Source organism: Oncorhynchus gorbuscha, linkage group LG03, assembly GCF_021184085.1.
Source record: "Oncorhynchus gorbuscha isolate QuinsamMale2020 ecotype Even-year linkage group LG03, OgorEven_v1.0, whole genome shotgun sequence".
Taxonomy (NCBI): Eukaryota; Metazoa; Chordata; class Actinopteri; order Salmoniformes; family Salmonidae; genus Oncorhynchus; species Oncorhynchus gorbuscha.
The window spans coordinates 73,246,252-73,390,430 of NC_060175.1; the positions used below are offsets into that span (position 1 = coordinate 73,246,252).

General features: G+C 42.5%; 5 protein-coding genes and 1 pseudogene across 7 annotated transcripts in view; 1 reads left to right on the forward strand and 5 right to left on the reverse strand.

Moving 5' to 3' along the window:
• si:dkeyp-110g5.4 (uncharacterized protein LOC561637 homolog) overlaps positions 1-415 on the reverse strand; it is a 10,223-nt gene extending 9,808 nt beyond the window's left edge. The window contains exon 1 of the mRNA XM_046336881.1: positions 358-415. Within this exon, the coding sequence (XP_046192837.1) occupies positions 358-397 (40 nt within the window). The 5' untranslated portion in view covers positions 398-415. The remainder of the gene's footprint in view (positions 1-357) is intronic.
• Positions 416-4,456: 4,041 nt separating this feature from the next.
• Positions 4,457-17,432, reverse strand: lrif1 (ligand dependent nuclear receptor interacting factor 1). The gene is made up of 4 exons (XM_046336904.1): positions 16,675-17,432; positions 7,138-8,962; positions 6,268-6,531; positions 4,457-6,073 (listed from the first exon to the last, which is right to left on the reverse strand). Exons 1-4 carry the CDS (start codon positions 16,740-16,742, stop codon positions 4,808-4,810), a joined length of 3,423 nt encoding a protein of 1,140 aa, XP_046192860.1. The 5' UTR covers positions 16,743-17,432; the 3' UTR covers positions 4,457-4,807.
• Positions 17,433-47,156: 29,724 nt separating this feature from the next.
• Positions 47,157-75,465, reverse strand: LOC124031870 (annotated as a pseudogene). Its single transcript, XR_006838177.1, has 4 exons — positions 74,875-75,465; positions 50,877-51,025; positions 50,497-50,631; positions 47,157-50,215 (listed from the first exon to the last, which is right to left on the reverse strand). The product of XR_006838177.1 is annotated as an EF-hand domain-containing protein D2-like (transcript).
• Positions 75,466-82,057: 6,592 nt separating this feature from the next.
• On the reverse strand, positions 82,058-119,876 carry fhad1 (forkhead-associated (FHA) phosphopeptide binding domain 1). 2 transcript variants are annotated; one of them, XM_046343650.1, is made up of 28 exons: positions 119,780-119,876; positions 119,237-119,443; positions 117,820-118,087; positions 117,520-117,617; positions 115,225-115,452; positions 111,918-112,041; positions 111,699-111,829; positions 111,213-111,284; positions 110,994-111,098; positions 110,550-110,639; positions 110,292-110,378; positions 109,826-109,978; positions 109,194-109,377; positions 108,798-108,868; positions 108,204-108,302; positions 107,808-107,894; positions 107,300-107,570; positions 101,956-102,070; positions 100,494-100,600; positions 99,643-99,802; positions 99,156-99,282; positions 93,678-93,828; positions 93,237-93,316; positions 92,860-92,955; positions 92,281-92,507; positions 91,319-91,487; positions 84,068-84,148; positions 82,058-82,882 (listed from the first exon to the last, which is right to left on the reverse strand). In XM_046343650.1, exons 1-28 carry the CDS (start codon positions 119,873-119,875, stop codon positions 82,709-82,711), a joined length of 3,858 nt encoding a protein of 1,285 aa, XP_046199606.1. In that variant the 5' UTR covers position 119,876; the 3' UTR covers positions 82,058-82,708. The 2 variants fall into 2 exon arrangements, with proteins under 2 accessions (XP_046199606.1, XP_046199605.1); XM_046343649.1 differs by having other exon boundaries at positions 109,194-109,389.
• Positions 119,877-124,778: 4,902 nt separating this feature from the next.
• On the reverse strand, positions 124,779-128,940 carry ela2 (elastase 2). Its single transcript, XM_046343651.1, has 8 exons — positions 128,870-128,940; positions 128,444-128,532; positions 127,296-127,393; positions 126,991-127,116; positions 126,498-126,634; positions 126,026-126,171; positions 125,175-125,327; positions 124,779-124,859 (listed from the first exon to the last, which is right to left on the reverse strand). Exons 1-8 carry the CDS (start codon positions 128,904-128,906, stop codon positions 124,842-124,844), a joined length of 804 nt encoding a protein of 267 aa, XP_046199607.1. The 5' UTR covers positions 128,907-128,940; the 3' UTR covers positions 124,779-124,841.
• A 9,940-nt stretch (positions 128,941-138,880) lies between these two features.
• On the forward strand, positions 138,881-142,485 carry ela2l (elastase 2 like). Its single transcript, XM_046343652.1, has 8 exons — positions 138,881-139,029; positions 139,351-139,439; positions 139,783-139,880; positions 140,349-140,468; positions 141,210-141,346; positions 141,565-141,710; positions 141,918-142,070; positions 142,390-142,485. The coding sequence occupies exons 1-8, from the start codon at positions 138,990-138,992 to the stop codon at positions 142,405-142,407; spliced, it is 801 nt and encodes a 266-aa protein (XP_046199608.1). The 5' UTR covers positions 138,881-138,989; the 3' UTR covers positions 142,408-142,485.
• The last annotated feature ends 1,694 nt before the right edge of the window (positions 142,486-144,179 follow it).

The window sequence follows — 144,179 nt, forward strand, 5'->3', positions numbered from 1 at the left end:
TATGTGCAAGTATAGAAAATAAATCTCTCTCTGGCTTCACCTTGATTTTTAAAGAACTTAATTTGTTCAAAACCATTAAACTATTGTCTTTCTCTCTCTTTGAGTCAACTACTCACAACATCTTATGCACTGCAGTGCTAGCTAGCTGTAGCTTATACTTTCAATACAATATAAATTATCCGAAGCAGTGTGTTTTAATCAACTATTTGGTGACGTGAATATACTTAATATAGTTTAATCTAAAAATGACAACTTTTTTAATGTTTCACAATTTTTTTATTCTGAAATTTACTGAGGATAATTCTCCCTTTCCTCTTCTGAGGAGCCTCCACTGCTACAGATATATGGTATTCTCACCTTGACTTAATTCCCGAATAATTCCACCACATTTACGCATCAGGAAACCATGAATAAGGTCTTGTGCACCTATCGGTTCCGAGTGGAAAAAGCACCTACTTAATTTTTTTCCGGTAGAAATAACACCATTCTCAATGCACTGTAATTTACAACTTGATAAGAGCTATTGATAAGAGCTAGGTAAATGAGTAATCCGTTTGGATAAGGAAATTGTAAATATAAATGACTCTTGTTCTAGATATACTGTATTTTACCTCATAATCGCAGAAGACAAATGTGAAACCAGTCATTTGGCAGCAAAATGAAGCATATCAACATATCAACTTTCCCACAGTAAAGTTTAAGAAATAATGTGCCATTATGCAGAATTTAAATTGTACAGCCTTTTAACATGCAGGGATGGGCCCTCTCGAATGACTTAATTATAGGCTACCCCGGCATTCTCTGTTTCCTATTTCTATCATGTTAAATATTAGCCACTATCAGTATCGACCTTCAGTAGGCCTAATGACCACACATATCCAACTGCCAATTTAGTGTTAATTCCCTTTGGTTGGTATAGCCTAAATTATCATTCCATTAAATTACATTGTTTAATTTACATTAATTTGCTTCCTCTGTAAATGCTGTCACAGCAATGTGGTTGATGCTGAGGATCATTAGTAACAGCTGATAATATAAGTCGCTCTGGATAAGAGCGTCTGCTAAATGACTTAAATGTAAATGTAATAAAAATATAGGCTAATTAAATCGTTATGGAGCGGAGCGCAGACCAATCCATAACAGTTTTAAAGAGATACATGGCGCAATACTTGGCTGTCATCACACAGTTCCATGGTTAGTGCAGGCAATAGACAAGGCTATAGCCTACTATTGTACACTATTCTCCCTATTATAATTATATGTACACTAACCTTCCAACATTACCATGGGTTGAAGAACTGAATGTGGCAATTCTCAGAATGAATCAAACCACCGTTTTCTTTCCTGGTCTTTGTGGTTGAATCGGTGTTTGTAATTCACTGTTTGACCAATGGACCTTACAGACAATTTTATGTGAGGTACAGAGATGAGGTAGTCATTCACAAATCATGTTAAACACTATTATTCACACAGACTGAGTCCTTGCAACTTATGTTAAGCAAATGTTTACTCCTGAACTTATTTAGGCTTGCCATAACAAAGGGTTTGAATACAAGACATTTCATTTTTTCATTTATTTGTACAATTTTAGAAAAACACAGCTGTTTAACTACCCCCCCCCCCATTCAATTGGTTGAAATGTAAAAGATTAAGGGTTATTGTTAAAGGGTGTGGGTGTATCACTGACTATTCACTGCAGTCACTGTGGTGGTAACTTCCTGTGTCCACTAGGAGGGCTGTTTTCAGAGCCAGTGAAAATGTACAGTATAGTCACAGTCATGAGACAGATATTCCACCAGATGAATAAATGTGAAGTATCCGGTTGGAGTTTCCATACACTATCAAACATGGTGTTGAGAAGAAGCCCAGTGGCCGGCATGATGGAGCGAGATGGATTCTGGCCAAGACTCTACTTTTCTTATCGATGAAACATTTGATCTCAATAAAGTTTTGTTTCCAAAACTAGAATCTGTTATGAACAGAGTGGACTTAGTTTTGTAGACTTTACCCTTTGCCAATGTTTCAAACAGCATTGCTCAGAAGGAGTACAAGGGCGTATTGAGTTACTGCAGAGTAGGCGTTCCCTAACGGAAATATGCAAATACTTGTAGTTAGGCTCTCGCTAGCTCAAGCTTGGCTCTGCCCACCTCCTTACTTATTTTTGTCCATTGTGACAGGCTGTTGTCTATCTTGGGTGAGTTATAAAACATATTTGCTATAGTCTAAACTAGCCCTACACTTGGGTCTATCACTTCTTTTGTTTTAGCAAGCTCTGTACATTATTTTGATAGTGCACAAGTTCTTACAAATGCAGTCATTACAAAAAGCCAAATACACACATTTTATACTAAGTTTTCATTATACAAGTCCTGTTGCACAAAATCGTTGGATATATTCAACTAAATAATCCATTTGTAGTAACATGTAAACATGTTATTTAATACAAAACAAATATAAAGCAAAAAAGTACTCAATATTAAACTGAGGATTTTCAGAATATGTGCACCAGGTTCTGTAAAATATACTCAAGCCTTTCAAAACAGTCCTGGAGTCTAAATGTAGAAAACTTCAATTAAACAGTCATTCTCCAACCACCCTTCTGTTCCATGTTCCTTTGAGTGAGTCCAGGCCTACACATTTTAATCATTTAGCAGACGCCCTTCTCCAGAACGACTTACAGTTAGTGCATTCATCTTAAGATAGCTATTTGGGACAACCCCATATCACAGTAAGTACAGTTTTGCTCATAGCTATCAGCAAAGTCAGAGCTAGTTTCTGTATAGCACTTTGAGATGTCAGCTGATGTAAGAAGGGCTATATAAATACATTTGATTAGTAAGAGGGAAGAGTGAAGTGCGAGTCTTAGGTCATGAAAGGCTTTTCTTGGATGGAGGGGACAGGGGGCTGCAGTGGATTTATTTGCAAAGTTCATTTTAAAAACATGGGCAGGGACTCTGCTGTCTTAGCTTCAGGGGGAAGCTGGTCCCACCATTGGGGTGCCAGGACATAGAAAAGCTGGACTGGGCTGAGCAGGAGCTGCCATCTTGTAGGGGTGGGATGGCCAAGAGACCAGAAGTGGCAGATCAAAGTACTTGGGTCGGGGTGTAGAGAGGAGAGCAGAGTCTGAAGGTGAAGAGGGGCAGTTCCTCTTGCAGCTCCATAGAATCCAACAACACTGCCATCTACTGACAATATTATTTATTACATATTTTTTTAGTTACAATATTTTTATTCGTAGACAGGAAAACACTTATGCCTACCTAACCATATGTTAATATTACATTAGTCCATTATAAAATAAATTACTCTAAAAGGGAGCCAACAAGTATCTGCATGCATTTTGTGGATAGAATTGTGATCAATCTTTGCAGAACAAATAGAAAACCTAGGTGCAAAAGCAGAAATACAAACATTGTAAAAATGCTAATCAGTAAAATTGAAATATTTTCAGAAAACATATCTTAAGATGCTTAGTCAATGCATCAACATACTCAATACCTACCCCTCTAGAACAAAACAGGAAAACCTAGGAACATTGTCATAAAAATGTAAATGACATGTTATCACTGGAATTATTGTATTTTGGAACTAAACATTCAATACAGAAAATAAATGCATTTCCTGCAGGTAATAAAACATGACATACATTTCATTTGGAAACTATTCAGACCCTTTGACTTTTTCCACATTTTGATGCCAGGACAGCGGAGTCAATCACCACCTTCCGGAGACACCTGAAACCCCACCTCTTTAAGGAATACCTAGGATAGGATAAAGTAATCCTTCTCACCCCCCCCCCTTAAAATATTTAGATGCACTATTGTAAAGTGGCTGTTCCACTGGATGTCATAAGGTGAATGCACCAATTTGTAAGTCGCTCTGGATAAGAGCGTCTGCTAAATGACTTAAATGTAATGTAATGATACGTTACAGCCTTACTCAAATTGATTAAATATATTTTCTACACACAATACCCTATAATGACAAAGCAAAAACAGACTTAGAAATGTTAGCAAGTGTGTTAAACCTAAAAAAAAAACGTAATAACATTTACATAAGTATTCAGACTAGGGCTGCCAAAGTTAACGTGTTAACGTGACTAGTACTTGACTTTATTATTTTGATAGCATACAAAGTGCTTACAAATGCAGTCATCACAAAAAGCCAAATATACTAATTTTATAGTAAGTTGTCATTATACAAGTCCTATTGCACAAAATCGTTGGATATATTCAAATAAATAATGCATTTGTAGTAACATTAATGTAAACCTCCCATCTACCCAGTTTGGCAGCTTTAGGAAGTGTCTTGGTGGTTCCAAACGCCTTCCATTTAAGAATGATGGAGGCCACTATGTTCTTGGGGACCTTAAGTGCTGCAGACATTTTTGGTACCCATCCCCAGATCTGACATGCACTGACAACTGTGGGACCTTATAGACAGGTGTGTGCCTTTCCAAATAATGTCCAATCAATTGAATTTACCACAGGTGAACTCTAATCAAGTTGTAGAAATATCTCAAGGATGATCAATGGAAACAGGATGCATCTGAACTCAATTTCGAGTCTCATAGCAAAGAGTCTAAATACTTTTCATTTTTCTACATTTGCGAAAATTTCTAAAAACCTGTTTTCGCTTTGTCATTATTGAGTACTGTGTGTAGATTGATGAGGATTTTATTTATTTAATTGACTTTAGAATAATACTTTCTGAATTAACTGTAAATATGACAATTCATATAAGAGTTCTACAAGGCTGAAGTTATGCAATGCAACATATTGGAATTTGGAAAGCAATTCAGTCCAACTCAGCCCATGTTCTTTCTAATCATTGCAAGAGCAGCCTCCTTCTCCTTCAAGAGTTCTTTCAGTCGTTTGATTCTCTCATGACGCTTGATTTCTTCAGGGTCCATGAGTGCTGTAGAGCAGAGATAACTGGTTGGGATCTCTCCAGCCGTACTACTTCCCTGCTCACTCACAGTTGAAGGACATTGGATCTCCACAGATGTTCGCTCTTTATCTTCCATTTGAGCCTTTGTGGACTTTCTACCCTTTCGTTTAGCTGATTTTGCAATTGTGAAGGTACTGCTCCCTGAGGACCTGGTGTTTGGTGGTTTAGATGAACTAGGCTCCTCTTGTGAAGTGGATGATGAGCTCATTGCTTTCTCTTGTACTAGTGTTCCAGTCACCCCACATGGACACGCTGTGCATCTTTTCCCTTTTCCCCTTCTTCTTCTAGAGTTCGGCTTTATGTTGCTTGCTGTGCCACAGAACGGCCCAGGAGCGCAATCCATAGCCTCAGCGTTTGTTTGTGGGTGGACAGATGGAACGGGTGAGTTTGAGCTTCTTTTTGAAATATGTGCTGGATTGATTTCTGTCAGAGGTTTGGAAGGGACCCCTGTTTCAACTGCGGTGGAAATGAGATAATTGACAGTCGGTTCCTCATAGCCAAATATATGTTCAGCATCAGATAACATGTCTAGCTGAGGACTTGGACTGGCGAGGGGCTGCATTTTCAACTGAGGACTTGGACTGGCGAGGGGCTGCATTTTCAACTGAGGACTTGGACTGGCGAGGGGCTGCATTTTCAACTGAGGACTTGGACTGGCGAGGGGCTGCATTTTCAACTGAGGACTTGGACTGGTGAGGGGCTGCTTTTCCAGCTGAGGAGTTGGATTGGTGAGGGGCTGCTTTTCCAGCTGAGGACTTGGACTGGTGAGGGGCTGCTTTTCCAACTGAGGACTTGGACTGGTGAGGGGCTGCTTTTCCAGCTGAGGACTTGGACTGGTGAGGGGCTGCTTTTCCAGCTGAGGAGTTGGACTGGTGAGGGGCTGCTTTTCCAGCTGAGGAGTTGGACTGGTGAGGGGCTGCTTTTCCAGCTGAGGAGTTGGACTGGTGAGGGGCTGCTTTTCCAGCTGAGGAGTTGGACTGGTGAGGGGCTGCTTTTCCAGCTGAGGAGTTGGATTGGTGAGAGGCTCTGTGTTTTCTGAACTTTCAGATGCATTTGTAACTTTTTCTATTTTCTGTCTTTTAGCATCTATTGGGCAACTACCATCCTTCCCAGTTGCAGAGACCTGTGAAACAACAAGGTGCTTAATTTATAGAGTGGGGAAATAGAGTAATACATTTTGAAAATGCTGTTCAAATGAATGGTACAACAATATACATTTTGTCTCGAAATTCAATCGTGACAATCTATTAGGCTAAGGTAGACCAACAGTACCTCATGCATTAGTAAGCTTTAGAAAAGTAGAAAATCATCAGTTACCTCTGTTTCCTCGTGTTCCCTCTTTTTTATCAAAATGTTTGATCCCTGTAACAATTTGCGAATAGCCTCTATGGTACGTTTGTTTGTGGTCCCAATCCGAGGAAACGCCTTCGGGATAGCCTTGGGTTTAGCGTCAATCCTCTCCAAACATATTTTCACATCAGATGTGATCCCAAACATCTGTTTCAGCAGGCGATCACAAGTTTCCAAGGATTCCATGTCCAACACAGAAGTCCGCTGCTCAGGGATGGGATCTGATGAGCTCTAAAATTGGGGAATGATCAAGATTAAAAGCCTTGGTGAGTTTACTTTATTATACTGAACAAAAATATAAATGCAACGTGCAACAATTTCAAAGATAGTACTGAGTTACAGTTTATAAGGAAATCAGTCAATTGAAATAAATGTATTAGGCCCTAATCTATGGATTTCACATGACTGTGCAGAGGTCCACCCACTGGGGGAGCCAGGCCCAGCAAATCAGAATGTGTTTTTGCCCACAAAAGGGCTTTATTGCAAACAGAAATACTCCTTGCTCCCTAAATACTTGAGACATCTGTGGCATTGTGTTGTGTGACAAAACTGCACATTTTAGAGTGGCCTTTTACTGTCCCCAGCACAAGGTGCACCTGTGTAATGAGCATGCTGTTTAATCAGCTTCTTGCTCTTCCACACCTGTGAGGTGGATGGATAATTTTGGCAAATGAGAAATGTTCACTAACAGATATGTAAACAAATGTGTGTACTTTTTATGCACATGGAACATTTCTGGGAAACATGGGACAAACACTTTACATGTTGCGTTTATATTTTTGTTCAGTGTAGCTATCCTACCGATCATGTAGTAATCTGAGTAGTGGGTTGTCTTACCTTTTCTTTGTGAGTCTCCATTTCTGTTTGGAGAGAGGTACTTCCAGTAATGTTGTCCATTTCTTGCATGGCAGGATGGTGCTGGCTGTTTCCAATTCCCTGGTCAGTGGCATCATCCTGGACATTACCCATTTCTTGGGTTGAGGCACTGGGATGACTGCTTCCCATTTCCTTGCTAGTGGCATTACCCTGAATGTTCTCTATTCGGATTCCAGTTGCACGGCCATGAAATCTTTGAAGAATTTTCCTATATTGACCAGTGATGTTATGCTGGCGGGAGTTCAACTCCTGGCCTGTTGCACTACCTTGACAGCCTGCCATGTCTTGGGCAGTGGCAATGCTCTGACACTTTTCTATTGACAGGCCAGATACTTTGTTCTGATTATCCACTATCTGGCCATTCAAATGATCTTGACTGCATAACACTTCTTGTTCAGCTTCCAAGTCATTCAGCATGTGAGCCATTTCCTTGTCTTCTTCAGCTACTTTAGACACTGTTTTGGGTGGAAGGTACGAGACAAATATTACATTGGAGTCTTCGTCCTCATCGACTTCAGACTGTCTGAAAGGTTGCCTTGTTACGTCCCTTGTTGATATTGCCTGATATGTAAGGTCATCTTGGGGATCATCGTCACAGAGGTCAATGATGTCATCTGGTATAACAATGTGTTTAGGATCTGGTCTGGTTTTATTTGAAAATTGTGATCCAAGTGAGGAGCTTAAGGGTAGGGAGGGCGGTAAGCTGATTCTCTGATTGAATCCAACACTTTCTGCTGCATGTGTGGTGGAGTCACCCATGTTCCTACTGGCCTCCAAGGGCTTTGATGGTCGGTTACAAAGCTCAGGGGTTTTCTTGGCAACAAAATACACCTTCCCATTGTACATCACTAAGGCATTGTCCTTCTCTTGGCCAATTCTTGTCTGACTCTCTTGGGAAGGTGAACACTTTTTTGCTGTGTTTTCACAGGGTTTGGTGGCTTTTTCCATCTCTGCCAGAGTTTTCAAAATATCGGAGGTCATAGAAGAGGAATTCACAGGAACAAGGCATTGAGCAGGTGAGCCATCTGCCTCCTCAATCACCCACTTAATAGGAGTGACCGGTCTTTTGCCATCCTTAGCAGTAGTAGAACACGGTGTTGAGCCTGATGATGAGCATTTAGAATGTGTCTGGCCAGATGGCCTTGGAAGTCGGCTGAGGGAGAGGGGCGTCTTCTGAAATGTTGGACATAATGGAGTACCACCCGGTTTCATGGTTTGGACAGGGGACACATAAAGAACCATTGGCAAATTCGAATTTGAGGCACAGCTCGTTGATGAAGTAAATATCTGCCTCTTTATGGCTGGGGGGAGTGCGGATGCTGGAAGGGTTTTCACTTGAGCATTAGGAGGAATTTGAAGGTATTGTCCATTTGGAAGCGCTGGAGACTTCACAGTGACTGGCAGCTGATCCTTATTCAAAAGTGTTAGCTCAGGTGATGTCAAGGATAACGCACTTTGGGCTACTTTTGTTGTTACTATAGGAGTCTGGATGCTCACTGATTTATATATTCCTGTCAGATTGGTTGGATTTTGAGAGGTACTCATGTAAAATGACCTTTTATTCACCGATTGTCCTTTAGCTGTGGGTCCCAGAGTAGACATGTTAATCTTCGAAATTGATGGCACGTCCAAGGTAAGATCTCGTTGAGGTTCAGAGATGTCCTTCATAGTGCTTGTTGGTGATCGAACAAACTGTCCGTTTACTTTTTGAACAGGGATCAGTTTCATAACATTTCTCCCATCAGTTCCCACAGCTGGCATCGCTTGGTAAAAGACACCTGTCCCACTGAAAAGGAAAAATGTAATACATAAGCATTTCACAGCAAGACAGTTCGGGCAATTAAAATTAATTTCTTGAGCGTTTTGATCATCTGTCCCTATAATTTTTTTTAAAATAGGCCTTTGTGTTCGATACAATAGACGAACAATACAGGCCACCTCTTAATTGAGATCAAATCAATGCAGTTAGATTTGCTTGTATAGAACAGCTGCTCGCTTAATCATGCATTGACACATCACACACTTTCCTTTTGTTGAATCTCACTTCCTACTTATTTGTTTTATATTTCTCCTTTGTCTTTAGTCTGACGTTTTTGTATAGGTTTTTGATTCTTGTGTTTCTTTAATACCCTCTAAAGCATCTTTGGATCTTTGAAAAGCATATTATTATTATTTATAGTGGTGGCCTCAAGCTTGCCTGATGACACATCCTGAATGTAATTCCGCTGCTCTATAGCAGCGCATTTAGTCTGAAACTGCCATCTTTGAAATAATTTGTGTGAGAGGTGTTCATTAGCGATTGGTTAGATTTGTTAGAGACGATCCAGAGTATCAAATAATCATCATGTACGCCAGCTCTGGCCCAACCCATCGGTTTCTGTGACCAATCAGAATGTGTTCTCATTCTAGAAATCATAAGGGGAGGGAGGCAAATCCTGAATAATCGTGGAGAAGAAACGTCAGTTGGCCGGGGCGATGTGGATGGGTAGCCAGGTAAGCCAATGGGGCCAATATCCGTATGGTTCCATGGTTGCCCGAGGAAAGGAATGAGGGGGAGTGGCATTTTTTGTTGTTGTTGTTGAATTTGACCCCTTTTTCTCCCCAATTTCATAGTGTCCAATTGTTGTAGTAGCTACTATCTTGTCTCATTGCTAGAACTTCTGTACGGGCTCGGGAGAGACGAAGGTTGAAAGTCATGCGTCCTCCGATACACAACCCAACCTAGCCGCACTGCTTCTTAACACAGCGCGCATCCAACCCGGAAGCCAGCCGCACCAATGTGTCGGAGGAAACACCGTGCAACCTTGGTTAGCGCAGGAGTCGCTGGTGTGCGATGAGACAAGGACATCCCTACCGACCAAGCCCTCCCTAACCCGGACGACGCTAGGCCAATTGTGCGTCGCCCAACGGACCTCCCGGTCGCGGCCGGTTACGACAGAGCCTAGGCGCTAACCCAGGGTCTCTCTCGCTGCAGTACAGCGCCCTTAACCACTGCGCCACCCGGGAGGTCCGGGGGGGGGTGGCTATTATGTAAACAACAGCATCCCTGCATCTTCAGTGCCACCTGAGTTAGTGCAGAAGGATTCATACTGGGGTATCCAGATGTTCATAATGTTCCTGTACCATACCAACTCTATTTATTTTCAAACGTAAAAATAATAAATCAATATTTATTATTTTTGGGGCATTAGGGTCCCAACAAATTACTATCAAATTCCCATAGCGGTCTCTAGCTAAATGCTTACAAGTGCAAGCGAACATAAACTAATTGCAAGAATAGACTGCTATCTCAAATACTGGAGCCCTGAGACATATAACCATCTAAGATGCCAAATAAATTATAAGTTATATGCTTTAAGTTATAAGCAGTGAGGTTGCATGCAACACAAAAGCCCCTGCGACACGGGGGGCTTAGAGCTTTAGGGGGCCCAGGGACGGTATTGAAAATCATAGTCTATATTTAAGAATACCCCGGTATACGGTATATCGCTAAAGCCTAATTCATACAAGACCATACAGACTGCCCAGGTCTTCACAAGTGTTGCAGTATGTGCAGTGTACTCTCCACCTGACTCACCCTATGCTGAACAACTCATTGCCCAGCTGGTAGCCTGTTGACTCCCTGCGAGTAAAACACCTTGCTATTGAAGTTATCATTGGTGGTGACTTTAATCAAGTGAGCATGGAGGCCATAATCTTGAGCAGATCCATAAAACCATAAGGGGGCAAAATATTATTGAACTGATGATCATCCACCTATCATCCGTCTACTCTGAACCTGCTATTTCTGACCCACAAGTGACCACAGTGTTGTTACAATACAACTTAAACTGAAGAGGTCCAAAAATCATACTGTCAGAAAGGTATTCAGGCCACTGCGAGACTCAAGCACGTGTTCATTTGGGCAGTGGATCACCTCCCACCACTAAGACCCACCACCTCAAAGTCAGATGCCAAAAGAGAAGTTTGCTGCCATGTATGCTTCTCTACAATGAAAAATAGAGGATCACTTCCCAACAAAATCTGGTTGGCTCCATTTCTGTGATAAGCCATGGATAACCCCAGAGATAAAGGCAATGGTCAGAGACCGCCAGAGAGCATTCCCGAACCAAATCACAACACTATGGAAGGAATTAAGGAATAAGGTGCAAGGGACATTTATTTACGGGAAAAGCAAGATCCTGCCCAGTGGCATAAGAACATCAAAGACTTAGCCAACCTCTCCCAAACTGAGGCAACCTGACAATAGACATGGTACAGCAAATTCAATTAAGAAAGCACTATCAAAAGCAGGGATTGTAACCGGTTCAGGGAACAGAACCAAAAACCAGAAAAATACATTTTTTTCAAGGAACAGAACCTGGAACGAAAGTGCTCCATACTGTTTCAGAATAAAACTTATTTTAAAAACCAAATGAAATCCCAGACTAATAAAGGAGTTTGCATATGAACTGAGCAGAACACTGGCTGACATTCTTACCTCTCTGTACAAGAAGCCATCATACCTGAAAAGAAGCTATAGTTGTCCCCATTCCTAAAAACCAAACCACCCTCCATCAGTGAAATACGGCTCACTACATCACCAAGCAAAGTAGCTGAGAGCTTTATCACAGAATGTGCTCTGACCAACATCCTACCCCAGATAGACACCCAGCAGTACAGATGTCTGCAAGGCTGATCAACAGCACACTGTCTGGTGGGTCTAACCAACAGAGCTCTTCAAGTCCGAGGATAAGCATAGTTCCACCTGCTCCCTGGTGACCACTGACTTTGGCAAAGCCTTTAGCCGTGTCTGCCACAACCTTAGAGCTCGGGCTTCGACAATCGCTCGCCAGATGGATATGCAACATCCTCTCTAATAGACACCAGGTGGTGAGGTATCATTGTATGCTGTCTGTCTAATCTCGTGGCCTACCTCAAGGAACTCTGCTTGGTCCGCTGAATGTTACTGCATACATCAGTGCAGCCAGGAAATCAGCAGTCAAGTAAATGGAAATTTGTGGATTACCTTAATTTATTAGAAACAAGAACACCAAAATCCACTTGCACCATCCAAGAAGACCTGGCTGACCTGGAGAAGTGGTCAGTGGGGAGACATATGCTCCATGCGCACTTCACTAAGTCACCAGAATGACAACACAGGTAGAGCACATCTGTGAAAAGGCCAGTCGACGTCTGTTCCTCTTCCGACGCCTTAAACACTTCCACATCCCTAAGAAGGACCTGGTAATGGTATTCACCACCTAAGTCCGACAAGCGGTGGAATATGCTGCCCCAGTGTGGCATGCAGGGCTAACCAAAATTCTGACACCATCGAGAGGGTTCAGAGAATAGCAGTATGCATCGTCATGGGCACAGACTACACCTCCTACTCAGATGCATGCACCAATCTGGACCTACCATCACTCCACAAATGCAGGGAAAGTCTCTAAAGATACACCGCAAGAGCTTATCTAAAATCCGATCCCTACCAACACAGTTTAGTTGAGACCAACTCCTCAACTAAACTGGAACTGAATCATTGCAGCACTGAGCGTTTCCGTTTTAGTGCCATCCCAGCCATGGTTTGCCTCAACGGTTGACGATGAAACAATTTTTTTACATTTCCATGTTCTATTGTCTACAGCTGTTGCATATCGTTTTAATATTCAAATGTTCGTTGTACTCACAATTCAGCATGTTGCTGCCACTTGTACAATGTTCTGTTGAAAAACACTCAATATCTCAAGTAGAGGTCGACCGATTAATCGGAATGGCGGATTAATTAGGGCTGATTTCAAGTTTTCATAACAATCGGAAATCTGTTTTTGGACACCAATTTTGCAGATTATTTTCTTTTTTTACACCTTTATTTAATATTTATTTAACTAGGCAAGTCAGTTAAGAACACATTCTTATTTTCAATCACGGCCTAGGAACGTTGGGTTAACTGCCTCGTTCAGGGGCAGAAGACAGATTTTCACCTTGTCAGCTCGGGGGATTCAATCTTGCAACCTTACAGTTAATTTGTCCAACGCAATAACGACCGTTGCACTCCACAAGGAGACTGACTGCCTGTTACGCGAATGCAGTAAGCCGAGTTAAGTTGCTAGCTAGCATTAAACTTATCATAACCACTAGTTAACTACACATGGTTGCTGATATTACTAGATATTATCTAGTGTGTCCTGCGTTGCGTATAATCTGACTGAGCATACAAGTATCTAGGTATCTGACTGAGCGGTGGTAGGCAGAAGAAGGCGCGTAAGCATTCATTCAAACAGCACTTTCGTGCGTTTTACCAGCAGCTCTTCGTTGTGCGTCAAGCATTGCGCTGTTTATGACTTCAAGCTTATCAACTCCCAAGATGAGGCTGGTGTAATCGAAGTGGAATGGCTGGCCAGTTAGTGCGCGCTAATAACGTTTCAAACGTCACTCGCTCTGAGCCTTGGGGTGGTTGTTTCCCTTGCTCTACATGGGTAACGCTGCTTCGAGGGTGGCTGTTGTCGTTGTGTTCCTGGTTTGAGCGAGGAGAGGGACGGAAGCTATACTGTTACACTGGCAATACTAAAGTGCCTATAAGAACATCCAATAGTCAAAGGTTAATGAAATACAAATGGTATAGAGGGAAATAGTCCTATAATTCCTATAATAACTACAACCTAAAACGTCTTACCTGGGAATATTGAAGACTCATGTTGAAAGGAATCACCAGCTTTCATATGTTCTCATGTTCTGAGCAAGGAACTGAAACGTTAGCTTTCTTACATTGCACATATTGCACTTTTACTTTCTTCTACAACACTTTGTTTTTGCATTATTTAAACCAAATTGAACATGTTTCGTTATTTACTTGAGGCTAAATTGATTTTATCTATGTATTATATTAAGTTAAAATAACTGTTCATTCAGTATTGTTGTAATTGTCATGATTACAAATTAAAAAAATTGTCAGATTAATCGGTATCGGCCTTTTGGGTCCTTCAATAATCAGTATTTGTATCGGTGTTGAAAAATCATAATCGGTCGACCTCTAATCTCAAGCGCAGATTGTCATAAAGTTATGTCTTGCCAGGCAGTGTTACTTTGCGAAGTGGGATATAGGTTTCCTATTTCTTTGTGCGATTAGCAGCTATGAAACAAAATAGCAGAAATACCTTGAAAACATCTACTGCAGCATTTTTCTAACCCTAACTCACACTCCTAACTCATACTTGACTTTTGACTATTTATTTGCAAATGTAATGCTCACACTGTAAAGCCCTGAAAATTGACCACCCGCCAACATGGCAGGTGAAATAGACAATCTTACCCACCAATATCTAAATCTACTCACATTTGGCAGGTGTTCATTTTATGCCCTGCTATTATTCCCGACCACATTTGTGAAGGAATAGTGGCAACGCCAAACATAGCTACTCCAAACCAGTTGATGGCGCTATAAAACCTTCACCAGTAAATTTACTGAACAGATTAATTTGAATTGTTATGTGTGCACTAAGGAAGGATTGTAGCTAGTATTAATGATATTAGAATAAATTCACATGGTGGCACTGTTGCAAACATCTTTGCTATTGTGCTAAAATTCAAACACTTCCAGTAAAATGTTCCCTGAATCAAGTGTGTGTGTGGTATTCAAATAAAATAAAACAGTTGTGTCTAGGAGCCTTCGTTGCTACTTGCAGCTATATTTACAACTTGAATTTGTAGCATGACAATTGATTTTATAAACTCATTGCTTCAATCAGTAGTAGAAGAGCAATATTGTTATAGAGCAGTAGTCCATTGTTATAGTCTCTGTTATAGCTCAATACATGTGTGCAATTTGATGGATAGCATTGCATGGCCTAATATTTCCTTTCATTGTTGGGGAGTAGCTTCAGTTCAGTCTACTTTCAGTGTAGTTCAAACTCCTGATGTAGGCAAAACCTTGTGGGACATTGATTACAGTATGTTGCCCTAATCCTATAGAAAAAATTATGGTAGCCAATAAATAATAAATTGCCAATGTATTATTTCATTTAAAATCATTAAGTTGTCCAGTAAAGCAAAATATAAACTGGGCACTGTGGAATAAAGCTACCGCACCCCCACAAACTGTTTTTGGTATAGGCTACAGCTGAGGGATGAGGTTGGGGAATCCCTCTCTCATAGAAAGTGTTCTAAATGCCATGAACTGACAGTCCATTACATCCAAGAGATAGGCCACGTTTTAACCATGTGTTGAAACTGTATATTGTTTTCATTCTTGCTGTTTGTAAACAATGGAGTAATAAAACCTTGTATATTTTGGGTTATGATAAAAAGAGGGATAGAGGTTAGTCTTCCAGAATCAATAGCTTAATATCAAGAACTTAAATGAACATCAAACAGCTTCCCAAATTCCGGACTGTACATTTGTTTATTTTGATTGCACAAGACAGGGTCTTTAAAACGTATTTGAGATCGGTGGCCCCTGCACGGGACGATTGAGCTAACATAGGCTAATGCGATTAGCATGAGGTTGTAAGTAACAAGAAAATTTACAAGGACATAGACATACCTGATTTTGGCAGAAAGCTTACATTTTTGTTAATCTAACTGCATTGTCCAATTTACAGTATCTACTACAGTGAAAGAATACCATGCTATTGTTTGAGGAGAGTGAACAATTTGAACATAAAAAGTTATAAATAAACAAATTAGGCATATTTGGGCAGTCTTGATACATTTTAAACAAATGCAATGGTTCATTGGATCAGTCTAACACTACACATGCCATCTAGTGGCCAAAATGTATATTGCACCTGGGCTGGAATAATACATTATGGCCTTTCTCTTGCATTTCAAAGATGGTACACAAAAAATACAAAAGAACAGTTGTTTTTTTCCTTGTATTATATTTTACCAAATCTATTGTGTTATTCTCCTACATTCCTTTCACATTTCCAAACTTCAAGGTGTTTCCTTTCAAATGGTACCAAGAATATGCATATCCTTGGTTCAGGGCCTGAGCTAGACATTTAGAAAAAAGGGGCGGATCCTTAACAATTGCTAAACCTAATCTCATTGTCTTAAAATCTGTCTAATTTTAACGCAGCAATCAGCAGTTGAAACAATAACAAACCACTCAAATTCATAGAGTTATGGATACAAAGACTGGCCATGATATTAATATTCTAGTTTAACCATGTTTTGAGGCTTTATTCGTGTGTTACATTTACTTTGGAGTAAAAAAAGGTTATATTTTGGGTTCTGATGGGATAGTTTAACTAAACCCATGAGGTATTTAAATTATACAAGTTATATTCAAGAATCATTGGGTACACATTAATTTATAAATCCAAAAATTGATGTAGCTGTCAGATTGTCCCTTAAATTAAATGTATTGCATTTGAATCGTTTAGGCAGGGCTAGGCTACTTCCTTAAATTCCAATGTAATCCTTTCTTAAATTCAATTGAATTCACCCATTTCAAAAAAGATTGAGACCAATCCTCAAATACATGTTTTGATACACAGATTAACTGTTTATTCTTACCTGCGACACGCGCCTTGAGATGCCATCGTTTTGCCTTGATTACTGTATGAGATATTCAAGTTACTCATGCTATCCAAGGTAGCTAGCTAGGTAGCTAGCTAACTAGTCTATCGAACCAGACAAAGTCGGCAGTGTGAAGCGCCAAAAAGCAGCGGGAACCCCTTCTTGTAGTTTATATCAAGTTACATGCATGCCTAACAGAAAAATATGGTAACGTCTCAGGCTATCTAATGTCTGGTAACGTCGTTTGTTGACGGCTGCGCCATCTAACGTTAGCTAGCTAGCCTAGAGCTGTCGGTCTCAGTGATTGAACAGCTCAGGCCAGGGTAACGCTCGTTACGTCGTTTTTGTATAAATGACTGTCTAAATAGCTAACTCATCTAACTTACATGAGTGCCTACCAGTGATGTACTTTCTCCTGGAAAATAATGTCACTTTCCAAAACTAACGTTATCCAACTGACTAAATAACATATAGCTATCGTCAATCAATTTCCGTAGATATCCTTTTTTTTGCGTTACACTTCCGTGAAACGTTACCAGGGTGCACATTCAAGAAATTGAATAATTCAAATTCATCAACAGCATCATAATTCCGCGTATAAAAGGCTGTTTGCAAGAGTCAATTGAGACCAGTATTTGTATCAAACTGTAGAAATCAATACAGCAGTATATTTCTCTCATCTCCATTCAAACCAGAGGGCGAACAGAACAGACCTAAACAACGTTCATTAAACATCGACGATCTTGAATCCCCACTTGAGACGGCTACAATAATAAAACGTAACTTCCGGGGACAAAATACAATTTCCGGTGTGATTTGGAGACATCTTTGGGCCGTTTTTAGAAGCGTTGCAGAAGCAACTGCTCATGTTATGTTCAGTTATTTAATTGTACCCCTCCCCTATAAGCTTGCAGGGCTGGGTTTGCATTGCTTGCAGGAAGCAAATAGCCTACAGGGTAGCACTAGCAGTGCTATAGGTTGTCTGAATGGGTGAATCGATTAACCCATTTTCTGTATTTCGGGGTATTAATTCTGTTGGATCTTTGAATTTTCCAGGGCAAATTCCCCAAATTCAAAGAGGTGGCCGATTTTTATTTTATAATTTATGTGACATGCAGCAGAACAATATTCCTTAAATATAATGAAATACTAGCCCTTTTATAAACCAAACATTTTGTTGAAATGTGCCAAAACGTTTTAGCCTTGTGTTCTAGTCATGGGGCCAGGGTTCCGGTCTGGAAGCATGCTTTCCACCGTGCTCAGAAGGCACTTTCATTTACATTTACATTTAAGTCATTTAGCAGACGCTCTTATCCAGAGCGACTTACAAATTGGTGCATTCACCTTATGACATCCAGTGGAACAGCCACTTTACAATAGTGCATCTAAATCTTTTAAGGGGGGTGAGAAGGATTACTTTATCCTATCCTAGGTATTCCTTAAAGAGGTGGGGTTTCAGGTGTCTCCGGAAGGTGGTGATAGACTCCGCTGTCCTGGCGTCGTGAGGGAGTTTGTTCCACCCTTGGGGGGCCAGAGCAGCGAACAGTTTTGACTGGGCTGAGCGGGAACTGTACTTCCTCAGTGGTAGGGAGGCGAGCAGGCCAGAGGTGGATGAAAGCAGTGCCCTTGTTTGGGTGTAGGGCCTGATCAGAGCCTGGAGGTACTGAGGTGCCGTTCCCCTCACAGCTCCGTAGGCAAGCACCATGGTCTTGTAGCGGATGCGAGCTTCAACTGGAAGCCAGTGGAGAGAGCGGAGGAGCGGGGTGACGTGAGAGAACTTGGGAAGGTTGAACACCAGACGGGCTGCGGCGTTCTGGATGAGTTGTAGGGGTTTAATGGCACAGGCAGGGAGCCCAGCCAACAGCGAGTTGCAGTAATCCAGACGGGAGATGACAAGTGCCTGGATTAGGACCTGCGCCGCTTCCTGTGTGAGGCAGGGTCGTACTCTACGGATGTTGTAGAGCATGAACCTACAGGAACGGGCCACCGCCTTGATGTTAGTTGAGAACGACAGGGTGTTGTCCAGGATCACGCCAAGGTTCTTAGCACTCTGGGAGGAGAACACAATGGAGTTGTCAACCGTGATGGCGCGATCATGGAACGGGCAGTCCTTCCCCGGGAGGAAGAGCAGCTCCGTCTTGCCAAGGTTCAGCTTGAGGTGGTGATCCGTCATCCACACTGATATGTCTGCCAGACATGCAGAGATGCGATTCGCCACCTGGTCATCAGAAGGGGAAAAGGAGAAGATTAATTGTGTGTCGTCTGCATAGCAATGATAGGAGAGACCATGTGAGGTTATGACAGAGCTAAGTGACTTGGTGTATAGCGAGAATAGGAGAGGGCCTAGAACAGAGCCCTGGGGGACACCAGTGGTGAGAGCGCGTGGTGAGGAGACAGATTCTCGCCACGCCACCTGGTAGGAGCGACCTGTCAGGTAGGACGCAATCCAAGCGTGGGCCGCGCCGGAGATGCCCAACTCGGAGAGGGTGGAGAGGAGGATCTGATGGTTCACAGTATCGAAGGCAGCCGATAGGTCTAGAAGGATGAGAGCAGAGGAGAGAGAGTTAGCTTTAGCAGTGCGGAGCACCTCCGTGATACAGAGCAGAGCAGTCTCAGTTGAATGACTAGTCTTGAAACCTGACTGATTTGGATCAAGAAGGTCATTCTGAGAGAGATAGCGGGAGAGCTGGCCAAGGACAGCACGTTCAAGAGTTTTGGAGAGAAAAGAAAGAAGGGATACTGGTCTGTAGTTGTTCACATCGGAGGGATCGAGTGTAGGTTTTTTCAGAAGGGGTGCAACTCTCGCTCTCTTGAAGACTGAAGGGACGTAGCCAGCGGTCAGGGATGAGTTGATGAGCGAGGTGAGGTAAGGGAGAAGGTCTCCGGAAATGGTCTGGAGAAGAGAGGAGGGGATAGGGTCAAGCGTGCAGGTTGTTGGGCGGCCGGCCGTCACAAGACGCAAGATTTCATCTGGAGAGAGAGGGGAGAAAGAGGTCAGAGCACAGGGTAGGGCAGTGTGAGCAGAACCAGCGGTGTCGTTTGACTTAGCAAACGAGGATCGGATGTCGTCGACCTTCTTTTCAAAATGGTTGACGAAGTCATCTGCAGAGAGGGAGGAGGGGGGAGGGGGAGGAGGATTCAGGAGGGAGGAGAAGGTGGCAAAGAGCTTCCTAGGGTTAGAGGCAGATGCTTGGAATTTAGAGTGGTAGAAAGTGGCTTTAGCAGCAGAGACAGAGGAGGAAAATGTAGAGAGGAGGGAGTGAAAGGATGCCAGGTCCGCAGGGAGGCGAGTTTTCCTCCATTTCCGCTCGGCTGCCCGGAGCCCTGTTCTGTGAGCTCGCAATGAGTCATCGAGCCACGGAGCGGGAGGGGAGGACCGAGCCGGCCTGGAGGATAAGGGACATAGAGAGTCAAAGGATGCAGAAAGGGAGGAGAGGAGGGTTGAGGAGGCAGAATCAGGAGATAGGTTGGAGAAGGTTTGAGCAGAGGGAAGAGATGATAGGATGGAAGAGGAGAGAGTAGCGGGGGAGAGAGAGCGAAGGTTGGGACGGCGCGATACCATCCGAGTAGGGGCAGTGTGGGAAGTGTTGGATGAGAGCGAGAGGGAAAAGGATACAAGGTAGTGGTCGGAGACTTGGAGGGGAGTTGCAATGAGGTTAGTGGAAGAACAGCATCTAGTAAAGATGAGGTCGAGCGTATTGCCTGCCTTGTGAGTAGGGGTGGAAGGTGAGAGGGTGAGGTCAAAAGAGGAGAGAAGTGGAAATACGGAGGCAGATAGGAATGAGTTAAAGGTAGACGTGGGGAGGTTAAAGTCGCCCAGAACTGTGAGAGGTGAGCCGTCCTCAGGAAAGGAGCTTATCAAGGCATCAAGCTCATTGATGAACTCTCCGAGGGAACCTGGAGGGCGATAAATGATAAGGATGTTAAGCTTGAAAGGGCTGGTAACTGTGACAGCATGGAATTCAAAGGAGGCGATAGACAGATGGGTAAGGGGAGAAAGAGAGAATGACCACTTGGGAGAGATGAGGATCCCGGTGCCACCACCCCGCTGACCAGAAGCTCTCGGGGTGTGCGAGAACACGTGGGCGGACGAAGAGAGAGCAGTAGGGGTAGCAGTGTTATCTGTGGTGATCCATGTTTCCGTCAGTGCCAAGAAGTCGAGGGACTGGAGGGAGGCATAGGCTGAGATGAACTCTGCCTTGTTGGCCGCAGATCGGCAGTTCCAGAGGCTGCCGGAGACCTGGAACTCCACGTGGGTCGGTATTGCAGTTTAGATGAAGTCAGGGGCGTTACCTTGATTTTCGAAGTGGGTGGGGCATAATCAGGTCAGGGACCTCCCCCAGAAGTTTCCGGGGTATTTAAAGCTCATTTCCTCTATTTAGAACAAAAAGTAAGCAAAAATGGCCACAGTCATAAAACTGGGTAAGAGATCAATATTAAATATGCTAACTTATGGATAGGCATCCCTGCAGCGTCGTGTGTCACGATTGCAGATTTTAGAGAAACAACAAATGTCGAGACATATCATATAAGTGTCTGAAAGCTTAAATTCTTGTTAATATAACTGCACTGTCCAATTTACAGTAGAGATAAAATGCCATGCTATTGTTTGAGGAGAGCTCCTAACAACAAATCACATTTTTCACCGCGATAGGTTTGATAAATTCACCTCTAAATGTGAAATGTGTACTTACATTCTGAAATCTTGCTCTGATTTATCATCCCAAGGGTGCCAGAGATAGCGTGAAGTGTCATTTTTTAAAATATCCTAAAAAGGTCCAAATAGCATGCACAATCGATTTTGTATTTCCACTCGTTCAATTTGCAAAGAAAGGAATCTGTGAAAATCTAACTCTAAACGTTGTTTCAACCAGTCAAATTACATTCGTATTTATTCCTCAGAGATTCTAGAACATAACCAGACTTCTCACTATATCATTAGGAGTGTAGTATATCCTATAGGACACCAAATGTGGGCAGAGAACGATGCCTTCATGGCGCGCTGATGACACGGGCGGTCTTCACTTGATTGACTGTAACTTTGTAAAATAAGCACCAATCGGGGTCAAACAAAGCTAGCTAGATAGCCAATGAGCTGGGCTTTATGGGTGTATGCGGAACCACCCTATCTAAGGAAAAGGCTTGCTGTCGCACGAGGTTAGAAGCAAAATTGTGCGACAGCAAGCCTTTTCCTTCTGAACAAAAATTGCAAGAACGTGGAAGTTATGAAGTTATGAAAACTGGGTGTTTTACAAATGTTGAACTTACAATATGGCTACCAATACTGAGAAAGCTCAATCAAAGTCCAAGTATACAGATTTGACTATATTCTTGCAAAAAAAATGCAATGTAAATGTCTCCTTCACAATTTTCCCAAATGTACCTGGGTGACTTCACACTAAATGTCATGTAGCTCGCTCGTACTTCAAATTATCAGTCTGAAACTTTGCACATACACTGTTGCCCTTTTGTGGACACCATCGGAATTAGATGGAACGTTGTATCATTCACTGATATTGCTAATATACTGCCAAATTCACCTGAGCTCCATAGACTGGTCTTCCCTGGCTGTCTGACCCTGCCGGGACCCCTGTCACCATCTGATCCTTCTAAAACATGATGATAGTATAGTATAGGTGTTGGGTACTGACTGCACTAGAGGGCTGCATTCCCGTGGGATGCCTGCGACCTGCGGGTCCCGACAGAGATCATTTTTCATGATGCTGGAGTGGGATGTCAGACAGATGACTTTGGGTTGAAAATATTTTTGTTGTCCCACAGACTATTTGGAAACGGTCCTCTTTCTGCTTTGTATGTGTTAGCCTACCTATTGTATTAAAAACACATTGTTCGCATTATTCACACACAGAATTCACTGCTTCAACGACAGTAGCCTACCTCTCCTAGTTGGGCGTTATCAGCTCTCTAAAGCAGATGACAGCTACCAAGAAACCACAGAGAACAAGTCCAAACAATTAAAAGACACACCCTATCCCCTCAGTCCTCAAATTAAGTGGATACTTCTAGTGACGTATCATTACGTCTGATGAGTATACACTTGTAGGGCAAGGGGCGAGGGAGGGAGGACAAGGTCCCTGTAACACCTAAAGATTTTGCAATTGTTTCAGATGCCATTCCCTCAGGTGTTGCTTTATTATTCAGGAACGTGTCAAGACCTGACCCTCAGAGCCTACCTTCCGTTGACCCTGTTGACTCATCAGTAGGAAAGATTAGTTTCTCTTTTGGTCCATTCAAGAACATAGAGATACGAACCTTGTTTCAGCAGGATGTTTCATCTTTACCTTATGTCATACCTTATTTGAATGGAATTATTGATAATATTTATTGGAAAAAAGTTTGGATGTTGCCACACACATACCTACTTGTTAACAAAATTAAGGAAGTTTCCTTTAAAATTATTCATAAATATTATCCTGCCAACCACTATATGAAGAAGATTAAGGAAAACATCAACTCAAATTGCTCCTTTTGTAATGACCACCCAGAAACAGTGTTGCATCTTTTTTTGGTATTGCATTCATGTAAGAAAACTGTGGCAAGACATCAGTAGATTAATAATTGAACACATTTATGAAGATCTTACACTATTGTGGAGAGATGTACTGCTTGGATTCTTTACCTACGATAGAAATAAGCTGAAACATTATGTAATTCATTTCCTTATTCTTTTGGCCAAATTTCATATTCACAAATGTAAATTTACAAACAAAAAAAACACATTTTCTTACCTTACAAAAAGAAATTGATCTGTATTTTAAGACAATTAAATACCCTACTAACAAAAAAGTTGTTAGAATTATAAGTGTATGTGTAAGTGCTGTGTAACTGGCAGCAGGGAAGTCAGGCGCAGGAGAGCAGAAATGGGTAACAGCCGGAGCATTTTAATGATGCAAAAAACAAACGGCACCCAGAACAGCAAAATACGGGTTGAAACAACCCGTCGCCAACCAGACAGAAATGCTCAAAACACTTACAACAAAAAATTCCACACAGACATGGGGGGAACAGAGGGTTATATACACATCAAATAATGACGGAATGTAAACCAGGTGTGTGGGAAAACAAGATAAAACAAAAAGAAAATGAAAGGTGGATCGGCGATGGCTAGAAGACCAGTGATGTCGACCGCCGAACGCCGCCCGAACAAGGAGAGGAACCGACTTCGGCGGAAGCCGTGACAGTACCCCCCCCCTTGACGTGCGGCTCCAGCAGCGCACTGGCCTCGGGGACGACCCGGAGGGCAAGGCACAGGGTGATCCGGACAGAGACGGTGGAATTCCCGCAGCATTGAAGGGTCCAACACGTCCTCCACCGGAACCCAGCATCTCTCCTCCGGACCGTACCCCTCCCACTCCACGAGGTTTTGAAGGCCCCTCGCCCGATGCTTGGGAAACCAGTATAGAGCGATTTGCGTATGCCGGGACCCCCTCGATGTCCAAAGGGGGCGGAGGAACCTCCCGCACCTCAGACTCCTGGAGCGGACCAGCCACCACCGGCCTGAGGAAAGACACATGAAACGAGGGGTTAATACAGTAATTGGGGGGGGGGGTAGCTGTAACCTATCACACACCTCAGTCTCCTTAGGACTTTGAACGACCCCACAAACTGTGGGCCCAGCTTCCGGCAGGGCAGGCGAAGGGGCAGGTTTCGGGCCGATAGCCAGACCCGGTCCCCTAGTGCGAACACCGGGGCCTCACTATGGTGACAGTCTGCGCTGGCTTTCTGGCGCAGCACGGCACGCTGAAGGTGAATATGGGTGGCGTCCCATGTCTCATCCGCGCCCCGGAACCAGTCGTCCACTGCAAGATCCTCGGTCTGACGCCAAGGAGCCAGAACCGGCTGATACCCCAGTACGCATTAGAAGGGGGAGAGGTTAGCGGAGGAGTGGCGAAGCGAGTTCTGGGCCATCTCTGCCCAGGGCATGAACACCGCCCACTCCCCCAGCCGGTCCTGGTAATAAGACCACAGAAACCTACCCACATCCTGGTTAACTCTCTCCACCTGCCCTTACTCTCGGGGTGATCGAGACCCCCAGACGTTCCATGAACGCTCTCCAGACCCTCGACGTGAACTGGGGACCTCGGTCAAACACTATATCCTCAGGCACCCAGTAGTGCCGGAAGACGTGAGTGAACAAGGCCTCCTTTGTAGGGCCGTAGGGAGACCGGGCAGAGGAAGGAGACAGTAGGACTTGGAGTAACGGCCCACACCGACCAGGATCGTGGTGTTCGCCTGTGAGATCTGTGAGAAAATCTATCGACAGGTAAGACCATGGCCATTGTGGACAGGTAAGGGGTGTAACTTACCTCTGGCCAGGTGCCTAGGAGCCTTACACTGGGCGCACACCGAGCAGGAGGAAACATAAACCCTCACATCCTTGGCCAAGGTGGGCCACCAGTACTTCCCACTCAAACAGCGCACTATCAGACCGATACCTGGATGACCAGAGGAGGGTGACGTGTGAGCCCAATAGATCAGCCGTTCACGGACAGCAGACAGAACGTACAGACGCCCAGAGGGACACTGGAGGGGAGCGGGGTCTGCACGTAACGCCTGCTCAATGTTTGCATCCAGCTACCGGCGCCACCAGGCAGGAGGCCGGGAGTATGGGAGCGGGATCCATGGGCCGCTCCTCTGTGTCGTCTGTGTCTGTGCCTGGATGTACTCCAGATTGCGGTAGTCAGTCCAGATGAGAAAGGGTGTTTAGCCCCCTCAAGCCAATGTCTCCACGCCTTCAAAGCCTTGACGACAGCCAACAGCTCCCGGTCCCCCAAGTCATAGTTTCGCTCCTCCGGGCTGAGCTTCCTCGAGAAGAAGGCACAGGGGCGGAGCTTTGGTGGCGTACCCGAGAGCTGAGAGAGCACAGCTCCTATCCCAGCCTCGGACACGTCCACCTCCACTGTGAACACCAAAGAGGGATCCAGCCAACTTGACACAATTGACACAATTTCTATCACCCATTGCTCTTATTGACGCCATTTCCGGTCACAACTTGCAGACTTGTTTACGTGTTGCTGTGCGTTTTGTTGCCAACCTTACTTTGCTACCTGACAACTTTACGGTTTTTACTTTTTAATTACCGTTTATATTTTTGTTTTTTCCCTCAACTTTTTTTTCCCATTCAACTTTTTCACTCCGGATGCTTTATCTGGACATGATTCGTCAGGACCTCCAACAGCCGAAGCTAAGAAGTAACATTAACATGATGCCTTCTAATTGCAGTCGCTGTACTCATAATATACAGGAGAACGATCGCCTTACGGCGAGGATAGCTGTGCTACAAGCCCAGCTTCAGACGCAATCGTTAGGCAAGAGTCATTTCAGTGTAGGAAAGGATGAAACAGCGTCTGTGCCACCAGTAAGTACAGATAGTAACGTTAGTATAAATCCCCTCGCACGGTAACAGCAGCCGGACAACTTTATCAACTCTAGCGGCTCAGGGCAGACGGGGGGAGGTACGGTGGATTCGAGATGGTCAGTGACCTGTTTGTTGACTAGAGCCTGGGCGCGAACCCAGAGTCTCTGGTGGCACAGCTGGCGCTGCAGTACAGCGCCCTTAACCACTGCACCACCCAGGAGGCTAATGTCAACTTTTCTTATGGAAAACCGTATCAAGGGAAGGTTTTTAAGCATGCTCAGTTCTTGGGTCTCCAGCACTACTGCTGTGCGAGTGGACATTTGAAATGAAGGTTAAGGAACTCCCTCATGTGCTTCTCTTATGGGAGAAAGTCTACAATGAAACTGACATTAAATGTGGAGAATGATACATTTGCATCTGTTGGCCATCAAGTAGGCTATTACATTCTATGCCATTGTAGGCTACCATGTGATACAATACATATGTAAAAGTTATACCACTGGAGTCATTGCAAATCAATTTGTGCCACTTGTGTAGCCTACCTGGAGCTGGCAAACGGATTTAATAAATAGCCTATAACTTCAGTTTGTTGTAGTTTGCCATTATTAAGTTATCAATTGTGATCAAGATCACCGCTGTATCGGAAATGTAACATTCTCCACATTTAATGTCAGTTTCATTGTGTACATTTCCCTGAAATTAGATGTTGGCCTATCAGGGTCTATAGGCTACCTGCATCTATACTAGAGGTCGACCGATTATGATTTTTCAACGCCGATACCGATTCCGATTATTGGAGGACCAAAAAAGACGATTCGATTAATCGGCCGATTTTTATTTGTTTATTCATTTGTAATAATGACAATTACAACAATACTGTATGAACACTTATTTGAACTTAATATAATACATCAATAAAATAAATTTAGCCTCAAGTAAATAATGAAACATATTCAATTTGGTTTAAATAATGCAAAAACAAAGTGTTGTAGAAGAAAGTAAAAGTGCAATATGTGCAAAGTCATGCATTGAAAGGCATGTGGCACTTAACACCCTTCCTCTTGGCAGATCTCTATAGCTGACCAGCAGTGGTGGTCGGTGTCATTTAAGATGAGGGAGGGCAATTATTGTTATTATGAGCACAACCTTATTTCTATTATAGCATACTGGATGGCTGTCATTCATATTCCATTCACCTGGTTCAATGTAACATCGATAGGTTTAGGCTATTACATGATATTCAAATTTCCCTATACCCATCATGAGGTTGCTACAACCTAGCCTATGAATGAAAGGCTACTGTAGACCTTCATTGCAAAACAGTGTGTTTTAATCAATTATTTGGTGACGTGAATATATATGTATTTAGCTTTTTAAATGTTCCACAATTTTTATGAAAATCACTGAGGATGGGACCCACTTCCTCCTCTGAGGAGCTAGTTGATAGGCGAAAAAACTTGACAGGTGAAAAGCAACATGGTGAAAACCTACCCAGGCCCTGTCACTAATGTGATCACCCAGGCCAGGAGAAGGGCTGGGTGTATTCAGTCGGAAGCAAACGGAAGCCAACGAAACGGGAAAGGTCCTACGAGAAATGATTGTTTCCGTTGTAAAAAGTTACAGGTTTTGCTATGGTGTGCTAGAGAGGAAGGGAGCTGGGAGACATTAAAGTGAGAAGACAACACTAACAAGATGCACAAAGCTAGTTGAACACAAAGCAAGACAAGGAACACACACAGCTAGTGAAAAAGGAGACACAATGTCATCAGTTGAAGATGTATTTACTAAAATGAAAAGGAAACATCCTATTTTCCTGGAATAATGCTGGTGAAACACACAGCTAACATGAAAAGCTAACATTAATGCTAAGCCTGCAAGACAAAAGTGTCATCATAGAGCAGGGTTCCCCAACTGGAGGCGCGCGTGTGATTTTATTTGGGCACCCCAAGTTTTCTGAGCAAAAAAAAAACACACACATTTATTTTATTTTATTATTGGACATAAAAGACTGTTAAAACACCAAGAAATCAGCTCCAAGTGATTTTCATTCAGGAAATCTGTTCCCAAGTATTCCCACTCATAATAGACACATCTGACCATATACAAATGTAAGCAAGGTTTGAAATTATTATGTTTTATTCAAATATTTTATCTGTTTGGGCTTCTTGTGGTTATTTTGCAGTATACAAATTATTTGCAATTCTGTTCTGGCCCCCCGACCATCCGCTCAAGAAAATATCTGCATGCGGTTGAGTCTAGTTGACGATCCCTGTCAGAGAATAGTGGACATGTGTGTAGACATACCGCAGTGTGTATGAGAGAGAGAGAGACAGAGAGAGACAGAGAGAGAAATAGAAGAGATATTACTGAGGTGAGATGTTCCAATTCTATCCTGCAACATTCCATTTTTTAGGCCCTTTTTTTCCCAACATCCAAGAGGTTCAAATGTTCATAGATGACCAGCAGGGTCAAATAATAATCACAGTGTATGCCGAGGGTGCAACAGGTCAGCACCTCAGGAGTAAATGTCAGTTGGCTTTTCATAGCCGATCATATCTAAAAAGCTACTGCTGTCTCTAGAGAGTTGAAAACAGCAGATCTGGGATAGGTAGCACGTCCAGTGAACAGGTCAGGGTTCCATACATTTTACATTTACATTTAAGTCATTTAGCAGACGCTCTTATCCAGAGCGACTTACAAATTGGTGCATTCACCTCCATAGCCGCAGGCCCTGACCCTAGCCCCCCGACACATAAACTACTGCAGCATAAATACTGGAGGCTGAGACAGGAGGGGTTGGGACACCTCCTGTGTTTAGGTCTGATTGCTTTAGTAAACTGCTAAACATTTTAGCAAGCACACTCATTATGAAAAATGTAGGCTGATCTATGCCTATGAAAAATAAACCGTGCCTCAAACTCGGCCAGGACATACTTTCAATGGTGCTATCCCAATTCTGATACTGTTGTAATTCATTCGGGTGCAATGCCGACCGGGACTCAAACCCTGGTCCCTGTGTCTGCCATTCCAAAACCTTAGCCATTATACCAGGAGTTAAGCAAACCTTATTAAGAGGCTAAAATCTCATTGGGGGAGTGGGGGGGGGGTCAATTTTTCCCCCTGCTCGCTTGCCTCAATTTTCAGTTAGTAAATCAACTTTCTATTGCTTTACTGTATATAACATGTTTTTGACATGGTGGTAACATGTACATAACACCTTGGTCACAGTTGAGACGCGTAGACCAGTGGCCGTCAGTGCCATTTAAGATGAGGAAGGACGATTTATGACCAGTCAAAAAAAACATAGTTGTCACCATATTAGCTAAAGTAACATCATAATCAGCATAGCTAATAGAATTAATGTGTTAGTAAACCCGCTACAATCATGGAGTAACGTTACAGTGTACAGTCAGTAAGCAGTTACATGGGTGGGCCCTGGTGGCAACAAATTATTAAAACCAAAAGCTTACCTTAACTTGGAAGAGTTCCAGTGTTGTGTTGGAAAGTCATAGTCAGCTAGCTAATATAACATCCCTCTGTTTGAGCAGGGTGTTTCAGTAGGCTAAACTAACTAGCTGTATTTGCTAGCTAAGTAAGTGAAACTGAAAGGGAGAAAATAATGACAATCTCTCTCTTCTTCCCTCTTGCTTCTCCTTCATTTTGGAAGAAATTAGTTTGTTAAACTGTTCAACAACTGTCTTTCTCTCTCTTTGAGTCAACTATTCACCACATTTTATGCATTGCAGTGCTAGCTAGCTGTAGCTTATTTGTTCAGTGCTACATACATTTTCTGATCCTTAGATTGAGTGGACAAAATGTCAGTTTAGGCTGCAAGAGCTCTGATAGGTTGGAGGACTTCCTCCGGAAGTTGTCATAATTTCTGTGTAACTCTATGGAAGGGGATGAGAACCATGAGCCTTCCAGGTTTTGTATTGAAGTCAATGTGCCCAGAGGAGGACGGAAGCTAGCTGTACTCCAGCTACACCATGGTGCTACCCTACAGAGTGCTGTAGATGCTACTGTAGACCTTCTTTGCAAAATAGTATGTTTTAATCAATTATTTGGTGACGTGATTATATTTAGTATACTTTTATATAAAAAGGGCAAGTTTTTAAAAATGTTTTACAATTTCAATTTTTATGAAATTCATTGAGGAGGATGGTCCTCCCCTATCTCCTCTGAGGAGCGTCCACTGAGTGAGAGAGACTACATAACTTCCAGATTATCTCCTTGCTGAGGGTGGCGATAATGCACTGCGTCTCGTGGTGTGTCGAAAACATCGGGAAAAGGGGACAGAAAGAAAAAATGTCAATGCAGCTACAAATTCAATGTTTTACATGTATGATAAACAGAGTAGCAGCACCGTAAATTAAGATTGTGTGTGTGTGAGTGTATATAGACTCAGTATAAATGTATGTTCATGTTATGTGTGTGTTGGAGTGTCAGTGAGTGTGTAGAGTCCTGTGTGTGTGCATAAAAAAAGGGTCAGCTCAGTCCATGTAGCCGTTTTGTTAGCTATTTAGCAGTCTTATGGCTTCAGGATAGAAACGATTCAGGAGGCTGCTGATGACAGATTGTATGCACCGGTACAGCTTGCCGTGCAGAGGCAGAGAGAGCGGTCTATGGCGTAGGTGGCTGGAGTCTTTAATGATTTACCAGGGTTACAACACTGCCTGATATAAAGATACTGGATGTCAGGGCGCTCGGCCCTAGTAATGTACTGAAATGTCCGCACCACCCTCTGTAGCACCATGCGATAGAGGGCAGTGCTGTTGCCATACCAAGCAGTGATGCAGCCAGTCAAGATGCTCTCAATAGCGCAGCTGTAGAACCTTTGAGGATTTGAGGGCGCATGCCAAACTTTTTCAACTATTTTAAGTCCATAGTGATATTGACCCCGAGGAGGCTTTCGACCCCCTCCACTGCAGCCCCGTCGATGTGGACGTGCCTGCGCCCTGGAATACCGTCCGGCCCCGTGGCCTTGCGAGTGTTGACCTGATTAAATCCCTTACTTACGTTGGCCTTGGAGAGGGAGATTGATCACCCAGTCCTCTAGTTCAGTGGGGGCCCACACGCATGGTATGATGTTGTTATTGTCGAAACATGCATAAAATGCGTTGAGTTCGTCTGACAGAGGCACCATTAGGCAGATCACGGCTGTGTCTTCCTTTGTAATCCGTAATAGACTGTAGCCCCTGCCACATGCAACGGGCATTGGAGCCTGTTTAATAGGATTCCACTTTATTTCTATTGTCCGTTTGTTTGATGACTCTGCTGAGGCCGTAGCGGGACTTCTTGTACTTGTTCCTGTCCTCAGCCGTAGCCTCAGGGTTGTCTACCCTATAATAACATGTTCAGGTACTGTAGACATTGGCTCGAACACAGGTTGTGCCTTTAGCTTTCGAGAAAATGAAAGCTGCAATATGTTAATTTTTCGGCACCCAACCAAATTCACATAGAAATGTGAGTTATAGATCTGTCATTCGCCTTGAAAGAAACTCTAAGAAGCGGTAGATATGTTCTATGTGTGTTTTTTCAATGCTTCCCATTCTTAAGTTTCATTTATGCGTTTTTTAAACTTTCGGTACACCAGCTTCAGCTGAAAATACAATATTTTTTGTTATGGAAGAGATATATCACAAAGGGTTAGATGGTACAATGATTATTTAAGCTATACTTGCTTGTTTTGTCACATAAGTTCAAATTAGTCGAACTACTAGAATTGTTGCAACCAGGAAAAGCGATTTCTGCATAGTGCATCTTTAAGGAAGAATTTTTCACCTCTCTCCTTGGGTGCGTTCAAACAGATCACTTTTGTCAAGGTGACCATCATTGGCCACTTAAAACTGCAATATTTAAAGTTTTGGGCGACCCAACAAAATGTACATAGATAGGCTACTCAATGCATCAAGGAGCTTAGTTCCTATAGGCTACATTTCAACAACTATTAACTAATACAAACGTGTATCTTTATTTATTTAGCTTACAAGGTATGTCTATTGTCTACAGTGTCAAATGCCTACACACTGTAAGTGCAATGATTTAGAAACATCATCTGCATAACTACAGGGCCTTTCAACAGCATTAAAAATACCGTTAGGTACTGTAGAATAAGTGAACACAGTAAATTATTCATGGGAATAAAGAAACACAAAATATACCATTATTTAGAGTTAGAGGAAACTTTTTAGGAACATAAGTTACTTCATTAATTGACATGCATGATATAGCACCTGCCGTGCTTTACAACAATATGTTAAAAATGATTATTTAATTTGTCAAGTTTTTCAAACCCAATATTTTCATTTGTCTGACATAGGAAAAAGTAACAACCCAAGTTTTTCCCCTATTTGACTGATAGAGACACATGCCTAAACTCACAATACTGACATTGGCTCATTTCAGCTCCACAGCAAAAAGGCAAGAAAAGGCTACTGTATACATGATCAAACTCAAAGGACAACATCTACAAGTGTCTTTTTTTCTACTGCATTTTTCTCCTTTCTAAAGTACAGTTTTATATTCGCAATTGACTGAATACTGTCTTGAGTCCTAACATCCCAACCATAGATCCACACCCTTTCGACTGATCCGTTGAACAGCAATAGTGTTTTTTTATTCCCCCACAACTCGTTCAAATGAGAACATTTGTCGATATTTCTCCTTGGCTTAAATAAATCGAACCAGTGATATTGTTTGAGTTTCTGACTCTGCACACAAACGCAGTATTGTCAATGTGCGGGACAGTGTAAGGAAGCCATTTTGGAGAAGTTGGGAGAGAGTCAATGCTGATTTATGTCCTTTCCCAGGCAACATACAGTACAACAGTCTACTCTGTGTCAGTCAGTCTTTTCCAAGCCCATCCACGCAACTAACTCAAGAGTTTGTGGCCTTGTGGAAAGCCTGGATCTTTTTCAGGTTCTGTCGGACTCGGACAAACTCCAACAGCTGGGCCTCCTCCTGTACTTTCTCCCCTTCGTGCTTCTCCCTCTGTCAGACAGGAGAAATGGAAACAACACCGCTATAGCATATCAATTCAAACTTTAAAGTTGTCCATAGCATTTTACTGAACGATAGAGACAATATGCATTTTGTGTCGGTTTTGTTGAATGAAATCTGTTGGGAGTTGTGTCAGGGTCGTGTTCATCAGGGCACACAACGGAAAACATTTTACAAACCAATAACCAATAACTAGCCTACTGATTTAGCTGCACTAGTTATGTCTAGGGGTCTTAGGCATGGTCTGCATGGTCTGTAACCTGATTTGATGTGTGCATAAAGGTGAGGAGTAAGCATATGCTACCAGGTGTAGTGCGGTGGAGGCTGCTGAGGGAAGGACGGCTCATAAGAATGCCTGGAACGCAAATGGAATGGCATTAAACAACATGGAAACGTATTTAGCTCCAGACATTAACATGTGCCTGTCCTCCCCAATTAAGGTGCCACCAATCTCCTGTGGCTGAATGCATGTACCCGGTTGACAACAACCTTACCTTAGGTCCAGGGCCAGCTCAGTCATGACTCCCATGGTCGGCCAGTCCAAGAGGTGTATTATGTGTTCAGATGGTGACAAAACATAAATATGTATAAAAAGTAAAAAATACTAGAGGCATGCCGAAAATGAAAGGTAATGGAAAACAAATAGAAAAAGGCTGAGAGGCATCCTGCCACCTCACTTACACTGAATCACAATCACCTTGATTGGCCCAACATGTTGTGTTTATGAAGGCTTCCTGGCAGAGCACAGCCCTTGACCTGGTTGGTGCTCAGATGGAGTGTGGCAGTGTATCCTGGTAGTGCATTGCCTGCCTGTGTGCTAACACTAAACTACCCCCCGCCCATACCATAACAAATGGAACATTTGTGTTTCTTATTGGACAAGTACACATAGTCCCTCCCTGTTTCAGTCTGCTTTCTTCCGTCTGTTGCTCAATGAACATTACCCAGGTGTGGGCTGTGTGAGATGGGATAGGCTACCGTAGTGTTCCCCACTCACCTCAGTGTTTTTCTGCTGCCGTTTCAGAAGCACCTCCTCCAGGGGAGTCCTGGCCTGGTCTCCCTCCTCTTTCTGAGTCTGTTCCTTCTTACGCCTCTCAAGCACCTGCTGCAGCTCAGGCTTACTGCACAGGGCCTTACCCCTGGGCCCATAGACGGAGAGAGGGGGAGGGAGAGAGGAGGAGGGGGAGAGGGAATGAAGGAGGTGGGGAGAGAGAGAAGGAGAGCATGAAGGACATGCTGTAGCTACAGTAGGACATAGAGTACCACAGGAAGAGTCATAATACCCATATAACCTAGCGATCAAACAAGGAAATGGTGCCAATCGTTTTTCCACCATTATTTTTTTCCCCATAGGGGATATTAGAAACACTTAAAATAAGGGTTGTGTTTTCTGTAGGCTTATCCTGAGTGACTTTTTAATAACCGTGTAAATCGCTCTAGGACAAGGTGACTTTTAGCAAAATATTTGCCTGTATTTACCCCCCAAAAGTGAAATGCTAATTAGATGCTAATGTGGCTATCATACTGTAAATAACTGAAAATGCCATGATGATCTGGACGAGATTTCTGAATTGAGGCAAAGTTATTAAAAAAAACAACTCTGGATTAACTATCTAATTTAGCTAAATTTACAAATTAATAAATTGAAAATATTTATTTAAATGGGCAATTCTGTGAACTGTCTTGTGCAAGTTTTGAAATGACACAATACCTCTTAGCAAAGGTGTCAGCTTGAGTTGATGTGCAGGATCTTGCAGGGATTTGTAGTCTTGCATGATATCTACTTCGATGCTAATTAGCATTTTAGAATCTGAGAGTATATAGAGTCAAACATATTGATGAAGTCACCTTGTCCAAACGAGATTTAGATGGTTATCAAAACATCATGCCAGGGTAAGCTTACATGAAACAAAGCCCTTATTTTAAGTGTTTCTAAAACTCCCTATGGAAAAAATGAATGGTGGAAAAATAATTGGAACCATTTCCCTGTTTGAACGCTAGGTTTTATGGGTATTATGACACCTCCACTGTCAGGCTCTATTGGTCCTTTTTAGTCAAAACAGGTAACCTATGAAGAACTATGTGGGTGTCCTTAATACACATAATGTATATAAAAGTGGGTGTACCTAGAGTCCTTAATACACACAATGTATATTAGTGGCTCTGTGTGTACCTTATGGGTTCATTTTGGAGTGTTAAATACAGAAGTATGTGGCTAGGTACATCATCTGTCACGACTGGGGTGGGTGCCGTGCTATCACAGCGCTCGGGTACGCCACCAAAACTCCGCCCCTGCACTTTCTTTTCGAGGAAGCTCTATGATGTGGGGGACCTGGAGTTGAAGGTGTGGAGACACTGGCTTGAGGTGGCTAAGCACCCCTTTCTCATCTGGACCGACCACCAGAATCTGGAGTATATTCGGGCAGCTCGGAGACTGAACCCACGTCAGGTAAGGTGGGCCATGTTCTTCACCCGATACCGGTTTACTCTGTCATATAGACCGGGCTCCCAGAACGTAAAGGCTGATGCACCGTCCCGCCTTTACGACACGGAGGATCGGTCCACCGAGCCTACTCCCATCCTTCGTGCCTCGAGGCTGATGGCACCAGTGGTATGGGAGGTGGACTCGGACATCGAGCGGGCGTTACGGGCAGAGCCCGCGCCTCCTCAGTGTCCGGCTGGGCGGAAGTACGTGCCGCTCGGTGTCCGGGACCAACTGATTCAGTGTGCTCACACCCTACCCTCCTCGGGTCACCCTGGGGTGGCGAGGACAGTGGGGGGCCTCCGGGAGAAGTATTGGTGGCCCACCTTGGCTAGGGACTTTAGGGTTTATGTTTCTTCCTGTTCGGTGTGCGCCCAGAGTAAGGCTCCTAGGCACCTTCCTAGAGGGAAGTTACAATCCCTCCCCGTTCCACAACGGCCATGGTCTCACCTATCCGTAGATTTCCTGACTGATCTCCCCCCGTCTCAGAGGAACACTACGGTTTTGGTGATTGTGGATCGGTTCTCTAAGTCCTGCCGTCTCCTCCCGTTGCCCGGTCTCCCTACAACCTCCGGCACTACGGGGTGCCGGAGGACATCGTCTCTCATCGGTCCCCAGTTCACGTCCCGGGTATGAAGGGCGTTCATGGAGCGTCTGGGGGTCTCGGTCAGCCTGACCTCCGGTTGTCACCCCGAGAGTAATGGGCAGGTGGAGAGAGTGAACCAGGAGGTGGGTAGTTTTCTGCGGTCGTATTGCCAGGACTGGCCAGGGGAGTGGGCGAGATACATCCCCTGGGCTGAAATGGCCCAGAACTCACTACGCTACTCCTCTACCAACATGTCACCATTTCAGTGAGTGTTGGGGTACAAGCTTGTCCTGTCACCGTGGCATCCGAGTCAGACCGAGGCTCCTGCGGTGGAGGAGTGGGTGCAGCACTCCAAGGAGACCTGGAGGGCCGTCAAGGAATCCCTCCAACAAGCCAGTGGACGGCAGAAGAGGAGTACTGATACGGGCCCATACACGATACGGGCCATTCTGGACTCGAGACGCCGGGTGAGGGGCCTGCAGTACCTCGTGGACTGGGAGGGGTACGGTCCGGAGGAAAGGTGCTGGGTGTACCCGGTGGGGGACATTTTGGGTCCGTCAATGTTGAGGGATTTCCATCGCCTCCATCCGGATCGCCCTGCGCCTCGCCCTCCGGGTCGCTCTCGGCGCGCTGCGGGAGCCGCACAGCGGGGGGCGCAGGGTGGCTCCCCTTCCCGTTCGGGTGGCGCTCGGCGGTCTTCGTCACCGGCCTACTAGCTGCCACTGATATTTTCCTCCCCCTCCTTGTCTGTTTGTTAGTTACACCTGTTGTTAATTAGGTTTATTATTTGGGCTTTATTAGCCAGCCAGCCCGCTTGCTGGGTGTGCGGGATTGTTTTATGTGTACTCTTTGTACACGCATGTATGTCACGGTTGTTTGAGTAAGTAAGCTGGTTTTTGGGACTGTTTAGTTCCCCTGTGTTTTGGGGCATTTGTTTTGAGTGGCGTCTGTTTTCACCTGGTCGGTGTATGAAGAAGTAGCCTACTCTGAACTCTGTCTTCTGCGTCTGACTCCTTCCTCCACTACATCCCGGGCATTACATCATCAAGTGCTTGACGTGAGGATTCGCTAGGTCTGTTGGCAATGGTGGAAAAAGTATCCAATGGTCATACAGTGCGGTGAACATTTATTTGTCCCCGTTCTGATTCTCTATTTTTGCATATTTATTACACTGAATGTTATCAGATCTTCAACTTAATATAAGATCAAGGGAACCAGGGTGAACACATATCAAAACATTTGCATACTTACATGTATTCCATTTATTGAATAAAGTTATGCAACACAGAATGCCCTTTGGGGTTTAAAAAGTAATTGTCACCTTTAGCTGCAATGACTGCAAACAAACGCTTCCTGTAGTTGTTGATCAGGCAGGACATGGGTCCCGTTATGTCTGGCGAAAACCAAACACTGTTTTCCGCAGTAAAAATCTAATACCAATGGTCTAGCATGGTGGTGATAGTGTGATGGTTTAGGGATGCTTTGCTGCCTCAGGACCTGGATGACTTGCAATCATTGAAGAAACTATGAATTCTGCTCTGTATCAGGAGAATGTCAGGCCATCCATGTGTGAGCTGAAGCTGAAGTGCAGCTGGGTCATGCAGCAAGAAGATCATCCAAAACACACAAGCAAGTCTAAATCAGAATGGCTGAAAAGCAACCCATTTTAAGTTTTGGAATGGCCTAGTCAAAGTTCAGACCTAAACCCGATTGAGATCTTGTGGCAGGACCTGAAATGAGCAGTTCATGCTCGAAAACCCTCAAATGTCGCTGAATTAAAGCAGTTCTGCATGGAATAATAATTCCTCCACAGCGATGTAAGAGACTGATCAACAACTACAGGAAGCATTTGGTTGCAGTAATTGCAGCTAAAGGTGGCACAACCAGTTGAGTTGTGCCAAGGGGCAATTACTTTTTTTTTACACAGGAGCATTGGGTTTTGCGTAACTTTGTTGATAGAATAAATTTTAAAAATTATCATAATGTTGTGTTAGTTGTTCACTCAGGTTCCCTTTATCAAATATTAGGTATTGGTTGAAGATTTAAAAACATTCAGTGTAAAACATATGCAAAAATAGAGACAATCAGAAAGGGGGCAAATACTTTTTACATCACTGCACGAGTAAAAGTAAAGATAACTTAATAGAACATGGAAAAGTGAAAGTCACCCAGTAAAATACTACTTGAGTAAAAGTCTAAAAGTTTTTTGTTTTAAATATACTTAAAGATGCACTATGCAGAAATCGCTCCGCCATTTCCAGGTTGCTAAAATTCGAATAGTTCACCTAATTTGATTTTATGTGACAAAACAAGCAAGTATAGTGAGTGAAAATATATTTTCCATAACCAAAAATATTGTATTTCCAGCTGTTTGAAGCTAGTGTACAAAACTGAAAGTAAAAGACACAAAAATGAAACTTAAGAACGGAAAGCATAGAAATAGTGCACATAGAACATATATACAGTACCTCTTCTTAGACTTGCTTTCAATGAGAATAACAGATCTATAACATATATATATATATATATATGTGAATTTGTTTGAGTCACCCAAAAACATATTGCAACTTTAAGTATCAAAACTTAAATTTAAAATTCCTTATATTAAGCGAACCAGACGGCACGATTTTGTAGTTTTCTTTTTAAATTTATGGATAGCCAGAGGCACACTCCAACACTCCAACATAATTTACAAAGGAAGCATTTGTGTTTGGTGGGTCCACAAGATCGGAAGCAGTAGGAATAAGTGGATGAATTGGACCATTTTCCTGTTCTGCTGAGCATTTGAAATGTAATGAGTACTTTTGGGTGTCAGGAAAAAATGTATGGGAGTAAAAAGCACATAATTTCTTTAGGAATGTAGTGGATTAAAAGTCATTGTTGTAAAAAATATAAATAACGTACTGATATCCCCAAAAACATAGTGGTACTTCAAAGTATTTTTATGAAGCTACTTTACACTACTGCCTATTGATGATGGAAAGACAGTGAAGAGGTTTGAGGTACACTCAGAAATAGGAACAAGAGTTTTCATGACCAAATAACCCAAACTTTTGATGCTTAAAATGTATGTAGCAAACACTTGTTTCTCATGGCGATTTAAGGTTTCACTTTCACAAATAATTTGCACCAATGGCACAGTGACTGATTCAAGCTTTACAGTATTTGATATCAAGATGCTCGCGGTGGGTGGGGTCAGGTCAGCCATTGTTTAAGACAATATCACTTTACTCTGGTTTGGGCTCCCCGTGGCCTAGAAAGAAACAGAGCACCATAGATAAAGGGTATACTATTGCAGTCTGTGAGATTCCGTCATTCATATTTGATGAATCAACCATGGGAGAAGGGATACTCAGGTGAAAGGTAGTTTAGCTCTGCTTTCCAGAGGTTACCAAATAAGGCACCAAATGGAAGAAAATAGAGTGAAACAGGGAGGGACTATTACCTGAAATTGTCCAATAAGAAACACTTGTTTTCATTTTCTGTTCCAAAGCTTATTGCTGTGTTTTGCTACAGTGTGCCCTAATGAGAGTTTGTATGTATAAGGAAGGAGCTTATGCACACCCCTCATCTCTATGGTGGTCCCTACTTTTTGTGGGCTAGCAGCAGTTCCTTATGCAGCTCATGATGGGTCCTGGAGGCTTTGATAGGGTTGGCCTGTGGCCCCGAGGGGCCCTCGGCCGAGCAGCTGCGGTTGAACTCTGTTTTGACGCCATTATCTGGAAAATACAGTACAGACAGTGTCAACATCCATTTCTGACTAAACAATGACCATCATGTGCCTGCTGAAGAGGCTGGTGGAATGGAATTAATGGATTGGAATCAAACACTTGGTTTCCATATGTTTGATGTGTTTAATACCGTTCCATTGATTCCATTCCAGCCATTACAATGAGCCTGTCTTCCTATAGCTCCTCCCACCAGCCTCCACTGGTGCCCTGTTATTGTATACCTGATGAGTATACATGTATTGTGTGAAGCAGAAACATTTCACTGATGTGTGATGTACAACCTGAGTATACCCGATACAGCTATGAGTTTGTAGAATCCAAATGGGACAGTGAAAAGTCCATGGAGAATAAGAGCACCTCCTCCCAGCTGTCCACTGCACTGAGGCTAGGAAGCACGGTCACCACCAATAAATCTACGATAATCGATCACTTCAATAAGCATTTTTCTACGGCTGGCCATGCTTTCCACCTGGCTACCCCTACCCCGGCCAACAGCCCTGCACCCCCTGCAGCAACTTGCCCAAGTCCCCCCCCCACGCTTCTCCTTCACCCAAATCCAGACAGCTGATGTTCTGAAAGAGATGCAAAATCTGGATCCCTACAAATCAGCTGGACTAGACAATCTGGACCCTCTCTTTCTAAAATTATCTGCCAAAATTGTTGCAACCCCTATTACTAGCCTTTTCAAACTCTTTCGTATTGTCTGAGATCCCCAAAGATTGGAAAGCTGTCACGGTCACCCCCCTCTTCAAAGGGGGAGACACTCAAACCCAAACTGTTATAGACCTATATACAGTCGTGGCCAAAAGTTTTGAGAATGACACAAATATTAATTTTCACAAAGTCTGCAGCCTCAGTTTGTATGATGGCAATTTGCATATACTCCAGAATGTTATGAAGAGTGATCAGATGAATTGCAATTAATTGCAAAGTCCCTCTTTGCCATGCAAATGAATTGAATCTCCAAAAAACATTTCCACTGCATTTCAGCCCTGCCACAAAAGGACCAGCTGACATCATGTCAGCGATTCTCTCGTTAATACAGGTGTGAGTGTTGATGAGGACAAGGCTGGAGATCACTCTGTCATGCTGATTGAGTTTGAATAACAGACTGGAAGCTTCAAAAGGAGGGTGGTGCTTGGAATCATTGTTCTTCCTCTGTTTACCATGGTTACCTGCAATGGAACAAGTGCCGTCATCATTGCTTTGCACAAGAAGGGCTTCACAGGCAAGGATATTGCTACCAGTAAGATTGTACCTAAATCAACCATTTATCGGCTCATCAAGAACTTCAAGGAGAGCCCCATATACTACCCACCACTGCGACCTGTATGTTCTCATTGGCTGGCCCTCACTACATATTCATCGCCAAACCTACTGGTTCCAGGTCATCTATAATAATAAGACTTTGCTTGGTAAAGCCTCGCCTTGTGTCAGCTCACTGGTCACCACAGCAACACCCACCTGTAGCATACGCTCCAACAGGTATATTTCACTGGCCATCCCCAAAGCCAACACTTCCTTTGGCCGCCTTTCCTTACATTTCTCTGCTGCCAATGACTGGAACAAATTGCAAAAATCACTGAAGCTGGAGAGCGGTTGTGAAGAAGGATTCAGGGTACCCAAGAAAGTCCAGCAAGTGCCAGGACCGTCTCCTAAAGTTGATTCAGCTGCGGGATTGGGGCACCACCAGTACAGAGCTTGCTCAGGAATGGCAGCACGCAGGTGTGAGTGCATCTCCACACACAGTGAGGCGAAGACTTTTGGAGGATGGCCTGGTGTCAAGAACGGCAGCAAAGAAGCCACTTCTCTCCAGGAAAAACATCAGTGACAGATTGATATTCAACAAAAGGTACAGGGATTGGACTACTGAGGACTGGGGTAAAGTCATTTTCTCTGATTAATCACCTTTCCGATTGTTTGGAGCATCCGGAAAAAAACTTGTCCGGAGAAGATAAGGTGAGCGCTACCATTAGTCCTGTGTCATGCCAACAGTAAAGCATCCTGAGACCATTCATGTGTGGGGTTTCTTCTCAGCCAAGGGAGAGGGCTCACTGACAATTTTGCCTAAGAACACAGCCATGAATAAAGAATGGTACCAACACGTCCTCCGAGAGCAACCTCTCCCAACCATCCAGGAACTGTTTGGTGACGAACAATGCCTTTTCCAGCATGATGGAGCACCTTGCCATAAGGCAAAAGTGATAACTAAGTGGCTCGGAGAACAAAACATTGATATTTTGGGTCCATGGCCAGGAAACACCCCAGACCTTAATCCCATTGAGAACTTTTGGTCGATCCTCAAAAGGCTGGTGGACCAACAAAACCCCACAAATTCTGACAAACTCCAAGCATTGATTATGCAAGAATGGGCTGCCATCAGTCAGGATATGGCCCAGAAGTTAATTGACAGCATGCCAGGGCAGATTGCAGAGGTCTTGAAAAAGAAGGGTCAACACTGCAAATATTGACTCTTTGTATCAACTTCATGCAATTGTAGATAAAAGCCTTTGACACTTATGAAATGCTTGTAATTATACTTCAGTATCCCATAGTAACATCTGACAAAAAAATCTAAAGACACTGAAGCAGCAAACTTTGTGGAAATTAATATTTGTGTCATTCTCAAAACTTTTGGCCACGACTGTACATCCTGCCCTGCCCTTCTAAAATATGTGAAAGCCAAGTTAACAAACAGATCACCGACCATTTCGAATCCCACCGTACCTTCTCCACTATGCAATCTGGTTTCCGAGCTGGTCATGGGTGCACCTCAGCTACGCTCAAGGTCGTAAACAATATCATAACAGCCATCGATAAAAGACAGTACTGTGCACCTGTCTTCATCGCCCTGGCCAAGGCTTTGGACTCTGTCAATCACCGCATTCTTTTCGGCAGACTCAATAGCCTTGGTTTCTCAAATAACTGCCTCGCCAACTACTTCTCAGATAGAGTTCAGTGTGTCAAATCGGAGGGCAGGTTGTCCGGACCTCTGGCAGTCTCTATGGGGGTGCCACAGGGTTAAATTCTCGGGCTGATTTTCTCTGTATATATCAATGATGACGCTCTTGCTGCTGGTGATTCTCTGATCCACCTCCACGCAGACAACACCATTCTGTATACATCTGGCCCTTCTTTGGACACTATGTTAACAAACCTCCAAACGAGCTTCAATGCCATACAACACTCCTTCCATGGCCTCCAACTGCTTTTAAATGCTAATAAAACTAAATGAATGCTCTTCAACCGATTGCTGCCCGCACCCGCCAGCCTGACTACTATCACTACTCTGGACGGTTCTGACTTAGAATATCTGGACAACTACAAATACCTAGATGTCAGGTTACACTGTAAGCTCTCCTTCCAGACTCACATTAAAGATCTTCAATCCAAAATTAAATCTAGAATCTGCTTCCTATTTCGCAACAAAGCCTACTTCATTCATGCTGCCAAATATACCCTTGTAAAACTGACTATCCTGCCGATCCTTGACTTCGGCTATATCATTTACAAAATATCCTCCAACACTCTACTCAGCAAATTGGATGTAGTCTATCACAGTGCCATTCATTTTGTCACCAAAGCCCCATATACTACCCACCACTGCGACCTGTATGTTCTCATTGGCTGGCCCTCGCTACATATTCGTCGCCAAACCTACTGGTTCCAGGTCATCTATAAGTCTTTGCTTGGTAAAGCCCCGCCTTGTGTCAGCTCATTGGTCACCACAGCAACACCCACCCGTAGCACACGCTCCAGCAGGTATATTTCACTGGCCATCCCCAAAGCCAACACTTCCTTTGGCTGCCTTTCCTTACATTTATCTGCTGCCAATGACTGGAACGAATTGCAAAAATCACTGAAGCTGGAGACATATCTCCCCCTCTAACTTTAAGTATCAGCTGTCAGAGCAGCTTACTGATCACTGTACCTGTATACAGTCCATCTGTAAATAGCACACCCAACTACCTCATCCCCATATTGTTATTTATCTTCTTGCTCTTTTGCACCCCAGTATCTCTACTTGCACATCATCATCTGCACATCTATCACTCCAGTGCTAATGCTAAATTGTAATTATTTTGCTTATTTATTGCCTTACCTCCCTACTCTTCTACATTTGCACACACTGTACATAGATTTTTTCAATTGTGTTATTGACTGTTTGTTTACGTGTAACTCTGTTGTTTTTGTTGCACTGCTTTGCTTTATCTTTGCCAGGTCACAGTTGTAAAGAAAGAAATTGTTCTCAACTGGCCTACCTGGTTAAATAAAGGTGAAATAAAATATAACAAATGTATTAAAAAAAAGATGTAGAAATAGTATCGGGAAAAACTGACCTCTGTTGTTGTGGTAGTGGGTGTGTGAATGGGCGTTGTGGTTAAGCGTTCTGGTCCTGAGGCCAAGGTTGGGCGTTCTCGGGAGGGCCGGAGGGTGGGGGGGCACGTTGGGGCTATTGCGGGGAGACGGGGCGCTGTTGGACATCTTGGCCAGGGGGCTGTGGGTCAGGTCAGCGGCTCTGGTGTAGCAGTGGGGGTCGGCGCTTGCAAGGTGGGGTGGGTCCGTGGACACTGCTCTCAGGGTGCACACAGGCTTGAGGGAGGACAGCACCTGAGATTTTGCTCGCAGCCACAGCTCCTGCTGCATGCTGGGACCCTGCGGGAGGTCCGTTTGGGGGAGGGATGATGATAGGTGGTTGCAGAGAGGAGAGACAGATTGAAATGATAGAAGGGGAGAGGAGATAGGGTAACCCTAAAGCGGAAATCAATAATTCATTCAATCTAGTGGGCAAATGCATTACCCATTCAAATGGATGGTTAGGAAAGAAGGACAACATTGACACTGAAATGACTGTGATGAATGTGATATGACAATATTTGCATCAACTTGTTGAATCAACGTTGTTTCCACGTCATAAAAAATACAATAATAATCTATGTGATGACGTTGAATCAACATGGAAAACTGATTGGTTTTGCAAAAAGTCATAAAATAATAGATTTCTTTTTTTTCACACAACTTTGCCTCGCTGACAACATTTATATTGGGTCTGCTAATACAGGACTAGTAAAGGCCCAGTGCACTACTTGTTTTTTTTGTTACTAAATGTATTTGAGTGTTTACCAGAATTTGTAACCTCCATCTGATAATTATCTGTACAAAACAGGTAATCTGATAATACTTTATGGATTATAAAAATACTTGAAATATGTTTTAGTTTATTTTAATATTTTGAAAATGGAACTTATTTCTATGTGAAAACTGAAATTAATTCCTTTTCCATTTTAGTAAATACTCTTATCCAGAGCAACTAACAGTAGTGAGTGCATACATTTTCATACTTTTACATACTGGTCCCACATGGGAATCAAACTCACAACCCTAACATTGCAAGTGCCATGCTCTACCAACTGAGCCACATCATCACATCAGATCATAACAAACCACTGGATGTACTCAATTACTGTATTGTGCATTTTCTTTCTTCGTTGTGATGGAAAGTCTACAGGTACAAATCGAGATTACCAGTATGTCCAGTACAGTAATGTACATTTACATTGGTTTGTAAGGAGGGTAAATTAATATCGCACAAAGTGGTTGTTTTCCACATTATTTGATCAAGAAAAATATTTATTTTTATGTGGATTTTTTGTGTCTTTGCCTATAACTGCACATTTTGATGTATATGTTTGAGCAGGGGCGCAACTTTGGTTTTAGAAGTGGGGGGGGACATAATATTTTTTTTATCCAGTCAGATAAACACTCCAAACAGCCTACACGATCGCTCTGAGGTGTCCGCATGGTCCTAAAGCATTCTGTTGCCTAGTTTTGTATCACATTCCAATTATAAAATTGGGGGGGATAAAATGCAATTTCAGAATGTGGTCCCCAGTGAAAGTTGCAGTCCTGTGTTTGAGGGCAGGGTGGTGTTCTTTCTGGATTCCATTAATGACAACAGAGAAAGGGGCAGGGCAACAGCTCGTACAATTCCAAATACTGAATCCTGCAAGATACTATTCTTAATTATACAACTACCTTTTTTTGCCAATGCAGATGCAGAATATTTTTTTGTTGTTGCCTGCCCTACAGATGTCTATATCAGCCACTAACAATAGTAAAGGCCCAGTGCACTACTTTGATTTTTTTTAGGGGGTGCCTTACTTCCAGCAGATATGTATTTTCTGTTGATTTCACTTTTGTGAATCTAAACTAGACTTTGAAATGATATCTGTGCCCAGTGGGAGAAATCAAATATATTGAGTCAGTGAGTGAGGATTTAGATCCATTTACACAACTATCAATTGTAAAAATACACTATCTATCTATCTATCTATATATATATATATATAGATATATATTCTAAGCCTGATCACAACTGGCTGCCAACATCAACATCTCAATTCAAAATGCAAGGACAGTTGACTATAGTACAATGCATAGTCGCTCTGGATAAGAGCGTCTGCTAAATGACTTAAATGTAATGTAAATGTATACATTTGTCAAACCTGCAAGAATTTTGTTTTATAGATTTAACAATTGTAGGTATTTTGGTAAACATTCTGAACATAGCGACAGAGTAATCACTCAGTAAGTAAATGTATTTTGTATACAAAAGGTAAAGTAATGGGTTATGAAATAAATACTATACACAAACATGACTTTCAACCCATTGCAGGACTGCTTTTCCAACACTTTCTAGTTTTAACAATTTGTTGTATCCGTGGCCATTTTTAGCATTTGCTTGAATTTACAACAAACCTGGATTACACACCAATGACTTAACAAAGACGGACCATAACTTGTGCACAAGTTCCTATAACGAACTATTCTAGAAAGAGGCTGAATTGTTCATTCCCACCTACCTGAACTGTGCAACTGCTTCATGAAGAAGCTCTCGTCTGAAAACAGTAACCATCACCTCTACCTGATTGACAACGATACTGTTGTGTGCAGTCACCGGAGAGCAGTGGACATGCTACTCTCATTTCCCAAGCTGTCCTCAAAACTGCACATCCTCATTATCGACACACGAGGGCACAGTTTCACTCAAGCTATGGTTAGAATAAAACAATGACAGACAATTAAACATTTGGAAGGGTAAAGGCTGTGACATGACCAGTGTTAAGCATTTTTACAGTGGAAATGAAACATTTGTCCACTCTAAAATCCACTGTAACAGTGAAGATGGCAGATCACGATGTCAAATTCAAAGGTGAGTTCCATCTCACGGGACTAGAGAAGCAAGTCATACACTGATGAGAAACAAAGTGAAAGTAACACAAGTAACAGAGTTTCAAATGGTGTTTTTTAGTGTGTTTTTTTTTTTATTGCCACAAGAATAATCATACATTTTAGTAAGAAAATTTAAAATAAAAAGGTGTATTATAGAACAGCCACATTTTATCAGCCTACAAGACAATTCAATAACTTTCATCACAATGTAAAACAGACGAATTTTGATGATGCCTGCAGGTAAAATGACAAACAAAGGATCTGGAAAAATGGAACCTTGAAAAAAGTAGAACAGATCAAAGCGACAGACAAAAACCTGGTGAAAAATATTCAAATAGCCAAACAACTCCAACTTTTGTCCGCTTATTTCCTTATAATGATACCTTTTCAAACCGAGGCTGGGTCTTAACAGGAAGCCTTTGAAGATGGACAATTAATGTCAGCGACACAGAAGCAAGTAGATGTTTCCCATTCCTATGGTTACATCACGCCTGCTGCATTATCAGTACCGCCCAAAAAGAGAGGAGCTAACGTATGGTACATTGTAGCATTACTTTACTATAGTGTACCCTGAGCGTCGCCAGTTCATCATGCTAAATCTAAATCTCATATCACATGGTCAATAGAATGATTTCTCAAGTGTTATAAAGACAACAGTGGAATGGTAGGTTGACAAAAAACAACATTTGGCACAATTTCCCCTGGTAATGATGAAGACAGAAATCAAGAGGAATGAAAAAGAAGAGGAGGAATGACAAGAGAAAATGACAGAAACAAGTGTGGACTTCACGGTGTTTGTTCGCACTCGACACCCAATCTCTGCTCGCTGCCACTGCACCCTGGCCTGGTCCCAGAACTGTTTAAAGTGTATTAGCCAACTCTTTGTGAAGTTTAACCAATTTATGCTGATCTGGGACCAGGCTTATTGCACCCCACTCTCACATCGTCAGAACAGGGTGAAGGTACATCCGAAGGAGTAGTGACGTAGTGCAAGAATGCATCTTGGGATCACATCTGTAGTCTAGTTTTCACAGGACAAAATAGGACAGGGAGCATGGACAGACCTGCATGTCCTAATGGACTGTGGAAGAAACCTACAGGTTCTCACTATTGACATTTGACACAGAATCACTGTTCACAAACTAGGCTCCACATCAGAAAATAAACCTCTTCTTAAAATCACTCACAGAATTACAACTGGCCAATCGCCCATCACCAGGAAGTGTAGTAACCAGTGAACACACTTTTTTTTCCCCTTTTTTACCAGGAGACCCGCTTGTGTACAACACCCATAATGCAGAACATTTCACAGAACCCCTCACCATACAAAACTAAAAGCATTTTTTTTTTAAATGTATATTGTCATGAAAAAATATTGTATTCTTTACATACAACCTCTGTTGTACTGTGATGTGCTGCCAGATATCACCCGTTGATACCCTTTAATAACACTACGTTGGAAGCTCGCATACTTATGCTGAAAACTTACAACCATTTCCCTCATTTTATGTTAAACTCCCATTTGGGTCCTTTTTAAAAGTAGATGGTTGAGTTAAATGCATTACATTTCCTGGAAGGAATGATATGACCAAAGACTACTTTCTACCCCTGTCCAATAAATTATTAGAATTTAGTCTGTTTAATAAAGCTACAGCTGCGTTTGCATTAAACAAGGTTTAATTTAAGCATATCAAAGCTCTGTAAGTCAACCCTTTGAAAAGGCCAAATTGATTGCATATCTCAAACTATGTTCCAAAACGATGATAGCCATTTACTATACTACAGAGCATTAGAATGCCACACACTTTATATTGCAACCTCTGTCTATAGGTCAAAGGTGAAGGTATACATCACTACAGACAGCATATTTTCACCTCAGAGTATTGCCATGTGCTCAAAGGGTTGGTTGCTTTGAGCAAACATTTATTTGATGTCAAGTGCATAAATTGACTTAGTTTCAAGCCATAAGCAAAGCTTTGACAATATGGGATTGTTGGATACTGACAAGTCACAAGCAAGGCTCATGCAGTAAAACCAAGCAGGGGCGAGTGGTCGACCATTGTTACAGAACACCAAGTCCTCTAGTAGCCCTGTATGTGTTGGTTATGCAAGAAATCTAGCTGTCAATTGTCCTCAAAAACCAGGCTAAACAGAAGAATCAACAAACATACACAGGGGTACCCCAGGACCAGGTAAATGGAAGAAAGGTTCTCCGCCACCATTTGTACCCCCCCCCCCCCCCGGATCTACTCTTCTAGAATGTGATTGAAGGTCTGGAAATAAGTGTGCACAGATTGCCTCACACCATAGATCAGACACTTGTGCCTTTGAGAAGACTTCCTACAGGAAATGACATGTGTAGCTCAAAATCGTCACTGGTACCAAGTAACACAATGGATTGGATAAGACCTCTTCAGAACACACGCTCACAATTCCGATTCACTGGAATCAATGGTAAGTAAATAACGTTCGGTTAAAATGCAATCCTAATTTTTCACAACATCACTAAAAATGCATTCCTAATTTTTAATTCACATTTCCTCAGTCACTACAGAAACCACAGAGCTAAAATCCAGACCTACGCTAGTAGCACATAATCGTATAATGTACAGGAGAGACATTGCATCACAGATCTATTCTCATCATGTATCCAATCCATTGCATCTTCATTGCTGGCATGGCTATGGCCTAAAATCAGTGCCGGACTTAGAGGAGCAACGGAATATTTGTCTACCCAACATGACAAGAAGAGTAAAACGGTCTCTGCACAACCCTGAATGTGTAGTTCTTTAGTTACTTGTCAGGTCAAATCAAATGGGGAATCAGCAGAATAGAACTGCTCCTCTCTCAGGGACAGGGACTAACCCTGGACAGACTACCAGCGCCTTGCATATGATGACCAGATTTCAAAATGGAGGCAGAAAAATCACCGGGACACTTAAAGGACAGACAGACAGACAGTGGAGGTGGGACAGTAGGGGCTGAGGAAGAGGTGGTCATTTGAAGGCCGACTGGAGGTTCTTGAAGGCGGCTTGCCTCTGCTTCTTCTCCTCCGCTTGCTTCTTCTTCTCCTCTTGCTCCTGCCGGATCTCCGCCTCAAATTGGCTGCCCGCGTTGACAGCCGCCACCTGTCGAAGGGAGAAGATGTCTTACCACTGCTCCATTGTTCTCCTACCCTTCATGTCATCTCATAGGCCTACAAACATCACTAATCAACAGACGTCTCAAGTCAGATCAATAAAGTGGCTGTGATTCTTGATTATTTATTGAAAAGAATCAAAGTGAATAAAACGGCAGACAGAGGGAGAAACCGTGTAGAAGAGCCATGAGAATGGGATTTTCTCTCATGCTTGTGCTGAGGGCGGTGCACAACCAACCTCAGACACGGAGCATCAGAACTTGAACTCACTTTGGCTTCAAAGAAGGTCTTGGCTCCCTTCACTCCCTCAGTGGACACGTCAATCTCTGATAGCCGAGCCAGAACACTGAGACCGCTGTCCTCCGCTAGTTCCCCTGCTGCAGACTTCCTGAAGATCAGGAGGAACTGGAGAGAAGGATGTGTTCACTGATCAATATTATATTTGATTGTATGTATGTATGCAAAAAAAACATGCATACAGCAAATTGATTCCAGCAAAATGACCACAAAAAAAAACAATCACTAGACTTCATACAACCTGACAGCTTGCACCACTCATTCATCTTCCACACAAATACAAGTGTTACAAGTTATAAGTTATAGTAGGAAGAGCGAGTGCTTGGTGCCATGCCGTTTCATTCTCGTCTCACCTCTCTGAAGCTCAGCTTGTTGTCCAGGTCCTCGTCCACCTCCTTAATCATGTTCTTCAGGCCCAGGTGGGTCTGTGGTGCCCCCCAGCTTCTCCATCATTAGCTTCAGCTCCATCAGGTCTATGAAGCCGTCCTTCCCCGCGTCGTACCTGAACAAATGCAGAGAGAAAGATGGGTTAGCCTTAGAGCAGTTAGCCTAGCATAGATTAAATGTGTTCAAGGACTTGTATGATTGCAGCTAGTAGTTTAAGATAAAAACGGGTCCCCGAAAATTGTGCACAACATCATTAATTTCATGTATGTTACAGCCTTTTTTCCTTTTTGCAATTCATATTATATGTTACGTATTTCTAAGTACTTCACTTAATTGAAGCACATTAACACATTGAGTATTATGCACTGGAATAAGAGTGGTTGATTCCAAATTGCTGTCAATAGATTCAAATAGATATTCATGGTTTGCGCGTCATGCTACAGATGACCACTTGAGGGGGGTAGAGCGTAATAAGAAAAATAGAGCGCCTTTCATGTTAATCTGACTGCTTCCTTCCCCGTAGCAATGCTAGGGGGTGGGGGGCCTAACTGAATATCCTTAATCCATAACAAGAAAAAAAATTATCTACTGGCTCATATGCAGATCTTGGCCACATTGTTAAAATCTTATTTCAACTTTGTGTTAACGGCCAGTGGTCAGCTCTGTCAGAGGAGTAGCCAACAGATCAGACCTGCTTGCTTCCAGCTGCACTAGGGTCGGACAACATTCCTTTGTGTAGTACGACACCGCGGAGATGGGGCAAGATATGGCTCGGAAAACATACCTCAATCCAGGGATGAGAAATGCGTTGTACACCAAATTGTCCCATTATCCTAACTGCTACACCAAGAAGATTTAATGACTGCCATTTCCGGCAGTCGTTCAACCTTCTCCAAAAAATTAAAAGGACATTGAATATCCTTTGGACCATGGTGCAGTTCTTAATTACACTTTGGATTGTGTATCAATACACCCAATCACTACAAATATTCAGGCACCCTTCCAAACTTAGTTACAGGAGAGGAACGAAACCACTCAGGGATTTCACCATGAGGCCAATAATGATTTTAAAACAGTTAGAGTTTAATGGTTGTGATATGACAAAACTGAGGATGGATCAACATTGTGGGTACTCCGCTATACTAACCTAAATGGCAGAGTGAAAGGAAGACTGTACAGAATTAAAATATTCTAAAACATTAATCCGGTTTACAATAAGGCACTAAAGTAAGATGGAAAAAAATTGGCAAAGAAATTAACTTTTGTTCTGAATACAAAGCATAGTTTGGGGCAAATCCAACAAGACATCACTGAGTACCACTCTTAATTTTCAAGCATGGTGGTGGCTGCATCATGTTATAGGTATGCTTGTCATCAGCAAGGACTAGGGAGTTTTGGGGAGGACAAAAAGAAACAAATGGAGCTAAGCACATGCAAAATTTGAGAAATTGTCTCAGTCTGCTTTCTAAAAAAAACACTTTCAGCATGTCAATTACCTCAAACACAAGGCCAAATATACACTGGAGTTGCTTAACCAAGCCATTGTACGTTCCTGAGTGGCCTAGTTACAGTTGACTTAAATGCTTTAAAATAAAAAGCAACACCTGAAAATGGTTGTCTAGTAATGATCAACAATCAATTTGACAGAGCATGAATAATTATTTTAAAGAAAGGGCAAATATTGTACAATCCAGATGTGCAAAGCTCTTAGGAGACTTACCCAAAGAGAGAGACCGTTGTAAATCACTGCCAAAGGTGACTAACAGGTGTTAAAATACTTACCCAAATCAAGATAACACTATTTTCCATTAATATATACACTGCTGAAAAAAATAAAGGGAACACTTAAAACAACAATGTAACTCCAAGTCAATCACACTACTGTGAAATCAAACTGTCCACTTAGGAAGCAACACTGATTGACAATAAATTTCACATGCTGTTGTGCAAATGGAATAGAGAATAGGTGGAAATTATAGGCAATAAGCAAGACACCTCCAATAAAGGAGTGGTCTGTGGTCACCACCTGCAGAACCACTTCTCAGTTCCTATGCTTCCTGGCTGATGTTTTGGTCACTTTTGAAAGCTGGCGGTGCTTTCACTCTAGTGGTAGCATGAGACGGAGTCTACAACCCACACAAGTGGCTCAGGTAGTGCAGCTCATCCAGGATGGAACATCAATTCGAGCTGTGGCAAGAAGGTTTGCTATGTCTGTCAGCGTAGTGTTCAGAGCATGGAGGCGCTACCAGGAGACAGGCCAGTACATCAGGAGACAGGGAGGAGGCCGTAGGAGGGCAACAGCCCAGCAGCAGGACCGCAACCTCCGCTTTTGTGCAAGGAGGAGCAGGAGGAGCACTGCAAAATGACCTCCAGCAGGCCACAAATGTGCATGTGTCTGCTCAAAAGGTCAGAAACAGACTCCATGAGGGTGGTATGAGGGCCCGACGTCCACATGTGGGGGTTGTGCTTACAGCCAAACACCGTGCAGGACGTTTGGTATTTGCCAGAGAACACCAAGGTTGGCAAATTCACCACTGGCGCCCTGTGCTCTTCACAGATGAAAGCAGGTTCACACTGAGCACATGTGACAGTCTGGAGACGCCGTGGAGAACGTTCTGCTGCCTGCAACATCCTCCAGCATGACCGGTTTGGCGGTGGGTCAGTCATGGTGTGGGGTGGCATTTCTTTGGGGGGGCCGCACAGCACTCCATGTGCTCGCCAGAGGTAGCCTGACTGCCATTAGGTACCGAGATGAGATCTTCAGACCCCTTGTGAGACCATATGCTGGTGCGGTTGGCCCTGGGTTCCTCCTAATGCAAGACAATGCTAGACCTCATGTGGCTGGAGTGTGTCAGCAGTTCCTGCAAGAAGAAGGCATTGATGCTATGGACTGGCCCGCCCGTTCCCCAGACCTGAATCCTATTGAGCACATCTGGGACATCATGTCTCACTCTATCCACCAACGCCACGTTGCACCAGACTGTCCAGGAGTTGGCGGATGCTTTAGTCCAGGTCTGGGAGGAGATCCCTCAGGAGACCATCCGCCACCTCATCAGGAGCATGCCCAGGCGTTGTAGGGAGGTCATACAGGCACGTGGAGGCCACATACACTACTGAGCCTCATTTTTTAAAGGACATTACATCAAAGTTGGATCAGCCTGTAGTGTGGTTTTCCACCTTCATTTTTAGTGGGACTTCAAATCCAGACCTCCATGGGTTGATAAATTTGATTTCCATTGATAATTTGTGATTTTGTTGTCAGCACATTCATAAAGAAAAAAGTATTTAATAAAAATATTTCATTCATTCAGACCTATGATTTGTTATTTTGGTGTTCCCTTTATTTTTTTTGAGCAGTGTATATTTTTTAAAGTTTTTTTATATATATATATATATATATATATAGAAAAAAGACTGACCTTGTATTTTGCATAGATCATTGTCAAAAAAAAAAGACAAATCAATTTGAATCTCAGTTTGTAACAACAATGTGGAAAAAGTGTATGTATGTGCATGTATGCTTTCTGAAGGAACTGTACATGTAGTTCACTACTCCCAACACTGGTGTTAATATACACAGGAATGCGTTCTGACCCTAGTAAAGTTGTAAGCAAGCGAGTCAGATCTGCTGGCTACCTGAGGAGAGGCCTTTAAAGGACAGGGGGAGAGATAACGAATGGGAGAGATGGATAAAGAGAGAAATCAGAGCCCCAGCCATCTTGTCCACTCAGTCTAAGTCACTTACGTTTCCCAATAAGAAACCAAAAAACATCGCTCAACAGAAAAAGGGAACTAACAAATGGGTGGCTACTTGGAAGAATGTCAAATATAAAATGTAATTTTGATTTGTTTAAACACTTTTTTGGTTACATGATTCCATGTGTGCTATTTCATAGTTTGTCTTTACTATTATTCTACAATGTAGAAAATACTAATAAGAAAAGAAAAACCCTTGAATGAGTAGGTGTCCAAACTTTTGACTGGTACTGTACATGAACTGCTTCCACTGGGAAACATACGGTAAGCTTTACAGTCACCATACACACACTTTCAGTCTGATGTCCAGTGAGTTAAACCATGTTGAGTCACACTTTTACAGGAAGCGGTTTGACTAAGGAGGGGTGGGGGTGGTAATCTTACTCATACATATTTAAGTCATACCAAAGTTTCCCCACAAATAAGCCAGCCTATACAGCAAATCAACCTCTGCATCAAAAAGAGCACCTGCTACATTTTACAACTCCCCTGACCTTTTACCTTGTCTTATGTAGGCTATGCAATCTTTTCTTATCATACCCTGCTGGCCTCTGCTGTGAGTTGTTCTAGGCAAGTGCAATTGCACAATGAGGAAATGAACATTTGAGACATGCTGCCAACTAAGTGCATTCTAACTATATTTCCAACTGTTAGATGACACACACAGAAAGAGACAAAAGAGCTCAGACTAAACAAAAAAAGGGGAGTTGGACAGAAGCTAGCTGTGTGTTTATCAGTACATTAGAGGCTGGCACTGGCAGCCCCCCTGAGCCACCGGCCTGAGAGAGGGGGGGGGGCAGTGTAAACTGCTGGGGAAACTCTGGGTCCAAGCCAAGACAGGGTGGGGATTGGCTGTGTGTGTGTGTGTGTGTGTGTGTGAGACACATTGCCCTGCATAGGGCGCCTTCTTTCAGATGAGACATGAAGATGGGTGTCCTGAATCTGTTTTATTTTTTTATTTTTTTTAAATATCCCACGGCACTAATTGTAAGAGTAGGGGTGGTAACCCCGGTGTCCTGTAGTGTTGTGCAGTTCACGAATGATTTGTTTTTTGAACGGCTCTTTTTACGGATTCGGGAGTCATTATTTGTTTTTCCTGAGTTACTCGTTCGTTTGACCTGCTAGTGCTGACTGTAAATGAGTCCTACAGTAGGATTAATGCCGCGGTCAAAACAACTGGGACATCTCCTACTTCCGACTTTAGTACGTTCGAATTTAAAAAATAAAATAAAAAATCTATGAACGGTCATCCAACTCGAACCTCTTTGTAGAGCTTCGACTTTCCGAACTAAATATTACTGACGTCATGATTTGACCTCGTTCCCCCACCCCCAGAGTAACCAGTCGTCTTGAAAGCACCATAATACACGCACCTCTGGTTCAGTGGCTCCAGAGACGTGCGCCGACCACCAACAGTGCCATATAAGCGCAAGAAAGCAGAGTGAAGGAGGAAGCACATTGGCTAACGGATTGGCCTCCCGTTTCCCCTCAGTCATTATGTCTGAACCCACCTTCTCTACTCTCTCGGTCTGAGACGGGGTCGCCATGGCAACAGGCACCTTTTACTGAAGACCGCAGTAGTCTGGGGTGAGGCACCTGCAAGCAAGTCACGCTTTCTTTTCTCCTTCCTCCTCTTCGCTCTTTCTGGAGCGTTAGCGCCAACCCGCTAACTGCACATGACAGTCATTGACAGAATAGCATTTTATGTCTCTGGCTAACGGAGTCCTCCTTGTCCATCATTCATGGGCTGTAGTGTAGATTACAATGCGAGTCGTGTCAGCAAATATTGATAGCCAATTAGATTCCCTCGAGGCATACATCCGGTGAAGTGGAGGAACGAGTGGCCTTACAGCAAAGACCCCCCCCCATATCTGCTAGTGTTCACAGCCAGGAATGAAGTCCTGGGCCCGTATTCACAATATGTCTGAGTGCTGAGCTAGGATCAATTTAGCCTTCTAATTTATAATGAATAAGGTGGGCGGGGCTAGGGCTGTCACGAAATTGTGTCAGCCGGTGATTGTCACGCAAATAACTGTCGGTTTTTGGTAATTGACCGATAATTAACAAACACATTTAGTGTCTCCTGGCTTCCACACAGCCTACAAGCCACCGATGCAGACCTTTCGATCAACTACATTTGAAAAAGTCTAATAAATCCATGTAATATAAATCCATTATTTATTTTAGATATGTCTAAAGAAACATAAGAAGCAAATAGTCTATTTCAGAAGAACATACTCTGAGTTGTCCTTACTTTAGGTCCTGATCTGGCTATGCCATTTGTCTGTGGGCTACACTAGTTAATTTAGCAGACAAGATTAGCTTAGAATTCCATGGCATTTTATATTATAGTATGAAGAATACAATTGGACAAAGCTGAATAAAATGGAAAGGATAGTTTCTCCAAACGACGAGGCATGGCGCACATGAGGCTATTGTGTGTTGAGCGGTTAAAGAAATAGGTACTCCTACATGCTTCATTTTGAGTTATAATTGCAACCGTAGTTCTTCAAAAGGTTGGGCTATATCCAGGCTGCATCACATCCAGCCGTGATTGGGAGTCCCATAGGGAGGAGCACGATTGGCCCAGCGTCAGTGTTTGGATTCATTGTAAATGAGAATTTGTTCTTAACTGACTTGCCTAGTTAAATAAACTAAGGTATTTAAAATGCACCCTAAAAAGAAGACCATGCCTTTTGCAGCCCTTCTCCCTAAATGCTGCCCGCTCCGAAGCCCCTCTCATCGAACTCACACGGCTCTCCATCACGTGATCGAGTCTTTCTCCGTGGCCTCAAGTGAAGAACGACACGTTGGGGACGCAACATCGCTCGTCCTTATTCAATTTCGAGGTGCATATTGAAGATCTTGGAAGAAATGTCTACATTTACTTCTCGTCAGCCAACAAGATTAGTAGGCCTAACGAACTGTAAATGCACTAGCCTATGTCAATCTACTATCCCCTATAGTGCAAACGTTGACCTATTCTAAGCGAGAAAATAAAATATCCCCAACAGTCTGGGAAAGTTGTGGGATGCATAGATCCCAAAGTAATACAACCACTAGGGTCAACATTTTTTTTTTACACAAATGAGGCTGATGCATCAGATCAGAACAATTAGCTTAAAGTCTTGATCACCCAATAGTTTACTTCACAATTTAATGCCCAGCAATGCACACACGGTAATAGGCTTTCAGGAAAACACCATTCTCAAAAGTGACCACAAATGCAATTATTTTATTATAAAGTATATTTTTATAGTGAAAATGATCTTCCCCAAACTTGACTCACGCACTGCCAGTTAGGCACCCATCTACACCCATTGTAAAGCGGATTAATGTGCTTCATTTTAAGAAGTTATTTGGCCACATTAGTTAAAGAGCCAAACCTTAACCTCTTGGGGGCACTATTTTTATGTTTGGAAAAATAACGTTCCCAAAGTAAACAGCCTATTTCTCATAACCAGATGCTAGAATGTGCATATAATTGACAGATTAGGATAGAAAACAAAGGTTTCCAAAACTGTAAAAATATTGTCTGTGAGTATAACAGAACTGATATTGCAGGAAGTGCCTCTTATTTTGAAACCTCTGTGTTCCTATGCATGCCTATCCTCCAATTAAAGGAATATCAACCAGATTCCTTTTTCTGTGGCTTCCCTAAGGTGTCAGTCTTTAGACATAGTTTCAGGCTTTTATTTAGAAAAATGAGCATGAAGGATCACATTGCGTAAGTGGAGAGGTGGGGGCTCTGAGTGAGTTTTGTGCAACTGAGTAAACCTGCCACTGTTCCTCCCGCTGTTATGGAAAAACCTACACTCTGTTGATATATTATCAAATATATATTTTAAAAACTACCCGAGGAATGATTATAAAACACGTTTGACATGTTTTGTGGACATTATGAAGACTATTTGGAATTTCAGTCTGCGTTGTCGTGACCGCTCTTTCCTGTGGATTTCTGAACATAACGCGACAAACAAACATCGGTATTTTGGGTATAAAAATAATCTTTATGGAACAAAAGGAACATTTGCTGTGTAACTGAGTTTCTCGTGAGTGAAAACATCCGAAGATCAAATGTGAATGGTTAATTTGATTGCTTTTCTGAGTTTTGTGACCAAGCTTCCTGATGCTAAGTGTACATAATGTTATGCTATCAATAAACTTACAAACGCTTGGATTGCTTTCGCTGTAAAGCATAATTTCAAAATCTTAGACAGGGTGATTAACAAAAAGGCTAAACTGTGTTTCGCAATATTGCACTTGTGATTTCATGAATATGAATATTTTCTAGTAATATTATTTGACTGTTGCGCTATGCTATTCAGCGGTTGCTGACGAAAATGATACCGCTACAGGGATGTGTGCGTCAAGAAGTTAACAAAACATATAGGTCTATGGGCTAGGCTACATGAGGTGTGCCACTGATTCAAAAAAGTAAAAAAAATAAAGGCATCGTTTCTTGCCTGAAGTTGGTCATCACTTCACAGGTGATAGGCTAATATTGTCACCCATCAGACTATTCCTAATTGAATCTTGTTTTCAGATATACTAAATAATAAATGTGAAATTCGTTTTGATTTAGAATGGACCATTATCAAGCACCTGTCTCAAAACAGGAACAGGGGAAGAAAAATAAAAAAACAATCTCTGCACTTAAATAGCAAAAGGAGGACGGTTTTCCTATGGTTAATTTTCATGTCAGCCAGGAAGGCTATACTCATTTACATTTACATTTAAGTCATTTAGCAGACGTGTATTAGGAAAGTTGAGAAATAAATATAGTATAAATATATTAGGCAGAGCCTACAGAAAGCAGATGGGATCCTCCTCTTTCTAATAGAGGACATCACACTGCAATTGCATAGCCTATAGAAATATTGCACAACATGAGCTCATGAAGTGTTTGATTAGATTTGCGATTACATTTGCATTGATGTCAGTGATTAGAGGGACAATAGAGTGCTGAGTACCAGGCAGTTAGCAAGTTCGGTAGGCTACTAATGACCATTAGCAGCATCAGAGCTTGGAGAAGCCTAATTACTGTGACTAAACGGTCAAGTGGAATTTGACTGCCTTCAATGACTCATGACCGCCGGTGTGGTGGTAATACGGTCACCACAACAGCCCTAGCTGGGGCCTGATCTTTGATCAGCACTCCTACTCTTAGACACTTTTTGAATGGGCCCTGACGTTAAGGTCCAACCAACGTTTTTACCCCACATTCCATTGCAGCTCTGAACATTCGTGGCAAACGTCTTGAACACTACGGAAGTGATTTCAGCGACCAACGTCAGTGGCAGGACGTGCACAGCATGCAAACTCTTACCCCGGCCTAGATTCCATTCCTATTCTCATTAACAGGGTGTGTACCATGACAAGTTCCATTAAATAGCTGTGAGGCTGGCTAATGGGGTGCTTACTGCCATAGTTTACATTGATGAGGAAGTTGAAATGTGTCATTCTGTCGTAATAGTTTTGCTCCGGGCGACAGATGGAGGGAGAAGAGGAACCAGTCTGTTGTGACTGCAGGCAGAGATGAGAGAAGTTGGGGACTATGCAGATCGATACAAAGATAAAATAGACGATATCAGCCTCTTATTTCCTGTGACACCCCGCCCCTAACAGCTCGACTTTGATATTTCTCTCTCAGAGAATAAGAGCATAACATTTTTACATGTATTTATTTCCTTCTGAGAAAAGCACTTACACCATCTCTCTCATAGGCAGGATTGTATTATGAACCGAAAATTATCTATTACTAGGTCAGGATGTGTGTAGCAGCATTGCACAGTACTGTAATTCGCATCCAGCTCAAAACGACTAGGTTGTGAGAGTTATACAATAGGCCTTGCACCAGTCAAGGAGGATAGCAATGAATGAAGTATTTGAACAGCAGTATACAGTAGATTATCCTTGTCCAGATGTCCTATTATGGGGGGGGGGGGGATTGGGGTTAATTCAAAGGCCACTCATTAACTGTGGAATAACTACCCTATTGCCATGTTCTTTATTGAGTAGGCAGCCACAGTCTGAGCTGCGGGCTGACTTCTAGAGCCCTGGGAAGCATAGTCTGTCAAATTTAATTTGAGCCGATGTGAAGACCAAGGGCATCTTCATTGCTCTGTCCGTACAGTGTGATGTAATAACTTCTATACACAAGGGAAGGTCCATTTGGATTAGAAGTTTTAGCTAATGGCAAGGACTTTAAAGTCGCTAGTACTGTTTTTGGGCCTGATTGTAGGGCTTTGAAAGTTGCTTAGGACTACATTGAGCTCACCGGACACTAGCCTTGGTTGTGCCATGTAGTTAGGAGTGTAAACAAAGATGTCCGCAGTTCACCTATAAATAATACTGCTATGAGCGAACATAACATGTCACTGGTCATTTTAGGACATAATTGGATCACAAACAGCAGGTTAGGCTTAGTAATTGGGGAAACCTAAAAGATATACCCGTTTATTCACTTGTTGCATCCTTCAAAAAGGTACTGTTGTCTCGTTCGCCTATCCCTTATCGTTGCCCTTTAAGCTCGGTTACATAATACTCACTCTTTATTTCCCCCTTTCATCCACGCAAGGCAAAATTGAGCCCATCTTCATGGCACAGGAAACTTTCAGCATATTCTGTTACTCCCCTAAGGGGTGGCCCCAGTGAAAGGTAAACACTTGCTTATTACGCTCATCCTCTAGAGACCCATTGCCTGTACTCACGAGAAATTACTGTATAGGCCAACATTACAGGTTTTTAACGGAACTTCCTGGCCTGCTGCTTTCTGTCAACTGAACAGACATGTTCAGATTCTTAGCGTTCCATACATGTCCATGCTTGTCCTGCCTGTGTAAAACCTGCATCTAGCTAATTCTATGAAAGTATAGTAGACAGATATGGGTTTAGATTACGCCTACAGTAAAAAGTAAAGCCATTTTTAAAATTGGGTGTTGGTTTGCTCTAAGAGTTTCTTTGCTGAACGAGGAGAGAGAAAAAGGTTGCTCGAGGTGTAAAAAATTCCCAGTGAAACTAGAGGACTTTCCCCAACTCCCCACGGGAAATGGACTTCCTTCCGTCAGCAGGAGTTATCCTCTGAACTGTAGCCCAAGTTATTTATCTTCCATGACAAGTGAATCAGTCAAAATTCATTGAATGAGAACTTATTGCTCCAACTAGAACTTTTGCCAATGCAAGCTGAGGAAACACCATGAAAAAAAAGGTATGAGGTGTTTGAAGTATCATATGCTGAGGATTTAAGCAATGAGCATCAACTTTCAGTTGACCCACCGACAATGGCCTTTAAGACGTGTCTGAGCATTCTGGAAGGAATGAGCTACCTTGGACATGACTTGTCCTCCGCAAAAGAGGAAGTGCAAATAGACCCAACTTCCTTAAATCGCAGTGGTGTTTCTGCCAAATGTGGAACCAGGATGTAAGAATATCCATATTTGGGCACGACGACTCCCTCGTCTGCACTTACAAATTTCAAAGGTTTAGTCAACGCCAGGGATTCAAAATGTCCACAGCCACCATTACCTTTCAGAGCTAAAATGATGACTAACAGGAGTTTACTACAGTAGGTACTATACTGTAGATGCCTCCAGTCTAAATCTCAGCCTACACGCTTCTTATAGTTAGCTTTTAAAACACACACATACAATACAGAAACCTGAATTGCAGTGCAGCTAACATGAGATAAAAACATGAACGTCGGTCTCCAACTTAACCAAAGAAAGTTGCACGCCAATGACTTGGAGCTGAACATTTGCGCCAAAAAATGTGAGGCTGAGAACACTGATGAGCTCATATGATTAAGGTATGTGAGAAGAATGAGAAGTAAATAAGGATGAACTGAACTGTCATTTACCATACGTGTGTTACACATTGACCCGTGAGAGGCCTGTACGTGTCGGTGAAAGTGAAACGCTTTGGCGTGAGCTCGACATACTTAACACCTCTACTCCAATGAGTTGTGACAAACAGGGAAGCAGTAATCTCTTAGGTAAATCCAGGAAAATCCACAGACTCTGGTGAATGTTAACAATGTGTTGTTTCAACTCTTAATGCACGTGTTGGTTTAGATAGAGCAAAAACAGGCAAATTACAATCATGTTTCTTGCACCAGACAATAGCGCATGGATGCCATAGGACAACCTATTCCTGGAAACGATAAAGTCATGTACAGCTACAATAAGTAAGGCGGCCAAGTATCATGTTTCGAGACTACACTCCAGCTACTGCCACCGATGACATTCCCTTCTGATAGAGATTACAAAAGCCTCCGTCCATCCATGAAATATGCCTGTTCCTGAAAGTAGAGAAGTAGTGGCCAAATGAGTCACAGTGAAGGCGAGTATGAATTAGGGCAAGTTGCACAACAATGCATTCAACCGAAATTTGTCTTCCGCATTCGAGCTGTGTAGGACAGAGAGCCCACAGTAAATCAACACAGCACACTCTCTTAGGAGAAGTGGGCTCGGGCCCTTAAGACAGAACAGAGCCAAAGAGATACCAGTCAATCACAATTAACAACAAAAAACGATACGTTTGAAGGAGCAGAGGCTAAAAAAAAAAGATTTTAAAAGAGAAGACTGAGCAGATATGAAATTGTAATCTTGTAGTCTCCCATCTTGAGAGCACTCAAGACCATATAGAAATGGGTGAACGTCTGGATCTGGGCCTTGTTCGAATTCTAAATAAAAAGTTGGACATTCTGGAGTAGAAATACTACTGGTTCTACAATCTACTTTTAAAAGTACAGTAGCACTTATGCTTGCAACTTGGCACAAAACTTGGAGAATGTTTCAGACAAAAAAAACTAAATAGAGGAATTAGTTGCTTGTAAGGTTGTGAGATAAGGGGCTTTCTAATTAAAACCTTCATAACACAGCAAATCAACTGGTCAGACAAAGATGAATGCCAATGAAGAAAACAATCTCCATTCTTCTGCAAAACCATGACAACAACTACCGGGAGACATAAAAATTCAGTTACAAGTTACCTTCAAAAACTTTAGTCCGCCTTCCTATAAATTCAGTCTGATTAGGTGAAGATATGGATGTACAGTGTCACACATTAGGAATGTGACAAAAATAGCTATTTCAACCACTTGAGGAACATTACCAAGGTGTGTCCGTCTCTCTCGCAGGCTGATAGAGAGACTCAGTTTATTTAATACAAGCAGGCTTGACTACTGTAATGCTCTCCTGTCTGGTCTGCTACCCAAGAAAGCCATTGGTCAACTGCAAAACATACAGAATGCTACAGCGCGGGTACTGACCAAGACCAGATGGAGAGCACACATTACACCGGTTTTAAAGTCTCTGCACTGGTTGCAGAATTATTTTTATTATTCTATTAATTTTTAAATCAATGCACGGTTGTGCACCCCAATACATGTCAGATACGCTTTTATGTCCTTCGAGTGCTTTGCTTTTCGAGTGCTTTTTAGTCGTTCAGTTTGTCATTCTTTCATTGTTTTAATCTTACGTTTGTTGTGTAGTGAATATTTCAGCTTTTATTTTCATTGTTTATTTGCTTTTTTCCCTGTTGCACTCCATGTCAAATGTGCTGTAGAAATACAGCTTGAAGCGAGTCGTCTATGTACTTGCCTGCTAATAAATCATAACGAAGCCAAAGCAGTCTTGCTTTTTCCATCTGAAACGGGCGTACGCTATCAATACTGCAGTCACAGTAAACCCATGTTTCCTGTGGCTAACCTACCTCAGTGTTATTCTGGAAATAACCAGTTAACCCACATACTCCAAATATAGTCTCAATTAGATGCCCACATGTAGCAAAACAGAATGCCATAAAAGGAATGAATTACGCTTCCAATGATATGAACTTCAATATAGTGTCTATATATATCCCATTTCTCTGGAGTTATATACCTATGGTTGCAAACCAACTATAAGCTCATGCAAAACCTTGGAATGCGCGATACACCTAAACCAAAATACATTGCAGGCCTAGTTTAAAGGGTTGATTACACTTTAAAGTGATGAGCTTAGCTAGACCGTAAAGGACTACAACATTGAGTTGCTAGAACAAACTCATTCAACTGAAACATACTGTGCAATTGAAACATAACCGTTACATAACTGCTTCACTACCCCTAAACCAGCAGTTACGGAGATCTACTTCATTCCAGGCCACTCCCTCCCTCTGTCTTCTCTCTGCCAATCTCCTTGAGTCCTTGGGGCTTAGTCCCAGTTATGTTGCTAGACAACAGCTAACCGGAGCAGGCTTGGGGAAAAGCCTCTCACGCCACACTACAATCCCAGTTATGACGGCACACAGACACACGGCATGTCTGATTGACTAAGCGTGTATGCGTGTTTGAGCCCTGTACGGGAATTAATTTTAAGTCCAAGCTCTACCCCCATGCCCATTACGTTCAGGCCCAATTGCTTCTACCAGACTTAAAGATGAACAATTTTAAAAAAAAAAAGGTGATTTTGATAACAAAATCTGACTAGTGTGCCGCCATCTTGATAACATGTCAATGACATCACTTGACTGGTTCTTCTGACAGGCAGCCCAGATTACAATGCACGCTAGTAGTTCTCATTGAGTATTTAATTCATGAAAACAAAACACAGGGTTTGCGTCATTGTGCGGTGCCCGCGGATGCCAAGAAAGTCTCATACAGTATCCAGAGCCCTCAGGCTGAGGCAACTGGGCCAGGAGATCAAAATGACAACAGTGAGGCCTTGAGTGCTCCACATGACATCACATCCACCACAATGACATTATGAAGCGCATTAACACGTGGTATGATCCACAAAACATTTACTGTAGCTGCGGCACAAGACGAGCTAAGACAAGTGGGGTTTTCGCCATACTGCTTTCACTTGGCCGGCTCTTTAAGAAGATCCACAAAGAGGGGAACTCAACAAGGGAATAGGAAAGTGATCAAGTTCTGGGATTTAATGTCAGTGTTTGCTATATCGCAGAGACCCGCTTTCGAGTGTCAAGTGGGACTTCCGGCCAGATGCAACCTGGGACGGTCATAGTATGCTTGGTCAGGGTCACGGGAAACTGGAGAGCCCGGTTTAGCTTTGGCCTCCACTCTTCGGCAGCATCTGCATAGAGTTAAACGAGAGAGTGCTTAATCAGCCTCTAGTGTGACATGACGGATGAAATTGAGTTGGATAACAAACTGGGAAGTAGAGCAAAGTGGCTTTTTTTGATTGGAGTGGAGAGAAGACTTGTAGTACTCCAGATAACCTCACGTATTGTTTAGATGGGGTTCTCTATGGACCACATTAGTGCAGTCATAATGAACACTACTGTAGTAGCAAATCATTCGAAGATTGAAGTTTTTTTTATTTTTTTATCCATGAAGTGGCTAATTGTAGATTTATGACAGTTCAACCCAAGAGGAAGAGTCACGCTCAAGATTAACTTTTACTCTTATGTTTCTCTGGCGATACAATATTGATTTAGCTAAATTTGTCTTTGACTAGGCCTTTTCATCCATTTCCTGTCAATGCATAATAGGTTTGAGATCCAAATCGATCCAGAGTGTGCACACAGAACGAAAGCTCTCAAGCTCTCCAAATAGGATCATTTCTCAAAAGACCATGGTCAGTTCTCTCAGGTAATAGATGGTTTAGGCCTTGGACACTGTTACTTAAAGGCTCTGTGAGATAGACGTACTTCACGCCATGATTTAGTAGCCAAGCTAAAAACAAATGTGGAGAGAGGTTGATCATTAGCCAACTGAAAATATTAAGGCATTCCTACACCGATAATAGGGCTGCCTTCATAACACTGACTCAAGAGCATCACTACAGTGCGTTTAATCCAGTGTGTGCGGTGTAAGCACTGCACTGGTCCCAGGTGAGTTTGGCTTCCACTTCATAAAAGGCTAATGATGGGATTAGAGTTGGGAACCTGACACGTCACCTGTTCTTATAGTCAACCTCTGCCTAGAGTTTCATACAGAATCGCCACCATGAATGTCAAAAGGCAGTACGAGAAAGAGGTTTCTGGCTCCGGTTCCCTTGGTGACAGATGTTCCATGTCACAGCTGGAAATCGGATACGGGACAATCCATTTAGGGCAAGGGAGAATGTGTTTGGGTAATACTCTGGGAATGGCACACTCCTCTCTGGTAACGCCACTACCGGCTCTCCCCTCTCCCCCGGATGTCAGGGGATTAATGACCAGGTGACTAATTGTGATGCTGTTAAGCACACCGATTGGATCAGCCCAACGTGGTTACAGATTGACATTATCTGAGTGGTTATTTTTAGCATGGTGCTGGGCTATGAACGCGTAAATAACGTTGGCCTGTGGGATGGTATTGTGATGTTCAGGGCAGGACAGTTAGGAGCTGTGGGCATTGCACTTAGTTGCATCCTCTCTCGCAGGGCACTCGGAGGGGGGTATAGGAATGGCTAACCACCAAACCCTCTCCATTGCGTTTACATTGCCGTTGACAGGTTTCACCATTAGTCTATATGATGGTGAATAAGTGAGAGGTCAGCTTTTAAAAAGAAAATATGCAATGCTGCCATGAACTAACTACCATGTTAAAAAGTAAAGCAAGAGTCAGGGATAAAAATAAACAGTGGTCATGGAGAAGTACTGAAAATAAATAGGCCTATATCCCTAGACTCAAAAATAAGACTTTTTGCTCCTCCGGATTGAAAAAGGGTATATAGTTCAACTCCCATTAGCCAGACAAAACGCTGTGCTCCTTAACATCAATGGAAGTCTGGCTGTGGCAGCCTAACCCTAAATCCAATAACCTGCAAGCAAACCCCCGAACTGGGTTGTGTTCATTATGGCATGGAACTGACAAAGTCCTGGTAGTCCCTCCCCGTTTCAGTCTTATTTCAGTTTGATGCCCAATGAACACAACCCTCTATACTACGTACGTGGTTTGAGGAGTTAGCAAGGTAACTTTGGTCAACTCAGAGTTCAACTCGGGATAACCAGTACCATGAAAGTGGCTCACTTTTTAGCCAGGTAAACTTATATGGCAATGAATATTTTAGCCTGCCGCCGGAGCAGGTTAGTTCTAACTCAGGGCTAACATTTATCCTCCATTTATCCTGAATGAAATGTTTAAACTGCGAGTTGAGGACCAATGAAATCAGATTCCCTCCCTATCGCAGAGACCGCATCATCAGCCCCTTAACTTGAGGAAGACAGATTAAATATTTTATTAAATGAAATGTTTGTCAGTCATGTTACAAAAACCTATTACATTACACATTTAGTCATTTGAAACTTCACGCAACGTAAAACTTAATACAACTATTTAAAATGTATTTTTCATTTTTTTTAAAGATAGGACTGGGGGAAAAAGGTGCTTGTGCATTGCACACCAAAGATGGCACTTCAACAAGCCTATTTCACACCATAGCCTGCTGAATTTGTAAGATTACGTTTATCATTTTGATTTAGGTACAAATAGAAATGTGGCACTGACTTTCAGAATTGTCTCAGCGTTCAGCATTCGACTAGACACGTGCGACATGTACGAGCAGTTACAGGCCTGCTAGAGTTAGCGGTATAGTACGGACAAGCAATAGTCACCATCGTAGAAACGGATGAAGCCTGACCAGGAATGTGAAGAGAACTGAAGCGGGCTAACCTTAGAAAACCCTGAGTAGATCTAGATCTGATCATAGCATACCCCTCAGGTAGGCTGTGAGTGAAGATGAGCTACATGGAGTAGGGTGGGAATTTGGTGAAGGGGTAATATAATGAAACAGTATTGAGTTAATCTCTGGGGGGGGGACACCCCCACTTCATTACGGGGGAATGAAACCAGCAGGCTCTCCCCGAAAAGACAATAAGCTCCCCTTGTCTCATATGTGGCCACAGCAGGTGGTACATGACGAAACCCTATTAGACGAGCAAGAAGGTAACGCCAGCTTGACGCTTATGATGGAGTTCTGAGGCACAAAATGAAATGGCGATCACATGCAAATGCAATGGATCATTAAGCAAGCAGCTTTCGTCCTCAGGCATTTGTTTTGATTTGACAGCAAGCCTGTCATGTGTCAATTTATTTTCTTTTTAAAAAGTAGACAGGCTTGGGAGGTTGCCTTTGGGTTCTATTGCTCCCCACTGGAAAAGGCCTGTAGGTGAATAAGTAGAAAGCTCTTCGGTTTGGCCGAATCCTGTAGGGACTAGCAGTGAGCCAGTTGAGATCAAGCTACAGAGGTTTGATAGCTAACTACACCCTCATCTTATGGTTTGCACAATACATTGAGCTACAGCCTACAGAAACTTCTGTTACTCATTTCTGAGGACAAAGGCATGACTCATCGTACAGTACCCTTTTCAGCAGTGCCTTCTATGCGTGTATATTGCTACAGCATTCTGACAGATCTACCCATACCACCCACTGTTTCAGTACATTTGCTGCTCTACTGGTATAAACAGACAGTCTGCCAGCCAGTATTTTTTCTGTCTGTCCATCGTTATCTGCTTACTCTCTGCTAGACAGGGAAGGGGGTTTAATACCATCTATCAATCTAGCGACCAGCCCAGCGTCACCTCCATAATCCCTACCAGATATGTGGACAGAACAGCAGCTCAGGGGTGTATTAAGGGACGTGTAATACTCTGAATGTCTCATAAACATACCTTCAGAGCTGAAATGATTCACTATTCGGACAATTTATGTTCTACACAGTACATTGCCACCTGAACATTCTGTATGCTAACGTTATGTCTATCTGAACAGACCCCGGGGTCTCTGAGGCTGGTCCGGTGCTGTTTGGCTATACTTGGTCCACTGGTTAGCCGATTACCTGGATTGGTTGCTGGGCTGTAGCAAAGTAATTATCACTGCGAAATAAGATTGAATTGGTGCAACATAGGCTAGCCCAACAGTAGTAGGCTAAAAGGAAATGTAAGCCTATACCTTGCAACATTGTGGTCGATGCAATGTGTGCCTGTACAATGAACTGGTATTGTAGGCCAGTTAAAACCTGTCTACTTGACAACACAATTAAGGTAAAAGCCTGGAGGCTCATTGATAAACATTAAATGTAATTAAAAAAATGTAAAAAGTCACTGGTGATCAAAAATTCATCAAGTGAGAGTCAATAATGAATATGATTCAAAACTAAGGATATTAATTGTGTTTCGGGATGATACCAATTGTCGTCACACTTAAAAGCACGGGAAATATAATTGCAGGTGTCAACTCCACCAACTCCACCATGGATTTGCCAAGACATTTTACGTGACGGACATGAAAGGAGAACTGCTATAAAAATAACCTGCCACACAACGCTGTAGGCCATATAGAAAAACAGGAACTCAATTGAAGCCATGAGTTGCATATAAAGTACCAGTCAAAAGTTGACACACCTACTCATTCAAAGGTTTCTTTAATTGTACCATTTTCTACATGGTATAATAGTGACGACGACATCAAAACTATGAAATAACACATGGAATCATGTAGTAACCAAAAAGTGTTATTTTATATTTGAGATTCTTCAAAGTAGCTAACCTTTGCCTTGATGACAGCTTTGCACGCACTTCACATTCTCTCAACCAGCTTCACCTGGAATGCTTTTCCAACAGTCTTGAAGGAGTTCCCACATATGCTGAGCACTTGTTGGCTGGTTTTCCTTCACTCTGCAGTCCAACTCCTCCCAAACCATCTCAATTGGGTTGAAGTCTGGTGATTGTGGAGGCCAGGTCATCTAATGCAGCACTCAATCACTCTCCTTGGTCAAATAGCCCTTACACAGCCTGGAGGTGTGTTGGGTCATTGTCTTGTTGAAAAACAAATGATAGTGGGACTAAGCCCAAACCAGATGGGACGGTGTATCGCTGCAGAATGCTGTGGTAGACATGCTGGTTAAGTGTGCCTTGAATTCTAAATAAATTACCAGCAGTGTCACCAGCAAAGCACCCCCACATCTTCTCCATGCTTCACGGTGGGAACCACACATGTGGAGATCGGTTCACCTACTCTGCATCTCACAAAGACACACCGGTTGGAAACAAAAAATCTTGATTTGGACTCAAGACCAAAGGACAGATTTCCACCAGTCTAATGTCCATGGCTCGTGTTTCTTAGCCCAAGCAAGTCTCTTATTATTAGTGTCCTTTAGTAGTGGTTTCTTTGCAGCAATTCGACCATGAAGGCCTGATTCACGCAGTCTCCTCTGAACAGTTGATGTATCTTTATCTGTTACTTGGAACTCTGTGAACATTTATTTGGGCTGGTAACTAATTAACTTATCCGCTACAGCAGAGGTAACTCTGGGTCTTTCTTTCCTGTGGCGGTCCTTATGAGAGCCAGTTTCGTCATATCGCTTGATGTTTTTTGCGACTGCACATGAAGAAACTTTCAAAATGTTTCTGGATTGGCTGGTCTTCATGTCTTAAAGTAATGTACTGTCATTTCTCTATGCCTATTTGAGCTGTTCTTACCATAATATGGACTTGGTCTTTTACCAAATAGGGCTATCTTCTGTATACCACCCCTACCTTGTCACAACACACCTGTTAATTGAGATGCATTCCAGGTGACTAACTCATGAAGCTGGTTGAGAGAATGCAAGAGTGTCAAGGCAAAGGTGAGACTGTCAAGGGAAAGGATGGCTACTTTGAAGAATCTAAAATATATTTTGATTGGTTTATTACATGTGCTATTTCATAGTTGATATAGTCACTATTATTCTACAGGCTTTAACTTTTGACTGGTACTGTACATGTTCCTATTCCTAGCACTATCCTTATGCCATCAAAGGTGTATTGTCAATCAGATCATAATAAGTAGTGAAAAACAGACTGTTTATTTCTATCTGAAATGTCACCTGTTTGGCTACCACAAGAGAAGGCTTGGAAATGGTGACTGATGACAAATCAACAAAATGGTTCTCAATAGGGTCTTGCAATATAGTTAGGCCTATGTGATATTGTAAGTACCAAGCAACAAAGACATTCATGTCGTCCTGGTTCAGGCATCACCATGTATCACCATGCTTGAGGCAACAATGTAAATTCCTGCCCTATCAAAATAGTAACCATGTGTAATGAAGTCAGATGTGTTAAAAGCTTTATATTTCAAAAAGGTCCTATTAAGTTATAATCAAAAAGGTACAAGTGTTTTATCAGACTTTTAAAGTCAAGCACAATGAAGTGGAATGCAGCCAAATAGGTTTGCCAAAGCTTAAAACGTAGTTGAGGGTGAATATAACCTACAGGACTGTATACAGCAACTAATGACAGTGACCTCATATTGAGCACATAAGAAGAATCAGGTAGACATTGCATTGATAGGACTGAAAATATGGAGTATGTAATGAGTAGCCTACACTGAGTATCAAAGTCATAAGTGTGACCTGTTTTAATCTAAAATTAAATAAAATGTAAAATAAGTGCTCAGGGCAGGATGTCAGGACTGAGTGGGAGTGTGCACCCAATGCTATCCTATGGATTCCCATACCGTGTCCCCTGTAATACAATTTCCTTCTGCTGTCTAAAATACAGACAAGCCATAAGGTACAGTAGCAATGCTATGGGCTCAATTATTTGCAAATAGCTTTAAGTATCCAGAGTCTCTTAGACTTTAGTTTTGATTTACAGACCAATTCAATGTTGTCTGAAATGTAAACAAATAGGTGCTGGCCCAGAGCCATTGTAACTGTTAAGTCCTGACAGATCTGGTCAAGCACTGCTTAACCACCCCCACACCCACTGACAGACCTGTGAATTTGTTTAGCTGATTCAGCAGTAAGCACCATGGCAACTATGCATGAGGGAATTTCCATATTAAAGAACCAATGAGCACCAATGTGAAGTTTATATAATCATGTCAAATGAAAGCTAACACTACTTTATGTTTTATTAAGGCATATAAACATGTTTCAACCATTTCTTATCCTAAATATTTGGAATAAGGAAAACTTTGATTTCTGGTAAAACATGGAAAAGGGGTCTTGATAACACCTACAAGAAAATGTCTTAAGGAATTATAATTTAAACCCTGCCGACTAATAAATATTTAATTTGGGGGAAATGATTTGCCTTCTGTAAGTTTAAGAAATATTGCCTAGTGTCTCGTTACCAAATATCGACAATTTCTCTCCCTCATGAGGGAGGGTTATGAAGGTTTACAGAATTAACAAGTAAAAAGAAAGACCTAGCATTTAGTTTGTGTTTTCACGGATCATATTGTTTAGGAATTCATAGTCACAAACCACAGTAGAGCACTGTATAGTAAAAAAAAGTAGAGTATAGTTCAGATGAGTACAGTATAAAGTAATATACTCCACGATACGTTTCATTACTGCGCTCTACTGGGCTGTACTGTGACACCCACACTTGTGAAACAGATGTCTATGATTGGTACATATTTGGTCCATTCCGGACCAACCAAATTTGGTCTTGTTTTGGGGGCAGAGCTCATTAGAATAACAGTAGAATAATACCCAAACATGCAAAGGAGGATATTACATGTTTCTACCTTTGTGTACCTATTCAGGATACATCACCATGAAGAGAATGCATTTCTGTAGAGTACAGATCAAGGTACAGATGTTATTATGTTGCCGTCATTAAGTCAAGGTGTCATAATAGCTGACACCCCATTCTGTCTGCAGACATATTTTTAAATCTTAATTCCGAGTAGATATTTAAGAGTTTTTGGAAGAAGAAAAAAAAAGTGGCCACAAACTGAGGGACATTTTACTGTCATTCTGTTACCAAACTCGGATTCTGCACTGTTCCTCAAGTAAATGAGTTTTAGTAAAATCTCAGTGGTATTTGTTCAAAGTAGACTTCTGCATATCAGTGTATGGTTTGTTCAAAACTTTGAACAAACCATGTTTGGCATAAATTGAAATGTGAAACAAAGTCTTAGTGTAATTCCGTTCCTGTGGAATTGCCCATGGTCCGGTCTACTGTATTTTCCACAATGGGCCTAATACAGATTCCTGGGATAATCAATTTGTAATCATGTCAAAAGGCAGGAGTGGCAGCATTCTGTGAGTAGACCGATATTTCAGGTCCGATCTGACACTCACATATCTCTTGACCAAGTTCTATTCTTGGAACGAGTTCTTCATTCGTCGCTGCTCATTTAACAAAGGGGCTGTTGTTGGTGTGGCCATGGGGAAGCAGAACTAAGTAGTGTGGGACAGTTCCTCTCCCAAAGTTCCCCCTGGCCAGTGCACCAGCAATCCCTCTCCCAGACTCCCTAGTCTTTGTAAAGGACAATCTGTCATCGGGTTGGCACTGGGAAGTGGGAACCTTCGCCTGAACAAGGGACTTTGGGCACCAACCCCAGAATGGCTTTAACCAAAATCCCCCTAGCCCGCCCTCCCCCATTTCAGCTTTCAACTCCCGGTAGGACATTTGTGTGGTTTTCTATTGGAATTAGTCAGACATAATTTGCGCGGCCACAACAGTACCCAGTGAAACAGTGCCGAGGGGAAGGACTGCATGTTTGTCAGCTCCATAGTGCTTTGTGGCAATCCCTTTCTTACCCTTGTGACATAAGAGGTATAGTATAAGTGCATCAGTAACCTTGTATCATAAAAGGCATGTATATGATCATGTACAAAGTTATGGTGTACATTGGTCTGATAAAAAGGTTTCAGATGGCATATTTATACAGGTTTTTCACACTAAAGTACATGCATGAACCAAAGTACGCTGATAGTGGAGACTAAATTAGTTAGCATGAAAAATACTGATACCATCACAATGCCATCCTATACTATGGGTTTAGGCTGTCATGCTACAACACTCACACATTGGAGTGGAGAGAGAGAGAGAATGGGTGGGGCAGCACTGACACAGCTCTATGAATGCATGAAAAACTTGATCACATACACTTGTTCAGAGAGTCATAGCTTGAGCTGTTCTAGAGTTTGTTAAATATAGAGGTTATCTTGTGAACCAATCAAATTTGATTACGTTAAATAAAGACATTCAAGGGGAATTATCAATTGAACAGTGCATTGCTCAACAAGTGTCAATAAACACATATCTGATTGGGGAAATAACCGCGTTTGAGACACTGCACTTCTGACATTCTACTAAACCAAAGCCAACTAGTTGGTCAAGGGATGGGCAACTTCAGTCCTCGGGAGCCTGAGTGTGACACCACTCTGCCCCCCAAGGACTGGAGAAGCCCATCCCCGAGCTAGTCGTTTGAAATTCTAGGGCAGGTTGTAAAATGAAGAAAGTAATGCTGATATTTTGACAACATGAACTCACTGTTTGAACATTTTCTCCATATCTTTGATTTGTTTCCTGGAGAATTCCTTGAACTCAGTGTAGGGGTTGAAGACCTTCATGCTCGGCTGATGGTGTTCACCCACTCCGTCGTTCAACTCCCCCCGCCGCATGAGTTTAGCGCCCAACTCAGAGTCTGCGTTCGCTGTGGCTGCCTTCTCCTCACCCGCACCGTTTTCATGTCCCTGACCACCCTCATCAACGGCCACCGGTTCCTCAGCACCGTCTTCTATCTGCAGCCGACGGCTGAGCTTTGACGACAGCTCGTCTGTGGCCATTTTAATGTGTGTTTCAAACGCTGTTGTATCTAACGTTAACTACAAAACAGATGAGACACCGAGAGCGCATACACCACGGCAATATCTGCGGTCCATAGGCATGCGCCGGTCTCCTGCGTGTTTACTCCTGTGTAGACAGTCGGAATGATTCTGGAATGCTAATTACCCTGGAAAATATCAGAATCCTCTTCCAGCAAGCAAGGACAGTGTAAGATTGTACAGCGTCAGCGAGGCGCACGAATATCGCAATCGAGTGAATATATCCACTGAAGTACGCTGACAGCTAACTACGTAGGTTGGCTTTCAATCCCGTCACCACGCCTTTTAAAGGGACGCATGACAAGAATTTCCAACGTCACCAAATGTAGATTATAGCACATTTATTGCATATTCCTGACATATGTGTCAAAAACTCTTCAACTTTTTGCCACAGTGTGCTATGATGACCGCGCACCTACAAATAAAATGACCCCAAAAAATAAAAATATAGTCCACGCATTGGATTAAGACCATATCCCCATCCTTTACAATAATAATATTTTGTGTCAGGTAGATACAGAATGGTTCACTTCAGACCGCCTACTTTACTCACAAAGTGTGTCCTAAATGAAGTTATACCTGCCCCACACAGGTGTTTAATATGGGAACTTTGTCTGACGCTTTACATGCAGGTTATATAGGTTATACATTTGAATTGTGTCATGGAATCACAACACCAGATTACTCTACTCTGCCTACTCTATTCATAAATGGCCAGCCAAAATGATCACTTAGTTTGAATACACTTACTTTTAGTAAACGTTCAACGCTACACTCTTGAAATACTAAACAAAAATCTTAATGTAACATGCAATATATTCAACAATTTGACTGAGTTACAGTTCATATAAGGAAATCAGTCTATTGAAATTAATTAAGTAGGTCCTAATCTATGGAATTCACCTGACTGGGCTGGGGCGCAGCCATAGATGGGCCTGGGAGGACATAGGCTCACCCACTGAGGAGCCAGTGTAACAGTATAACTTTAGACCGTCCCCTCGCCCATACCCGGGCACGAACCAGGGACCCTCTGCACACATCAACAACAGTCGCCCACGAAGCATCATTACCCATCGCTCCACAAAAGCCATGGCCCTTGCAGAGCAAAGGGAACTACTACTTCAAGGTCTCAGAGCAAGTGACGTCACCGATTGAAACACTATTTAGCGCGCACCACCGCTAACTAAGCTAGTCGTTTCTCATCCGTTACACCAGGCACAGCCAATCAGAATGATTGTGGTTACACGTGGTCTACGGTTGTGAGGCCAGTTGGATGTACTGCCAAATTCTCTAAAACAATGTTGGAGGCAGTTTACGGTAGAGAAATGAACATTCAATTCTCTGGCAAAAGATCTAGTGGACATTCCTGCAGTCAACATGCTAATTGCACTCTCCCTCAAAACTTGAGACATCTGTGGCATTGTGTTGTGTGACAGAACTGCACATTTTAGAAATGCCTTTTATTGTCCAGGTGCTCCTGTTTAATAGTCATGCTGTTTAATCAGCTTCTTGATATGCCACACCAGTCAGGTGGATGGATTTTCTCGGCAAAGGAGAAATGCTCACGAACAGGGATGTAAACAAATTTGTGCACAACATTTGTAGATTTTAAATGGATCTAAACTGGCATACTTGTCCTGTGTATTAAACTGTATTATAATATTGCAGCGACCTTAACACAACATCTAGCGACCTCATTAAGCAGTTCCTACCTGATGGCGTAATGGTTAAGGTGTTGGCTTGACAATTGATGGACCCAGGTTTGAGTCCCAGTCAGAGCTACCCCTGAATTTGCCACAATATAGTAACAGATTAAAGAGTTAGCTGCACTGACAACATGTGGGAGGTATTGTAAATCTGTCTTTGAGGTTTATAGTCCAATCTCTGTCTGCCAAGCATATTTAAATGACTCAATTACTTCCTCTTGATCCTTTCAAATAATAGCCTAGATCTGCCATTCAGTTGCTCTGTACACAGAAAATCAGGTCTACATTTGTGCTCACAAGTGGAATTACACATTTTAATAGATCAGCAGATGTGGTGTTTTGTGCAGGTAACTAATTGAAACCCATAAGCAAACTGAGGTCGTGTTCCCCTGCTCAGACGTTGCATCCATCAACCAATGGCTGCATGCCACTTCATCAACTGTGTCGTCAACTGACAGATTGCTATAACATTTGATGTGGTTAGCTGATACAATGTCTGGATAGGTATTTTAAGATCTGTCAGGCGTCAGCCACGACTGAGCAGAGGAACGCACCCTGAGTCATGTGCTATGACTCACGCATGGGAGGCTTGGCTTCTCTGAATCTATGAAGGAGGGGCTGCCTCAGCCAGCAACACCCACTCTACCTGAGTCACACCATATATGGAGCGAGACGGGAGAAAATAGAGCTGTATCGTATTAGTGGAAACCAAGACTGTTCTCAGGGCAGGTCTGCCGGTTTTGACTTTTTGTAGCAGGTTAGGAGAACTTACACAGCAGGTTAGGAGAATTAACGTGGCAGGTTAGGAGAATTAGGTTAAGAAAAAGATTAAGGCTAGATAAAATGCTAAAATGTTCCCTGACTCGACTCAAACAGACAGCATCTAGCTACAACCAGGCCTGCCCTGAGAACAGTCTTTGTTTCAACTAATGCAATGCAGCAAGAAATATAGAGGATTTCCGACAGAGGAAAGGGAGATGGGAGGAAAGATCAAAGCTCTCAATACCATGGTATCAAAATCACTGTCGGATGAAAAAGGAATTTAGCCATTATGACAAAAAAGCAAGGAAGTCTTGAAATGTAACAGCTTAGTAACAGCTTATATAACATATTTAATCAAATGACAGTGATTGTCATTTAAATCATCTCTAAGTGCACCACAAATAGATGAACAAACAAGTATAAGTACTGATTAAGCAAACAGGGATGAATACTATCACTACATTGCAATAATAATAGTGATACTAAATGGAAAAATGATAATCATAAATCAACTGAATTAAAAAATGGATCCAAGTACCACAAGCAAATCTAGTATGCATACTGTATTCTCCATGACCCAGTGCACAACAGTAAAGTAAAAACTAGACAGTGATTAATGAACACAACAGGCTGTGCATGTTCCTATATCTTTCGTCTAACAAAGCCTTTTCCATTCCTTATGTCCAACAACACTGCACTGGCACTCCCCAAAATCAATAATATCAAGGCACAGAGGAGCAACATGTTCAAACAAATGAATGTAGGAGATTCTTTTCTGCAGAGTACATTACACTCTTAGACTCTTAGAAGTAAAGAAGCCTGGAAGAAATTTTGGGGTTCTAAAAATTGCCACACAGAGGCAACCTTTCCGATTCAAAAAGGTTATTTGAGGAATACCTGTGTAAATGTTCAAACCGGAACCTTTTTGTGATGGGAGGGGTTAAATGTTGTACCTTTTTACACTGAACAAATATATAAATGCAACATTAAATCATTTCAAAGGTCTTACTGAGTTACAGTTCATATAAGGAAATCAGTCAATTGAAATAAATAAATTAGGCTCTAATTTATGGATTTCACATGACTGGGAATACAAATATGCATCTGTTGGTCATAGATACTTTAAAAAAAAGATAGGGGTGTGGATCAGAAAACCAGTCAGAATCTGGGGTGACCACCATTTGCCTCAAGCAGCAGATGTCCCCTTAGCATAGAGTTGATCTGGCTGTTGATTTTGGCCTTTGGAATGTTTCCCCACTTGTCTTCAATGCTGTGCGAAGTTGCTGGATATTGGCGTTAACTGGAACATGCCTTCATACACGCTCAATGGTTGACATGTCTGGTGAGTATGCAAGTCATGGAAGAACTGGGACATTTTCAGCTTCCAGGAATTCTGATACCGATTCTTGCGACATGGGGCCATGCATTATCATGCTAAAACATGTGGTGATGGCATCGGATGAATGGCACGACAATAGGCCTCAGGATCTCGTCACGGTATCTCTGTGCATTCATATCGCCATCGCTAAAATGCAATTGTGTTCGTTGCCCGTAGCTTATGCCTGCCCATACCATAACCCCACCGCCACCATGGGGCTCTCTGTTCACATCGTTGACATCAGCAAATCGCTCGCCCACACGACACGCTGTCTGCCATCTGCCCAGTACAGTTGAAACTGCGATTCATCCGTGAAGAGCACACTTTTCTAGTGTGCCAGTGGCCATCGAAGGTGAGCATTTTCCCACTGAAGTCAGTTACGATGCCAAACTGCTGTTCCTTGTGAGGACAATGAGCACGCAGGTGAGCTTCCCTGAGACAGTTTCTGACAGTTTGTGCAGAAATTCTTTGGTTGTGCAAATCCACAGTTTCATTTGCTGTCCGGGTGGCTGGTCTCAGACAATCCCAAAGGTGAAGAAGCCAGACGTGGAGGTCCTGGGCTAGAGTGGTCACACGTGGTCTGTGGTTGCGAGGCTGGCGGGACGTACTGCCAAATTCTCTAAAATGATGTTGGATGCGGCTTATGGTAGAGAAATTAACATTCAATTCTCTGGCAACAGCTCTGATGGACATTCCTGCAGTCAACATGACAATTGCACGCTCCCTCAAAACTTGCGGAATCTGTGGCAGCTTCTTGATATACCATACCTGTCAGGTGGATGGATTATCTTGGCAAAGGGGAAATTGTCACTAACAGGGATGTAAACAAATACATTTTATTTCAGCTCATGAAACATGGGACCAACACTTTACATGTTGCATGTATATTTTTGTTCAGTGTAATAATATATTGTTGAAGTGGCTGCTTATCAGAAAATACTGTCATATGTATACTTTATACTTATTTATACTGTCAGATGTAGGTCAACTGAACCTCAATGCTTTTACAAACTCTGTGTGAATGATTCTCAACACAGATAGCCTACATTATAATAAAACAAAACAGAATAGTCTTTAAGTAAATGACCAGTGAGGAGAGGTCAATCTTGACTCAGCATTGCTAATGGAAGCCACTGAGACTGTGGCTGAGCTAGCTGTTTGCGAAGGCAATGGTGCGAACCAGGGGCACTCTGCTGATTATAAAAATATGAAAGCCAAAATCTGGTGTTAAGTTTCAGCCCAAACAGTAGCATTGTGACTGAGCTGAGGGATGGGAGCTGGATAAATGCAACCACTGCCAACTTCATCGGCGCAGCTACGAATGTAAGGACTAAACAGGCCATAAAATGTTTAAGTTATTATTCCCCAAGAACAAGATCATGAATTGATTTTACTATTGAACAGCAGGAAATATCCCAGATTGTGCCTTTAAGGAACACGTTGGAATCTGCACAGTGCCAATTAGCTGGTTGTGTCCACTCAGAAGGGGCTGACTGAGGAGGAGCAGTAATTGCTGAGGTCAACACATATAATTAGCAACAACTCAACACAGCGCTGTGGACTGCCAGCTGAAATCAAAGGCATACCAATGCCAGTGAGTGACATGCTCATGTTAAAAACAGACATAATTGATCCTGATTAATGAAAGCAGACAAACTATGATGGCGTCTGGAGATGAATCAGTGGTTTGTCTGTGATGGTCCAGACAATAAAAACAAAAGTGCATAGAGTGACAAACATGTCTGAAAGACACCGAAACAAGTAGTAATGCATTGGGGTGAAGTTATACTGATGCACATGGCCATAGAGGTAGGTAGACCATAGCAAACATCAGAGAGGAGCAATGATGACAGACTGATGCAGCCTTTTGCCTGGAGGCAACAAAGAAACATTGTACCATCAAAAAATTTGTACCATCTGCTTGTATGCACTAAAATACCAAATCTGGGTCAGTGAGTGAGGAAGACAAGAAGCTTTTTTAGGAGTAGCCCTCATTATCTCTTACGACAGGGATCATCAACTAGATTCAGCTGCGGGACAATATTTTCTCGAGCAGACGGTCAGAGGCCCGGAACATAATAATTTGAAATAATAATAGAAATAATTTGTAGACTGCAAATTGATCGCAAAAAAACCCAAACAGATATCATATTTCACAAAAGCATAATAATTTCAAACCTATATTTGTATACGATCACATATATTTCTCCATTACGCGTGAAAATTACTTTGGAACAGATTTCCAAAATTAAAATGACTTTGAGCTGATTTGCTGGTGTTTTTACAGTCTTAAATGTCTAACAATTAAAATTAAAAAAATAATAATTATAAACCTTTTTTATTTTTATTGCTGAGAAAACTTGGGGGGCCAAATAAAATCACTTGGTAGGCTGCCAGTTTGGGAACCTTGCCTTATGGGAATTGAGTCAAACAAATAGAGAGAGAAACCAAACCATATACTGGCTCGATTATCTGTGGCATCTGCTTTATGTAGAACAATGGAGGATTAATATCCTGAATAATAGATTTTGCACATGCACACATACACAATCACATGCACAAACCGAGAGAGACTCACACATAGGCCTACTCACTCACACACACGTCATGAACACTGCCACACGTCACAAACACGCACTCAAAACAACACACTGATGCGCATGCTCGCTCACGCTTGACCCTTTCACACCTTCCCACATACACATACGCACCTATACACACAAACCACTCTCTCTCATCCTATGCTCACGTGACTGTGACGGTGTGTGCTGCTGTGAGCAAGAAAAGGCTCTGATGATGAATAAATGAATCAGCTTTTCTTTCTGCCCACTGCGATAACGGACCACAACATCCTCGAGGCAAAGCGAGGTGGGCGGAAGTGGGGGAGGAGGTCTACTGCAGATAGGAGGAATAACAGACTCCTTTTTTCTTTGTATCTGCGGTTCAGGGGCATATTCCTGTCATTAGCACTCACACTCCCGAAATAGCCGCTCAAACGGACGCCTTGGCCATTCTTTTTTTATTGCTGAGATATCGCAATGACGTGTCAACCAAAATATTATACTGTATCGGCAGAAATGTCTGCAGAAGAACGCATTTGTATTGTCGTGCATAAAGGCCTCATTTTCCGTGGTGAATGAATGAACAAGAACGGTGAAGTGTTCCGGCTAAAATAATATAGCTGTGGCAGATAGCCCGACAGACTTTTTACATTCAAAGCTCAGAGGGAAGCTGAGAAAAGCTGCCTTTGAAACACACATCATTAGCACCCACATGCTCATGCATTGACTATTCCATCATCTCTATAGGGGCATTCACTCATTACGATGTGGTGCAAAGCTATACAGTATATAGAACAAATGGCTCTGATGTGTGGGAGTATACAGCCACCAGCAGAAACTTCCTCATGGCCAGAAGCAGCGGTACAGTACACATGAAGCAATGAAATAGACTAACGCTGACTTGAATGGGACGGTGAGTTCTAGTAGACCTGCTGTGCTATATTTCTAATTCTATGGTGTGACGCACACTAGCAGTGTTCACTAGTCTCATAGTAATGAGTGTCCTCCGCTGTTCAAGTCAAAAGGACCCTTGAGCCGATCTCCTTGCCCCTGGTGTCCAGTCACTCCAGTGTAGGGTAGGATTACAGTACATTAGGAGGTCTCTGTCAGTGGTGGGGCCTGTTGAGGCTGCTGCTGTACAATGGCCAGCTCCAGCTTGGAGGCCATCTTGCCAAACTCCTTCTTCCCCAGCTGCCTCTTCAGGGTCTCCACCTCGTACTCCCTCTTCTTCAGCCTCTCCAGCAGGCTGGATGTCTTCGCTGTCGCCTGTTCAGAAGAAGAGTACTTAATTATCAATTTTCTATACAGTCCATGGAAATGTGTTTTTGGCAGAGGAAGACAGGGGCCCTATTGGAATATCTTCAAAATGTAGCCTCCGTTCCCCTCTTCCTTGAGGTAACCATTCATCTGACTGGATAAGTGAAGGTATGGTTTCCACCCTACTGACTTCTCCAATCCAACCATATCAGATACTCTGAACTAGCCTCCCTCCTTGTTAGTATTAGCAGCTATAATTAACACTTCTGGGGGCTGCAATGGTAGTGTGTGTTTGTGTGTGTGTGTGTTATGTGAGTGCGGGCATGCAGTAACATGCAAGCAGAGAGAAAAATGTGCAGTTTTATAGCTAATCTCTTGCTATTCTATAGATTTTGCCATGAGGCTGAGAGAAAATGCAGCAGTTTTAAAGATAATTTATTGGTATTCTATACATTTTGCCCTCAGGCTGAGAGAAAATGTTGCCGTTTTAAAGCTGATAACGGGGTCTGCGGGGGTGTGTGTTACACCTCTGTGTGCATGTGAATTATTAATCGGTGACAGTGACATTTCTATTGATCTTTAGATTATGCTAGTGTGGTAGACGGACTCACGCAGCCAGTGGTTGAGGTAATGAAGATCATGAAAAAGAGCCTACTGGAGGTACAGTTAGATGGGTATGTTTACTTCAAACAACAAACTGTGATTTTTGTGTGGAGTAGCGGCAAGTCAGAACCACCAATTATTTTTTGTTGTTGGTAGGACTGGAGAGGAGAGACAATATAGGATGACTACACTATGTTAAAAAATCATTCATTAAATATCACAAAGTTCATCTGGAAGCCACTTCCTTGGAACAGAACCAAGCAGACAAGCAACTTACGCTAGTATATTGTAAATCTAGGATGTTAACGGTTTGTGGACTAAAACAGTGACATCACTGCGTGTAGAGTGAGGGAAAGTATGCTGGGTGGAACGGTATCTGCCAGGAGAAGGATAGGAGCCCAGGATACAGCTGTTTTATAACACCATTGGGTTTCATCTAATGGGTTTTCACAAAGTTCCACAATGCAAACGTGTCTTTCTGTATTGTGTTCATACTGTCAAATAAAAAATGGAATAAAAAAACAAACAGTTGATACGAGCAGCAGAGGAATCGTGTGTCTGTTTGTCCAACCAGCTGTGGCTCTGGCTCACCTTGTCGCCGGCCTCAGTACGGACACAGCTGTGAGAGGCTGTCTTCCCACTCCTCCTCTGGACTTTCTCCACACTCACTGCCTGTGGAGGGAAGAGAGAGAGGAAAGGGAGGTATGAGACGGACGGGAGGAGAGATGAGAGGGAGGCAAGAGAGGGGTTTGAGAGGGAGAAAGGAGGGAGGGAGGTTAAGAAGGAATGAGGGAATAGAGGAGAAGACAGGGGAGGGTGAAAATGGAGGAAAGCAAACAAAGGCTGCGTTTAGACAGGCAGCCCAACTCTGATCTTTTTTCCACTAAATTGGTCTTTTGATCAATCAGATCAGATCTTTTCACATCAGATCTTGCCATGAAAATAGTGCTATTAATATGAAGCGTTTTACGCTTAATTAAGGTTATGCTGAATACTTGCTATATTATGCTGAAAACATGCTGCTGATACCAATCCTCACCCTGATTCATAGACGCATTAAGCTGAGTCCATCTTAATCATGGATATGAGATATTAAGCTTAAACACATAGTGAGACAGAGGGGCCCGGGGGCCACAGTATACCTTTCAATTACTGATCTCTTAACTTACAGTCAATTTACATGAATGGCACTATGCTACAAACAACCAGAGAATGGCCACTATGATGACTGGAATCAAGGTAGTTTTGTTAACATGACTGTGGAAAATAAAAGTTTGGCCACTCTAAAATTCACTGTAAAAGCATATTGCCTTTTGGTACACACAGTATCTGCTGTTGAATAAAATGGCTGTTTTAAACGTCAGTTCACAATCACACTGGATTAGGCCATGTCCCATATTACTCATACACAGAGTATAAAGCCTTTTTAAAGTGTCAAGTTATGACACCCTACCCTACCCTAAGACATGGCCCAAACTGTCATTTGACACATAATTGCTGTTGCATAGAATACCATTTTGGACTACTATATATCCCATTTTATTCAACAGCAGATACTGTGTGTGCCAAAAGGCAATTGGCAGTATTAATAAACTAACTAGGCACATTTGGGCAGTCTTGATACAACATTTTGAACAGAAATGCAATGGTTCATTTAATCAGTCTAAAACTTTGCAGTAATACTACATTTCCCAGGACAGACATATCTGATATGGGCAGAAAGCTTAAATTCTTGTTAATCTAACTGTACTTCCGGGTTGGAGCGAGCGGTCGCATCTGCATTTCGCTCCGCAGGTAGTATAACTTTTTCATTACATTTCATTACATTTCATTACATTTCATTATAGTACAACGGTTTGATTTGTCTAATCTTAGCAATTTCTTCTTAGCTAGCTACATAGCCGTCTTTGTATCAAAGATAATTGCGTAATTATCGTATTTCGTCGTCCTAACGTAGTCTTCACTGCTCTGCCCAGCAGCTAGCCAGCTAGCAAACGTCCACCGATTAGCAGCACTGTAGAAACTATTACACTCAACTGAACGACTTGATTAGTGTAGTGTTAGCTAGCTACATAGCTGTCTTTGCTGTCTTCGTATCCAAGATAATTGTGTAGTTTAGAGTGTGTAGTCTTAGAGTGATTATCTTAATTTACCGAGGTTAGCTAGCCAGCTATTTGTCGTCCTTAACGTAGGAGACACTGCTAGCTAGCCAACAGCTAGCCAACGTCTTCCGAATAGAACTCAACAACCCGGTCGCATTCCGCTTCGCTCCACAGGTAGTATCACATTTTCATTTCATTTCATTACAGTACAACGGTTTGATTTGTTTGATCGTAGCTAGCTACATGGCTAGCTACATAGCCGTCTTTGTATCAAAGATAATTGTGTAGTCTAGAGCGATTTTCTAGGTTAGCTAGCCAGCTATTGTCGTTCTTTTAACGCAATGTAACGTAATCAACACTGCTAGCTAGCCAGCTAGCCCCCGAATAGCAGCACTGTAGAAATTATTACACTCAACGGAACGACCTGATTAGTGTAGTGTCAACAACGCAGCCACTGCCAGCTAGCCTACAAAGTCAACAACGCAGCCACTGCCAGCTAGCCTACTTCAGCAGTACTGTATAATTTTAATCATTTTAGTCAATAAGATTCTTGCTACGTAAGCTTAACTTTCTGAACATTCGAGACGTGTAGTCCACTTGTCATTCCAATCTCCTTTGCATTAGCGTAGCCTCTTCTGTAGCCTGTCAACTATGTGTCTGTCTATCCCTGTTCTCTCCTCTCTGCACAGACCATACAAACGCTCCACACCGCGTGGCCGCGGCCACCGTAATCTGGTGGTCCCAGCGCGCACGACCCACGTGGAGTTCCAGGTCTCCGGTAGCCTCTGGAACTGCCGATCTGCGGCCAACAAGGCAGAGTTCATCTCAGCCTATGCCTCCCTCCAGTCCCTCGACTTCTTGGCACTGACGGAAACATGGATCACCACAGATAACACTGCTACTCCGACTGCTCTCTCTTCGTCCGCCCACGTGTTCTCGCACACCCGAGAGCTTCTGGTCAGCGGGGTGGTGGCACTGGGATCCTCATCTCTCCCAAGTGGTCATTCTCTCTTTCTCCCCTTACCCATCTGTCTATCGCCTCCTTTGAATTCCATGCTGTCAGAGTTACCAGCCCTTTCAAGCTTAACATCCTTATCATTTATCGCCCTCCAGGTTCCCTCGGAGAGTTCATCAATGAGCTTGATGCCTTGATAAGCTCCTTTCCTGAGGACGGCTCATCTCTCACAGTTCTGGGCGACTTTAACCTCCCCACGTCTACCTTTGACTCATTCCTCTCTGCCTCCTTCTTTCCACTCCTCTCCTCTTTTGACCTCACCCTCTCACCTTCCCCCCCTACTCACAAGGCAGGCAATACGCTCGACCTCATCTTTACTAGATGCTGTTCTTCCACTAACCTCACTGCAACTCCCCTCCAAGTCTCCGACCACTACCTTGTATCATTTTCCCTCTCGCTCTCATCCAACACTTCCCACACTGCCCCTACTCGGATGGTATCGCGCCGCCCCAACCTTCGCTCTCTCTCCTCTTCCATCCTATCATCTCTTCCCTCTGCTCAAACCTTCTCCAACCTATCTCCTGATTCTGCCTCCTCAACCCTCCTCTCCTCCCTTTCTGCATCCTTTGACTCTCTATGCCCCCTATCCTCCAGGCCGGCTCGGTCCTCCCCTCCCGCTCCGTGGCTCGACGACTCATTGCAAGCTCACAGAACAGGGCTCCGGGCAGCCGAGCGAAAATGGAGGAAAACTCGCCTCCCTGCGGACCTGGCATCCTTTCGCTCCCTCCTCTCTACATTTTCCTCTTCTGTCTCTGCTGCTAAAGCCACTTTCTACCACTCTAAATTCCAAGCTTCTGCCTCTAACCCTAGGAAGCTCTTTGCCACCTTCTCCTCCCTCCTGAATCCTCCTCCCCCCCCTCCTCCCTCTCTGCAGATGACTTCGTCAACCATTTTGAAAAGAAGATTGACGACATCCGATCCTCGTTTGCTAAGTCAAACGACACCGCTGGTTCTGCTCACACTGCCCTACCCTGTGCTCTGACCTCTTTCTCCCCTCTCTCTCCAGATGAAATCTCGCGTCTTGTGATGGCCGGCCGCCCAACAACCTGCCCGTTTGACCCTATCCCCTCCTCTCTTCTCCAGACCATTTCCGGAGACCTTCTCCCTTACCTCAACTCATCCCTGACCGCTGGCTACGTCCCTTCCGTCTTCAAGAGAGCGAGAGTTGCACCCCTTCTGAAAAAACCTACACTCGATCCCTCCGATGTCAACAACTACAGACCAGTATCCCTTCTTTCTTTTCTCTCCAAAACTCTTGAACGTGCCGTCCTTGGCCAGCTCTCCCGCTATCTCTCTCAGAATGACCTTCTTGATCCAAATCAGTCAGGTTTCAAGACTAGTCATTCAACTGAGACTGCTCTTCTCTGTATCACGGAGGCGCTCCGCACCGCTAAAGCTAACTCTCTCTCCTCTGCTCTCATCCTTCTAGACCTATCGGCTGTCTTCGATACTGTGAACCATCAGATCCTCCTCTCCACCCTCTCCGAGTTGGGCATCTCCGGCGCGGCCCACGCTTGGATTGCGTCCTACCTGACAGGTCGCTCCTACCAGGTGGCGTGGCGAGAATCTGTCTCCTCACCACGCGCTCTCACCACTGGTGTCCCCCAGGGCTCTGTTCTAGGCCCTCTCCTATTCTCGCTATACACCAAGTCACTTGGCTCTGTCATAACCTCACATGGTCTCTCCTATCATTGCTATGCAGACGACACACAATTAATCTTCTCCTTTCCCCCTTCTGATGACCAGGTGGCGAATCGCATCTCTGCATGTCTGGCAGACATATCAGTGTGGATGACGGATCACCACCTCAAGCTGAACCTCGGCAAGACGGAGCTGCTCTTCCTCCCGGGGAAGGACTGCTCGTTCCATGATCTCACCATCACGGTTGACAACTCCATTGTGTCCTCCTCCCAGAGCGCTAAGAACCTTGGCATGATCCTGGACAACACCCTGTCGTTCTCAACTAACATCAAGGCGGTGGCCCGTTCCTGTAGGTTCATGCTCTACAACATCCGCAGAGTACGACCCTGCCTCACACAGGAAGCGGCGCAGGTCCTAATCCAGGCACTTGTCATCTCCCGTCTGGATTACTGCAACTCGCTGTTGGCTGGGCTCCCTGCCTGTGCCATTAAACCCCTACAACTCATCCAGAACGCCGCAGCCCGTCTGGTGTTCAACCTTCCCAAATTCTCTCACGTCACCCCACTCCTCCGCTCTCTCCACTGGCTTCCAGTTGAAGCTCGCATCCGCTACAAGACCATGGTGCTTGCCTACGGAGCTGTGAGGGGAACGGCACCTCAGTACCTCCAGGCTCTGATCAGGCCCTACACCCAAACAAGGGCACTGCGTTCATCCACCTCTGGCCTGCTCGCCTCCCTACCACTGAGGAAGTACAGTTCCCGCTCAGCCCAGTCAAAACTGTTCGCTGCTCTGGCCCCCCAATGGTGGAAGAAACTCCCTCACGATGCCAGGACAGCGGAGTCAATCACCACCTTCCGGAGACACCTGAAACCCCACCTCTTTAAGGAATACCTAGGATAGGATAAGTAATCCTTCTCCCCCCCCCCTTTAAGATTTAGATGCACTATTGTAAAGTGACTGTTCCACTGGATGTCATAAGGTGAATGCACCAATTTGTAAGTCGCTCTGGATAAGAGCGTCTGCTAAATGACTTAAATGTAAATGTAAATGTAATGCACCCGACCAATTTACAGTAGCTATTACAGTGAAAAAATACCATGCTATTGTTTGAGGAGAGTGCACAGTGATGAACTTGAAAATGTATTAATAAACTAACTAGGCACATTTGGGCAGTCTTGATACAACATTTTGAACAGAAATGCAATGGTTCACTTAATCAGTCTAAAACTTTGCACATACACTGCTAGTGGCCAAAATCGAAATTGCGCCAAATCTGGAATATTACATTTTGCCTCCCTCTTCCATTTCAAAGATGTAAAAAACACAAGTTTCTTATTTGTATTATATTTGACCAGATATGTGTTATATTCTCCAACATTAATTCACATCTCCACAAACATCAAAGTGTTTCCTTTCAAATGGTATCACAAATATGCATATCCTTGCTTCAGGTCCTGAGCTACAGGCAGTTAGCTTTGGGAATGTAATTTTAGGCGAAAATGGGGAAAAAAAGGGTCCAATCCTTAAGAGGATGGCTGTGTTACATATTCTATAAGCGCCTTCGGAAAGCATTTAGACGCCTGGACTTTTCCCACATTTTGTTACGTTACAGCCTTATTCCAAACTGGATTCAAATATTTGTTTTTCTTCTCAGCAATCTACACACAATACCCTATAATGAACAAAGCAAAAACAGGTTTTTAGAATTTATTCCTTTCCTATGAGAAAATTGAGCTCAGATGCATCATGTTTCCATTGATCCTACTTGAGATGTTTCAACGACTTGACTGGAGTCCACCTGTAGTAAATTCAATTGATTGGACATGATTTGGAAAGGCACACACCTGTCTATATAAGGTCCCACAGTGCATGTCAGAGTAAACACCAAGCCATGAGGTCGAATTAATAGTCCGTAGAGCTCAGAGACAGGATTGATGTCGAGGCACAATTTTTATGCAGCATTGAAGGTCCCCAAGTACACAGTGGCCTCCATCATTCTTACATGGAAGAAGTTTGGAACCACCAAGTCATTACGGGGTATTGTGTCTAGATTGATAATGGGAAAAAATGATTTAATACATTTTAGAATAAGACTGTAATGTAAGAAAATGTGGAAAAAGTCAAGGGGTCTGAATATTTCCGAATGCACTGTATATACTTGTATGAACACTGGTACTGTAGATGCTATTGACTCATACTGTATGTAATAATGAGCCTTAGGTTATAGGTTCAGCCCTATGGTCAATTGCCATTCTGCATCCCAATGAGACACCATCAGCATTTCCTAAGATTGTTCCAAATAAGTTATCTATCTACTTGATATTACCGTAGAAATTTACCTTACTTAAGCACTTACTTGATTTTTGATCAATCCATACATGCTTGAACAGCACAACAAAGCCTGAGGAAGGGTGGGTGGGTGGGTGGGTGGGGTGGGGTGGGGTGGGGTGGGGTCTGTCTGTCTGTCTGTCTGTCTGTCTGTCTGTCTGTCTGTCTGTCTGTCTGTCTGTCTGTCTGTCTGTCTGTCTGTCTGTCTGTCTGTCTGTCTGTCTGTCGTGTGTGGACTTGCTTAGTGGACAATCGACTAGTCATGTCCATTTTCAATGGACTCAGCATAGCTTGTCTGAGGGTGGGCAAATTACCTGGAACAAAAGTATGAGGTTCTTGTGTCTGTTCTGTTAATAATGGCCCCAGGTAAATTACACAATTCCTACCATACCATGACTGGGATTCAACGGCACCGTCTGTAAGAATTTTACCACAGCTGTTGTTTTCCAAATACTACCTACCCATGCATAACTGGAAGTAGTAACATTGATGAAGCAGAAACAGTCAGGTACCCAGCAAAGTTTAACTAGCTGGACTAGATACATTTTAGGTGTTACAAAGCAAATCACCCCATGGGTTGGACTGTTGAACTTCGTTCTACCAGGCTCCTTTCTATACCTTACGGCTCTTTACGGCCCTGGTGTTAAGGCCAATCTCCTGGCCCAGCCTATTGTACATCAAGGTGAATTTGTGTTACAAAACAAATAGGCCTCTGGGTTCGTTGAGTGTTTCACTCCGCTCTACTACTTTCTATACCTTACGGCTCTTTACGGCCCTGGTGTTTAGGTCTATCTCATGTTCCAGACGACTCTGGGTGTGGCGCAAGGCCTCGCGGAGCAGGGAGCTCTCTTGGCTCTCCGTCTCCAGCTCGGACCTCAGCATATCCAGCCTGGACTGGAGTTGCTGGCCCGCCGCCTGGCTCTCCCTGGGCGGAGGAGGGGAGGGAAGCAGAGGGGGAGGACAGATGTAATAGACACGTATCAATGATCAAATCAACCTAACTACAATCCTGTTTCAAGTCACTTGAGGCTTGTGGATTTTCTACTCATCAATCAAATGTGTTGACACATTATGTAAACACCAACCAATAAAAGTAGGTCAAATAAATAGTTGACTCTTGTGTTGCTCCTACGGTAGGCAGCTAGCGGGTGATTGGTTGGTAAGAGTGTGGTGCTAGCAATTCCAAGTTATATTTGGTAAAATTTCTGCAGGGATTACATACAAATGATAAAAATGTATGCACTCACTGTACTGTATATTGCTTTGGATTAAAAGTGTCTGCTATGTGGCATTGTCAGATTGTTATAATGAATGTCGAACCAAGGCTCAGCGTACATAGAGTTCCACATTAATTAAAATGAAACTCACAAAAAAACAATAAACAGCAAAACGAAACGTGAAGTCATAGCATGCTCACAGGCCAATACACAGAAACAAAATCCCACAAAACACTGGGGGAAATGGCTGCCTAAATATGATCCCAAATCAGAGACAACGATAAACAGCTGCCTCTGATTGGGAACCATACCAGGCCAACATAGACATACAATAACCTAGATAACCCACCCTAGTCACACCCTGACCTAACCAACATAGAGAATAAAAGGCTCTCTATGGTCAGGGCGTGACAGGCATATTTATAGTAATTTCATGAAAATTCACTATTGAGGAAAGGGATCTAGTTCATGGCCCTGTATTCCCTTCTTTTACTTCCCTACCTAAGAGTAGTCATTTCTCTATGCTGCTGCTGCAGTAGGGTTTCACTCCGCTGGGCCTGGCTGTGCTGTAGGGCCATGCAGCTCCGGAGCAGCTCCAGGTCTGCGTGACGCAAAGAAGCCAGACTGGCCCTCTCCTCCTGGGGCAGGTGCTGCAGGGACACACAACCCTGCAGCTGGCCCTCGCTCAACTCCAGAGCCTCGCACAGCGCCCGTGCCAGATCCAGGTACTGAGAGAGAGAGAGAGAGAGAGAGAGAGAGAGAGAGAGAGAGAGAGAGAGAGAGAGAGAGAGAGAGAGAGAGAAATAAAGAGAGAGAGAGAAATAAATAAAGACAGAGAGAAATAAAGAGAGACAGAGAGACAAATAGAAGAGAGACAGAGAGACAAATAGAGAAATAGAGAGAGAGACAAATAGAGAGAGAGACAAAGACAGAATGAGAGGAGTAATTAATGAATAGTTGAATCAAGTAGGTGCTGGGCTAGGACAAATATCTGCACACCCTGTAGCTCACTTGGGTTAGAATTGAAGAACACTGTCATAGCCACCCACACTCTACCCCTGAGAGCATCCTTCCACTCACTGTCCTCTCGCTGAGGTCCAGGGCGTCTGATAGGTCCAGTCTGGCTATGCGCTCCAGGGTCTCCTCCCCCAATGCTCCATGGAGTGGCCAGGCACTCTAGATTGAAATGATCATGTAACATATGACATTACACAATACTAAGTTGATAATCATAGTCATAGGCTTTAAGATGAATTTCTCAGCAGAGTGAGTATTGGGACGTGTTCATCGGGTGCATTTAATTAAGAACTTTTAATACATTTTGCAATGGAAAAAAAAGTAACCATCTGTCTTATGTAACCATACCAAACGTAACATATCATACTAATTTGAGTTCCCGGATTTATGTTTACTATGTTACGGTTAGTCTATGAGACCAGGCTGGGTCAGGTGCTTACCACTGCAGACCTCGGTGTGCTGAGTTTGCTCGTCTCACTCCCTGCTTGTTTCTTAGGTGCCCCCTGCTGGGTGAAGCGCTCTGAGGGAACAAACAGTTACCCAAATATCAGAGAAGAGGAACACTTTGGAGGACACAAAGTTTTATAGTCTCCTAAGTCATTTAAATAAAATATATAGACAATGTACAATGACATTGACCAAGGCATAGAGATAGGGAGCAGCACAAAAGCAGCATATTTAAGATTTTTTTTTAAAAGTATTTTCCCTACTTTAAAAAAAAATGTTATCTGAGATAATCTGATATGGGGTCTTAGGGCCCCTGGTCCCTGCCCTAATTAATCCTGCAATAGCCTTTGCCGTGTTCAATTATATCACATGGGAGCAAAACATGCTGTGTGCAGGCTTTCTTTCTATATTCATAGAGTTTTGACTTTGCTTACTCAGGGGCCATGTTTGCTCCAAGGCTCCGATCCTGGCCCTCATCTCTGACAGAGCCTCCCTCTGATGCTGAATCACCTCCTTGTGTCGATAACCTCTGGACTTTGACCCCTGCTTGGCATACTCCCCAGGAGCAGTGACAGTGGCCATTTCCTGGACACAAAGGGAGAAAAAATGACATTTGAATCATATTCTTAAGTCATGATAGGGTCTAGAGTTTTTCCTCTGAGAGGTTCAGCTCAGGATTTCACAACTCAGAAGTAGAGGTGGGAGACAACACTAAGTGGACTATGTTTGTAGCCAAAAAGTCAATTGACATGAAGGAAGAGCTGGATGCATCACCAAATGATTGAGTATGTATATAATGCTGAAGAGTGGTAAGTACAAAGTAGGAGGACGAGTTGAGCCTCTCACACTAAAAAGAAGACCCCAAAGGTTTAGAATGCAGCTGGACACATATTCAATCTCTCCCTATCCCAGTCTGTTATCCCCACATGCTTCAAGATGGCCAACATTGTTCCTGTACCCAATAATGCAAAGGTAACTGAACTAAATGACCATCGCCCCGTAGCACTCACTTCTGTCATCATGAAGTGCTTTGAGAGACTAGTCAAGGATCATATCACCTCCAGCTTACCTGTCACCCTAGACCCATTTCAATTTGCTTACCGCCCCAATAGGTCCACAGATGATGCAATCGCCATCTGGACAAGAGGAATACCTATGTAAGAATGCTGTTCATTGACTATAGCTCAGCATTCAACACCATAGTTCCCTTCAAGCTCATCATTAAGCTTGAGGCCCTGGGTCTCAACCCCACACTGTGCAATTGCGTCCTGGACTTCCTGATGGTCTACCCCAGGTGGTGAAGGTAGGAAACAACATCTCTACTTCGCTGATCCTCAACACTGGGGCCCCACAAGGGTGTGTGCTCAGCCCCCTCCTGTACTCCCTGTTCACCCATGACTGTGTGGCCATGCACACCTCCAACTCAATCATCATCTAGTTTGCAGACAACACAACAGTAGTAGGCTTGATTACTAACAATGACGAGACAGCCTCCAGGGAGGAGGTGAGGGCTCTCGGAGTGTGGTTTCAGGAAAATAACCTCTCACTCAACAAAACAAAGGAGATGATCGTGGACTTCAGGAAACAACAGAGGGAGCATGCCCCTATCCACATCAATGGGACAGCGTGGTTTAGGTGGAAAGTTTTAAGCTCCTTGACCTACACAGACAAACTGAAATGGTCCACCCACACAGACCGTGTGGTGAAGAAGGCAACAGCGCCTCTTCAACCTCAGGAGGCTGAAGACATTTGGCTTTCCACCTAAAACCCTCACAAACTTTTACAGATGCACAATTGAGAGCATCCTGTCGGGCTGTATCACCGCCTGGTATGGCAACTGCACCACCCACAACCGCAGGGCTCTCCAGAGGACGGTGCGGTCTGCACAACGCATCACCGGGGGCAAACTACCTGCCCTCCAGGATACCTACAGCATCAGATGTCACAGGAAGGCCAAAAAGATCATCAAGGACAACAACCACCCAAGCTACAGCCTGTTCACCCTGCTAGCATCCAGAAGGCGAGGTCAGTACAGGTGCATCAAAGCTGGTACAGAGAGACAGACAAACAACTTATATCTCAAGGCCATCAGACTGTTCAACAGCCATCACTAGCACAGAGGGGCTGCTGTCCACATACAGACTTGAAATCACTGGCTATTTTTATAAATGGAACACTAGTCACTTTAATAATGCCACTTTAATATTGTTTGCATATCTTGCATTACTCATGTATATACTGTATTCTATACTATATATTGCATCTTAACCAATGCCGCTCATCCATATATTATATTTATATATTCTTATTCCATTCCTATACTTAGATTTGTGCGTATTTGGTATCTGTTGTGGAATTGCTAGATATTACTTGTTAGATATTGCTGCACAGTCGGAACAAAAGTGGCAAGAAAAAGTATGTGAACCCTTAGGAAATATCTGTATTTCTGCATAAATTGGTCATAAAATTAGATCTGATCTTCATCTAAGTCACAACAACAGACAAACTAATAAGAGCGTCTGCTAAATGACTTAAATGTAAATGTAAACACAAATTATTGTCTATATTGAATATATAATTTAAACATTCACAGTGTAGGTTGGAAAAAGTATGTGAACCCCTAGGCTAATGACTTCTCCAAAAGATAATTGGAGTCGGGAGTCAGCTAACCTGGAGTACAATCATTGAGATGAGATTGGAGATGTTGGTTAGAGCTGCCCTGCCCTATAAAAACCACTCGCAAAATTTGAGTTTGCTATTCACAAGAACCATTGCCTGATATGAACCATGCCTCGAACAAAAGAGATCTCATAAGACACAAGATTAAGAATTGTTGACATGCGTAAAGCTGGAAAGGGTTACAAAAGTAGCTCTAAAAGCCTTGCTGCTCACCAGTCCACGGTAAGACAAATATGTCTATAAATGGAGAAAGTTTAGCACTGTTGCTACTCTCCCTAGGAGTGCCTGTAAAGATGACTGCAAGAGCCCAGCGCAGAATGCTCAATGAGGTTAAGAAGAATCCTAGAGTATCAGCTAAAGACTTTTAGAAATCTCTGGAACATGCTAAAATCTCTGTTGAAGAGTCTATGATACGTAAAGCACTAAACAAGAATGGTGTTCATGGGAGGACAACACGGAAGAAGCCACTGCTGTCCAAAAAAAACATTGCTGCATGTCTGAAATTCGCAAAAGAGCATCTGGATGTTCGACAGCGCTACTGGCAAAATATTCTGTGGACAGATGAAACTAAAGATGAGTAGTTTGGAAGGAACACACAAAACTATGTGTGTAGAAAAAAAGGCACAGCACAGCACACCAAAACCTCATCCAACTGTAAAGTATGGTGGAGGGAGCATCATGGTTTGGAGCTGCTTTGCTGCCTCAGGGCCTGAACAGCTAGGTATCATCGACAGAAAAATGAATTCCCAAGTTTATCAAGACATTTTGCAGGAGAATGTAAGGCTATCTGTCCGCCAATTGAAGCTCAACAGAAGTTGGGTGACGCAACAGGACAATACACACAGGATGGATTCAACAGAAGAAAATACGCCTTCTGGAGTGGCCCAGTCAGAGACCTGACCTCAACCTGATTGAGATGCTGTGGCATGACCTCAAGAGAGCAGTTCACACCAGACACCCCAAGAATATTGCTGAACTGAAACAGTTTTGTAAAGACGAATGGTCCAAAATTCCTCCTGACCGTCGTGCAGGTCTGATCTGCAACTACAGAAAACGTTTGGATGAGGTTATTGCTGCCAAAGAAGGGTCAACCAGTTATTAAATCCAAGGGTTCACATACTTTTTCCACCCTGCACTGTGAATGTCTAAACGGTGTGTTCAATAAAGACAGGAAAACGTATAATTGTTTGTGTGTTATTAGTTTAAGCAGACTGTTTGTCTATTGTTGTGAATTAGATGATCAGATCAAATTGTATGACCAATTCATGCAGAAGTCCAGGAAATGCCAAAGCGTTCACATACTTTTTCTTGCCATTGTAGGAGCACAAGCATTTCGCTACACTCGCAATAACATCTGCTAACCATGTGTATGTGACCAATGAAATTTGATTTGAATTGACTATGACAGTAGGGAGGTGTCCTTCTATGACCCCAAAGATATGACACACATCTACACCCTGTTACAATTGATCACTAGCTTTTAGATAAAGCGATTCATACACGGGTTGCGAACACATCTCACTGACAAATTATTAATTTAGAAAAATGTAAATGTATATTATAATCTATTATATTTCATTCTCCATTCTCTGGTATCATGGCTATACATCCACTAATATTCCTTTATACAATTAAGGTTTCAGATTTGTGTTTTTGACTCATATCAAACAATGGCGCTTCTGTTAATGCGCAAATCATTTGACTGCTGGCATCTTGCAGGTTGAGATTCTTTTTGGCTGTGCTTTATGAAATGATCCAAGCTGTTACTAGACTATGATGTGTGATATCTTTGTGTTGCTATGAGTGAAATCGAAGGAAATTATATTGACTTGTCAAAAATACATAGAAATGCACCTCCATTGAGTTCAATGACGTTCATTGACTTGAGCTCCTTTCCAGCCAAGTGTCCTTGACTGCAGATCTGTGGCTGATCGTATGAAACAAACTCAGGGACACAACGCCTGTCATTGTGGTCTGTTGTGTGAGTCAGCAAGTTCGAATGCATCACCTACTGACACAATGCAATGTTCCCGATCCCCACTACACTGTAGTGGGCCTATTAACTATAACACAGGTACTAAAACAAGAGTCTGAATGGCTATTTTGTAGAAGTGAGTGAGTGATTGAGTGACACACACACACACACACACACACACACACACACACACACACACACACACACACACACACACACACACACACACACACACACACACACACACACACACACACACACACACACACACACACACACACACACACACACACACACACACACAAATACAGTTTGTGTAACAAACACAAGCCTAAATCATGTCTGGGCAGTACGAAGCTGTTGAGGCCCTCTATTTTCCATTCTGAGAGACAAACAGCAGATAAATGAGTTCCAAGGGGGGCACAGAGGAGTCGTGTCATGTTGTACTGTACTGTTGTTATGGTTTATGACAAGGTGCTGCGAGTGTGTTGTCAGGATGCGAGGCACATGCCATTAAACATAGTGATGCACAATGTCATATAATGTATCTCCTGCTTCTCCAGTGTCCTGATAGGAGGGGGAATAGGAGATGGTCTCTTCCTCTGAGTGTTGATTGTACTGAGTTAGAGGCGTGGCACCACAGCACAAGATCATTATCAGCAGAACCTGTTCAAACTGGCTTTTCTCTGAGGAAACAGAGGCACCCTCCAGCTTTACTGAACCAGACAGCTAAATATCAGACCTCTTTTTTTCAGTAACGTATTCATGTGTATGTGTTGTGAACCTATGATGCTGCAGATTTTTTCCATATTGTTGTGTGCCTCGTGCTTCATTTGATTCCTCTCTTACCTTCAGTTGATCAATGCGGCTGGAAAGTGCAATCCTCTTAGCCCGGTCCCAGATATGTTTGTCCTTTATAGCATAGTCAACTCCTATGGTTGTTGTCTGGCATGATAACCACCGTATGAGTCGATGAGACAGCACATACACATCTGGGACCAGGCTACAAACACCTGGTGTCCCTGGTCTAAATCTAAATCAACCATTTCACCAAAAGCCAGGAGACAAGGCGGCCCTCGAGGACCAGAGGTGTACACCACTAGCCCTGTATTCCTAAAGTGTTTCAGAGTAGGGAGTACAAGGATCAGGTTCCCCCTTGGGTTTACTCATTATAATCTAAAAGTCAAAGCTGATCCTAAATCAGCACTCCTACTCTGAGACTCTTTGTGAATATGGGCCTTTATGTTATTCCACTCGCCTTTGTGTGTGGTGGTATGCAGGAGACAACAGAGTAGTGGACAGGCTGGGTCTGCTCAGGGTTTGTTATCTGTTCCTTCATCTCTCTCTCTGCCCTGAGACTCTTCTCCAGGTCCACCTGACAAATCCTGGTAGGACACAACACATGAGATCAAATCAAATCAAATCATAAAATATACGATAGGACACAACGCATCAGCCCTTCACTACATGCTGGCTGGCTGCTTGCTATCTTAATGACCCTAATATAGCTACTACATTACTTTGTACTTATGCCATTTCAAGGTAAATATATATTTTTTGCAAAAATGTCATTATATCGTGGAGAGAAACCATGAGAGACTTTAAATGTATTGGTTCTTCACATTTGTACACATATGATATTACATTTGAGGATTCCACATTACAAATCCAATGTAACCGATGGGGATTGGTAACCTCACTCCTCAGCTTTAAATGTCTCCCCCCCGCACCTACCTCAGACCTACCTCAATTCATCCCTCACTTTCTCAAGCTCCTCCCCTTTCTGCTCCACGAGTTGTGACATCAGCATTAGCTTCTGAGTGAGAGTGCTCAGTTGGACCCTCTGATCGACGACCAGAGCCTTAAGCTGCTCCAACTGTAGTTTCTGCTGCTCACTGAGCTCCCCTGCAGAATATACACAGTTAAGCATTCACACACACACACACACACACACACACACACACACACACACACACACACACACACACACACACACACACACACACACACACACACACACACACACACACACACACACACACACACACACACACACACACACACACACACACACACACACAAGCGCGCAAAATGTGATCTGAATGTGATCTGACATGTCCAGGTAACTGCCAAAATAAAGGAAACACCAACATAAAGTGTCTTAATAGAGCGTTGGGCCACCACGAGACAGAACATAATTTGGTCTTTTGTTGACGGTGAAAAATAATGTCTCAGGCGCCGCTCCAGAATCTCCCATAAGTGTTCAATTGGGTTGAGATCTGGTGACTGAGGCAGCCATGGCATTTGGTTTACATTGTTTTTATGCTCATCAAATCATTCTGTGAACACTTGTGCCCAGTGGATGGGGACATTGTCATTCTATGGGGGCATAGCCACGGTAGACAATATAATGGCCGGCCCAGCATTTTTATACATGACTCTAAGCATGATGGGATCTTCATTGCTTAATTAACTAAGGAACCACACCTGTGTGTGGAAGCACTTGCTTTCAATATTCTTTGTATCATTGTATCATTATATAATTGACATACTACCATAATATACTGAAGGGATGGATCAACATGTGAGATTGCACCTGTCATGTCTGTTATCCTGGCATTGGCTGCAGCCAGGTCACGACTCAAAGCCACGATGAGGTCACCCTGGCTACATGTTTCCAGCTGAGACTGGGCCAAGTCTGCCCTGGAGAGATGAGAACAAGGAAAACAAGAGGAGTGTATTTTAGTTAACAAACTAGAAATATGGAATGGTTGAACAAAAAGTAAATCTGCACACGTTTCGACCCCAAACTGGGGCTTCGTCAGTAGAATGTTCGACCATGTTTAGCCTGATTAATCCACTTACTCATAAATCCACAGCTTCACTACAGACACATGCACATGCAACCGCACACACACACACGCAGTCCCTAACCCCTAACCCTAAACCTAACCCGTACCCTAACCCTAACCTGAAAACCTAACCCTAGCTCCTAACCCTAACCATAAAGCTAACCCTAGTTTCTAACCCTTAACCTAACACTAATTCTAACCTTAACCCTAAACCCCTAGAAATAGCATTTGACCGTGTGGGGACTAACAAAAAGTCCCCAGTTTGTCAAAATGTTGTTAGTTTATTATCACACACACACACACACACACACACACACACACACACACACACACACACACACACACACACACACACACACACACACACACACACACACACACACACACACACACACACACACACACACACACACACACACACACACACACACACACGCACACAGACACACACACAGACTGAAACAAGGCATACTATCACCATATTTGAAAGAGACTGTGGTAATATGACCACCTAAATTAGCTGTAAAAAATAAGTCTGCATGATCATTAATCTAAGATGTAAAAGACACATTCTGCACTGTAGCTGTACTATACAGTGTGTTCAGAAATGGACACCAGGGACTCTCATAGGCTTATCTTTAACTGGAATGCAGTGGCACACATGGGATGGGATAAGAAGACCTCAGATTACATTTAGGAATCAGTGCCTGGGCCTTCAGAAGTAATCCTCCGCTTGGTTTGAGACAAGAGGGTAGATTCACAGACTGATCCCTATAAGGATCATATATATCAGAGTCATTATATAAGAAAAGCATGAGTCATGACTCACGCATATATTTCTGGCCTCATGAATTATTCATGAGGAAAGCACAGTGTGAGCATGGGGATGTTTGCTGAGTGATGACGTCACTCCTTTGTGCAAGATAGCAAGAAATACCATGGTGTGAATACACAGAGACGGCATCTAAGGTGAATAGTGAACAGTTTGAGTGAAGTAGTTTTGTAGTTTTGATTGTAAATCATAATGTATGCATCCTCCAAATGTTTTAATGTTAAGGCATCAAATTTACTATAAAATGTGGTAAGGTCCCTCTAGTTAAATGTCAGTAATAGTCTGTGCCTATTGGGGAATGTTTCCACTATTTAGTCTCATCAATAATGAGGCCATCTAATAAGTTGAAAGAAAATCCCAAAAACCCTCTTTACCTGAGTGAAGTGATATTACCCTCCAGGGCTGCTACCTCTGAGGCCTGTTTAGTCTGTGTCTCCAGGGGACTGGTACTCATCACAGGCCTACTACTCTCCAGATTCCCCTCCAACGCTATGGAGAGTTAGAAGACATTATAAAGGCTCATACATGGTTAAAACAAGTTATAAAGCATTATATCTGCACCCTGTAAATATTTAAGTATCAGATTCTCTGGATCCTTCCTGAAAAATAGACACCAGCTGGTCAGATTCAATGTTCACTTCAGCCCTTCCAGAACCACATGTACAGGATCCCCACAAGGCTCTGTCATCTTGCCGGTGCTATTCACCCTGTACACAGACGACTGTAGGAGCTCGGACCCAGAGATTACGTTCATTAAGCACTTTGATGACACAGTAATAATAGACAGGCAATCCAGAGGGGCGCCTCCAGGCTGAAATCGACAGGTTTTCACTGTAGTGTAACCAGAACTACATGGACCTCAATGCAACCAAAACCAAAGACCTGGTCATTGACTTTAGAAGAGACCAACCTACCATCCCAGTGCTGGAGGTTAACGGACGCATCATTAAACAAGGGGAAGACTACAAACACCTAGGAATCATCATCAACAACGAGCTCTTCTCCAAAAGAAGCACTGAACAAATTCACTCAAAATTTCAACAACGCCTGTTCTTTCTACAGAAATTGAGGAAGTTTAATGTACACCAATCAATCCTCCAAGCATTTTATAACTTCTTTACAGAATCCATCATAGCTTTTAATGTTGTAGGGTGGTTTGGTGCTCTAGGGAACACAAGCCTGAACCCACTGAACAGGGTAATACGAATCAGTGGGAAGGTCATTGGAGCAAGCCAGGACCCCTCAGTGACATTTACAAAAAAAGAGGGAGGAAGAAGGGGGAACAAATAGCTTTTGACCTGACACACACAGGTGTAGAGCTCTCCCATACAAACTGAAGAGATCAACTTCTAGTTTTGCGCCAAAAATGGGGGAGCAACCTCTGTCTGGTGGAGTCCACAAAGCATATTGCATGTAACAAACAGTTACATGACCTACAACATAGTCAAGCAAGTTCATGTTTACGACATTTTCGGACCACTAATCAACTATTGATTTAGAACCACGGAGAGTTACCGAGTGTAGCAAAGAAAACAGGAGCTACCTTCACTATTCCAGCACCATTTCAATTTCAATATTTCAACATCATCAAATCACCTATGCTTATTCTAGTACAGTGGCAACTGAAAGATACCAAAACAATTTAGTCCAATCAACTTAAACTAAATAGGATGTGGCTGTCGATGGTTCTGATTTCTGTGTGTCTGTATGCGTGTAAGTAGAACAAACATCTTGACTCACCAATGTCTTCCTCCTCTCTTTCATGTTGACGAAACGGTTTATTTATCTTTTTTGTTGTCCTAGGCTACCTGGCTAAAAATAGCTTAAACCTCTACGGGATCGGTTCCCCCCCCCGTGGGACGGTTGAGCTAATGTTGGCTAATGTGATTAGCATGAGGTTGTAGGTAACAAGAACATTTCCCAGGACATAGACATATCTGATATGGGCAGAAAGCTTAAATTCTTGTTAATCTAACTGCACTGTCCAATTTACAGTAGCTATTACAGTGAAATAATACCATGCTATTGTCTGAGGAGAGTGAAAATGTATTAATAAACCAATTCAGCACATTTGGGCAGTCTTGATACAACATTTTGAACAGAAATGCAGTGGTTCATTGAATCAGTCTAAAACTGTGCACATACACTGCTGCCATCTAGTGGCCAAAATCTAAATTGTGCCTAACCTGGAATATAACATTTTGGCCTTTCTCTTGCATTTCAAAGATTTTTAAAAAATGGGGAAAAAACTCATGTTCTTTGTATTATCTTTTACCAGATCTAATGTGTTATATTCCCCTACATTAATGACATTTTCACAAACTTCAAAGTGTTTCCTTTCAAATGGTATCAAGAATATGCATATCCTTGCTTCAGGTCCTGAGCTACAGGCAGTTAAATTTGGGTATGTCATTTTAGGCGAAAATTGAAAAAAAGGATCCGATCCTTCCTTTCATGGGCAACATTAGTCTTCTACTGTACATCTAGCTACATTTTGAATGTTCATCCTCTCAGGCCAGGGGCATAATGTATGAATTAATGGCTGGATCAGAATCACTCTTATAATCATTGGCCAGTACCCCTATCTCTATCTCCATCCATTTAATTTAGGAAATGGCTATTTTTTTGCTAGCTAGCTAGCCAAAGGAGGACAACAACACAACGAAATGCAACAATTCAAGTTGTTCCTGTCAGTGGCACATGCTCTCAATGTGATTTGATAGGAGTGAAGCCAAACCAAACTGGCTTCCATTGACACTTATTTTGGTGTGCCAGGACCCTTTACACTTAAGCTCACTCAGTTTAGCTCAACGCTGATTGGCCAAATGCTCATTGGCTTCCCCTGCATTCAATGCTACGGGCAGCAACAATGTAATGATCTTTTGGACCAGACAGAATCAGATAGATGGTCTACACATACAGAGACAGAGGGGCACTGTTTCGCTCGCTTGGATGCTTTCCGGTGAGATACATTAATTGAAGGGAAATTATTAAACACAGAGACAAAAGAGAAATTATTATTAAAAAAAAATCCTGGTCAAATATTTGGGGAAGCCTGGCTTCCCTTGGCATCCATGAATACACACCACACACCACTGTGTGTGACCACTGTGTGTGTCTATGTACCAATTCGTCACCACACATGAAGCTCCCTCCCAGGAAATACAAGTTATTTGCATTGCATTTTGAATAGGTAAAGTGTTACTGAGTTTATTTCGCACCCAGTAACACCAAGTGTAACTATGCATTAATTGAGGAAAATATGTGCTTCTAGCATTGCCCTTTAGTGTTGCATTACACGTGACTGTCATCTAGTGACATAAAATGGCACTACCTTGCATTAAGCACACTACTGTGTCAAGTGCTGTTTAATTTAGACTTGTGGGAACTGACCAACAGTGCCTTCAGAAAGTATTCATACCACTTGACTTATTCCACATTATGTTACAGCCTGAATTCAAATTTGATTGAATGTATTATTTTCTCACCCATCTACACACAATAAACCATGATGACAGAGTGAACAAATGTTTTTAGAAATTGTAACATATTTATTGAAAATGAAATACAGAAATGTACATAAGTATTCACCTCCCTACAATGCTTTGTAGAAGCATGTTTGGTAGTGATTACAGCTGTGAGATTTTCTGGGTAAGTCTCTAAGAGCTTTGCACACCTGGATTATAAAATATTTGCACCTTATTCTTTGTATATTCAGTGTATATTTGGTCTTGTGTTTAAGGTTATTGTCCTACTGAAAAATGAGCTCTATTACGTTTATTTGTATCCCCCGAAACTCCCTAATCCTTGCCGATGACAAGCATAATCATAACATGATGCAGTCACCACCATGCTTGAAAATATGAAGAGTGGTACTCAGTGATGTGTTGTATTGGATTTGCCCCAAACATAACACTTTGTATTCAGGACATGAAGTTAATTTCTTTGCCACATTTTTTGCAGATTTACTTTAGTGCTTTCGTGCAAACAGGATGCATGTTTTGAAACATGTTTTTTATTCTGTACAGGCTTCCTTCTTTTCACTCTGTAATTTAGCTAAGAATTGTGGAGTAACAGTTTTCTCCTATCACAGCCATTAAACTATGTAACTGTTTTAAAGTCACCATTGGCCTCATGGTGAAATCCCTGAGTGGTTTCCTTCTTCTATGGCAACTTTGTTAGGAAGGACGCCTGCATCTTTGTAGTGACTGGGTGTATTGATACACATTCCAAAGTGTAATTAATAACTTCACCATGCTCAAAGGAACATTCAATATCTGCATCATTTTTGTATAATTAAAAAAAAATTATTTAACACTATTATTGCACACAGAGTGAGTTCATGTAAATTATAATGTGACTTGTTAAGCACGCTTTTACACCTGAACTTATTTAGGCTTGCCAAAAAAAGTGGTTGAATACTTATTAGCTTTACATTTTTATTCATTTGTAAACATTTCTAAAAACATAATTCCACTTTGACATTATGGGGTATAGTGTATGTCAGTGACACAAAATCTCAGCTGTAACACAACAGAATGTGGAAATGTCAAGGGGTGTGAATACTTTCTGAAGGCACTATATATGGATAGGGCTAAATTGAAATGTTTCTTTTGGAAGAAATAAGAAAAGCAAATGCATAACCATGGTAGCAATTGAAAGGGAACCGTTTGGAGATTATGGGAAAATTATTAGACCAAAAGGTAAGGACACAACAATTAGAATAACACATGACTGAATCCAAACATTACACTGGTGATTTTATGTACATTTTTACACTTACTACACTTTACGCAGCATTTGTAGATAATGAAATCTGAAAATACTCTGGATACATTCAGTAACACGATACGAGTATTTCCGTAAAATGTGGGGTAGATGCAACGTAAGACAAAAAAACTACTATGGGTTTGAGTGAGAGGGCTAACTGGCGTCTCCAAGTGCCCACACACCTCTCCAAAGTGTGCACAGTTCCTAAGCAATTTCAATGCACTTTTATGACTCATAGAAGAGTCTGGAATATCAGTACACTAGTAGTTGTTTCATTTGGAACACAACCCTGCCATCACACAATTACTGTTGTTGTTTACACAATCCTAAAACAGACCATTATAAACCTCAGTCTGCATCAGGTGGGCATCAAGCTTATTCTGTTGTCAACATCCCTAGCTGAATTATAAAATACAATCTTACAGTGCTAGACTTTCACAGGGCAATTCAGAGAAACAGATATTCATTTTGGTGCGTATAGAGAGGATTCATGCGTGCATTCGTTCGTGTTCAGTGGCACATTTTCTTTACAATACACAAAAATAGGCTCATTCTGTTCAGAACATCCCAGGGTATGAGGCCAAGTCATCGTGTAACTGTACATCAAAACATAGTGATCCTAAACGTTGACACTGTATCTGACATGAGTTTTATGACATGGAAATGTGAAGTGCACATTTGGACTCACAGGTGTTTGGCTTGCTTGTATGACATAAAAAGCGGTATTTATTATCATCCTCAACGTCTCATATTTCAAAATACAGTCCTCTTAATTTACAGCATTTCCCTCACTCAGACATTTTTTGGTACAAAAGTTACCCAATTATTTGTTGTTAAAGATGCCCTGTATCCAGACGCCAATTTTTTCCCCCAGGCTTCTAGCGTTCTCCTAGAAGAACAAGACCAACCAGACGGCCAGACAGACCACTCCTTTGAACCCCCCCTCACCTCTCAGCTGTCCAATCAGCGCTTCCCTCTCCTCCTCCAGCTCCTGGGCTCTCTGTCTGCTCTGGACACAGCGCTGCTCCAGGGCCACGATGGTGTGTGCGTGCTGCCGCACCTGCTCCCTGTACTCGGCCTCCCAGACCCTGTAGCGCTCCTTCTCCTCCTCCAAGACCTCCTTCACCTTATCCTGCCACTCCTCCTCCCTCCTGCCTGCCTCCTCCAGCCTGGTGCACCACTCGGCCTCCTGGGTCTGTGCCTCCTGCTGCAGTTTAGTCTGTTAAGCGAGAGAAACACGTAGAGAGTCGGTGGATTGTAACGTCTGTTTCCTGGTGGACACTGTGCATGCTAGTTATCAGTTTCAGGTGTTCTCCTTGTAGATGCATCTTTATGTAGCTTTATCACCGGCTATTTACAAAACAAACAGACTGATGGAACCAGCATCCACAGTGTTCTCGAAGGACCTGGACTAGGGGAAATTGGTCAAAACCATCTCAGCACCTAGCCCCCTCACCTGGGCTTGTCTGAGTGCCTCCAACTCCTCCTTTAGCTCCTCCAACTCCTTCTTCCTGGCCTCTTCTTCATGCTGTGCCACAGCCATCTACAATTGAAGTAAGGGGACATAAAGATGTGCGTCTTTTCGTGGATGTCAACAAAGTATTGCTATTGAATCCACTTTCCCAGTCATGTACATGCATTTTTATGTCAGTTGTTAATAGATATGGAGTGTGTGTGTGTTTTTGAGTGTGTTTGTGTGTGTGTGTGTGTGTGTGTGTGTGTGTGTGTGTGTGTGTGTGTGTGTGTGTGTGTGTGTGTGTGTGTGTGTGTGTGTGTGTGTGTGTGTGTGTGTGTGTGTGTGTATAAGTGTGCGTGGGTGCCCGCAAGCATTCATGTGTGTGTGGGAGTCAACCTGCTGTCTCTGCTGCACCAGCTCCTCTCTGGTAATGCTCAGAAGCTCCTGCAGCTCTCTGGACTTTGCTTCTCTCACCTGGAGCTCCTCCAGGTCTATCTGCACCCCCGAAAAGACACAGTGACCCTATGACAACTAAACAACCCTATCAGCCACATCATATGTGCAATCTCTCTATACATCACATTAAAACCACTGATGGGAAAATGAGGCCTTAGATAGGAAAACCTACCACTCAAACTCACTGGAAGCTTATTGATAATGAGAGTGATCTTCCATTGGGTTACAAATACATCAATGATTATCCCATTTGTATACTGGTTTTGGGCCTATTTTCAAACAGTCTCAGAGTAGGAGTGCTGATATAAGATCAGTTGTGCCTTTTCAGAAGACATGTAAGATTATACATACAGGGATATCCTGATCCCAGAGCTCTGAGATGCTTTGTGTATACAGGGCCTGATGTCTATTCTTACTGAATTTTCTTAGTTGATTATCTACTCCAGTTCTGTGTATGTGGCTTACAGAGCAGAACATTCACCAACATTTTTGAGTCAGTGCAGAGCAAAGTGACAGCGCACCAATTCTACCTACCTTCAAACGCTGAAGCTCCACTGTGTAACCCTGATGCTCATTGACCAGGGTTCTGATGCCACTCAGGACTCCTGTGGGGAAACAAAAAGGATATTAGATCATATGGACCCCTTTGTGATTTTAACCCATATATGGACCATAGTATTACTCCAGTCCCCTAGTACCCGTGTGTGTGTGTGTGTGTGTTAGTTAGTGCACCCTTTAATAAATATCTCTTAATTTAAGACAGGAAAACGACTTTTGGATTATTCCATTACTACAGTGTTTTTCATGCCTTGTCCTGTGACTTTCCAGGAACACTGGAACACTGATTTACCACACAAATACATAATTGACTATGTCAAGAAGTACAAATACAACAGCCAAACAAAATGTAAATAGCTAGATTTAAATCACCTTCAGTGAGATGTGAAGCATCTATCCCAGCTTCCAGTAGTGCCTGGGTGGCACTCTGAAGCAGTGGGAGCTGGGTAGCCATTATGGAGAGGACTGAAGCCTTGACCCAGGCCAGAGCTGGAGACACACTCTCCTCCTGTAGTGAGGTCATGGCCTTTTCCAGTGCATTTGCCGAGCATGCCTCCTGTAATTGACTCTGTGAGTGGACAATAGACATACCAGCTGTATCTTGTTTGGTCAAGTGTGTGTGTGTGTGTGTGTGTGTGTGTGTGTGTGTGTGTGTGTGTGTGTGTGTGTGTGTGTGTGTGTGTGTGTGTGTGTGTGTGTGTGTGTGTGTGTGTGTGTGTGTGTGTGTGTGTGTGTGTGTGTGTGTGTGTGTGTGTGTGTGTGCTATTTAGGATGTTTGGGTGAAAGTATCAAAGCAGCATTTCAATTTGCTAGGGGAACACTTGAGACAGACAAGTTCCTTGACTGTCTGGTTGAGAGTTGATTTGTGTCACATTGTAGGCTATGTGTTGCATGTATCCTCATTTGTAAGCCACTTTGGATTTGAGCATATTATAATTGACAGATACACACTGTATGACAGTATATCCAAGTGTAGGACTATTCAAATGTGAGGGAGTGAATACCTGACAGGTCTCCAGCCTACTCTTCAGTCTCTCTGTGTCCTCTGCTGCCCCCTCCTGTTCAGTCATGAGCTCCTTCAGTTGTCCTTCCAGCTCCTCTAATTTACTCATCAGGCTCTCTCGCTCTCCTAGCAGCTCTGCCACCTGCTCTAATACCTACAAGGAGCAAAGGTCACAGGCAGTGGTTCAATTATGGATGACCACATTCCTTTGGCTAGCATAGCTTATAGTTTAACACCCCAAGTAAATTGCGGATCTGTTTCCCCAGGTTTTTGGTCATCACAAACCATCATGGCCCAACCCAATGCTTTTCAATGAGAAAAAAATGGAATTGGAATTCCTTGACTGAATTGAAATGTACTCTAACCCTGCAAACCTTCACAATATGTAGCTCTCTGGGACATTTGATATACTTTTATGTTATTAATCAGTCTCTTTTCTATACTGTCAACGAAGAGGTCCCAGTAACCTGCTGGTCTGACAAGGCATCATGGGAAGTGGAGTCAGAGGGTTCAGTGGGTAACATCATCAGCAGCTGGTCACGAAGGTGCTCAATCTGAGGCAACAAAAAAAACAGTATTTAATTCCCTCACTTCGCGCCATTTCAGTTTAAGTCAATCATACTCATGATGTCACACTTTCATTTCTATGAGGAAGGATATTTCAATTGATTTGTGTAATTATCTGGAACTATAGTTAGAGAAGCACTAGAATTCTTTGAACTTACCTGTGCCTGCACCAGATCCAGCTCAGCTTTGCTCTTCTTTTGTTGTGTGTGCCTCTCTGCCTCAGACTCCGCGAACATAGAAGCTTGCTCCTGGAGCACACCATCGTAGGAGTCAACCTAGAGCTTTGGAACTACACTGTATTCCAATTTCACAAAAACTATCCCACTAGGTCTAACTACATCATATCCTCCATATCATACATCATATAACTCAAATTTCACACTGACGCATCAACATGATATACTGAATGTGAAACTCTGAAACTCTAATCTCACGTTAGGATTTGCCTCTGTAAAAGCATCACATTTTTATACACTCTAATAAAAAAGACTTCTGAATAGAACAATAGAGGCTTCTTCTCGAAGATAGAACCCTCAAAATCCTATTTCCACCCACGATGCCGTAATTTTCCTAAATATAAAACCATGACATGAAGTTCTAACCCCAATTTTCTTTTCCAGTCTGTTTTTTAGCAAGTCCCTCTCTGTTGTTTGGAGCTCCAGGAGCCTCTGCTTATCCCTCAAAGCAACCTCCAGCCTCTCAACGCTCTGCAGATAACATGAGAGAATGAAACAGGGAGGTATGGAGTGAAACAGGGAGGCATGCGTTCTTTATCTATTTACGTTGAAGAGTCAAACATGGTCAGAGAAATGGATATCTACCTTCTTCAGTGTCATCAACTCATTTTCATGGTTGAGTAACTCCTCCTGGTGCTTCTTGCTCACTTTGGAGAACTGGGGGACAGAAAGACAAGAGAGAGGAGAGAGGAAAGCTGAAATGAGCTACAAAGGGCAAGTGGTTGATAGGAAAAGTGGTCGACAGGAAACCTTGAGGCAGATGAATGTCTGTGGCTTAAATATGGCAGATAGAACAGCAACACCTGCATAGCTACAGCACAGTATTTCTCAGTTCAAGTAGTTGGGCCTCACGAAAGATTCTGGTTTCGACACTAAATCATCTCTGCAATCATTCTCAAAGGACATGGATATCATTCAGCCATAGTAAAGTCTTCAAATAAAATAATTTTTGTCTATAAATGTTATTACATTGAATTACTTTATTAAAGTCAAAGGAAAATTAAGAATCTGGACAGAAAGAACTGATTATATGACTAGATTCTGAGAAATATACTCAAAAACAATGGAGACCTTGGTGGCAGCAGCCCCCAGTTGGATGTCCTTGTGTCGGATGTCCTGCCGGAGTCTGTCCACCTCAGATGCCAGTTTCAGAGCCTGCTTCTCCCTCGAACTCAGGTCTCTCTGTAAGCTTCTTACCAGACCTAAATGGATACCACTTAGTCAGACTGACACTGAAATCCATGGGCACACAGGCATGCACATGCCACAAGTGCACACACACACACAAACCTGAGGCAGTGCTGCATTCCTTCTTCAGTCTCTCCATCTGACCTCTTAGGTTGGAAATCTTTAGGTCTCGCTCGGTGACGGAATGCCTAAACACCTCACTGGAGCCCCTCTGCAGCTCTACCATCTTAACAAAGTATAGGTTATAATCAAACAGACTCATTATTACAAACTCTCTATACCTCAATGATAACATTGAGGGGAAACTATTTTAGAATGGCACTTTAAGACACTCCCAGAAACAAAACAAAAATAATGGACATTGTCTGGTGTTTGGGGCGGGTACAGAGTATGAAAATAAACTGCAAAAGGAACATTATTTCCTCGAGATAGAGAGAGATTTTTAAAGTGAGAATTTGACAGAAAATGCCACAAATCTCTCTAATTCAGATACCAGGATACCGTCCATCTGTATGGGACATGGGCTCAGGGAGAGAGTGGAAAGGTCAGAGAGAAGGACATCACTCAACATGGTCACAGCGATGGGCGCGAGAGCAGGGCCATTGAGATCGAGATTGCAAGCCCGAAAGACTGAAGCTACGGATACCACCCACAAACAGACGAGCGGCCAGACCACCACCAACCCTGACATCTAGACTGAGCTGAAGGAGCTGAGAGACATTGTGCACAACATGGGAGCCTTCGTGGGGGAACAGAAAACTGAATTGCAATGCCAAAAAACACAAAGTAGACAACCTAGAGAGAGAAAATGCAGGTAATGTCAGAATATACCCAATAATGATCCATGTGAAAGAAATAATTGATGTAAATTGCACTTCCAAGTTTGTTAAGAGATACCAATAGTAATATGTATATTGATAGTTTAGACTGTTGAATGAACTGATATTCCTGTCCTTTCATGTTATTTCAGGCCAGAGTGACAGCCAGTGAGAGTGGGAACAGGCAATAAAAAGAGGACATTGATACAATAATACTATATTATTTTTGAACTGACACAAGCCTTCAGGTCCCAGTCAAAGTCATCACAACATGAGCGGTTTAACTCAATTAAAGTGTCTGTTACCACAGTGTTGGAGGCCAGACAGCGAGAAGGAGGTGGAAGAACTGAAGAGAGAGAATGTAGCTGACGAAAAAAATGACATGCAAGCAGCCAAAAGCACAATGTTAGTTTAGGCCGACTCAATACGTTGATATTCAGTACAATGCACCATTTTGTAGAACTAATATTGAATCCCCTTTTAATTACAGTTCAAATTAGCCACTTGATGATTGAGTGATGCTGATCCAATATCCAGACGTGAATATACTGTTGGGTGGTGCTCCCGTTAAAATGAGATAGCCTTCCACCGCATTGTCCTTGCTGTTACTGGATCGTTCCACGAACAGAGTACATTTTGGGGAGTGTAACTTGGTCAAAAATAAACTATTCATTTCACCTCCTTTTAAAATTCCGTCACAAAGAGCACATGTTCAACTTCATAAAGAACATGTTCTCCCATCTCAAGGTGTAAAAAAATAGCTATAGTAATGCCATTAAAGTAGCAGGGTTGACAGTAACAGGGCTGAGGTATTCATCTTAAATCAGCCACGAATCCCCTTGTTACAGGGGGAATGGAAGCTTGTTGTCTACATTGTTTATTTTCTTTGTGTATTTACATTTTCAACTTGCAAGTCTAAAGTGGCAGCCAGTGAGTGGGAAGTTGATCTGGCATAACTCAACTGTTTTGGGCATAGAATAGTTTGCTTGTTTTAAATGGTAGAACTTAAAACTGTATCAGTGTGTCTTTTCATTCTGTTTTAGCCTTGGAGGCCAGACTGAGTGCCAGTGAGAGGGGAGTGGAAGACCTGAAGAGAGAGAGTGCAGGTAAACAGCAGGGTTGGGGTCAGTTAGAAATTAATTTAATTAAATTAATAAATTAAATCCTAATTTAATTAAATTAATCCCAACTCAAAGACATCCCAATTCAAAGAAATTCAACTGAGACATGAAATGTGAAAGTCTCATTCCTTTGACCCACTGGGCACAGACACGGGCACAGACAACATTTATTTTTAGTCTAGTTTTGATTTACATTTGGTTGAGTTGTCAATTAATGTGAATTCAATGTCAAATCAACAAAACATTTCACCATGTCATTGGATTTATGTTAAAAGTTGGGTAAAAAAATATGAAACTATTTCACGTTGATTGCTTCTTTCAAATCCAGCCAGTTTTCCACATTGATTCAACATCCTTACATTGAATTGTTTGGTTGAAAATACAAAGATACAGGTGTCCTTCCTAACTCAGTTGCCAGAGAGGAAAGAAAGAGTTTAATGTATGTGATAGGAGAAAACTGAGGATGGATCCACATTGTAGTTTCTCCACAATACTAACCTAATTGACAAAGTGAAAAGAAGGAAGCCTGTTCACAATACAAATATTCTAAAAATATGCATCCTGTTTGCAACAAGGCACTAAAGTAATACTGCCAAATATTTGGCAAAGCAATTCACTTTTGTGCTGAATACAAAGTGTTATGTTTGGGGCAAATACAATACACCATATTACTAATTTCAAGCATAGTGGTGGCCGCATCATGTTATGGGTATGCTATGGGGCGGCAGCGTAGCCTAGTGGTTAGAGCGTTGGACTAGTAACCGGAAGGTTGTGAGTTCAAACCCCCGAGCTGACAAGGTGACCTGTCAAACCCCCGAGCTGACCTGTCGTTCTGCCCCTGAACAGGCAGTCAACCCACTGTTCCCAGGCCGTCATTGAAAATAAGAATATGTTCTTAACTGACTTGCCTGGTTATATAAAGGTTAAAAAAAAATGGGTATGCTAATCGTTAAGGACTGGGGATTTTTTCAGGATATGAAGATGGAAGATGAATTCACACTTCAGCAGGACAATAACCTAAATCACAAGGTCAAATCTACATTGGAAGACAGTGAATGTTCCCCACTGGCTGAGTTACAGTTTTTACTTAAATCTAGTTGGAAATATGTCAAGACCTGAAAATGGTTGTCTTGCAATAATCAACAACCAATTTCACAGAGCTTGAAGAATATTGAAAAGAATAATGAGAAAACATTGCACAATCCAGGTGTGGAATGCTCTTCGAGAGCTGCCATCGGTGCTCCTACAAAGCATTGACTCAGGGGTGTGAAAACTTATGTAAATAAGATATTTCTGTATTTAATTTTTAATACATTTGCAAATATGTCTAAAAACATGCTTTCACTTTTTCATTATGGGGTATTGTTTGTAGATGGGAGGAAAAAAATGGATCCATTTTGAATTCAGGCTGTAACACAGCATAATGTGGAATAAGCCAAGGGGTCTGAATGCTTGCTGAAGGCACTTTACCTGCTCCTTCATCCTTTGGATCTGCTCCCTCTTGTCATTGATGTCCCTCTCCAGACTGAGCAGCCTGTGTTTGATCTCCTGGTCGGTCTGCTGGCTCTGGGTCAGCTGGTGTCTCAGAGCTGACACCTCATCCCTCAGCCCTGCAATCACCCTGTCCTTCCTCTGGGACTCACTCTCAAACACAGCAAGCCTGCTGATCTCGTCTCCTATCCGCAGCAGCCTCTCCTCCTAGCCAGAGCACAGGGAAAAAATATATTTGCTAGTGGGTAACCTGCTTTGGGTGTATGTTCTTAACTTTTTATTTTACATAATGTCTCCACCATAATTTCCTATGACCGATTTGGATGAAGACTTCTACTTTAACAAGTCAGCAGCTCTGGACATTCTGCTTACTCCAGATCAGGCCCTAATCCCCGGGACTCGAAAGAGGAAGCAGCGGCGAAAAAGAGACAGGTATGGTAGCCTCCTGACGGGATTACGTCGACCAACAAATATACCACAATTTCCCCTGTTCTTTTGGCGAGAACCAACTGGATGAACTCCATTCGAGACTATCCTATTAACGGGACCTGAAGAACTGTAATATGCTATGTTTCTCTGGGTCTTGGCTGAACAAGGACATACACTCACCGGCCAGTTTATTAGGTACACCCATCAAGTACTGGGTTGGACCCCCCTTTGCCTCCAGAACAGCTTGAATTATTTGGGGTGTGGACGTCAGACACGTTCCACAGGGATTTTGGTCTATGCTGATGCAATGGCCTCATGCAGTTGCTGCAGATTGGACAATGGTACACCACTGCCACCAGTGTAAAGTACTTAAGTAAAAATACTTTAAAGTACTACTTAAGTATCTGTACTTTACTTTAGTATTTATATTTTTGACAACTTTTACTTTTACTCCACTACATTCCAAAATAAAATAATGTACTTTTTACTCCTGACACCCAAAAGTACTCGTTACATTTTGAATGCTTAGCAGGACAAGAAAATTGTCTAATTCACACACTTATCAAGAGAACGTCCCTGGTCATCCCTCCTGCCCTTGATCTGGCAGACTCACTAAACACAAATGCTTAGTTTGTTAATTATGTCTGACTGTTGAACTGTACCCCTGGCTTTTCATTTAAAAAAATAAAATAAAATAATCATGCAGTCTGGGTTGCTTAATATAAGGAATTTGAAATATTTTACTTTTACTTTTGATACTTAAGTATATTTTAGTGATTACATTTACTTTTGATACTTAAGTATATTTAAAACAAAATACTTTTAGACTTTTACTCATGTAGTATTTTGCTGGAGGACTTTCACTTTTACTTGAGTAATTTTATTTTACTCAAGTATGACAATGGGTTACTTTTTCCACCACTGACCGCAACCAGGCAGGATGGGTCCATGGACTCATGCTGCTTATGCCAAATTCTGACTCTGCCATCAGCATGTTGCAACAGCGACTGGGATTCTTCAAACCAGGCGATGCTTTTCCATTCCTCAATTGTCCAGTGTTGGTGATTGCATGCCCACTGGAGCCATTTGTTTTTAGCTGATATGAGTGGAACCCAATGTGGTTGTCTGCTGCAATAGCCCATCCGTGACAAGAATCGATGAGTTGTGCATTTCGAGAGGCCGTTCGGCACACCACTGCTGTACTGTGCCGTTATTTGTCTGTTTGTGGCCTGCTTGTTGCACGATTCTTGCCATTTTCATTCGATCTCTCCCATCAATCAAATAACATTTAGCTCAGACACCCCACAAGAAATGCCATCAGGGGTCTCTTCACAGTCCCCAAGTCCAAAATGAATTCACGGCAACACAGTTTTATACAGAGCCAATAATCACTTTACCCCTATCTATATGTACATATCTACTTCAATTACCTCGTACCCCAACACATCGACTCGACCCCAGCACAGCGACCTGTGTATATAGCCAAGTTGTCGTTACTCATTGTGTATTTATTCCCTGTTATCTTTCTATAATTCTTCCATTTTCCTCTCTGTATTTTACTGATAGTCTACACCTGACGTTTACAAAGCATGTGACAAATAACATTTAATTTGATTTTGTTAGTCTTCTGTTGGGAGAGTTATTCAACATTTTTGGTAGTACAAGGCAAACAGGGAAGGGACTGGATAAATGTAAAGCAGAGACACATTTCTATTTTCACTGGGGGAACAAAGGCATGGGTGCACTTGCAGATTGGTATTTTATATAGCGGTTACACAATCACAAGACCACCACAAGACCACCAAAAAGACTACCAATAAGACCACTAACAAGACAGATGCCCACCTTCTCCTGTAAGAGGTGCTGCATGGTCTGAGAACTTTCAGATGCTATTGCTCCGGTTCTCTGAGGGGGCCCGCTTCCTGTGTGTCCAGTCCAACTTCCTGCAAAAACCAAGAGTCTCATGTACAAGTCATGCATTTACACACACCTTCACCTATTGAAACCAATTCAAATGTAAACAGAGGTTTGTTCAATAAGGCATACTGTTCGCAAACCTTAGCTAGTATACAGTAGCTAACATTGCATCAAATGATTAGACCATGTACGTTGTGTACACAGTGAGACACAGTATAATTCAGCCACCTGGTCTTCGTGAGGATGTCCCTTGTTGTTCGGAGGGGATGCTCTGCCCAGTCCGTTTGGTCCCAGCACTGGCTGGTCGAGCCCGGCTAGGGGGATGAGGGGTGACAGATGATTGCCCCCATACCCACGCAACAGGGGCAGAAGTATTGCCAGGTAGGAGAGGGAGCTGGGAGGTGGGGGAGGAGGGAGACTGGGCAAGGGGGGGCTCTTCTATCAGCTGCAGGGAGTTCTGACTGGCTGTCCAGATGCTCTTGGGAGGGCAGGGGAGCTGGAGAGAGATAGAGAGATACATAGAGGCACATACAACACCTCAACACCAATGAGGCCATGCAGCTTAACAACAGATTAACACCACTGACCAAATATTTAGCGAATAGTGATATGTTCCCTCCTGTTGTGTTCGTTTCATGTTAATTAATTCTGTGTTCCCGGTCCAAAATGACCGCCCCATTATTGCTGATTATAAATCAATAATAATACATATATTATCACCTAATGTTGTGTTGGATCTTTTTATCAACTTAAGTTCTTGTGAACATTACTGAGCTCATACAACTCGTTTTTGAGTAGAAGAAAGCATAATGTATTGGATTATTTTGACTATAACAAATACTCAGATGAAACATATTGTGTTATTTATCACAGACTAATTTGTGTCAAAGTTTAATAAGGACTCTCTCTTTCTTACCAGTGTCACGATCAAATATATGATCAAGAGCCTCACATACAGTATATATAATATAATATAATATAATATAATATAATATAATATAATATAATATATGCCATTTAGCAGACGCTTTTATCCAAAGCGACTTACAGTCATGTGTGCATACATTCTACGTATGGGTGGTCCCGGGGATCGAACCCACTACCCTGGCGTTACAAGCGCCATGCTCTACCAACTGAGCTACAGAAGGACCACATTGTGCTGCCACAGAATCAATTGTGAACGAGGCCCCAAAAAAGCTTTATGTACCAGAGTTGCGAGAAAAGTTCTATATATTATTGAAACAATGTTGTGATTGTTAGTGAGAATGCCAACAGGTGCGGTTCCCGTGGGGGTTGCGATGGAAGCCAAGCCTACAGGGGGAGTGAGGTGTGTGTGTGTGTGTGTGTGTGTGTGTGTGTGTGTGTGTGTGTGTGTGTGTGTGTGTGTGTGTGTGTGTGTGTGTGTGTGTGTGTGTGTGTGTGTGTGTGTGTGTGTGTGTGTGTGTGTGTGTGTGCGTGCGTGCGTGTGTGTGTGTGCATGTGTGTGTGTGTGTGTGTGTGCGCTCAAGCACACATGCATGTGGGGGTCTGGGAGAGGAAGTGTGTCCATCTGAACTTGTTCTCAACTGGCCTACTTGGTTAAATAAAGGTGAAATAAAAACATAAAAAAATAAAAAATATGCACTACAGACTACATAAATCATACCATAGATGGGCTTTCCACAGCTAGCTGGTAGGTGGAGCCTCCATAGCCAAAATGCAGTTCATCGCCTGGGGTTAGACGCACGGCTGCATTGTGGATACGACAGTCATTGACATATGTACCATGGGCAGAGTTCAGGTCACTCAGCACAAAGCATGGCTCTGATTTGCTCCATTCGATCAGGGCGTGATGCTCCTCAACTCCTCCATTCTGTCAATAATGAGCATAAAGAAGTCAATATAATAGTAACTCAGTACAGAAGATCACATTTAAATATTGATAAAGCCAGCACAGGTATTCCAATACCAAGATAAGGACATCTTTACTGTATTGCTCAGTTCTATATTCTTCAATACAGATTACTATTATTATTATTATTATTACCATCATCTATCTAGTTTTGGCTGATAGGTGTGTGTACCGGTAGCCTATCCTTATATTAAATTATATTATCATTATATTAAAGAAAATAATAGCATTGTTACCATTTTATCTTTTTGTACAGACATACATTTGCAGTTTGAGGATGCAGCATCATGATCTTACCTGTAAACATAAATCGCAATCCCTATGTGTTCCTACTGTAGTGGTTTCGGCCTGGAGTTTAAATACCCACCCCGTTGTTTTCAGGTAACCCCTCATATCCACCTGTAAAGCATTACCAAATAAATAATCTTATAATATATGCAAGTAATTGCTCCCTAAAAAAATGACATGAGACGTGTCAGCAACTTCAACCTGCCAATGGCACATTATGCTTGATAAGTATTACGACTGCTTAAGTTGAGTTCGTTTTAAGATATCATTTGAATGAATGGTACATTAACATGTTACAATATACATTATTCGCTCATACATTAAAGAGACAAACACGTTTTTGAGGCGTTTTTACAATAAAGTGTAAATGTTTAAATGGAGTCCACCCAAAACAGTTCTATCCAACTTCAGAAAATATATGATTTTTGGGACAACATTTGTACTTTCCTTAAAACGAGGCAGACAATCCGAAATGTATCCAATTCATTCAACAGCAGAGATAAAAAATAAAAAAACATTGTAGCCTACAGGTTTGTATATGGAAATCAGCTTGACTTCGGATTGTATATCAACGCCATGGAAACTATACTAGACTCCGCCCTTGGTGTAGTCCGCCCTTGGTGTATTTAACCGTTTGTTGCATCTGACGGGTGACTTCCGGGAATCTTTAGTCCATGGGAAAAAATGATTTGATGGAAATCATGTGGTTCATACGTCGATAATTTCTGGAGAAATGTATAGTAAAATGGTTGACAAAATCAATATTTGATAAATAAAGTAATACATATTTTATACAAATACTGTAACATGAATCAAAAATATAAATATTTGCTCAGTATGATTTATAATACATATATAAAAGTGCATACTCTCTGTTGTTATCATCTATGCATAGTCACTTTAATAACGCTGCCTACATGTACATATTACCTCAACTAACTGGTGCTCCCGCACATTGACTCCGTACCTGTACCCCCCTGTATATATTTGAGTTTGAGTTTATTTTATTTTTACAGGGACAGTGCACATTTATCAACGTTTCAATAAAAGTGCCGGTTTTAGCCAGCTGGCTAATTTTCAACCACAGTCCCTGGGCAGGTTATTAAATACAATTACAATATAGACAATTATTGAGCAGTGATCACACGCAGAGCAACACAGGACAAAAAGCAGCAAGACAAAATTCATAAAAGCAACAAAGTGTTTCCACACCTCACAAGCTACAGACAACAGACAACATGGAAAGCGGAAACACACAGCTAGGGATTATGATCACAAATCCGATTGACCTTTAGCCATATATTCATACATTTAGTGAAAGTGTGATAAGTGATGCAGGTATGTGTGTCTGATGGCAGTGTATTCCAGACATGGGAAGCTCTCACAGAGAAAGCAGATTTACTAAAGGTGCTTTTCCTTAAGGGAACTGTACAGTCACCTCTCATGGCAGACCTTGTGGATCTGCTGCCATATGTTTGGGTTTTCTGTTTAACAAAAGTACTGAGTGGAGGGGGAGCCAGGCCATTTAGGATCTTGAATACAAGACATGCGTCGGTGTATTGCACAAGATTTCCCCAACTCAGGAGCTCATGCTTTTTGAGGATGTAACAGTGATGATGGCTATTGGGCTTCCTATCAAGCACTTTGAGAGCCTATTTGTAGACAGACTGAATAGGTTTTAATGTTGTACAGCAAGCTTGGGCCCAACTAGTCAAGCAGTATGTTAAGTGGGAGAGTATCATAGATTTGAAGTACAGTTTTGCTACCTCTGTAGTCAAACAATTTTGTATAAATCGTAAATTAGCTAGGTTGAACTTGGTTATCTGAATTACATTTTTCACATGCTTTTTAAAAGAGAGGTTGGAATCAAGTATATATTGTTATTTTACTGCTGCTCTTTAATTACTTGTTACTTTTATTTATTTTTCTTATCCGTATATTTTTTTAACTGCATTGTTGGTTAGGGGCTCGTAAGTAAGCATTTCACTGTAAGGTCTACTAAACCTGTTCTATTCGGGCATGTGACTAATAATATTATTTTATTTTATTTTATTTCATTTGAGAAAAAAGACTGTAAGAACACCAGCAAATCAGCTCCAAGTGATTTTGATTTTGAAATCTGTTCCAAAGTAATCCCACGCGAAATAGAGAGATATATGTGATCTTCTAAATATACATTGCCAGATTTGAAATGATTATGTTAAAGTCAAATATTATATCTGTTTGTGGCCTATTGTGGTGAATTTGCTGTCTACAAATAATTTGTAATTATGTTCTGGCCCACTTACCCAATAAAAAAATCTGCCCTCGGCTGAATTTAATTGATGATCCCTGTAATAGTGTAACAAAAGTATACATAATTGCCCAATTGTTTTCTTCAAATAATATGTTATAGAGTTACACTGTTGTGTTATTTTATCATCACCTGTCTGTGCATGACTGCCTAGGTAATCCAAAATCTCTCAGAAGCAACAACAACCAAAATGTGAAATGATTTGGTACATTCAAATACATTCAAAAAAGAGCTGGGCAAAATATATAGCAAAGAAAAATTGCAGTCATGTACAGGGCCTTCAAAAGTATTCCCACCTCTTGACTTTTCCACATTTTGTTGTTTTATAGCCTGAATTTAAAATGGGTTGAATTTAGATTGTTTGGTCACTGGCCTACACACAATACCCCATAATGTCAAAGTGGAATTATGTTTTTCAAAATGTATACAAATGAATAAACAATTAAAATCTGAAATGTCTTGAGTCAATAAGTATTCAAACCCTTTGTTATGGCAAGCCTAAATATGTTCAGGAGTAGCAATGTGCTTAACATGTCACATAATAAGATGCATGGACTCACTCTGTGTGCAATAATAGTGTTTAACATGATTTTGAATGACTACCTCATACGTACGGATAATTGTAAGATCCTTCACTCGAGCAGTGAATTTCAAACACAGATTCAACCACAAAGACAAGGGTGGTTTTCCAATGCCTCACAGAGAAGGGCACCAATTGGTAGATGGGTAAAAATGAATGTCCCTTTGAGCCTGGTGAAGTTATTAATTACACTTTGAATGGTGTATCAATACACCCAGTCACTACAAAGTTGCAGGCTTCCTTAGTAGACTCAGTTCCCGGGATTTCACTATGAGGCCAATGGTGGGTTTAATAGCTGTGATAGGAGAAAACTGAGGATGGATTAACAACATCGTAGTTACTCCACAATACTAACCTAATTGACAGAGTGAAAAGAAGGAAGCCTGTACAGAATACAAATATTCCAAAACAAGCATCCTGTTTGCAACAAGGCACTAAAGTAATACTGCAAACATTGTGGCAAGCAATTAACTTTTTCTCCTGAGTACAAAGTGTTACGTTTGAGGCAAATCCATTACAACACACTACTGAATACCACTCTCCATTATTTTCAAGCAGTATGGTCAGTGGTGTAAAAATACTTGAACAAAATGAATTTTAAATTATTTATACTTTTACTTTTAATACTTAAGTATATTTGAGCAATTACATTTACTTTTGATACTTAAGTATGTTTAAAACCAAATAATTTTTTACTTTTACTCAAGTAGTATTTTACTGGGTGACTTTTCACTTTTACTTGAGTCATTTTCTATTATCGTATTTTTACTTGTACTCAAGTATGACAATTGGTTACTTTTCACACCGCTGAGTGTGGTGGCTGCATCATGTTATGCTTGTAATTGTTAAGGACTGGAGAGTTTTTTAGGATAAAAAATAAACGGAATGTAGCTAAGCACAGGCACAATCCTGGAGGAAAACCTGGTTCAGTCTGCTTTCCACCAGACACTGGGAGATTAATTCACACTTCAGGAGGACAATAACCTAAAACACAAGGCCAAATCTACATTGGAGTTGCGTACCAAGAAGACGGTGAATGCTCCTGACTGGCCGAGTTACAGTTTTGACTCAATACTACTTGCAAATCTATGGCAAGACCTGAAAATGTCTAGTAATGATCAACAACCAATGTGACAGAGCTTGAAGAATATTGAAACAAATAATGTGCAAATGTTGCACAATCCAGGTGTGAAAAGCTCTTAGAGACGTACCTCATAAAGACTCACAGCTATAATCACTCTTAGAGATTTACCCAGAAAGACTCACAGCTATAATCCCTCTTAGAGATTTACCCAGAAAGACTCACAGCTGTAATCGCTCTTAGAGATTTACCCAGAAAGACTCACAGCTGTAATCGCTCTTAAAGATTTACCCAGAAAGACTCACAGCTGTAATCGCTCTTAAAGATTTACCCAGAAAGACTCACAGCTGTAATCGCTCTTAAAGATTTACCCAGAAAGACTCACAGCTGTAATCGCTCTTAGAGATTTACCCAGAAAGACTCACAGCTGTAATCGCTCTTAAAGATTTACCCAGAAAGACTCACAGCTGTAATCGCTCCAAAATGTGCTTCTACAAAGTATTGACTCAGAGATGTGAATACTTATGTAAATGAGATATTTCTGTATTTAATTTTCAATAAACTTGCAGAAATCTCTGAAAACATGTTTTCACTTTGTCATTATGGGATATTGCGTGTAGATGGGTGAGATAACATTTTAATTGCATAAATGTTGAATTCAGGCTGAAACACAACAAAATGTGTAATAAGTCAAGGTATATGAATATTTTCTGAAGGCACTGTATATGGAGCCACTAATGCAAGTGAGTAAATTCCCTGCAAGATCTTGATACAGTAACTAAGATACAGTAATATAGTAATTTACCCGGATACAGATGCTAAAGTGTTTTTTCCAACTGATCATAATTTTGATGACAATGGGTACAATTTGATGGAAAACATTATGCAGACTTTTCAATGTTTTTGAAAATATTTGTGTTTAAAAAATCTGAAAGTCCATACATGTATGGACATCTCTTTATGGTACCAGAAACTATTCTACTAACGTTTCACATAAACTTAGATTCATTTGGAAAACCATTGGGTTTTGAAAAAAGGAAACCAAAGAATCAGATATTTGCAATACATGTATTTATTTAATGACAGCTGCCCACCACGATACAACCAGATCCATCATTTAGTTCCTGGTCATCACCTGAAAAATAGAAAAATAAAAAAGAGACAAAAAATGACTTCATATGCCAATAGGGAGTACACTTGCAGATACTCCAAGGTGATCATTAAACATTACAAATGTTTTTTTTTCCATGGATAGGCTGCTCCAATATTCATTACTTCATTATAAATGTATATCTAGCTTGGTTTGGATACCACTTAAAACGCACAATACATTGCTTCAATCTAAGCAGTATGTAGTATTGATATTTTAGCCCTTGTGTGGCGGGAAGGAAATACGTGTGAAAGTATGGTGGGAAGGGATATAGTGTTGAAGTGTTGGGTGTGCACTCACGTTGTTGATCCAGGAAATGTAGGCACTGACGCGGGTGAAGACGGAGGGCTTCTTGGGGTAGTTGCAGCCCATGCTGGAGCCGAAGCTCACCACACCGTGAACGTCCCAGGAGCCATCAGAGTTCTGGCAGTTCAGGGGGCCACCAGAGTCTCCCTGCAGGGAAACAGAGGAACACATAGCAGTGGTATGCTCAGGACCACCATTTATGACTGTGTCAAATATAAAGTTGACAATAATCTTGTTAAACTTTAATTTGTGGAATTTCTTAATTTCTTAGTAATCTCTTTGCTTATTTGCTTATTTGAGCTGTTCTTGCCATAATATGGACTTGGTTTTTTACCGAATAGGGCTGTCTTCTGTATACTTCTACCTTGTCACAACACAACTGATTTGTTCAAACGCATTAAGAACGAAAGAAATTCCACAAATTAACTTTTAAGAAGATACACCTGTTAATTGAAATTAATTCAAGGTGACTACATCATGAAGCCGGTTTAAAGAATGGCAAGATTGCACAAAGCTGTAATCAAAGGCAAAGGGTGGCTGCTTTGAATTGGTTGAACACTTTGTTTTAGTTACGACATGATTCCATATGTGTTATTTCATTGTTTTGATGTCTTCACTATTATTCTACAATGATGAAAACAGTCCAAATAAAGAAAAACCCTTGAATGAGTAGGTGTGTCCAAACTTTTGACTGGTACTGTACATCAGCTATTCCGAAACAATTCCTTTCACAAAATAAAGTATCATTCTTTTTCCTCAAGTGGCATTTCTTAGATCTAGGTCTGTTCATCACTCCATGATCGTGAAATGACAAAACATCAACAAGCTGTAGTAGCATGACTCACGTTGCAGCTAGCAAGGTCTCCATCACCACCAGCACAGACCATGCTGCTGGTAACAAGGCTGCCCCACCAGTCGGGCTTGGTGCAGTTGGCATGGCTGACCACGGGCAGGAGGGCCTGCTGCAGTACATCAGCGATGGGGCCTCCGGCTGAAGAGATTAACAAATTCAACAGTCCAATTAGTGCCTCTATTGATTCTCATGAAATGTCAATAGTATCTTGAAGGATATGTGGAATGCTCGAGACAAACACTATATATTCAAAATATCTATATTTGAACTATACTCACAATAACCCCCATACTAATTAGCAATTGGTTTGTCATCATTACATTTGTTTATATAAAGTTATTGGTAGTACGTCTGAGTTTTTGGACATTCATATCACCAGCAAATGAGGATGAAAAGATGAAATAATACACATTAATATGAGAGAAAAGTGCAAGGGAAACTGATTCATGGTCAACATGACCTACTCCAGAGGCGTCCCCAGCCAGTGACGTAGCAGGGAGCATTGTGGGGCAGGACGATGCCGGAGTCGGGCAGACAGGCCGCCATGACAGAGTCAGAGAAGGTGACAGGGCTCTGAAGCTTGATCAGGGCAATGTCGTTACTGCAGAAGACATGATGAGCGACTGTATTACAGATTAGTACAGTCTTGAATCAATCAAATGCATTAAAAAAGCCCTTTTTTACATCAGCAGATGTCACAAAGTTTAGGAAATATTACTAATCTCATTCACGGATGAAAAGGCAGCACTACTTCACTATCTCCAATTTCCAGTTAGATCACATCATGCATCCCGTCAGTACAAAAAACTTTGGCCAACGCATAGCTATGAGAATTGATCATTCATCCATAAATTATCTAACGGAAAATAGTTCAAACATATAAGTATTTGAATGTAAACAGACATGGGGCCCACAAGGATAGATATCATTTGGGGTTGAAAAAAGTGAAAACCCCACCGGATTCTGTAGGAATCCCAGTTCTCATGGACGATGATCTTGGCGGGAGTAAGAGCCATGGAACCCTCCTCGTTGTTGCTCTTCAGGTTGTGCTTGCCCAGGTATACCCTGTAGGTGTTGCGGCTGCTGTAAGCCCACAAGAGAACCCACACACAAAGGGTCAGGTCATAACACTAACAAAATGTTAAAAGTCCATAGATAATACAGTAAGTGAAGCAGTGGCGGCTGGTGCCTTTTAGATCATGGAGGAAATGTAATAAAATAAAAAGTTCATGGGATGACAATCTTGGACCCATTTGTTATACTTGATGCAGTGAGCAGCGGTCATGACCCACTGGCTGGAGATCAGAGTGGCGCCACAGGTGTGGTGGAAGCTGCTACCAGATTGGTACTGAAGAGACACCTGGAGAGAACAAAGAAACAAACATCAATGTATTTAAATTCAACACAATTCAAATAAGATTTGGTAAAGTCAATTTGAAGAAAAATACTACTTTCCTACAACTTTAGGACACCTAGGGCTTGTGAATAGAGGGTGTGTTATTAGAGAAGGGCTTGTTAATAGAGGGCTTGTTATTAGAGAAGGGCTTGTGAATAGAGAAGGGTTTGTTAATTAATAGAGAAGGGCTTGTTAATAGAGGGCATGTTATTAGAGAAGGGCTTGTGAATAGAGAAGGGCTTGTTAATAGAGAAGGGCTTGTTAATAGAGAAGGGCTTGTTAATAGAGAAGGGCTTGTTAATAGAGGGCTTGTTATTAGAGAAGGGCTTGTGAATAGAGAAGGGCTTGTTAATAGAGAAGGGCTTGTTAATAGAGAAGGGCTTGTTAATAGAGAAGGGCTTGTTAATAGAGAAGGGCTTGTTATTAGAGAAGGGCTTGTGAATAGAGAAGGGATTGTGAATAGAGAAGGGCTTGTTAATTAATAGAGAAGGGCTTGTGAATAGAGAAGGGCTTGTTAATAGAGAAGGGCTTGTGAATAGAGAAGGGCTTGTTAATAGAGAAGGGCTTGTGAATAGAGAAGGGCTTGTGAATAAAGAAGGGCTTGTTAATAGAGAAGGGCTTGTTATTAGAGAAGGGCTTGTGAATAGAGAAGGGCTTGTTAATAGAGAAGGGATTGTGAATAGAGAAGGGCTTGTTAATAGAGAAGGGCTTGTGAATAGGGAAGGGCTTGTTAATAGAGAAGGGCTTGTGAATAGAGAAGGGCTTGTTAATAGATAAGGGCTTGTGAATAGAGAAGGGCCTGTGACTAGAGAAGGGCCTGTGACTAGAGAAGGGCCTGTGAATAGAGAAGGGCTTGTGAATAGAGAAGGGCCTGTGACTAGAGAAGGGCCTGTGACTAGAGAAGGGCCTGTGACTAGAGAAGGGCCTGTGAATAGAGAAGGCCCTGTGACTAGAGAAGGGCCTGTGAATAGAGAAGGGGTGATAATACATGTAAACATGTAAAGTGGAACCTACCTGCCAAGGCCAGCTGTTCTCACGGACATCCTCTCCTCCGACCACCCTGGTGATGATAGGGGGGAAGGTGGGCAGCCCACATCCGTAGGCTGGGAAAAAACGAGAAACACACACACTATACAATTACACTTTTGCATCACTGACTTACTCTTTCCAGAACATCATATTGTATGTCTAAGGTTCATTTTGAAATAGCACATTTCTACCAAAATGTGAACTCGTAACTTCTGCATTTCATGTACATGATACCTGATATACCCAATATATTTCAACTTAAATCTGAGAGAATTTCTAAATGAAAACAAATAGGTGGTAATTTAAGATGGCATACGAAGTGGAATTACGTGTTCCCTGAAAGTAAGATAAGGCATACCAACATATTGTCAAATGTGCAGCAAAATCTCAAATCTGGTCAGGATAGCTTACCACCAGCAACAAACAAAGCCAAGATCACAAACTTCATGATGACAGTTTAAGTGAATGTCAGCTGAACCTGCTCCCTTATATAGCTGGAGAGTAGTAGAAAAAAACTGTCAGGGACATGTTGCACAACAAGGTGTCTAAAACCAGACAGTAAAACCTGGAAAAACCTGTGTTATCCAGGTTCTGTGAAATTCACAGTGTTGGAAAAGCTACTAGTTTACCAAGCTACTAATGACTTCATACTGGAAGAAGTTAAGCTATACACTAAATATACCCTTAAGAAAAATAAAGCTACTTAGAGGAAAAAAAATTCTCTACTTCCAAACTACTTAATGAAAACATATATCTAAATCTGAAATTTCATAGACTACAGATCAGTCTGGGGTCAGACGTTAACAGCAAGAACAGATCAATCTGGAGTCAGACGTTAACAGAAATTGAGATTTAGCTTATTAAACACAAAGTGAGAATTACGCAGACAAAAAGTGTTTGAAGTGAGATTTAGGCAGGTCTGATGAAAAAGAAAGGAAATTCTCGCGTACTTCATCCATATTCTATTTTCTTTAAGCAAAAGAAAGTAGTGTGTAGTTTAGTCATCGACCATGAAATAAAACATAGTATTAATATAACCCTATAATAATGAACAATGCAAAAAAAACGAACTAATATAGACTATAGACCTTATTCATTTAGTAAGGTTAGTTAGTCATGCAATGGCATACTAAAATGTATGAAACATACTTGTACTTTAAAAGTGCAATTTGGGGAAACAGATATTTAGAGAATGTTCTTAAATTATTAGAAAACACATGTACATATGCAATCAATATTTTCTATAATGGTTTGCGATTTTCCAATGAATTTCAAAGTTACGGGCATTTCAGTATTTCAAACGACCTCCATTACTGACATGTTAGTACCTCTGAGGTCCTCTTACTGTATACGATCATGGAAAATGGCACAAATTGCATTGGCGATTAACTAGAAGAAAAAGAAACGCACACCTATTTAGGCGAGGTTCTGGCTAGCGGAGTAGAAAACTTGAAAATAACAGAGAGCCGCACACTCTAGGAACTCAGATGCTAAAATGTAATTACCAACGTTTCGACAGCCAAGCTGTCTTCATCAGGGTATATTGGCTATTAACCAACATTGTTTTAATTATTAATAACATGTACATTTCATTACGGTGGGCCCAATTCAACTATTTATCAGAGTGTCTAGCATTATAAACTAATTATTATATGCCTTTGTTCTGAAAAAAACCTAAGGCAACGCCAAAAAAAGTGATACTGGTCTAGAGATTTAATGTAATAATATGCCATTTATCCAAAGCAACAGTGAGTGCATACATATCGGTCCGTATTGGTGGCCCCAGCAGGAATCAAACCCATGAGCTTGGCTTTGCTAGAACCATGTGATAAAGTGGTGTTGAACTTGTTTGTTGATCTGGTTTTGTTATGACCTAGGGTGACCATGGTGCCCCCCTGAACCATCAGACTGCTGATGGAACTGGGAGATCCACACTGTGCTGAGCTTTTTCCGATTTAGGTGGTCACTGCACCTACAACCGCAAAAGGCCCTCAGTCTTAACCCAAGTCAGTGCCTACATTGACTGGATCAACACTGTCAGTGTGTAACGATGTGCGCTGATAGTCGGGAAGCAAGTTCAGGGAGTGAGTGTTTTAATAAATAAGCGCAACATAAAACAAAACAGAACACAGAACACTGGAACAGAAATGATAACGCTTGGGGAAGGAACCAAAGGGAGTGACATATATAGGGAAGGTAATCAGGGAGGTGATGGAGTCCAGGTGAGTCTGATGACGCGCAGGTGCGCATAATGATGGAGTAGCCCCTTAGGAGCGGACCTGTCAATCCGGCTGAGACGCAGGAGCATGGCGACATGGAATTCAGCTCCAGCTGCAGGACCGGTCACCCCTGCTGATGCGCGGGAACATGTAGTTGGCTGAGACCCGGGATTTAATAAATAAACACAACAAACCACAAACGCACAGAACACTGGAACAGAAATTATAAACGCCTGGGGAAGGAACCAAAGGGAGTAACATATATAGGGAAGGTAATCAGGGAGGTGATGGAGTCTGTTACGAGAACTATGGCCGAACGCTACCTCAAGTTCACCATGATTTAGAGATGAAAATCACATCTATCACGTTTAAGGGAAGAGTCGTTCATTTCTCACAGATCTTGGCCAACAACTAATGCAACACAGCTACCTATTGGGAGACCAATGTTTCTATATGGACGTTTGCTCATAAATACAATTCTAAGATAAGAATGCTGCCACTCTTTCCTTTATGCCTTGAAACATTTTTAAATGAACCAGCATACCCATAGCATAGGCCTACACTCATACCATAAGCATGTCTCTGATTAATGAGAAGAACCTTTCCACAGTTAAGTTGTCTGGATGTCCTTTGGGTGATGGACTGCTCTTGATACACACAGGAAACTGTTGAGTGTGGAAAATATACTACTGTGCCATACCCTGATCAAAGGCACTTAAATCTTTTGTCTCGCCCATTCACCCTCTGAATGGCATACAAGCACAACCCATGTCTCAATTGTCTCAAGGCGTAAAAATCCTTCTTTAACCTGTCTCCTCCCCTTCATCGAGACAGATTGAAATGGATTTAACAAGTGACATCAATAAGGGATCATAGCTTTCACCTGGATTCCCCTTGTCAGTCTATGTCATGGAAAGAGCAGGTGTTCCTAATATTTTACATATAATGTCCAGCCATTTTATTATTATTAGATACTGTATGTGAACATGTTTTGGTGAATTAAGTAGTGATGGGCAAAATCTAGTCTTCAAATATTTGCCATTAGAATGTGTTGAACCATTTCACATGGCATTCTTGTTTGAACCTTTTCTACTATTCTTTACTGTAGGACAAAGGACACTGTATCCAACAACCTTCCAATTCTTCCATACCATTGAATGTAGTTTTAAAGTAAAAGGGCTTTGCTAAACATAGGTTCAACACACATTATATTACTCCACAGAGAACTATTTGTCCTTTGTGGCTTTTAAAGTGATATCAATAAAGGATCATAGCTTTAACCTGGACTCACTCAGTGTACAGCTGGAGAGTGATATAGAAAAACCCTTTGGACATGTTGCATAACAACCTGCCTGGAAGCAGTTAGGAAAACTTTTTTATTTTATCAACCTTGCAGATAACCTCCTTGTCAACTGTGTTACCCAGGTTCTGTGAAATCCACAGGTGTCATGGAATAACTCTGGTTGCCTAAGTTGACTCTTAAGGAACAGTTGTCTACTGAAACAGATTTGTTGAAACCAATATTAACCAACATTATGAATTACTATCATGAACTATATATTTGTGTCTTGACCATTAAAAGTGTGGACAAAGAGAGATAAAACATATGAACTAAGTCAGAAGCAGTACCTTGGAATCTGCATTTGAAACTAAAATGTCAAGTGAAAGGCTATTGGTCATTGGAAACGGCTTTTAGAAGTTTTGGACCGTAACGTAGCTTTTCAATCAAGTATCAACTCGTTAAAGGTGTAGTCCGTGAATAAAGTAAACAACATCCTCACATTAGCATACAGTACGATTCGATGACATACAGTGGGGCAAAAAAGTATTTAGTCAGCCGCCAATTGTGCAAGTTCTACATTTACATTTAAGTCATTTAGCAGACTCTCTTATCCAGAGCGACTTACAAATTGGTGCATTCACCTTATGACATCCAGTGGAACAACCACTTTACAATAGTGCATCTAAATATTTTAAGGGGGGGGGGGGGTGAGAAGGATTACTTTATCCTATCCTAGGTATTCCTTAAAGAGGTGGGGTTTCAGGTGTCTCCGGAAGGTGGTGATTGACTCCGCTGTCCTGGCGTCGTGAGGGAGTTTGTTCCACCATTGGGGAGCCAGAGCAGCGAACAGTTTTGACTGGGCTGAGCGGGAACTGTACTTCCTAAGTGGTAGGGAGGCGAGCAGGCCAGAGGTGGATGAACGCAGTGCCCTTATTTGGGTGTAGGGCCTGATCAGAGCCTGGAGGTACTGAGGTGCCGTTCCCCTCACAGCTCCGTAGGCAAGCACCATGGTCTTGTAGCGGATGCGAGCTTCAACTGGAAGCCAGTGGAGAGAGCGGAGGAGCGGGGTGACGTGAGAGAACTTGGGAAGGTTGAACACTAGACGGGCTGCGGTGTTCTGGATGAGTTGTAGGGGTTTAATGGCACAGGCAGGGAGCCCAGCCAACAGCGAGTTGCAGTAATCCAGACGGGAGATGACAAGTGCCTGGATTAGGACCTGCGCCACTTCCTGTGTGAGGCAGGGTCGTACTCTGCGGATGTTGTAGAGCATGAACCTACAGGAACGGGCCACCGCCTTGATGTTAGTTGAAAACGACAGGGTGTTGTCCAGGATCACGCCAAGGTTCTTAGCGCTCTGGGAGGAGGACACAATGGAGTTATCAACCGTGATGGCGAGATCATGGAACGGGCAGTCCTTCCCCGGGAGGAAGAGCAGCTCCGTCTTGCCGAAGTTCAGCTTGAGGTGGTGATCCGTCATCCACACTGATATGTCTGCCAGACATGCAGAGATGCGATTCCCCACCTGGTCATCAGAAGGGGGAAAGGAGAAGATTAATTGTGTGTCGTCTGCATAGCAATGATAGGAGAGACCATGTGAGGTTATGACAGAGCCAAGTGACTTGGTGTATAGCGAGAATAGGAGAGGGCCTAGAACAGAGCCCTGGGGGACACCAGTGGTGAGAGCGCGTGGTGAGGAGACAGATTCTCGCCACGCCACCTGGTAGGAGCGACCTGTCAGGTAGGACGCAATCCAAGCATGGGCCGCGCCGGAGATGCCCAACTCGGAGAGGGTGGAGAGGAGGATCTGATGGTTCACAGTATCGAAGGCAGCCGATAGGTCTAGAAGGATGAGAGCAGAGGAGAGAGAGTTAGCTTTAGCGGTGCGGAGCGCCTCCGTGATACAGAGAAGAGCAGTCTCAGTTGAATGACTAGACTTGAAACCTGACTGATTTGGATCAAGAGGGTCATTCTGAGAGAGATAGCGGGAGAGCTGACCAAGGACGGCACGTTCAAGAGTTTTGGAGAGAAAAGAAAGAAGGGATACTGGTCTGTAGTTGTTGACATCGGAGGGATCGAGTGTAGGTTTTTTCAGAAGGGGTGCAACTCTCGCTCTCTTGAAGACGGAAGGGACGTAGACAGCGGTCAGGGATAAGTTGATGAGCGAGGTGAGGTAAGGGAGAAGGTCTCCGGAAATGGTCTGGAGAAGAGAGGAGGGGATAGGGTCGAGCGGGCAGGTTGTTGGGCGGCCGGCCGTCACAAGACGCGAGATTTCATCTGGAGAGAGAGGGGAGAAAGAGGTCAGAGCACAGGGTAGGGCAGTGTGAGCAGAACCAGCGGTGTCGTTTGACTTAGCAAACGAGGATCGGATGTCGTCGACCTTCTTTTCAAAATGGTTGACGAAGTCATCTGCAGAGAGGGAGGAGGGGGGGAGGGGGAGGAGGATTCAGGAAGGAGGAGAAGGTGGCAAAGAGCTTCCTAGGGTTAGAGGCAGATGCTTGGAATTTAGAGTGGTAGAAAGTGACTTTAGCAGCAGAGACAGAGGAGGAAAATGTAGAGAGGAGGGAGTGAAAGGATGCCAGGTCCGCAGGGAGGCGAGTTTTCCTACATTTCCGCTCGGCTGCCCGGAGCCCTGTTCTGTGAGCTCGCAATGAGTCATCAAGCCACGGAGCGGGAGGGGAGGACCGAGCCGGCCTGGAAGATAGGGGACATAGAGAGTCAAAGGATGCAGAAAGGGAGGAGAGGAGGGTTGAGGAGGCAGAATCAGGAGATAGGTTGGAGAAGGTTTGAGCAGAGGGAAGAGATGATAGGATGGAAGAGGAGAGAGTAGCGGGGGAGAGAGAGCGAAGGTTGGGACGGCGCGATACCATCCGAGTAGGGGCAGTGTGGGAAGTGTTGGATGAGAGCGAGAGGGAAAAGGATACAAGGTAGTGGTCGGAGACTTGGAGGGGAGTTGCAATGAGGTTAGTGGAAGAACAGCATCTAGTAAAGATGAGGTCGAGCGTATTGCCTGCCTTGTGAGTAGGGGGAAGGTGAGAGGGTGAGGTCAAAAGAGGAGAGGAGTGGAAAGAAGGAGGCAGAGAGGAATGAGTCAAAGGTAGATGTGGGGAGGTTAAAGTCGCCCAGAACTGTGAGAGGTGAGCCGTCCTCAGGAAAGGAGCTTATCAAGGCATCAAGCTCATTGATGAACTCTCCGAGGGGACCTGGAGGGCGATAAATGATAAGGATGTTAAGCTTGAAAGGGCTGGTAACTGTGACAGCATGAAATTCAAAGGAGGCGATAGACAGATGGGTAAGGGGAGAAAGAGAGAATGACCACTTGGGAGAGATAAGGATCCCGATGCCACCACCCCGCTGACCAGAAGCTCTCGGGTGTGCGAGAACACGTGGGCGGACGAAGAGAGAGCAGTAGGAGTAGCAGTGTTATCTGTGGTGATCCATGTTTCTGTCAGTGCCAAGAAGTCGAGGGACTGGAGGGAGGCATAGGCTGAGATGAACTCTGCCTTGTTGGCTGCAGATCGGCAGTTCCAGAGGCTACCGGAGACCTGGAACTCCACGTGGGTCGTGCGCGCTGGGACCACCAGATTTGGGTGGCAGCGGCCACGCGGTGTGGAGCGTTTGTATGGTCTGTGCAGAGAGGAGAGAACAGGGATAGACAGACACATAGTTGACAGGCTACAGAAGAGGCTACGCTAATGCAAGGAGATTGGAATGACAAGTGGACTACACGTCTCGAATGTTCAGAAAGTTAAGCTTACGTAGCAAGAATCTTATTGACTAAAATGATTAAAATGATACAGTACTGCTGAAGTAGGCTAGCTGGCAGTGGCTGCGTTGTTGACTTTGTAGGCTAGCTGGCAGTGGCTGCGTTGTTGACACTACACTAATCAAGTCGTTCCGTTGAGTGTAATAGTTTCTACAGTGCTGCTATTCGGGGGCTAGCTGGCTAGCTAGCAGTGTTGATTACGTTACGTTGCGTTAAAAGAATGACAATAGCTGGCTAGCTAACCTAGAAAATCGCTCTAGACTACACAATTATCTTTGATACACAGACGGCTATGTAGCTAGCTATGTAGCTAGCTACGAACAAACAAATCAAACCGTTGTGCTGTAATGAAATGAAATGAAAAATGTGATACTACCTGTGGAGCGAAGCGGAATGCGACCGGGTTGTTGAGTGCGGAAGTTCTATTCAGTAGACGTTGGCTAGCTGTTGGCTAGCTAGCAGTGTCTCCTACGTTAAGGACGACAAATAGCTGGCTAGCTAACCTCTGTAAATTAAGATAATCACTCTAAGACTACACGCTCTAAACTACACAATTATCTTGGATACGAAGACAGCAAAGACAACTATGTAGCTAGCTAACACTACACTAATCAAGTCGTTCAGTTGAGTGTAATAGTTTCTACAGTGCTGCTATTCGGTAGACGGTGGACGTTTGCTAGCTGGCTAGCTGCTGGGCAGATAGCAGTGTAGACTACGTTAGGACGACGAAATACGAAGTTGCAATAGAAGTGCTGACTGTTTCACTTTGTTGTCCTCTTTCTTTTCCTTTTTCTTCTGTCCTTCTTTTGTCCTTATTTTGTCTTGCTTTCTTCTGTTAACTAGATATTTTTTGTTGTTATTCTTTGTAAGCTAGCTAGCTTCTTCCAGGAGAGTCCCTAGCAACTGCTTAGCAACAAGTAAACAATTCTGCTAGCAATTCAGCTAGCTAAGATAACTGTACAATTTTATGAAAAATAGTTAATTTTTCAAAAGTCTGTCTTTTTTGGTTTGTTCCTTGTTTTGTCTTCTATTGAGTCTTGCAGTTTTCTCTTGATTTTTTCGATGTACTTCACTCTAAAAAACCATTTAAATCTCAATATATACAGGAGCTCATTTTTCAGCAGCTGCTCAATTTAGAACTCCGGAATTAATTAATTTAAGTTCTCCCACTTAAAAAGATGAGAGAGGCCTGTAATTTTCATCATAGGTACACTTCAACTATGACAGACAAAATGAGAAGAAAAGAAATCCAGAAAATCACATTGTAGGATTTTTCATGAATTTATTTGCAAATTATGGTGGAAAATAAGTATTTGGTCAATAACAAAAGTTTATCTCAATACTTTGTTATATACCCTTTGTTGGCAATGACAGAGGTCAAACGTTTTCTGTAGGTCTTCACAAGGTTTTCACACACTGTTGCTGGTATTTTGGCCCATTCCTCCATGCAGATCTCCTCTAGAGCAGTTATGTTTTGGGGCTGTTGCTGGGCAACACGGACTTTCATCTCCCTCTAAAGATTTTCTATGGGGTTGAGATCTGGAGACTGGCTAGGCCACTCCAGGACCTTGAAATGCTTCTTACGAAGCCACTCCTTTGTTACCCGGGCGGTGTGTTTGAGATCATTGTCATGCTGAAAGACCCAGCCATGTTTCATCTTCAATGCCCTTGCTGATGGAAGGAGGTTTTCACTCAAAATCACACGATACATGGCCCCATTCATTATTTCCTTTACACGGATCAGCCCCAAAGAATGATGTTTCCACCCCCATGCTTCGACAGTAGGTATGGTGTTCTTTGGATGCAACTCAGCATTCTTTGTCCTCCAAAAACGACAAGGTGTGTTTTTACCCAAAAATTATATTTTGGTTTCATCTGACCATATGACATTCTCCCAATCTTCTTCTGGATCATCCAAATGCTCTCTAGCAAACTTCAGACGGGCCTGGACATGTACTGGCTTAAGCAGGGGGACACGTCTGGCACTGCAGGATTTGAGTCCCTGGCGGCATAGTGTGTTACTGATGGTAGGCTTTGTTACTTTGGTCCCAGCTCTCTGCAGGTCATTCACTAGGTCCCCCCGTGTGGTTCTGGGATTTTTGCTCACCGTTCTTGTGATCATCTTGACCCTACGGGGTGAAATCTTGCGTGAGTCCCTGGCGGCGTAGTGTGTTACTGGTGGTAGGATTTGTTACTTTGGTCCCAGCTCTCTGCAGGTCATTCACTAGGTCCCCCCGTGTGGTTCTGGGATTTTTGCTCACCGTTCTTGTGATCATTTTGACCCCACGGGGTGAGATCTTGCGTGGAGCCCCAGATCGAGGGAGATTATCAGTGGTCTTGTATGTCTTCCATTTCCTAATAATTGCTCCCACAGTTGATTTCTTCAAACCAAGCTGCTTACATATTGCAGATTCAGTCTTCCCAGCCTGGTGCAGGTCTACAATTTTGTTTCTGGTGTCCTTTGACAGCTCTTTGGTCTTGGCCATAGTGGAGTTTGGAGTGTGACTGTTTGAGGTTGTGGAGAGGTGTCTATAACAAGTTCAAACAGGTGCCATTAATACAGGTAACGAGTGAAGGACAGAGGAGCCTCTTAAAGAAGAAGTTACAGGTCTGTGAGAGCTTATTTTCCACCATAATTTGCAAATAAATTCATTAAAAATCCTACAATGTGATTTTCTGGATTTTACATTTACATTTACATTTAAGTCATTTAGCAGACGCTCTTATCCAGAGCGACTTTATTCTGGATAATTTTGTCTGTCATAGTTGAAGTGTACCTATGATGAAAATTACAGGCCTCTCTCATATTTGTAAGTGGGAGAACATGCACAATTGGTGGCTGACTAAATACTTTTTTTGCCCCACTGTTTTACCATCACACTAAAGTCCATATTTTTTTCCCGATTGTGCGGTACCGTACTTACTTTATTTGATCGAGGTAATCATGCATTGGTAATCTACAATGCATGAACCATGCTGCTTCGAGAAGCTGTGAGAATAGCTTGCCACTACACATATGTTCAAATCCAAATCTTTTTGTGTTAATATTATACTTCAAGAGAAGTGGAAAAAAGCGGGGCGGGCAATTTTATCAGTGTGGCTGGGCTAGCTGTCCTTAGCCTCACCCCCAGCTTGGTTTTCAGAGTGGGCTGACCGATGAAACATTTCCCAGAATCTGTTGAATTCTTGTCTTACCTGTCAAACGTCATATACAGCAGCCTACAGTATAAAGGCATCACTGGTGTGACACATTTTGAAGATACAAACATGATGAAGTTTGTAGTCCTTGCTTGTCTGGTTGCTGCTGGTAAGGATTCTACTTATTTGTTTTACTAATAAGAACAGAACACTATACAGTAGCCTATTTCTCTTCCCATCTTCAGTTAGAATATTGACAGAATGCTACATTGCTAAACCTATTGAAAGATTTTTATAAAGTGGCATTGCAAATGAAATACATAAATTTGGATAGTGTATTCATTAAAAAAAAGATTCATTTCTAACAATCAAAATGATTTAGGCTCAAAATGTGACTCAACAGTGTATTGATACTATAGTAATGTATACTAGCTAACACCAGTAGACTGAGGTTATATATGAGAGTTTTGAGTGTGTTTGTGTCCAACAGTCTACGGGTGTGGCATGCCCACCTTCCCTCCTGTGGTGACACGAGTGGTGGGAGGGGAGGACGTCATGCCCAACAGCTGGCCCTGGCAGGTACTTTACGTTAAGTCAATGCAGAAGATGCATAGTGACTGTGACAAAGCTATCCGGTCTTCGCAAATCTGCATGAAGTACATAGGGGGTAGAGGCTAGGCGTTGATTTGAAATTGGGTAGATTTAAACAATGCAATGCATTAATACTAATCGTTGCTTGTCAGTCATCAACAGTTGTTATCAAGCATGTATCACAACCATGTTATATCTTCTGCAATCATTTATTCTGAATTCTTATTCTCATATCAGTGAGGTCGAGATTTTACCACAGTTAAACCTTCAAGTGTAGGGGGCTTCAAAATGGAGAAATACTCATTATTCTCTACTTTCTTGTGTCTTTCAGATCTCTCTCCAGTACGACAGAGATGGTGAGTGGAGACACACCTGCGGTGGAACTCTGATTTCAAGCGAGTGGGTCCTCACCGCTGCTCACTGCATCAGGTGAGAGGACAGTAGAATATTCATGTTTAAGAGAGGGGGCACTTGGGGGCAGTCACGATGAGCAGGAAACATCAAATGGGCCACAGTTCTGAAATTCAACCTACAATAATAATGTAAAAGGAAGAACAAGGGAAAGGGAGATACCTAGTCAGTTGTACAACTGCATGCAATCAACTGAAATGTGTCTTCCGCATTGAACACAACCCCTCTGATTCAGTAAGGTGCGGGGGGGCTGCATTAATCGACATCCACGTCATTGGGGCCCGGGGAACAGTGGTTTAACTGCCTTGCTCAGGGGCAGTGGTGCTTCAATTGAATATATATATATTTTTAGTCTTTTCAGTAGATAACAAGAGCATGCTAGAGAATCAAAGTTTGACAGATTATTTGAATTTTGTGAATTGGATATTCCGTGTCACTCCCTCATACTGTGTTCTGTATCTGTTCTCCTCTGTTATTCTTGAGCAGTAGCAGGACCTACAGAGTGAACCTGGGAAAGCACAACCTGGCTGAGACTGAGGAGGGTTCTCTGGCTGTTGGTGTTGCCAAGATCGTCGTCCACGAGAAATGGAACCCCCTCTTCATCCGGTAGAACCAATTCTAACTTTTCTTTACAGTGGTACAGTCTAATTAGACACAAGGATGGTGAACTAGAGTAACACAGCAAAAATGGTAGTCTGTGACTGAATAGACAGCATTCCAAAAGTTTGAACTATCTTATGAAGGACGGTCGGAATTACATTTCACAATTTTGATTTGTAATACAGTGCAAAAATGTACACTACAACCTTAACAACTGATTGAACTTTTCAGTTAGCATACTTATGCTAACTGATAATTAGAAGTCTACATACAGTGCATTCGGAAAGTATTCAGACCCCTTGACTGGCTCCAAATTTTGTTACATTACAGCCTTATTCTAAAATGGATAAAATAAAATAAAATGTCCCTCATCAATAGACACACAAAACCCCATAATGACAAAGCAGAAACTGAAATATCACATTTACATATGTATTCAGACCCTTTACTCCGTACTTTGTTGAAGCACCTTTGGCAGTGATTACAGCCTTGAGTCTTCTTGGGTACGGCTCAATTTCAAGTCTCATAGCAAAGGGTCTGAATACTTATATAAATAAGTATTGCCCAAATTTCTAAAAACCTGTTTTCGCTTTGTCATTATAGGGTATTGTTGGAGATTGATGAAGAAAAATGATTTAAAAAATATTAGAATAAGGATGTAACAAAATGTTTAAAAAGTCAAAGGGTCTGAATACTTTCCGAATGCACTGTACATCATGTTGACTGGTGTCTGTGTGTCTTCTGCAGTAATGACATTGCCCTTATCAAACTGGAGACTCCCGTCACCTTCACTGACTCCATCATGACTGCCTGTCTTCCCGAGGCTGGCTTCATCCTGCCCCACAACGAGTCCTGCTATGTCACCGGCTGGGGACGCACCGTCAGTGAGTGACTGCACCTCTTGCACCATCCTCTCATCATGCTAATTCAAATGCAAACTTTAAATGAAGTGTTTGATGAAGACAGACATTGGGTTGCAAAACATAATTTCCTAAATCTGGGTGACGAGTGCTCTAATTCTCTCTACTTAAAGAGTCGGACTTTAAAGAGAATATCTTTACCCCAGGTAACATGTTGTGTCGTGTTTCCCTCTCCTTAACAGCCGGAGGTGCCCTCCCTGACATTCTGCAGCAGGCCCTCTTGCCTGTCGTTGACCACGCCACCTGCTCCCAGAAAGACTGGTGGGGCTTCCAGGTGAAGGACACCATGGTGTGTGCTGGAGGAGATGGCATTGTGTCCGGATGCAACGTAAGTTCCATAGCGGACCAGTGCCCCATAACTATGTGATTATGCAAGGCACTAGCACATAATTGTAGAAATCACAATAATGAGTGTTTAAAAGTGACACTGGGCCATCCAACAGGAAGAGAGGGCCACATTTTTCAGACCCCTACTATAGTGGGAGAAGGAGCTGTACTGAACTTCTTTAATTTCTGGTTTTGTCCTTTGACACAGGGTGACTCCGGTGGCCCCCTGAACTGCCAAAATGCTGATGGCGCCTGGGAGGTCCACGGTATTGTGAGCTTTGGCTCTGGGCTGAGCTGCAACTTCCGCAAGAAGCCCACTGTCTTCACCCAAGTCAGCTCCTACATGGACTGGATCAACACTGTAAGTGCATTCAGCTATACGTTGGAACACTGACTAGAACTGTTATTACATAACCAAACTTTTAGTCGACAACCACATTTTTGTCCACAATGATTTAGATGTAAAAGGTGCCATGGTAAAAATGTTGCTGTAAAAAGTTGAGAGAGAAAGAGAGTTTGACAGTTTTGTTGATATTTCAAGTCAAGCTGCATGATATAACAATTAAGAGACTTTTAATCTTTGTTTTACAGTATCTACAGTATAACTACAGATGTTGTACAGTACACACGAATCATGATAAGGGCACATCTAATGTTTTTCATTCTCATATTTTCCACAGGCCATGATGAGCAACTAAGGCAACAGAGCTACTGTTTGGGAATCCACTGTCAGCATGTGGAAGGTCTGCTCGTAAATAAAACATTGAAAATAGGAACTGTGCTGTTGCCTTATTTAGTGAACAATGCTCAAATGTCATACATTGGGAAGTTACAAAATAATAAGTACTACCACACTTGATACTGAGCCACAACTTTTAAAGTAGTAACCTGAATCACACACTCAAACATAAACACATTTTTGATCAGCTGATGCAGGTTTTTACCAATGAGCAATAATGGCTAAGAAACATCTTGATACAATAGAAGCTAAACTATTTTCTTTGAAAGGAATGACTGTTATCGCCCTGTAGCCTATAACAAGAGACCATAACAGGGGGGGGGGCATATCTGCCTATATGAATAACTGAGCAACAAGTTAGTATAAGAAGAAAAGTTATCAAATTGTGAAAGATTCTGCTTTGAGTAGCAATAGGAAAGTTATGTCACTGAAAATATGTTGTGTCCCTTGCCCCTTACATATGTGGCCAGCTGTTGTGCCTGGTGTCCTTTCCCACCACAACTCGTGTCACCACCATAGGAAAGGTGGCAAGGCCTTACCCGTAGACTATTCCCCGGTAGGCCGTCATTGTAAATAACAATTAGTTCTTAACTGACTTACCTAGTTAAATTAAGGTTGAATGTGGTTACCCAAATTGTCTGGTTGAGTTTTCCAACTTGTTAACTCTGGGTGATGCACCGAACATACAGTACAGTATAAATACAGCCTTGATGTGAATACAAGGGGGGAAGATACAGGCATGATGAAGTTTGTCATTCTTGCATACATAGTTGCTAGTGCTAACGATTGTTTTACATTTCTGTTTTACATGCAATACAAAACTATTGGAATATGGATCAACTACATTCAACTGAAGCAATAAAACAGTTGTAGTCAGAAGTTTACAGACACATTAGCCAAATACATTTTACCTCCTTTTTTCACAATTCCTGACATTTAATCTAAGTAAAAATTCCCTGTTTTAGGTCAGCTGGATCACCACTTTATTTTAAGGATGTGAAATGTCAGAATAATAGTGAGAGAATGATTTATTTCAGCTTTAATTTTTCATCACATTCCCTGTTGGTCAGAACTTTACATACACTCAATTACTATTTGGTAGCACTGCCTTTAAATTGTTTAACTTCGGTCAAACATTTCGGGTAGCCTTCCACACGCCTCCCACAATAAGTTAGGTGAATTTTGGCCCATTCCTCCTGACAGAGCTGGTGTAACTAAGTCAAGTTTGTAGGCCTCCTTGCACACACATGCTTTTTCAGTTCTGCCTACAGATTTTCTATGGGATTGAGGTCAGGGCTTTGTGATGGCCACTCCCAATACCTTGACTTTGTTGTCCTTAAGCCATTTTGCCAAAACTTTGGAAGTATGCTTGGGGTCATTGTTCATCAGATGTTGCTTCAATATATCCTCATAAATTTCCCTCCTCATGATGCCATCTATTTTGTGAAGTGCACCTGTCCCTCCTGCAGCAAAGCACCCCCACAACATGATGCTGCCACCCCCGTACTTCACTGTTTGGATGGTGTTCTTCAGCTTGCAAGCATCCCCCTTTTTCCTCCAAACATAAAGACTGTCATTATGGCCAAACAGTTCTATGTTGTTTCATCAGACCAGAGGACATTTCTCCAAAAAGTACGATCTTTGTCCCCATGTGCAGTTGCAAACCGTAGTCTAGCTTTTTTATGGCGGTTTTGGAGCAGTGGCTTCTTCCTTACTGAGTGGCCTTTCAGG

Bases quoted from the DNA above. Each gene is read 5' to 3' on its own strand.
- lrif1 (XM_046336904.1), bottom strand. From the start codon at position 16,742: ATGAGTAACTTGAATATCTCATACAGTAATCAAGGCAAAACGATGGCA. The intron at 8,963-16,674 runs GTAAGAATAAAC...TTTCCTTTTCAG, and splicing joins TCTCAAGGCGCGTGTCGCAG to TGGGACAGGTGTCTTTTACC. The intron at 6,074-6,267 runs GTAACTGATGAT...GTTGTTTCACAG, and splicing joins GGGAACACGAGGAAACAGAG to GTCTCTGCAACTGGGAAGGA.
- fhad1 (XM_046343649.1), bottom strand. From the start codon at position 119,875: ATGAGGGGTTACCTGAAAACAACGGGGTGGGTATTTAAACTCCAGGCC. The intron at 109,979-110,291 runs GTTACTGGGACC...TGCTCCTTGTAG, and splicing joins ATGCCTTGTCAGACCAGCAG to GTATTAGAGCAGGTGGCAGA. The intron at 82,883-84,067 runs GTGAGCCAGAGC...TCTTCTGAACAG, and splicing joins GTACTGAGGCCGGCGACAAG to GCGACAGCGAAGACATCCAG.
- ela2 (XM_046343651.1), bottom strand. From the start codon at position 128,906: ATGAAGTTTGTGATCTTGGCTTTGTTTGTTGCTGGTG. The intron at 126,635-126,990 runs GTGGGGTTTTCA...TGTCTTCTGCAG, and splicing joins TGGGATTCCTACAGAATCCG to TAACGACATTGCCCTGATCA. The intron at 126,172-126,497 runs GTAGGTCATGTT...TAATCTCTTCAG, and splicing joins TGGCTGGGGACGCCTCTGGA to CCGGAGGCCCCATCGCTGAT.
- ela2l (XM_046343652.1), top strand. From the start codon at position 138,990: ATGATGAAGTTTGTAGTCCTTGCTTGTCTGGTTGCTGCTG. The intron at 139,440-139,782 runs GTACTTTACGTT...TGTGTCTTTCAG, and splicing joins CCAACAGCTGGCCCTGGCAG to ATCTCTCTCCAGTACGACAG. The intron at 141,347-141,564 runs GTGAGTGACTGC...TCTCCTTAACAG, and splicing joins CGGCTGGGGACGCACCGTCA to CCGGAGGTGCCCTCCCTGAC.